The 110,216-nt window shown below is 42.6% G+C and overlaps 2 protein-coding genes across 6 annotated transcripts; one reads left to right on the top strand and one right to left on the bottom strand.

Annotated features, from left to right (window-relative positions):
- Window positions 1–14,665: 14,665 nt before the first annotated feature.
- On the top strand, window positions 14,666–48,023 carry ap1s3a (adaptor related protein complex 1 subunit sigma 3a). 5 transcript variants are annotated; one of them, XM_059651048.1, is made up of 7 exons: window positions 14,674–14,775; window positions 27,972–28,097; window positions 30,166–30,266; window positions 30,350–30,528; window positions 39,945–40,053; window positions 45,024–45,161; window positions 47,616–48,023. In XM_059651048.1, exons 4-7 carry the CDS (start codon window positions 30,350–30,352, stop codon window positions 47,649–47,651), a joined length of 462 nt encoding a protein of 153 aa, XP_059507031.1. In that variant the 5' UTR covers window positions 14,674–14,775; window positions 27,972–28,097; window positions 30,166–30,266; the 3' UTR covers window positions 47,652–48,023. The 5 variants fall into 5 exon arrangements, with proteins under 5 accessions (XP_059507030.1, XP_059507031.1, XP_059507033.1 ...); XM_059651050.1 differs by lacking the exon at window positions 30,166–30,266 and having other exon boundaries at window positions 45,060–45,161; XM_059651046.1 differs by lacking the exon at window positions 30,166–30,266.
- A 24,141-nt stretch (window positions 48,024–72,164) lies between these two features.
- scg2a (secretogranin II a) lies at window positions 72,165–75,427 on the bottom strand. Its single transcript, XM_048542863.2, has 3 exons — window positions 75,280–75,427; window positions 74,957–75,052; window positions 72,165–74,333 (listed from the first exon to the last, which is right to left on the bottom strand). The coding sequence occupies exon 3, from the start codon at window positions 74,311–74,313 to the stop codon at window positions 72,508–72,510; it is 1,806 nt and encodes a 601-aa protein (XP_048398820.1). The 5' UTR covers window positions 74,314–74,333; window positions 74,957–75,052; window positions 75,280–75,427; the 3' UTR covers window positions 72,165–72,507.
- Window positions 75,428–110,216: the final 34,789 nt, after the last annotated feature.

Here is a 110,216-nt window from a genome sequence, read left to right as displayed (position 1 = left end):
TTGACACCATCCAGGTCAAAGCAGCCCACTTGATTGGCACTAGAGCCACAAGCATCTACTCCCTCCATCACTGACACTCAGTAGCAGTGTGTACTATCTACAAGATACTTAGCAGCAATTTACCAAAGCTTCTTAGCACCTTCCAAAATCCATGACCACTTCCATTTAGAAGGACAAAGGCAGCAGATACAAGGGAAGAGCACCATCTGCAATTTCCCCTCCTAGCCGCTCACCACCTTGACTTGGAATTATGTCATCATTCCTTCATTGTTCATAGAATCCCTACAGTGTGGACATAGGTCCTTCAGCACAACTAGTCCACACTGACCCTCAAAGTATCCCACCCAGGTCCATACCCCCTAAAAATCACCTAATCTACACATCTCTGAGCACAACAGGCAATTTAGCATGGCCAAGCCACCTGAGCTGCACATCTTTGAACTGTGGAAAGAAACCGGACCATCTGGAGGAAAGCCACGCAGACACAGGAAGAATGTGCAAACTCCACATAGTCACCCAAGCCTAGAATAAGCCCAAAAGACCATAAGACACAGGAGCAGAAATTAGTCCATTTGGCCCATTGGGCCTGCTGTGCCATTCAATCATGGCTGGTAAGTTCCTCAACCCCATTCTCCTGCTTTCTCCCCGTAACCCTTGATCCCCTTGGTAATCAAGAACTTATCTGTCTCAGTCTTAGATGTATTCAATGACCTGGCCTCCACAGCCTTCTGTGGCAGTGAATTCCATAGTTTCACCACTCTCTGGCTGAAGAAGTTTCTCCTTATCTCCGTTCTAAAAGGTCTTCTCTTTACTCTCAGGCTGTGACCTCGGGTCCTAGTCTCTCTCACCAATGGAAGCAGACACCCAACATCCATTCTGTCCAGGCTATTCAGTTTTATGTAAGTTTCAATTAGATCCCCCCTCATGCTTCCAAACTCCAATTGAACCTGGGTCCCTGGTGCAGAGAGGCTGCAGTGCTAACCACTGAGCCACCGTGCTGACCTGATGTTGCTGGCTCAAATTCCTGGAATGCCCTCCCTAATGACATTGTGGGTTTACCTACAGCACGTGGACTGCCATGCTCAGGTTCCACCTCCATCTCAAGTGCAGCTAGCAACATGAAGTAAATGCTGGCCCAGAGTGTGCTTTCTACGCCATTTAAGTGAATTGAATAAAAAAAAGCTCTGCCTTCACACCAGTTAAGCCAACATAAGGTGACTTTCTGCCAGCTAAATGCGTGTGTGTATGCCTGTCAGGAATACTAGTTACCTTATGACTGTCAAATGCTACAAGTGAAGTAATTTCCCATGTTGGATGGACATAGATCTCCAAGCGCCAGCATTCTCACTTTACCGAAATAAGGCAGAAACAAGAGGGAAACCTGGCCAATCTATGTTTTGAAACAAACACCAGTGCTGCACTCCCCTCTCTATGGATCCCTTTGACAAGGAACTCAAAAGGCTATTTAAAGAGGGCAACTACAATTAAAATGTTCATTGCTCAAATTGCACAAAGCGCTAAACATAGCATTATCCTGGGCTGTGTTTTTCTTAGTTTTTTCTATGTTTTTCCCAGATAAGAAAAGAAAAATCAAGCATTGAGAGCTACCAACTCACCCTCTGTTTTTCCTCACCACACCCCACATCTTCCTTGTTGGTTGAGAAAGCTGTAACCTGCACAAGACTGAGAAGTGAGGTGTGTCAAGAGCTTACCAATTTCCCGGCCTATCCTTACTGGAGTCATGAGCTTGGTGGGCCTAAGGCAATGGTAGGAAGTCAATCAGAAATCTCAATTTTGGACAAGAGAGTGCAGGAGAAGCCATCTCTTTTTCTTGGTTATTATCCAATCACTGTGTAGAGACATATTCATGTAGAAAAGTTGGCACTAATCAAACAGCACCTTCTAAATCCACAACCACTTCCATCGAGAAGGGCAAGGACAGCAGATACATGGGAATACCACCACCTGCAAGTTCCCCTCCAAGCCACTCACCACCCTGATTTGGAAATATATCACCGTTCCTTCACTGTTGCTGGGTCAAAATTTTTGGAATTCCCTCCCTGAGGGCATTGTGGGTCGACCCACAGCAAGTGTACTGCAGCGGGTCAAGAAAGCAGCTCACCACCACCTTCGCAAGGACAACTAGAGACAGGGAATTAATGCTGGGCCAGTCAGCAATGGCCATGTCCCACAAATGCACAAAAGAAAATGATGTGAGATTGGAAATAATGCATGCAAGTAAGACCCTCACCACTTGTAAGTAAGGTTTTTTTTCTAGCCTTGACCTTTAAGGATAAATTGAAAGTATTTTTTGTGGACTTTTCTTTTCCCCATTCTCATTGGATTCTTCCAACTTTCTCAACTTTGTTCTTATCATTCAGAGGCTGGGAAAATTCTACCCTAAGGGTCCCTCTATTCATCTGCATGAATTGGATCCTGCTTCCCATTCCAGCAATGGTTCTTATTCTTGCCTAGGATTCTGCTATTCTGGCAAAAGCCAAGTCCACCATTTCACTACAGCTGTAAAGCATTGTGTTCTGCTGCCAGAACCATAATTTAAAGAACAAAATGAAGGCATAAGCAGTAGTGTTCTGATGGCTAGGATGATGTGGGCCATGGTGACAAAGCTGAAAGGTAATATAACTGACTAGAATCTGCAGTTTCAACCAGAAGAGGAAAAGGCAGTAATTAGCAGTTAATAGACAGCGTTCCTAAGACATTGAATACAAACTGAAAGAACTGTGGATGCTCTAAATCAGGAACAAAAACAGAAGTTGCTGGAAAAGCTCAGCAGGTCTGGTGGCAACTGTGAAGAAAAAATCAGAGTTAACGTTTCCGGTCAAGTGACCCTTCCTCAGAACTGATAGTGGCTGGGAAAATGGTCGGCTTATATGCAGAAAATAGGGAGGGGGATGGGGTATGGAGTAAATGATAGGATAGAGCCCGAAAAGAGAGAGGTGCAGTTGGATAGACAAAGGAGTTGATAACGATCTGGCCAGGAGGGTGAATAGCTGCTTTTGGGGACTCTCAGTGACTAACGATAGGTAGTGTGTAATGGCAGGCTATGTGATAACAAAGCCTTGTGTGTGGGGTAGGGGGCTAGGACATGGGAGAGTAGGCCCTAAAATTATTGAACACGATATTGAGTTTGGAGGGCTGCAGGACCTGCAGAGACATTGAAACCACTTTGGCTAATTAGTTTTGCATTCAACAAGTTCTTATCAATGGTATGTCACCTGTTCCAATTCATTACATAAACAATCCCACCGTAAAATACAATAAGAAGTGCCTGTGACATCAATACAGTGGAACCACTCCAATGATGATGCAAAAAGACGAATGATTTCACACAAGGTGAATCAAGTAGGGGTTGTATTACATCTTTATTATAATGTGACACGTATGTACTATGTGTGACAAATAGGAAACATTTCTGTCTGGTTTAGATTCCTTTGTAACAGGTACAATATACAGATATAATATCTTCAATTGCTTATAGTGTTAAATATAGAATATAAAATAGACAGTAACAAGAAACTTTGTGATGGACTTGAGAGAGTCTGATACATTATCAAATAGGTACAGACCTTATGATTAGTTTAGTTATGAATATGGCCCCATTATTAAATAGGATTGATAATTGGAGGCTACAATGAATGTTTTTGTTTCTTTTCTTTTTGAGTGGGTTTTCAATTCTAACTTAACAGTAATTAATATCCCAGGTTCAATGAAACGTTGGTATTTTATTTTTAGTCCACATTACATCAGTGATACCTGTTAAAAATATCTCTTTGGCATCTCAGAGTCTTTTACAGTTTACGAGGTCAGGATTCAGGAATTCATTAGAGTATGCACTTTTCCTTTCTGATCCTTCATACAGTTGCCAATAGTTTAACAAAACAGCCATTGGTTTGATTTCCTGGAGTAGTCATGGCGTGAAATTACTATTTACTAGGAGCGAGCACACCATATAAATTTGGGAAATGGACCATGATCCCACCATGAACCATCAAACCATCGTGTCCATTATGGTCAATAACCTAATTTATCTGGTGATCTCCCACCCGCTGCCTTCAAGCTTATGGGGTCCCAACCCTGCACATTTCACTTCAACCTCCTTCCCAAAATCCACAAATAGGACGGCTTGGACAGACTCATTGTTTCTCCTTGTTCCTGCCACACAGAACTCATCTCTTCCTACCTCAACTCAATTTTCTTTCTTCCATTGTTCAATCCCCTCCCAGTTAAATCTGCGATTCCTCTGACCCTTTATGTCATTTTCAGAATTTCAGAAGTTTGCAGGCTGCAGCCACTTCCAGTTAACCATGGACATGCAATCTACTATACACATTCATCCCCCATCAGGAAGGTCTCAGGGCCCTCAGCTTCTTCCTGGACAAAGGCCTGACCCATTCCAACCCATCACCTGCTCTGCCTTGCTGAGCTCATCCTCACCCTGAGTAACATCTCTTTTAACTCCTCTCACTTCTTTCTGGTCAAACGAGTGGCCATGGGTACGCACATGGGTCCCAGTTATGCCTATCTCTTTGTGGGGTACACGGAACATTCCTTGTTTCAGTCTTTTTCTGGTCCAGAACCAAAAACTCTTTCTCTGGTATATTGATTACATCATCAGCACTGCTTCTGTCTCTTATCTGGAATTGAGAAAGTTTATCAATTTTGCTCCCAATTTCCACCCACTGTCACCTTCACCTGGTCCATCTCTGACTGTTCCTTTCCCTTCCTCGTCATCTTAATTTCCATTTGTGGGGATAGGCTGGCCACAAATATCCACTTCAAGCCCAACTGACGCCCACAGCTACCTGGACTATACACCCTCACACCCTGCTTCCTGTAAATAATCTATTTCATTCTCTCAGTTCCTCTGTCCCCATCACATCTGTTCTGCTGATGCCAACTTCGACAAAGATGCCTCTGAAATGTTCACCTTCTTCCTCAATTGAGAATTCCCCTGCAACATTGTTGACAGAGCTCTCAGTCAGGTCCAATCCATCTCTCACACTTTAGCCCTCACCCCCTCTCTTATCTCCCCAGAACAGTGACAGGTCCCCCCTTGTCCTCACCTACCATTCCAAAACCATCCACATCTAGAGGATCATTAGCTGCCACTTCTGCCACCTTCAGGCACATATTCCCCTTCCCTCACTTGTTCGCCTTCCACAGGAATCATTCCCTGTGGGACACCCTGGTCCACTGTTCTTTCACTCCCAACATTCCATTCCCCCCCACCCCCAACCCCCACTCTCTGGGAACTCCCCCCACACTAGTCTCCACACACTCCCCCACGCCCACCCAATTTGATATAAAGGAGTACATACATATGCAGAAAAAAAGAGAAACAAAAATTCCTTCTGATATGGAACATTATGTGTTCCACTGGTAAATAAACAAATTTGCAAAATTAGGGATGGAATGAAACAACATTAATGAAACCAATTAACAGTATCTATGCTGAGAACATCTTGGAACATGTCTCATTTTATGTCCATGTTCTACATAATGTGTGGCTTCCTCGAGGGAAAGCTGACTGATGGTCACACAGTGGTATTAGACAGTGATCTCAAAAAAAAATAAATGAAGTGGTTTCCTGTGATACCAGTTTCAGATTTTATAATACAGCAAATTAAATACAAGTTATTTTTTTGCTGGTGAAGGTATTTGACATGTGAATTATGAATGTCACTGTAATTTCCTGGTATAAATTTAAGAATATTCTTGTACAGCTGGGGAAATGATAACAAGCTATCATTGCAGGAGTGAAATCCTACCTTTGGGCAACTTCAGCACTCTTAAAGAATTATTTATAGCTCTCGTACAGATGCATTTTAAATACATTGTTCTCATTTTAATTGTAAACAATCTCAGCTGCCCCCAGTACCCATATAATGGTTATGTAGGAAAAGTGAAATCAGCTGCATATCACACCAATGGGTACAATGTGGCAGTCATAGGACTCCAGATTTATTTGGCTAAAATATCTTTTTAAAATGCTAGAACATTGTGATGTGATTACTAACTCAGCTGCTGTAAAGCTCCACTGTAACAACTTCCATAAATATTTTGGGACAAACTGGAATTAGAGACTGGTTGAAACCAGGCAGATTGATTTTCATTTTTTGACACAAACAGAAAGAAGCTCCCAGTTGATGAGTATCTTTCAATGAAAATAAAGTGATTTGACAGTATCCAGAAAACAGTCCTACAGCAATCAGAATAAAAGAACAAGCAAAGAAATCTAATGATAACAGAACATCTTTTTATGTAGATGATAAGATTTCAACAAAGGAAAATTTTTCGCAAATTTTTGGCAAAAAGAAACACTTAAAGGAAGAAAGTCACATGGTCAGTTCCTAAACGATAATCAAACAGCTCAGTAATCCAATCCTTTAACATATAGATAGCACTTAAAATCCACTTGACATATTCTATAGAATGCATTTTGAGGAGATCAAACAGATTAGTTAAAGTCAGTCGAAAGTGAGTAGAGAAGAACAACAAGCAGTTAAAGCATAAGAAAATTCTGTAATATCTACACTCTTATTCTTCATTATGAACTGGCTGTCTTCATTGGTAAATAAATAGTCATTGTCCCCATTTTCTACAGAGGATCAGAATCTAAGGATAATGTGTCATGCCCAATTTAGTCATGGAATTGTTTCATAAATTTCAAAAGAGCAACAAGGAATCTGATCAATAAAGAGCACAAATGCAGGAAATTTGAAATAAGAACAGATTGAAATATTTCAGACCAGTGAGCCTTACCTCAGTTGTTGGTAAAGTGTTGGAAAAGGTTATAAGGGATAGGATTTATAATCATCTAGAAAAGAATAAAATGATTAGGGATAGTCAGCACGGTTTTGTGAAGGGAAGGTCGTGCCTCACAAACCTTATTGAGTTCTTTGAGAAGGTGACCAAACAGGTAGATGAGAGTAAACTGGTTGATGTGGTGTATATGGATTTCAGCAAGGCGTTCGATAAGGTTCCCCACAATAGGCTATTGTACAAAATGCGGAGGAATGGAATTGTGGGAGATATAGCAGTTTGGATTGGAAATTGGCTTGCTGAAAGAAGACAGAGGGTGGTAGTTGATGGGAAATGTTCATCCTGGAGACCAGTTACTAGTGGTGTACCGCAAGTGTCGGTGTTGGGTCCACTGCTGTTTGTCATTTTTATAAATGACCTGGATGAGGGCGTCGAAGGATGGGTTGGTAAATTTGCAGACGACACTAAGGTTGGTGGAGTTGTAGATAGTGAAGGACGCTGTAGGTTGCAGAGAGACATAGATAAGCTGCAGAGCTGGGCTGAGAGGTGGCAAATGGAGTTTAATGCAGACAAGTGTGAGGTGATGCACTTGGGTAGGAGTAACCGGAAGGCAAAGGACAGGGCTAATGGTAAGATTCTTAGTAGTGTAGATGAGCAGAGAGATCTAGGTGTCCATGTACACAGATCCTTGAAAGTTGCCACCCAGGTTGACAGGGCTGTTAAGAAGGCATACAGTGTTTTAGCTTTTATTAATAGAGGGATCGAGTTCTAGAACCAAGAGGTTATGGTGAAGCTGTACAAAACTCTGGTGCGGCCGCACTTGGAGTAGTGTGTACAGTTCTGGCCACCGCATTATAAGAAGGATGTGGAAGCTTTGGAAAGGGTGCAGAGGAGATTTACAGGATGTTGCCTGGTATGGAGGGAAGGTCTTATGAGGAAAGGCTGAGGGACTTGAGTCTGTTTTCATTAGACAGAAGAAGGTTGAGAGGTGACTTAATTGAAACATATAAAATAATCAGAGGGTTAGATAGGGTGGATGGGGAGAGCCTTTTTCCTAGGATGGTGACAGCGAGCCGAGGGGGCATAGCTTTAAATTGAGGGGTGAAAGATATAGGACAGATGTCAGAGGTAGTTTCTTTACTCAGAGAGTAGTAAGGGAATGGAACGCTTTGCCTGCAATGGTAGTAGATTCGCCAACTTTAGGTACATTTAAGTCGTCATTGGACAAGCATATGGACATACATGGAATAGTGTAGGTTAGATGGGCTTGAGATCGGTATGACAGGTCGGCACAACATCGAGGGCCGAAGGGCCTATACTGTACCTTAATGTTCTATGTTCTATGAAATAGACAGTAAGAAAATCTGTGCCTGAAAATTGAACAAGTACATGTTAATGTTTTCAACTGGGAGCAATGCAGGATTGGTAAAATTCAGTGTATCTGCCTAATTTTAGGGGAAATGTCTTCTTTACCACCATATAAATCATGATTCCTTAGGACATTTTGTTCTATATTATCATAGAATGATAGAAACCCCACAGTGCAGAAACATGCCATTCAGCCCAAGCCCACAGTGACCCTCCGAAGAGCATCCCACTCAAACCCATCCCCTGACTCTTTCCCTGTAATCCTGCATTTCCCAAAGCTAATATTGCAAAGGTTTCCATAAATTTAAGTAGAATGTAGAACAACTTACTGAGCATTTTAGGGCCTATGTCAATGCTGGTACTTAAAGAATGAAGAGAACAAAGAACAGTATAGTACAGGATCTTGCCCTTTGGACCTCCAATCCTGTGCTGACACATTACATCTTTTTAAACTAAAACCCTTTTGCCTCTATGTAGTCCATATCCCGCTATCTCCTGCCTGTTCCTGTATTTGTCAAGATGCCTCTGAAATGTTGTTATTGTGTCTTCTTCTGTCATTTTTTCTGGCAGCACGATCCGGCACTGTGTATAAAAGCCCTTACATCTCCTTTAAAATTTCCCCCGAGACCAGAAACCTATGTCCCAGAGTTATTGACATTTCTACCCTGGGAAAGAGACTCCAACTATCCATTTTATCCATGCCTCTCATAATTTTGTAAATCTCTACGAGGTCACTCTTAGCCTCCAACGTTCAAGTGAAAACAGGTCATGTTTCTCCAAGCTATCCTCATTGCTTATACCCTCTAAACCATAAGACCATAAGACATAGGAGTGGAAGTGAGGTCATTCGGCCCTTCAAGTCCACTCCGCCATTTAAATCATGGCTGATGGGCATTTCAACACCACTTCCTTGCACTCTCCCTGTAGCCCTTGATTCCTTCTGAGATCGAGAATTTGTCGATCTCTGCCTTGAAGGCATCCAACGTCCCGGCCTCCACTGCACTCTGTGGCAATGAGTTCCACAAGCCCACCACTCTCTGGCTGAAGAAATGTTGTCTCATTTCAGTTTTAAATTTACCCCCTCTAATTTTAAGGCTGTGCCCAAGGGTCCTAGTCACAGGCAACATCTTGGTAAACTTTTTCTGTACCCTCTCCAAAGCTGCCATATCCTTCTGGTTGTGTGGCGATCAGACTGTATGCAATATTCTGAGTGTAGCTGAACTAAAGTTCTATACACCTGCAACATAACTTGACAATTTTTATACTTTGTGCCCTGACCAATGAAGGCAAGCATGCCATATGCCTTCTTGATAACCTTATCCATCTATGTTGCCACTTTCAGGGAACTGTACACCTAAATTCCTCTGCAAGTTAATGATTCTAAGGGTTCTGTATACTTCTCTTCTGCATAAGATCTTCCAAAATGCATCACCTCACATCTGTTTGGATTAAATTCCATCTGCTATTTCTCTGCCCAGGCCTCCAGCTTATCCATACGCCACTGTATCCTCTGGCCATCCTCCTCACTATTGGTAGCTTCCCCAGCCTTTGTGACATCTGCAAACTTACTAATCATACCACCTACTTTCTCTTCCAAATCATTTATGTATATTACAAACAATTGAGAGCACAACGCTGACCCCTACAGAACATCTCTGGTCTTAGATCTGCAGTCAGAAAAACACACTTCCACTGCTACTCTCTGTCTTCTAAGACCAAGCCAGTTTTGTATTTGTCTTACCAGCTCACTGCAAATCCCATGTGACTTCACCTTCTGTCTCAGCATGCCTTGCTAAAGTCCCTGTAGACAACATCCACCGCTCTGCCTTCATCAATCGCCTTTATCACTTCCTCAGAAAACTCAAGCGGGTTTGAGACATGACATCACAGAACAAAATCATGTTGCCTGTCACTAATAAGTAAATCATTTTCTGAATGTGAATCGATCCTGTCCTCAAGAATCTTCTCCAGTAATTTCCTCACCACTGAGGTAAGGTTCACCTGCCTGTACATTTCCTGGATTATCCCTGTTGTCCTTCTAAAACAAAGGAACAACATTAACTTTTCTCCAGTCCTCTTTAGTCCTGTGACTAAAGAGGAATCAAAGATTTCATATAAGGTCCCAGAAATTTTCTCTCTTACCTCCCTCAGCTTTCTGGATAGATCCCTTCAAGTCCTGGGGACTTGTTTACCTTAATGATTTTCAAAACACCCAACACCTCCTCCTCTTTTATATTTACGTACCCTAGAATATCAACATACCCTTGTCTAAACTTATGGTCCACCGTGGCCTTCTCCTTTGTGAATATCAATGCAGGGTATTCATTAAAGGGCACACTCACATCCTCTAACTCCATGCATAAATTTCTTCCTGTATCTTTGTGCACTTGCCCATTCCCTAGCTATATTCTTGCTGAATTTTCCATAAATCTGTTTGCCAATGTCATTTCATGGTCCCTTTTAGCCCTCTGAACTCCTTGTTTTAGTTCTTTACTGTTTTCTTTATATTCTTCAGGGTTCTTACAGACTAGGTCAATTACAGACCAGTAAGTCTCACGTCTGTTGTCTGCAAGGTGTTAGAAAGGATTCTGAGGGATAGGATTTATGACCATCTGGAAGAGCATGGCTTGATTAAATGCAGTCAACACGGTTTTGTGAGAGGCAAGTCATGCCTCACAAACCTTATCGAGTTCTTTGAGGATGTGAAAAGTTGATGAGGGTCGAGCTGTGGATGTGGTGTATATGGACTTCAGCAAGGCATTTGATAAGGTTCCCCATGGTAGGCTCATTCAGAAGGTCAGGAGGAATGGGACACAGGGGAACTTAGCTGTCTGGATACAGAATTGGCTGGCCAACAGAAGGCAGCGAGTGGTAGTAGAAGGAAAATATTCTGCCTGGAAGTCAGTGGTGAGTGGTGTTCCACAGAGCTCTGTCCTTGGGCCTCTACTGTTTGTAATTTTTATTAATGACTTGGATGAGGGGATTGAAGGATGGGTCAACAAGTTGGCAGACGACACGAAGGTTGGAGGTGTGGTTTACAGTATAGAGGGCTGTTGTAGGCTGCAGTGGGACATTGACAGGATGCAGAGATGGGCTGAGAGTTGGCAGATGGAGTTCAACCTGGATAAATGCGAGGTGATGCATTTTGGAAGGTCAAATTTGAAAGCTGAGTACAGGATTAAGGATAGGATTCTTGGCAGTGTGGAGGAACAGAGGGATCTTGGTGTGCAGATACATCGATCCCTTAAAATGGCCACCCAAGTGGACAGGGTTGTTAAGAAAGCATATGGTGTTTTGGCTTTCATTAGCAGGGGGATTGAGTTTAAGAGTCGTGAGATCTTGTTGCAGCTCTATAAAACTTTGGTTAGACCGCACTTGGAATTCAGAAGGTCAGTTCTGGTCGCCCTATTATAGGAAAGATGTGGATGCTTTGGAGAGGGTTCAGAGGAGGTTTCCCAGGATGCTGCCTGGACTGGAGGGCTTATCTTATGAAGAGAGGTTGACTGAGCTCGGACTTTTTTCATTGGAGAAAAGGAAGGAGGAGCGGGGACCTAATTGAGGTATACAAGATAATGAGAGGCATAGATAGAGTTGATAGCCAGAGACTGTTTCCCAGGGCAGAAATGGCTAACACAAGGGGTCATAGTGGTTGGAGGAAAGTATAGAGGGGATGTCAGAGGCGGGCTCTTTACACAGAGAGTTGTGAGAGCATGGAATGTGTTGCCAGCAGCAGTTGTGGAAGCAAGGTCATTGGGGACATTTAAGAGACTGCTGGACATGCATATGGTCACAGAAATTTGAGGGTGCATACATGAGGATCAATGGTCTGCACAACATCGTGGGCTGAAGGGCCTGTTCTGTGCTGTACTGTTCTATGTTCTATGTTCTATCTGACTTCAGTTTCCTAAACCTTAGGTATGCTTCCTTTTTGTTTCTGACTAAGCTCGTAATTTCTCTTGTCACCCAAGATTCCCAAATTGTGACAATCTTATCCTTAATTTTCACAGGAACATGTTGGTCCTGAACTTGAATCAACTGGCCTTTAAAAGATTCCTACATAACAGATGTAGATTTACCATCGAATAAGCACCCACAATCGACAGTCCCCAATTCCTGCTTAATATCATCACAGTTAGCATTTCCCCAGTTTAGTACTTTTACCCAAGGACTATTCTTATCCTTATCAATAAGTAACTTAAAACTAACGGAATTATGATTCCCAAAATGCACCCCAACTCGAACTTTGATCACCTGCCAGGTTCATTCTTCAATATCAGGTCTAAAATGGCCCCTTCCGTAGTTGGACTATTTACATATTGCTTCAAGAAACCCTCCTGGACTAGTCTAACTAACACCTATCCAAGCCTCTGGCACTAAGGGAGTCCCAGTCAATACATATACAAACTTAAAACCTCCCACTGCAACAACCCTGATGTCTTCACATTTCTCCATAATCGGTACACAATTTTGTTTCTTCACCCACTGGTTACAGACAGCATGTAGTACAACCCTGTCATAGTGATTGCACCCTTCCTATTTCTGAGCTCTACTCATATGGCCTCGTTGAATGAGCGCTCCAACGCCTCCTCTCTCAAAGTAGTTGTGATATTCTCTCGACTCAATACTGCAACTCCTCCACCTCTTTCACGCCCCTGTCAATCTCACCTGAAACATCCAAATCCTGGAACATTAAGCTACCAGTCTTGTCCCTCTCGTAATCAAATCTCTGAAATAACTACATAAATAACTATATGATAAGTTCATTTGCCTTACCTGTAATACATTTTACGCTAAAGCTAATGCACCTCAGACAGCCAGCCTCCACAATATCCTCTTCCTGCCTGTTCTTTTGCATAGCTTTACTCTCAAACTTCTTGGTTATTTCACTTGATGAATTACTGCCTTGATTTCCGCCCTGCTGCCTTACTAGTTTAAACCCTCTTGAGTGACAATACTGCCAAGTCTCCCTGGCAGTAAACTGGATCCCCTCCAGTTTAGGTGCAACCTGTCCTTCTTATATTGCTTCCACCTGCCCTGGAAGACATCCCAATGACCAACATATCAGAAGCCCTCTCTCCTACACCAGCCCATTCACCATATTTTTAACTGTACTCTCATCCTATTCCTAGTCTCACTGGCACATGGCACAGGGGATAATTCTGACATTACAACCCTAGAGATCCTGCTTTTCAACTTACTTCCTAACTTCCTGAACTCCCTTTTCAGAACCTTCCTGCCATTGTCATTAGTACCAATATGTGCCATGAGCACAGGCTGCTCGCTCTCCCTTTTGAGAATGTCCTGTATGCCCTCAGAGAATCCATGACCCTGGCATCAGGTGCTGGTGTAGGGGGGGAAACAACACACTATTGTGGGGAGTCCCTTTCGCTCCACAGAAGTGCCTATCTGTGCCCCTTAATTTGTGAACACCTTAATGGGAACACCAATGGCTTGCAAACTCAGCCAAATCGAGCTCCTGGGAAGTGTTTATTGTACCCCATTTTCAAAGTTTAGTAGACTACCACAATGTGAAGGATTCATAGGTTACACCTGTGTTGTTATACTTGCTTCCTTCTTTAGCTATGCCACCAACTATGTAATGGGAAAAGACTTTGCTCTTTCAATATTTGACTTGTTTGGAATTAGCAGAACTCGGACAGGCAAATGATCCCTTACATTCATGGCAGCTTGCCCTCATGTTTTGTTTCCATCACTTCCAGTGCACTGTTCTGTCTCCCAGAACTCAACAACCTTCACCATTTTGTGGGTAAAGTGGTGGAGCACAATGTCCCTTCAACTTTTCTCATCCTGATGGCCTGCCATCATTTTCAAAAAGAATGAAGCAGTAATTGTATTTTGGGCCCTGTACAAATCAAATGACTACATGCTAGACTGGTTAAAATGTTCATTTTTAAGGAATGCTTTAATGACTGAAAGAGAGGTAGAGAGAATCCGTAAGGGAATTGTCCAGCTTAGGATTTTGACAGTTGAAGGTAGAGCACTATTTAAAATCAGGTAGACTCAAGAAAACTGAATTGATGTAGTGTTGAGATCGAGATCTTAAGGGCACATGGATGAAAAAGATCATAGCAATTGAGCGAATAGATTCACTTGGAACAATTTGGAAACAGGAATGAAGTTAAGATTGATCAGGACATTGAGCAACTAAAATAATACAAAGGCATATAAATGTAATTAAGTACATTTATAAATAACATAGCATATAGAATATTTTACATTCATTTGCTTGACAGAAGTTTTTACTGAACTGTAGAATTTTAAAATCGTCATTACATAACTTGTCACACTCAAAGAATAACTAATAAATTAAATGGTAATATATTTTTTGCAAGCTTAATAAGATTTTGTCTGTCCTACATGTGTAACACATGAAATATTAATGGCTCAATGAACTGTACAATGAAACAATAAAGTAGTAAAGATTCTCTAAACTGCTGTTTTAATGCAGGTTAATATGTAATCCCAGGGCAGGGAGGAGCCTTAAACACACAGAATTGTGGGATAACTACTATAGGTTCCTGAATGCAAGCTTCCCAGGAAATGTTTTGTGTTCAGATTTTGAGGTTAAATCCATCCATCCATCTTTTGCTTTAAGGCAGAATGGTAAGTTTTTTTCTTAAAAAAATGCATTTTTTTTTCTTAGGAGTGTCTTAGATCTAATTACAGAGTAATGTTGGCAAGCGTAGATATCAGTTACTTCACCTGTTTCTGCAGGTGAAAATACAAGTACTCACCTGGCCTATATTGAAAAGAATAGTTTAGTAATATTTAGTTTAAAACACTTACTGTGCTTTAAATAAACAGATTAGGCAATATACTATGTAAAATATTAAAGGCTATAGTTTACAAGATTTTGAAGTCAATTATACAGGCAGTATTATAACTCTATTAGCTACCTTTGTATTTAACTAATCAGGTTTGAAGGCATTGCTGAGATTAGAGTGGAGATTTAGTTTATTTGAATCAAAATCATTACTCAAAACGATTTTATACTAATGGTAAATAACCCATAATGCAGCGGCTGTCTCATTTTAAAATAAAGACCAAATGCTGGAAATCTGAAACAAAAACAGAAAAGCATTTGATGGTTAAAAGTTAGAATTCCAAATGCAAACCTAGAATCTAAACAAAAGGGAGAAAAGCCTTTTTAGAAATGAGAAACCAGTCCAACAAAGTGATTTTTGTATGACAAGCAGGACATTTAAAACTCCATGAAAATGTAGGAAATAGCGAGTTTTGAGAAGATTTGTAGCTCAGGTTGAGTTTCTGGATGTGAGTTTGCTCGCTGAGCTGGAAGGTTAGTTTTCAGACGTTTCGTCACCTTTTTTTTCTATTTGAAAAAATATACTTTATTCATAGAATGTGCAAAAAATAAAACATTTATACACCTACCCAGTCATGCAAGCCACTCCGGGTTACCCAGGGGGTACGTACACCAACTAAAGGAAAAAACAAAAGAGAGAAAAAAAACACAAAGCAAAGAAACCGCCCCGGCAGTCGTCACCCCGCACAGTCCCAGTTGGCCCCCTGACCAGTTGGGGAAGGCGCCAGCTGGGCCCAGTTACCAGATAGGGCCCTTTTTTCTATTCTGGACGAGGGGTTTCATACCGTGGTCTTTCCCCACCGCGCCTTGGCGGTGGCTGCCCCAAGCTTTAGCGCGTCCCTCAGCACGTAGTCCTGGACCTTGGAGTGCGCCAGTCTGCAACACTCGGTCGGGGTCAGTTCTTTCAGCTGGCAGACCAAGTTGCGGGCAGACCAAAGAGCGTCTTTCACCGCATTGATGGTCCTCCAGGTGCAGTTGATGTTGGTCTCGGTGTGCGTCCCCGGAAACAGCCCGTAGAGCACGGAGTCCCGCGTCACAGAGCTGCTCGGGATGAACCTCGACAAATACCACTGCATCCCCCTCCAGACCTCCTGCGCATAGGCACACTCCAGAAGGAGGTGATCGACAGTCTCGTCCCCCCTGCAGCCACCTCAAGGGCAGCGAGCGGTGGTGCAGAGATTCTGGGCGTGCATAAAGGATCTCACTGGCAGAGCCCCTCTTACCGCCAGCCAAGCAATGTCCTTGTGCTTGTTTGAAAGTTCTGGCGATGAGGCATTCTGCCAAACGACTTTGGCAGTCTGCGTGGGGAACCACACGACGGGATCCACCCTCTCTTTTTCCCGAAAGGTCCCAAGGATACTACGTGCTGACCACTGCCTGACGGCCTTGTGGTCAAAGGTGTTTCCTTTCAAAAATTTCTCCACGAAGGACAGGTGGTACGGAACGGTCCAACTACTCGGAGCGTTCCGCGGCAACGAGGCCAGGCCCATCCTTCGCAACACCGGGGACAGGTAGAACCTCAGTAAGTAGTGACACTTGGTGTTTGCATACTGAGGATCTACGCACAGCTTGATGCAGCCGCACACAAAGGTAGCCGTCAGGGCGAGGGTGGCGTTCGGTACACCCTTTCCCCCATTTCCCAGGTCTTTGTACATGGTGTCTCTGCGGACCCGGTCCATCCTCGACCCCCAAATGAAATGGAAGATGGCCCGGGTGACCGCAGCGGCGCAGGTCCAGGGAATAGGCCAGGCCTGCGCCACATACAACAGTACCGAAAGCCCCTCGCACCTGACAACCAGGTTCTTACCCGCGATGGAGAGGGACCGGAGCGTCCAACTGCCCAGCTTCTGCTTCAATTTGGCGATACGCTCCTCCCAAGTCTTAGTGCATGCCCCAGCTCCACCAAACCAAACACCCAGCACCTTCTGGTAGTCTGTCCTGACGGTGAAGGGGATGAAGGAGCGGTCATCCCAGTTCCCGAAGAACATGACCTCGCTCTTACCCCTATTGACTTTGGCACCCGAGGCCAGTTCAAACTGGCCGCAGATGTCCAATAGTCTACTCACCGACTGACGATCGGTGCAGAAGACGGCGACATCGTCCATGTACAGGGAGGTCTTGACCTGAAGGCCTCCGCTGCCTGGGATAGTCACGCCCTTCAGGCTCACGTCCTTCCTGATGGAGGCGGCGAAGGGCTCCACACAGCACACGAACAAGGCAGGAGAGAGCGGGCAGCGCTGCCTGACTCCAGATCTAACAGGAAAACTGTCTGATTCCCACCCGTTGATCGGGACTGCGCTAACGATGTTGGCGTAGAGCAGCTGGATCCAATTGCGGATGCCCTCCCCGAACCCCAATTTGGAGAGGACGTCCCTCATGTAAGCATGAGAGACCCTGTCGAAGGCCTTCTCCTGGTCCAGGCTGACGAGGCAGGTGTCCACCCGCCTGTCCTGTACGTAGGCGATCGTATCCCTGATGAGCGCGAGGCTCTCAGCGATCTTCCTGCCTGGCACAGCACAGGTTTGGTCAGGGTGAATCACTGACTCCAGGACAGACCTGACCCGGTTGGCAATGAACTTGGCCAGGATTTTATAGTCCATGTTCAAAAGTGAAATAGGACGCCAATTCTTAATTTCTTCCCTCTCCCCCTTCCTCTTGTAAATGAGGGTGATGATGCCCTTCCTCATGGACTTGCACATTTCCCCTGCCCGAAGCGCACTATCGTACACCTCCAGCAGGTCCTGGCCGACCAGGCCCCACAGAGCGGAATACAGCTCGACCGGTAAGCCGTCGCTTCCGGGAGTCCTATTCCTCTGCAAGGACTTGAGGGCTCTGGCCAGCTCGTCCAGGGATATCGGCCGGTCCAGCCACTCCCTCGTGCCGTCGTCTAAGACCTCCGTGATAGATGACAGGAATGATTCGGAGGCCGTGCTGTCCGTGGTCTTCGTGTCGTGCAGTCCAGCATAGAAGGATCTGCTGATCCTCAAAATGTCGGGCCGAGACGACGTCACCGAGCCGTCGTCCTCCTTCAGCCGGCTAAGCACAGAGCTCTCTTTGTGCACCTTCTGAAAGAAGAAACGCGAGTACGTCTCGTCCTGCTTCACGGAGCGGACCCTGGACCGGAAGATTATCCTGGAGGCCTCCGCGGCGAAGAGCGAGGCTTGCTGGCCCCTCACCTCGCGGAGGTCCTCCGTGACATCGACCCCCATCAACTGCAGAAGGACCAGGTTCTGCACCCTTTTCTGGAGTCGCGACAGCTTTCCCCGCCTCTCTCTTGCCTTCTGGGCACCCTTGAGGACAAAGAACCTCTTGATGTTCTCCTTCACCGTCGCCTGGAGACTCGAAGAGGGGTTTCACGGTTCTCCAACTGGCGTACTCCCTCTTAAGCTCCTCGACGTTCTCTGGGGTCAACAGAGTCGTGTTGAGCTTCCACGTCCCCTTGCCGGCCGGCTGGTCGTCCTGTAAGTGACAGTCGGCCAGCAGGAGGCAGTGGTCAGAGAAGAACACCGGCTCGACGCCGGTGGACCTGACCGAGAACGTCCGTGACACAAACAGGAAGTCTATCCTTGAGCGGATAGACCCGTCTGGCCGCGACCAGGTGTACCTCTGCTGCGCTCCGTCTGCAGGGGTGCTGAAGACGTCGAGCAGCTTGGCGTCCTTCACCGTGCCCATCAGGAATCTGGACGTGACGTCCAGTTGACTCCCCCCACCCGCTGTCCCCACTCCGGATCTTCCATCTGCATCAATGATGCAGTTGAAGTCTCCGCCTAGGATGACCGGCCTGGACGTAGCCAGCAGGGGTGGAAGCCGCTGCAGGACGGCCAACCGCTCACTCCGTACTGCTGGGGCATACACGTTGATCAGCCTCAGGGGAGCATTCCTGTAGGTGATGTCAGCCACTAGGAGGCGCCCCCCCCACCACCTCCTGAACTTGAGAGATGGCGAAGTCGCACCCCCGCAGCAGAATGGCCAGGCCCGAGGAGCGACAGTCGTTACCCCCCGACCAGATCGAAGGCCCACAGGTCCAGGCGCCGGACCATTTCCCGTACCTGCCGAGGCGCGGTATCCCGCACTCCTGCAGAAACAGGAGGTCCGCCTTGATGGTGGTCAGGTAGGCCAACGTGGACACACATCTCGCGGTTGACTTGACGCTGCACACATTAATGCTCGCAACTCGTACCCCCATTGTGGGCAGTGACCACAGTACCCTCCCCAAGTCCAAGGTCCAGCCCCTCCATCTGTCCCTTCATGCTCATTGCCCGGGCTAACTGCTGGACACTCTCCGGGCTCAGGAAACCGTCCGTGCTGCCTTCCGGGTGGCATCCCCCCGTCAGGGGTGCGGAGGCAGGAGGGTCCAGCTCCGGGTCAGGCTGGGGACGCGCTGTTTCCTCCTTCCCGCCTGGAAGTTCCGGGGGGCCCTCCAGTGCTCCAACGGCACTTGACTGGGTGTCGGAGGGAGCCTCAGGACGCCTCCCGTCACCTGGAAGCGGGGAGCTGCTTTCCTTCCCCCTCGAGACCTTTAACTTCTGCTTCGGGTGGGCCCTCTCCGAATCCTCCTCGTCAGAGGAGCTCTTATAGCCCCCCTGTAGCTGCCTCTTCCCGCCTGATGGTTGCGGTTCCTGGGCCCGTCGACATACCTTCCTCCTCGCTTTCTGGTTTGTTGTCCACTCCCCTGGGTCGCCTGTCGCCGCCTCCATTGGCTCCGGGTTGTCGGGGGGAATCGGAGCCTGCAGGGGTGCTTTGCTGGCCTCGGGCCCATCCTGCAGGGCTGGGCCCTCCTGCACATTAGTGGGGTCCTTGCTGGGCCCTGGTGCCTTTCTCTCCTCTGGGGGGGCTGGCCCCGCATTTCCCCTGCCGGCGACCTGGGCGTAGGTGGTACCCCGCCGTGGGCAAGCCCTATAGAAGTGGCCCGCTTCCCCGCAAAGGTTGCAGCTTTTTTCTTGTGGGCATTCCTTTGCAAGGTGTCCCTCCTCCCTGCAGTTCCTGCAGATGGTGGCTTTGCAGTCGGCTGCCACGTGACCTGACCTACCACAGGCATGGCAGACTTTAGGTTGCCCTGCATAGGTCAGGTAGCCCCTGTTCCCGCCGATCGCGAAGCTGGACGGTGGGTGTGCGACATTCCCATCCGCGCCCATCCTCAGCGTCACCTTGACCTGCCTCTTACTCGTCCAGAATGCAAAGGGGTCCACGATGTCAGTTAGGTCCCCTTCCACCTTCACATACCTTCCGAGGAAGGTCAGGACATCAACTGCTGGCACATGCGGGTTGTACATGTGTACAGTCACCATACGGCTCCTCTGTGCTGGCATCACAAACAGTGGGACAGCGGTCAATACAGAGAGGGGGCCCTCACCTCCTTTCTCCTTGAAAACCTCCAGGAAGCGCTCGCAAAGCTTGGCACTCCTGAAGGTCACGTCGTAAAAACCTCCTCCGGGGAAATCCTGCAGGCAGTAAATGTCCGCAGCAGCTAACCCACAACAGTCCAACAGGACCCTCTTCACGAAGAAGGTGCGGTCCACAGGTGCACCTTCATCCACCTTCTTTACAGAAACACGGATGGTGTTCCGGACCCCCTGACCTGGGGCACGAGCACTTGCCGCAGCCATCATGCAGGTTGGCTGATCCCCTGAACCAGCGTTAGGCCGAAGCCAGCATTAAGATCCACTGGTCTCAAGGGTGCACAGCCAACCCGACGTCCTCCTTTCACCTCCAAGACAGCACTCTCGTCCTCTCAGTCCACAAGAGAGTGGGTCTTTATTGTGTTCGAGATGCAAGCTAGTTCACTGAGCTTGCCGGTTTGTTCCCAGATGTTTTGTCACCATTCTAAGTAATATCAACAGTGAGTCTCCGACAAAGCGCTGGTGTTATGTCCCGCTTTCTATTTATCTGGTTAGGTTTCCTTGGGTTGGTGATGTCATTTCCTGTTCTTTTTCTCAGGGGATGGTAGATTGGCTCCAAGTCAATGTGTTTGTTGATGGAGTTCCGGTTGGAATGCCATGCTTCTAGGAATTCTCGTGCATGTCTCTGTTTGGCTTGTCCTAGGATGGATGTGTTGTCCCAATCAAAGTGGTGACCTTCCTCATCTGTATGTAAGGATACGAGTGATAGTGGGTCATGTCATTTTGTGGCTAGTTGATGTTCATGTATCTTGGTGGCTAGCTTCCTGCCAGTTTGTCCAATGTAGTGTTTGTCACAGTTCTTGCAAGGTATTTTGTAGATGACGTTCGTTTTATTTGTTGTCTGTATAGGGTCTTTTAAGTTCATTAGCTGTTGTTTTAGTGTGTTGGTGGGTTTGTGGGCTACCCTGATGCCAAGGGGTCCGAGTAGTCTGGCAGTCATTTCGGAAATGTCTTTGATGTAGGGGAGAGTGTTTATGGTTTCTGAGCCCATTTTGTCTGTTTGTTTGGGTTTGTTGCTGAGAAATTGGCGGACTGTGTTCATAGGGTACCCATTCTTTTTGAATATGCTGTATAGGTGATTTTCCTCTGCTCTGCGTAGTTCCTTTGTGCTGCAATGTAGGAAATGCATAAAACACCTTGATGTGAATCAATTAAACACTGTTGTGCAAATTGCCTACCTTAATTTGATTTTTATAATGTAGAATTATTGAACCCCATCAAGTTTAAAATTACCTTGCAGAGCATCCATTTTGAATACACATTTGAGGAACAATCCTGATACTGAGGTGGATTTTAGTTGTCTGGCAGACTTTGTTTGAATTCCCAACATAACTGTTTTTAAGTGTTTGACACCTTCTCTCACTCCACACCAGTCAGCTATGCAACAGTTCTCTTCAGAATGATAAATCTACTGGTCTGTGTCCTATTCCAAGAGCCACTAAATCCTTTTGTTGTTTGTGGGAACTTTGCTGTGTACAAATTGGCTGACATGTTTCCTGTATCACAACAGTGTAGATGTCAGAAGTACTTTATTGGTTAGTGTTTCAAGGTGTTCCGATGTAATGAATGTTACGCTATCAGAGCAGATATTTTTCTTCCATTATTACTTAGTTGCCCTCTCCTGTATTAACTGTCATACCAAGCAGCGATTGTTTGGATAAGAGAAAAAGACGTTGACATTCGACGCAATGTACAATACTGCAGAAAAGCTCATCAATATAAATTAAATACTTTTATTACATCCATGTCTTAAAATATTGCAGAATACTGAATCTTAAATATACTAGAACCAAATGCTTAAATTAATTTTCATTCAGCAATCTCATCTAATTGAGGTGTTTAAGACAGAATGGGGAGGGAGAAATAAAGTTTAATGACAATGAAACTATAATGTGGAGCTAAGATAACACATTGCAGAGCTGGACGAACACAGCAGGCCAAGCAGCCTCAGAGGAGCAGAAAGGCTGACGTTTCGGGCCTAGACCCTTCTGAAGAGGGGTCTAGGCCCGAAACGTCAACCTTCCTGCTCCTCTGATGCTGCTTGGCCTGCTGTGTTCGTCCAGCTCTGGACCTTGTTATCGCAGATTCCCCACCGCCTGCAGTTCCTGCTATCTCTGAAATAATGTGGAGCTATTTGTTTTACCTATTAGTATTAAAATTTATAATTATTTAAAAGTGTGATTTTACGTATGCAATGTTTTAATGTTAAATAATTGCCATTTAGTTTCCAAGTGGTCAATTCATGACACACACGATGTTCTTGTCTGTTTAATTTACATGCATTATTTGTTGGAGGAAACAAAATGCAAAACAGATTGCCACTGACAAAGTGATGTCACATCATTTGACACAATGAGAAATTGTAGCACTCTGTTAAACTACTAATCAGTTGACAGGTCTCCAAACAAGCCTGATTTAGGTCACAAACAATGTGCTGCTGTGAAAACCCATGGAGTTGTGGAAATTATCTTGCTCTTTTGTGTAAATCTGAATCATGAATGGAAATCAAAACCTTATTCAGAGATTATGAAAGGGCCCGAAGCATCAGCTTTTGTGCTGCTAAGATACTGCTTGGCCTGCTGTGTTCATCCAGCTCCACACTTTGTTATCTCAGAGATTATGAATATTGCTTATGCATATACTCATGGACTTTACATCTGAAATACTCTGTAAAGGCTTCCTATTCAATCCAAATATTTCTCTTCTTATTCTGAATCTGTTTTCCAACAGTGTTGATGTTCATTCATGTTATATGTTGAAAGTGCACTTTAGATTTTTTTGGGTATTGTGGTGCAAAGTACTCCTATGAATATTCTTAACGTATTACATTTAAAAGAATGCCCATAATACCCAATATCTAATTGGAACCTGAAATAATCCAAGTTTTGAGCCTTTTAATTCAAACTAGATAACATGTATTTCACAAGTGCTGCCATGTGTTTTTCCGAGTCCCTTTGAAGATTGATTGAAATGCTTGTAAAAGACCAGGTATGAATTGTAACAGTAAAAGAAAATTCCACTTCTAAAGTAGTAGGAAGTTGTACTTCGGAGATAATGGGAACTGCAGATGCTGGAGAATCCGAGATAACAAAGTGTGGAGCTGGATGAACACAGCAGGCCAAGCAGCATCTTAGAAGTCAGCGATAATGGGAACTGAACCCTGCAGCCCAATGGTATCAATGTGGATCTCACCCTAGTTGCACTTGGTTTTTCAGGGTCACAAACCATTGATAACAGATCTAAGGCTGAACATTGACAGTCATGTGAGAACTTTTTTTAAACAGTAAAGTCTGGCACTATCTAGGGAGCTCAGTTGGGCTGCATTCTTTCATTCTGCAGAATATACAGATATCAAGCATACTGAAAGTGTTTTACAAATAGCTGAAATTCTAATCTATGTTTGTGACGTGAAGTGGTGTGGTGTTGTTACATTTTTCCTAATGTGTAAATGTGAGACTTATGACCTGTGTTCATTTTTTAAATTTAACTAGCACTCCTTAACTATCCTCCTTCCTGCTGTCAGCCTCTTTCAGCTGTTTTGAGCTGACAAACCTGATAAGAAACTAAGATAATAAAATGTGAGGCTGGATGAACACAGCAGGCCAAGCAGCATCTCAGGAGCACAAAAGCTGACGTTTCGGGCCTAGACCCTTCATCAGAGAGGGGGATGGGGGCAGGGAACTGGAATAAATAGGGAGAGAGGGGGAGGCGGACCTTCTTCGATCCGCCTCCCCCTCTCTCCCTATTTATTCCAGTTCCCTCCCCCCATCCCCCTCTCTGATGAAGGGTCTAGGCCCGAAACGTCAGCTTTTGTGCTCCTGAGATGCTGCTTGGCCTGCTGTGTTCATCCAGCCTCACATTTTATTATCTTGGAATCTCCAGCATCCGCAGTTCCCATTATCTCTAATACCAATATCCTCCCTCTTCCACGAAACTTTGCACATTTGTTTCTATTTTAACGATTTAAATAATCATTCAATAGCATCTTGATTCCTCAATTGAACCTACCTCCGCTACAATTTCAGGCAGTGCATTCCATTTCCTAACCACTTGCTGTGTGTTTATTCTCCTCTCAAATTAGCCTCTTTTTTGCGAAACCAATTTTTTTCAATCCATTTGAGCAGGCAGAATCTCTCCCTATCCACTCTGTGCAAACCCTTTGAAACCTAGCAAATCTCTACTGAGCCCTTTCCTCTCCAGGAAAGCAACACTATTTTGTTTAATCTTTTATCACAATTGAAGTATCTCATCCCTGGAACCATTCTCATAAACATCTCCTGCACTGTCTCGAATATATTCACATCCTTCCTAAAGTGTGGTGCCCAGAAAAGTGCATAATAACCCGTCTAAATTCTAACCAGTGTCCGACATGAAGTCATTATGAACTCTGCGCTGTTGAATTCTATGCTTCTATTTATGAAACTGGTCAGTTCCTGTAAACACGAAAGTTGTGTTTCTTTCAAGTGTGCATCCAACATTCTTTTGATATTCCTTAAAGAAGGAGGCAACTTTTTTCACGTCAGGGTTTGCGAATTGTTCGCCAGACTTTAACCCACTTATTAATTAACATGACCCGTTCGATGTAAATTGTGTGTCAGATGTTCAAATGTGTCGATGGATATGTCATCAATATTGTCGTAAGGCCAGTGTGGACTTGTTGGGCCGAATGGCCTGTTTTCACACTGTAGAAATTCCATTAATTATAATTCCATCATCATGGTGGCAGGAGCCACAACTGTAATGTTAGATTTAAATAGAAAAGCCACTTAAGGCTTAAGTGAGGATCTAGTGATGAGTTCGTCAGCTGTACATAGGTGTGGATAGCCTTGCAGTGAGACTACGCTTTTGTAAAATTTAATTCACTTCCTTGATTTATTGTATTGTAGGGAGATTCCAAGTAAAGATTTTTCTTTTTTTTTCTGAACTTCGCTGTCCTTTTGGTTCTCTTTCTTTTCCCATCTCTCTTTTTCTTTTGTCCATTCCTCAAAAATTGGCACTTGTTTTAAAAGCCAATTTTTAAATTGTTAACACACCTCCTGTCTTAGTGATTCTTACTATTTCAGACATTATAAAATTTGTTCAATGTTTTTAAAACTGCTTTTGCCCTTATCCATGACATTTTAAATGATAAAACTATTATCTAAAATAACCTAACAGAATAGGGATATAAAGAACAAAATTAATGTATTTGATCGGACCTGGTGCTCATTGATTTTGATCAGATGTGAGCTAAAATATAGCTGGGAGAGACAACGTTTGTAGACAAGTTTCATACTGACCTGTGAAAACAACCACATAAAATGCTGCAGCATCAGTCCAAAACTGAACCATTCATAACTCTGGATAGTTGCATTAACAGGGTGATTCTTCAGTTCTCCCTTTGCAAATGACTATTAATAACCAAAGCAGTTTTCCATTCTTGTGTCTGCTTTTCATTCTTATTCTTTATACCGTCAAGCATTTTTGCTTTTGAATTAATTGCTTTTATTTCTATCTTCAATTTTCTACTTAATCTCTGTTTTAACCATAATGGTTTCCAATAATTCACTATGTCATATACTTGCAGATGATTTTAGCAATATGCTAAGCATTTTTGTTGTCCAATCAGTGCAGTTAACTTTACCACAACACTCCTGTTAATATCCTAAACCTCAATATTTGTTTTTCCTCCTTATTAAAGTAAATTAACATTGATCCCAAAAAAAGCCACAATTTATGATGGCATTACTGGACAAGTTGAAACCTAGAATGAAATTTGATGTTTGTTTGATTCGTTTAGTTAATTAACGTGGCAGCTAATCATTGAAATAAATTCACACAAGACTGCCGATGCTTTCTAACAACAGAAGGTGAGATGATGGTCGTTTGGTAATATCACTAGCTACTTTCTGATCTTGTTGTCTAAAGTTCTGGGGAACCCAGGTTCGAATACCACTGTGGCAGATAGTGAATTTTGAATTCAAAGGATTGGTGTCCTTTGGGGAAGGGGTTTAGCCTGCATGTGGCTCCAAGCCAACAATGATGTGGTTGATTCTCAACTGCCCTCTGAAATGGCCAGGTGACTCAGTTGTGTGAGTTAATACAAAGTCTTAATAAAGGAATGAAACTGGATACAGTGTGGAGTTGGAGGAACACAGCAGGTCAGGCAGCAACAGAGGAGCAGGAAAGTCGATATTTCAGGCTTACACCCTTCTTCATGAATTCAATAGACCACATGGCAGTGACGTAGGCACAGAAAATGTTGATCCCCGCATCATATTGATTAGAAATTTATCACCATGCCTTCAGGGTTGCAGGGTCAAAGTCCTGGAATCTGTGTGGGTGTACTTAAAGCAGATAGAGGCAGCTGAGCAAGAAGGCAGCTCATCACAACCTTCTCAAAGGCAACTAAGGACAGTCAATAGGTCCAGCCAGAAAGGTTCATATCCTACAAGTTAATAAAGTTTTTGCTCCAGCGATGAGTGTACTATTTATCAAGGTCATCTCCCTGTCTACAGAAATACGCGGGTAACAAGTGCTACAAGAACATTGTTTGGAATCTCGTGTTGTCAGTATGTTTGGTCTACAGTATTGTGATGAAAAATGAGCACATTATCAGCGAATAATTTGATGTTAAAGGTTTACTTTCACTTTACTTCCTGCAGTTTTTGGCACAAGACTGATATGGACACTAACTCAAATTTCAAATAGCTCCCATCATGGTCCTGCTGTTGCACAATGACTATACTGCATCATTAATCTAAACAAAATTACACATACAACTTTCAAATAATTATATGCATTAAACAATTCAGTATTTATATATTCAGTGTTGGAATTATTTAATATGAAATAGCATTGTCAGTGAAAGTATTAATTATACCTTTTTTAGCGTAAGAGCTACAGAGTACCCATCAAAGTTCTTTGCAAGCAATTTTGATAAATGTCAAATTCTGACAGTATTGAATTACTCATGGTATTTCACATCGAAGTGTATTTTGTAATGTCCTTAGAACTTTCTATGATACAAATCAAAATAGATATTTTTCATTCTCATCATCTTTTGGTTTCTCACTTAATTAGGAAGTGCCTGTGTGTGAAGTCATTTGTAGCATGACGTGATCCTTTATTATATATGTCAAAATTTATTGACTATAAATGACTTTTTAATGTGGTAATTATGATTTAAATCAACATTTCTAGAATACGGGAAAAATTAAAATAAAAAAAACAAAAATGACTGGGTGGTATTGTTTGCTCGAGCACTATGTTTGATGTTGCAATTTGCCAATTCCCACTCTTGACAGTTTTGCTGTAAGGAGAAAATTTTTGAATTGGATCATAAAGGTCACCTTGCAAATGTATACGATGTCCTGTACTTTTTGAATGTGTTGTAGTCGATTCTAGTTCTTGCCTGGGTTAATTATCACATTTAGGGCATTAGAATATCATCAACAATCTCAAAAATAAAGCTGTTTGGAAAAAGGAACAACATATGCAAAAACAAAACAGAAATAAGGGTAATGTGAATATTAGAATGAGTTGCCATTTTTGCATTTTGAAGTCAAAGGTTATAAACTAAATTAATTTGCATATAGGTTCTGAGGCACTCCAGGTGTTGTTGTGAAATAGGGAGGAGCTTTTACTTTGAAGAATTCTGGGAAAGCTATTACAATTTCCTGAACCTAAAGATGTAAATACTCTTCTAATCTACAGTCAGAATGGTAGGTACATTGAAATTTTATACTCGTAGTAAAGATGAAGTAAAATCAATAAAGCCCTGGCTGGTTGACCAAGTAAACAACTGGCATATTGAACAAGGTGTTTTTACTAGCACTTTGATTTGAATCCTGTCTGGTGTTGCTGTGTGCTTCTCTCTTTATCCCTCTCTCTCACTCTGTGTTAAGGGAAACTGGTGTCTGTATTTTAAGATATTTAGTAATTAGATGTGGTTCCCATAACACACACTCCTTCAAAGGAGTTCCCACAGCATTGTGAAACACCTGAAAACAGGCTGAACAGGTTTCACAACGCAGCTGCTGAATTCTTTATTTACTTGAATATGAAAAGCATTCCTTTAAATATGCAGAGACAGTGAGAACTGCTGGTGCTGGAGTCAGAGATAGCAAGGTGTGGAGCTGGATGAACACAGCAGGCCAGGCAGCATCAGAGGAGCAGGAAGGCTGATGTTTCAGGTTTGGACCCGGGAAGGGTCCTGCACCACCTCCCTCTTCTCACCAGCTTGCCCCGCTTAATGTCAACTACTGTTTATTTGTTCTATCATGTAGTAAACCAAGAAGGCTATAATGATTATACCCAGCCTGTAATTAAGTGGATTTTTCAGAATCCTTTAAGACAGGATCAGATCCTACTGTATATGGTATGTCATTGCCTATGTACATTGTACCTTTAATAAATAGAGTGGTGGGCTTGTGGATTCAGCCAGAGAGTGGTGGGCTTGTGGAATGCATTGCCACGGAGTGCAGTGGAGGCCGGGGCATTAGTTGCCTTCTAGGCAGAGATCGATAAATTCTTAATCTCACAAGGAATCAAGGGCTATGGGGAGAGTGCAGGCAAGTGGAGTTGAAATGTCCATCAGCCATGATTTAAATGGCGAAGTGGACTCGATGGGCTGAATGGCCTTACTTCCACTCCTATGTGTTATTGTCTAACTCTGGAAGCCAATAAACACTTCTTCAAACTCAGTAGAAGTGAGCCCAGTAGAAATCAATTAGCTTTGATGATCCCTGTTAAATATTGCTGGTGGGGTGATTCTACTTACTGTTGAAAGTACATTCAACTGTGTAAGTGCCTCAACTAGAGTGTTTAGCTGCAAAGTGCACTAAGCAAGACTCAGTTACGTGTGGGATGACTTCACAATGTGGCTCTTGCATGTGTCATTAGCTGAAGCTCCCAGCTGCACAAAACTCTTCACAATGGCAAACAGCATCTTCATCAAGAAGAAAATTGATCACGGATGCTGTCTTCAGGTTCATGTTTATGAAAGATCTTTGGTTGGAGACATTTATTTTGATTCCGTTTCTCTCACCAGATAATGTTGACTGATGTTTGGAATCAACAGTTTTTGTTGATTTCTGTCTTCATGTTCCAGTATAAATCATTGAAAAATTTATTTATTTGTTCTCTCAACAGCTTCGAACTAACTTGGCGTGTTGTTATTACTTCCTGCATTTACAATTTGTTTCTGTTTTATTTCCTTTTTAAAACCTTGCTTTTGATACAAAGGCCTACTTTGAAGGGCCTAGGCCCGAAACGTCAGCTTTTGTGCTCCTGAGATGCTGCTTGGCCTGCTGTGTTCATCCAGCCTCACATTTTGTTATCTTGGATTCTCCAGCATCTGCAGTTCCCATTATCTCTGGCCTACTTTGTAAGTGTTTTTGTGCATGTTAATTAGTTGGTGGTCCTCCTGCCTCCATTTCAATGGAAGTACAAGCATTATGGGATTTGGAGCAAACTGGGTAGCAGTGGTGTGCTACAGACCACTCGGAGGTTTTGTGTTCTTGTGGCAACAATGCACAGTGCTATCTGGAGCTGTGAAAAGTGACGGCAGAAGCTCTGCCTTTCTTTCCATTACGTGGCTGACTAGGAGCCATCTGCGATGGGAACTGCAGATGCTGGAGAATCCAAGATAACAAAGTGTGAAGCTGGATGAACACAGCAGGCCAAGCAGCATCTCAGGAGCAAGGGCCTAGGCCCGAAACGTCACCTTTTGTGCTCCTAAGATGCTGCTTGGCCTGCTGTGTTCATCCAGCTTCATTCTTTGTTATCTAGGAGCCATCTGCCACTGGCATGTGTGGAGAGGATTTTCAGGCTGATAATCAACCAGTTTGACATCATTATAAATGTACTTGCCTTAGCCATCAAGCCCTGAGGTGAGACTCTAACCTACTAGTAATTGTGCCGCACAACCTCCCCACTATACTGAGTGCTGATGGATAAATATTTATTTTCACAGATGCGTTTCATGCTGCTTTTCAGCCGTCAAGGCAAATTGAGGCTCCAGAAGTGGTATACTCCGTTGCTTGATAAGGAGAAGAAAAAGGTTACTCGGGAACTTATTCAAATTGTGCTGTCTCGACAATCCAGAATGTGTAGTTTTGTTGAATGGCGAGATCTGAAAATTATTTATAAAAGGTTTGAACTTTTTAATACAGATTTATGCAACATTTGCACTACATATACTGTAATTACTAACAGGTCATTTATTGAATTTTGATGGGAGCTTTGACTTCAAGTAAATCGCAGAAAACAAGATCCAGTTACTTTCAAGTACAGTTACAACATTGAAAAGACACCAGTGGCATGGTGGCTCAGTGGCTATTACTCCTGCCTTATAGCACCAGGGACCCAGTTCAATTCCACTCTCGAGTGACTGCCTGTGTGGGATTTGCACATTCTCCCCGTGCCTGCGTGGGTTTCCTCCAGGTGCCCCGGTTTCCTCCCACAGTCCAAAGATGTGCGGGGTAGGTGGACTGGTCATGCTAAATTGCCCATAGTGTTCAGGGTTGTGCCAGCTGAGTGCATTATTGATGGGAAATGCAGGGTTAGGGGAGGGGTGTGGGTCTGAGTTGGGTGCTTTTCAGAGGCTGGGTGAAATGGCCTGGTTCCACACTGTAGGGATTCTATGATTCAAAGCAGATATTACTAAAGTGCTGGTGCCAGCTTTGTTTTTGACATGTCAGTCTGTTGATTCTTTGAAGAACAAGGAAAAGCTTCCGTGTTTGTTTCAACTGAATTTTATTAGCAGCCACTTTGTTTTGGAACAGTCATCTTAAATTGAGTTCACAGTTCCTCCCCTGCCTTCAGTAATTTTGTATGCTGCCTTATTGAATTCTTACTCTTTGCCACTCCCAAATATCCCGTGATGCCAGTATTGTAGCTGAAAGGTGAGTTTTAATTTGTTCTATTTTGACTGCTCACCTTTCATTGAATTAAAGCATAGCCTATTCCGTTCAGTATAAACCATGATTTAAAATTTTAGCAGCTCAAACCATAAGTCATTGAAATATGCCCCTGTACCATCCACTGTAAATTCGAACTTCAGTGCCTAATCCATCAAAACGTGAAGCTGATACGAAGACTGCATCCCATTCCATTAAAAAGAAAAATAACTTGTACTTATATAGCACCTATTGCAACCTCAGCACAGCACTTTGAGTGCAGTCACCAGCCTTTGTGTAGGATAAAGAGCAGTCACTTTGCAGACAGCAAGATCACATAAATAGGAATATGATAATAACCAGAATCTTTTATTTTGTGATACTCATAGAGGGATAAATATTTTTCAGGACACAGACAATATCCCTGTTCTGTTTCAAAATAGTGCCTAGGGATCTTTGGCAAACACCTGAGCAGGTAGGTGGGGCCTTGATTTAAAGTCTTATGAGAAGTTTAGCATGGCCGATCCACCTAACCTGTATCGCTGTCAGTGCATTGTTCCCTCTGCACTGAACTGTGTATCAGCTTTAACCTTTTGTAGAGCTTGAACCCAATGCCGCTCAGAGATGCATGCTCCCTTGTTACTAATCCCATCTTTTTATCTGTCAAAAGTCAGATTAAGTCAGTCTATTTGAACCTTGATGCCACGTCTGATTCCAAACTGACTTTCTGACCCCAGCTCATGCCATGACGAAGACCACTGAATACAACCTGCATGTCATCACCTGACTTAATCATTGGCATATTAATTTGTGAACAACAAGCAGGACCAAGCTGTTCGGTGTCTTGAACATTGTTTGCTATTCAACAAGTGTGTGTTGATCAAATCTACATTCCTTCTACCCACCATTACCACCTCCCCTTAATTTAACAAGAATCATTTAACCTCTGCCTTCAAAATATTCAAGGACTCAGTTTCTGTCACCTTTACATTAAGAGTTGTAAAGGCTCATGACCCTTTGAGAGAAAACAATTTTGCCTCATCCTTGCCTTAAAGGGACTGTCCTGGGTTTTTAAATTGTGAGCCCTCATTCTAGGCTTTCCTAAAAGACGAGTCATCTACTCCAAATCTACCCCATCAAGACTACACCCCCCCCCCCACCCCAGCATCTATTTTTATGTTTCAATCAAGTTACCTCTTGCTCTTTGAAATGCCAGAAGATACAGTAGATACAGTAGCTTGTCTAACCTATCCTCATAAGGCAACCTGCCTATTATAGGGGTTGGTCTAGTAAACCCTCTAATGCTGTTGCATCCTTCCTTTAAAAAAAGTAACAACTTCAGGTTCGATTCCAGCCTTGGGTGACTGTCTGTGTGGAGTTTGCACATTCTCCCTGTGTTGGTGTGGGTTTCCTCCGGGTCATCTGGTTTCCTCCCACAGCCCAAAGATGTGCAGGCTAGGTGGATTGGCCATGCAAAATTGCCCAAGGTGTTCAAGGTGTGTGGGTTATAGGGGGATGGCCCTGGTGGGATGGTCCAAGGCTCGGTGTGAACTTGTTGGGCTGAAGGGCCTTTTTCCACACAGTAGAGAGTGTATGATTCTATGAACCTATGAACCTTGCCATTATTTAAGAAAGGCTGTAAGGAAAAGCTGAGGAACTATAGAGCGGTGAGCCTTACGTCAGTGTTGGGTAAGTTGTTGGAGGGGATTCTGAGGTACAGGATTCACCTTCATTTGTAAAGGCAAAGACTGGTTAGGGATATTCAGCATGGCTTTGTGCGTTAAAAATTGCATCTCACTAACTTGAGTTTGTCTTTTGAAAAGGTGACAAAAAAAGATTGAAGGCAGAGCAGTAGATGTTGCCTACATGGACTAAAAGGTGTTCAACAAGATTCTGTATGGTAGACAGGGCAGTAAAGGTTAGATCACATGGGATCCAGGGGAAACAGCCAATTGGATATCAAATTGGCTTGAAGATAGGAGACAGATGGTGGCGATGGAGGGATGTTTTTCCACACAGGAGGCCTGCAACCAATGGTGTGATGCAAGGATTGGTTCTGGGTGCATTGCTTTTTTTTAATTTATATAAATCATTTGGATGTGAATAGGTGCGTATGATTAGCAAGTTTGCAGATGACATCAAAATTGGTAGTGTAGTGGACAATGAAGAAGATTCTCTCAGAATACAACAGGACCTTGATCAGATGGGCCAGTGGGCCAAGGAGTGTCAGATGGAGTTTAGTTTAGATAAATGTGAGGTGTTGCATCTTGGCAAAGCAGGCCAGGGACAGACTTATGTAGTAAATGTTAGGGCCCAGGGGAGTGTTGTCGAACAAAGGGACCCAAGGTGCAGGTACGTAGTTCCTCGGGAAAAGTGGAATTGCAAGTCGATAGGATTGTGAAGAAGGCATTTGGCATGCTTGCCTTCATCTCTCACAACTTTGAGTGTAGGAGTTGGGATGTGGCTGTTGTAAAGGATAATGGTGAAGCCACCTGTGGAATTCAGTGTCCAGTTCTGGTTGTGCATCTATAGAAAATATTTTGTTAAAGGTGAGAGGATGCAGAAAAGATTTTAAAAGATTTTGCCAAGTCTGAAGGGTTTGAGCTATGGGAAAGACCGAATATGCTAGGGCCTTTTTTCCCTGGAGCACTGAAGACTGAGGGGTGACCTTTTCTAGAGGTTTATTATATCATGAGGGCCATAGATAGGGTGAATAGCCAAGGTCTTTTACCCAGGGTAGGGGAATCAAAAACTAGAGGCATAGGTTTAAGGTGAGAGGGGAACAATTTAGAAAGGACCTGAGCGGTAACTTTTCATGCAGAGGGTGTTGTATGTGTGGGACGAGCTGCCAGAGAAGGTAGTGGAGGCAGGTACAAATCCCAGCATTTAAAAGACATCCAGATGGGTGTATGAATAGGAAAGATTTAGAGGGATGTGGATCAAATACTGACAAAGAGACTAGGTGAGACTGGGATGTTTGGTGGACACAGATGAGTTGGATCGAAGGGTCTGTTTCCATGTTGTATGACTCACTGTAGTCTTAAAAAATTCCTGTCCAGACTAATCTCTGTAATCTTGTATTTGGCTCTCTTGAGTTAGCTCATTTGCTACTGAAACCTTCACTCATGCTTTTGTTCATTTCTGGACTTGTCTATTCCAATGCACTTATGGCTCATCTCTCACAGTCTGATCATCCAAAATGCTGCCAGTGCTTCACTCACTCCTGTTCTCCATCATCCTTGAGCTTGCTGACCAGAATTGGTTTTGGGTCAAACAAAGTCTTTGTTTAAATTAAGAGACAACAATGTGCAGAGCTAGATGAGCACAGCAGGCAAAGCAACATCTTAGGAGCAAAAAAGCTGATGTTTCGGGCCTAGATCCTTCATCAGAAATGGGGGAGGGGGAGAGGGGGATCGAAGACGGATAGAGGAGAAGATAGGTGGAGAGGAAACAGACAAATTAAAGAGGCAGCGATAGAGCCAGTAAAGGTGAATGTAGGTGGGGAGGTAGGGAGAGGGCAGGGAGGACAGCCAGGTCAAGGGGGCAGGATGAGGTTACTAGGAAAAATTGGGGGTGCGGCTTGATGTGGGAGGAGGGGATAGGTGAGAGGAAGAACAGGTTAGGGAGGCGGGGACGAGCTGGACAGGTTTTGGGATGAAATCGGGGGGAGGGGAGATTTTGAAGCTTGTGAAATCCACATTGATACCATTGGACTGCAGGGTTCCCAAGTGGAACATGAGTTGCTGTTTCTGCAACCTTCGGGTGGCATCGTTGTGGCACTGCAGGAGGCCCAGGATGGACATGTCGTCTGAGGAATGGGAGGGGAGTTGAAATGGTTTGCACCTGGGAGGTGCAGTTGTTTATTGCGAACTGAGCGTAGATGTTCTGCAAAGCGGTCCCCAAGCCTCCGCTTAGTTTCCCCAATGTAGAGGAAGCCACACCAGGTACAGCAGATGCAGTATACCACATTGACAGATGTGCAGGTGAACATCTGCTTGATATGGAAAGTCTTCTTGGGGCCTGGGATAGGGGTGAGAGAGGAGGTGTGGGGGCAAGTGTAGCACTTCCTGCGGTTGCAGGGGAAAGTGCCGGGTGTGGTGGGGTTGGAGGGGAGTGTGGAGCGGACAAGGGAGTCGAGGAGAGCGTGGTCTCTCCGGAAGGCAGACAAGGTGGGGATGGAAAAATGTCTTTGGTGGTGGGGTCGGATTGTTGATGGTGGAAGTGTTGGAGGATGATGCGTCGGATCCGGAGGTTGGTGGGGTGGTACATGAGGACAAGGGGGTTCTCTTTTGGTGGTTATTGCGGGGATGGGGTATGCCCAAGCTACCTGCCTCTTTGTAGGTTACATGGAACAATCTCTGTTCCGTACCTACACAGGCCCCAAACCCCACCTCTTCCTCCGTTACATTGATGACTGTATTGGCGCAGCTTCATGCTCCCAAGAGGAGCTTGAACAGTTCATCCACTTCACCAACACCTTCCACCCCAACCTCAAGTTCACCTGGGCCATCTCCAACACATTCCTCACCTTCCTGGACCTCTCTGTCTCCATCTCAAGCAACCACCTAGAAACCAAAATCCATTTCAAGCCCACCGACTCCCACAGCTACCTAGAATACACCTCCTCCCACCCAACTTCCTGCAAAAATGCCATCCCCTATTCCCAATTCCTTCACCTCCGCCACATCGGCTCCCAGGATGAAGATTTCCACTCCCATACATTTCGGATGTCCTCGTTTTTCAAGGACTGCAACTCCACCACCCCCCCTACCCCCCACAGTGGTCGACAATGCCCTCGACCGCGTCTCCTGTATTTCCCACAACACATCCCTCACACCCTGTCCCTGCAAAAACCACCAAATGAGAATCCCCCTAGTCCTCACATACCACCCCACGAACCTCTGGATATAATGCATCATCCTCCGACACTTCCGCCATCTACAATCCGACCCCACCACTAAAGACATTTTTCCATCCCCACCCTTGTCTGCCTTCTGGAGAGACCACTCTCTCTGGGACTCCCTTGACCGCTCCACACTCCCCTCCAACCCCACCACACCTGGTACCTTCCCCTGCAACCGCAGGAAGTGCTACACTTGCCCCCACACCTTCTCCCTCACCCCCATCCCAGGCCCCAAGATGACTTTCCATATTAAGCAGATGTTCACCTGCACATCTGTCAATATAGTATATTGCATCCACTGTACCCGTCGTGGCCACTTCTACATTGGGGAACCCAAGCGGAGGCTTGGGGACTGCTCTGCAGAACACCAATGCTCAGTTCGCAATAAACAACTGCACCTCCCAGTCGTGAACCATTTCAAATCCCCCTCCCATTCCTCAGATGACATGTCCATCCTGGGCCTCCTGCAGTGCCACAATGATGCCACTTGAAGGTTGCAGGAACAGCAGCTCATATTCTACTTAGGAACCCTGCAGCCCAATGGTATCAATGTGGATTTCACAAGCTTCAAAATCTCCCCTCCCCCTACTGCATCCCAAAACCAGCCCGGCTCGTCCCCGCCTCCCTAACCTGTTCTTCCTCTCACCTATCCCCTCCTCCCACCTCAAGCTGCGCCCCCATCCCCTACCTACTAATCTCAGCCCACCCCCTTGACCTGTCCGTCCTCCCTGGACTGACCTATCCCCTCCCTACCTCCCCACCTACAGAGATAATGGGAACTGCAGATGCTGGAGAATCCGACATAACAAAGTGTGGAGCTGGATGAACACGGCAAGCCAAGCAGCATCTTAGGAGCAAAAAAGCTGATATTTCGGGCCTAGACCCTTCATCAGAAAAAATCTAGGCCCAAAACGTCAGCTTTTGTGCTCCTAAGATGCTGCTTAGCCTGCTGTGTTCATCCAATTCCACACTTTATTTCCCCACCTACAGTCACTTCTACTGGCTCCATGGCCACCTCTTTAACTTGTCTGTTTCCTCTCCACCTATCTTTTCTTCTCTCCATCCTCGATCCACCTCCCCCCCTCCCTATTTATTTCAGAACTCTCTCCCCCTCCCCATTTTCCGATGAAGGGTCTAGGCCTGAAACGTCAGCTTTTGTGCTCCTAAGATGCTGCTTGGCCTGCTGTGTTCATCCAGCTCCACACTTTGTTATCTTGGGTTCTCCAGCATCTGCAGTTCCCATTACCTTTGTTTAAATTTCTCATTCTTGGTTTTTAAATCCTTCCTTGCACCTCATTATCTCTCTCTGTTTTCCTCTAATGTACCTATACTGTTATAAGTCTGGCTTGTTATGCATCCCAGATTTTTAATAAATTGCTCTGTTGTTATTAGCATGCCTACTGTTGCCCTGGGTTCTGAAATAACATCCCCACGTCTCTCCACCTGTTCACCACACTGTTCTCCTTTTAACATTCCCCTTACAGTATACCTCTTTGACCAAACTTTTGGTTATCTGAATTTTTTTTCCTGCCTGTCTCAATGGTAGATTTTTGTTCTAATTCTTCAGTGAAGAGTCTTCGGATGATGCCAAGTAAGTTGTTATAATGTGCCGCCAGCTAAGCCCTGACTAGCACGTTGTTGGATGTATTAAAGTTCTGTACATGCTGCAACGTACTCAAACAGGCCTTGTGGACTCACCAGCCAATGTCAATGATGTACTTGTACATGCACAATTTGTGGCTGAATCTAGTTGTATCCCTACGCCAACTGTTCATAATATTTTCAGGAAATTAATCAAGATCAGCCCCATTGTGCACCCTCCTACTTTAGCAGGTACTCATCTCCTTTCTGGCATTAAAATTTTAATTTAGTTAAGTTGGGATGACATCATTCCTTTTTGTCGATTTATTGGGCAAACCAATATTTATGACTGAGTATTGCATAAAATCCAAATATGCCCTCATGATTTTTGACTTTACTATCGATGATTAATCTTCACCATACCGTTTTAATACATAAAGCATCTCTTTTGGGACTTGATGACCTAACTAGTCATGTTATTGAAAGTGCAGGTGCCAATAGTTTGAGTATAGACTTCTTGAGCTGAGGCGATCACCATCCATCTCATTGTCTCTCTCTCTCTCGCCACCATGTGGTAACTGTGCACATTTATGTAATTGGTCCATCCCCAGCAGATTCTAAATAGCAAACTTAGTGACTGAAAGCTATATGGATGGATAATTTTCCTTCTTGTTTGCAACAAAAATATAAATTTCCCACTGTTCTGTCCATACATATGATGTTTGTAGGTGATTCCTCTGGATTCGGCTATCTTCATATTCTAACCCTTCAATTTGGTATCATTGTGACTCTGATCGCTTTTCTTTGTTTAAATTTGTAATCTCTATGAAAAATAGCTCTCTAAAATGTTGATTTATATAATAATCATATTTCTGTTTTCTACTTTTATTTTATCACAGGTATATTTAAATAGCTAAAGAAAACCAAAAGAACTCGATGCTGTAAATCAGGAACAAAAACAGAAGTTGCTGGAAAAGCTCAGCAGGTCTGGCAGCATCTGTGAAGGAGAAAACAGAGTTAACGTTCCAGGTCCGATGACCCTTCCTCAGATGCTGCCAGACCTGCTGAGCTTTTTCAGCAACTTTGTTTATATTTAAGTAGCTCTATGATCTTGTAGCAAAACTATATACTTCATCTAGATTCTGCCAATTATTTCACTCCTTTCCATTTTGTTTTCTTTTGTGCACTTTCTCTATTTGTAGTATTGTTGCACTAATTGCTTTTTTATTTAATCAGAGAACCATAAAATTTAAGTATACTGCAGTGGCAGAATTAATTTTCAAATGACTTGGCAAAGATAATGAGCTGACACTTTAGCCTGAGGGAGCACTCTCAGAGAACAGCAATGGGCAGCCACTATCATCAGAAGGAAAGAGTTTGGTGCCATAAAAAGAGAAATGAAATTTTAAACTTATATCCTTGCCCTTAGATTTTTTTTTAACCTCTGTTATTTTAAAGGAAAGCGTAAGTGCAGTTTATGGCTCCATTACAAGAGCGCCAGGAGAAATTTGTATGTCACTGTCAAGAGAATGACAATGTATTGTTCAAATCTTTGTTGAATGTAAGCCACTCCAAGAACTCACTGTTATTATCCAATGTCATAAAATGATTCAAAACCATGATCTCTTGTATGGCTACCCAGAGGTAGCTTGCTGAACTAAAATATTGGAGAGATGCCTCCGAACAATTTGATCAGATGAGCATTTGCACTGGATTTGCAAAATTCTGACTTGAATCAACAAAGGTGTTTGCCTGGTTGCTGAACAACTGGTATACAGTAGTAACAGAAGTGATCTACTCAAATGAGAACTATATTATTGGCTGCACCTTGCATACTCCATCCTTGTATGTAATAGGTATCAAAGCCATGTTTCAAATTGTTTCTCGCGATCTTGTTAATGTTTCGCAAATAATATCCAAGTGAAATTCAGTTAACAGGTGTGATAAAGCAATGTATTTGTTGCCCAAGTCAGTAGTTTCTTTGTTTATTTTCTGTGGTATTTTTATTTCAAAGGAGTATGCAATTTTCATTGTATGTAATTTACTTTAACAAAGGCCTTAATTAAATGTTTACAATTCAAAAAAATCCATCGTTCACATTTCATTTGGGAAAGAAGAAAATTTGTAGAATTGCCCTGTAAATAGTTTATGTAATTTCACGTTTCTCTAATTTCTTTGTTCCTCAGGTTTGCTAGTTTATATTTCTGTTGTGCAATAGAGGAACAGGACAATGAGCTTCTGACTCTAGAAATCATTCATCGTTATGTGGAACTTCTGGATAAGTATTTTGGAAATGTATGTTTTCTGTGGTAAATATATTTTAAAATTTAGAGTAAAATGGAAGATTTACTGGATTTTATCACTTTGTCACCCCACTATGGTGGTTGAAATTATTTATCTGATTAAATTCTGCTTTTTAAGAAAGGAAGAAACCTTGATTTCTACTCAATCAGTGTCATTGGTGCTTTTGCATGGAACAAAAACTTCTTGATCAACTACAGGCAAAGCCTAGTTAGCTACTAAATGTGCAAAGCTCATTTTAGCTTGTTTCAGCCCGAATTTTATAAAGACTCTTCAACTGAACCAATGATATTTTTCCATAGCATCCTAAGGGAAAGTTTTTCTGTCATAGGCACTGGATTAAGCCTGCCTAAACTTTGTTTTTATACACTGGCTGTAAACTTTCGACTTCTAACGCTATTCTTCAGATTGGAAAGGGTCTGTAATCAGGGCACAATCATGACTTCAGGATCAGATTCACAATAAAGTGTTAAAATAAAGCAAACAATATTTAATCATAGAACTGTCCGAAGACATCACAATTCAATGCAGGTTTTTGACTGGTGTGTTGAAATCAATTCCCATTTATTTAAGTTAGATTCACCGTTAATCAGTTCTTTTAACATGTACTTGTCATGCTGTTGCCTTGGTGAGAAATCAGAGATGGAAATCAATCCTCCTACTTTGGTGATCATCTGATGGTAAACAAATTTAAATCTCATCGCGAGATTCAAGCATGACTGCTATTCGTGTTGGATTACCCTGGATTCTAAATTAAAGTTGGTTGAAAGTTTTTGTGTCTAGCGCATTGAATAAATGCAAATTAAACATTTTTTGTTAGGTGCAAAGGGTGAGGTAATTGTTAAGCTCAAGAAAGTTGTAAAATTCAATTGATGGGTTTACATTTGCTATTGAGTGACTTTTAGATTTCACTATTAACAGATCTGGGGAGGCAGCAACAGAGAGGAGATAATGGGAACTGCAGATGCTGGAGAATCCAAGATAACACAGTGTGGAGCTGGATGAACACAGCAGGCCAAGCAGCATCTTAGGAGCACAAAAGCTGACGTTTCAGGCCTAGACCCTTCATCAGAGAGCTGTCTGATGGGTCTCTAATGAAGGGTCTAGGCCCGAAACATTCAGCTTTTGTGCTCCTGAGATGCTGCTTGGCCTGCTGTGTTCATCCAGGCAGCAACAGAGTTGACAGGAGACTGTAAGTCAGGCGGGACTGGGGTAGGATGAGTGTAAATCAGTTTGTTTAGTTTGCTCAATGCTAATCAGATTTGTGGAAAGGCCTACACCTTCTCAAGTGAGCTGGATAGTAAATATAAGCTACTGAAAAAGTTTTGGGAAAATGGTTAATTCCATTCTTATTAAAATGGAGAAAGAGTATAGAAAGCAATAGGATAGTGAGTAGAGACAAACAAAAACCTGCAAATGCTGGAATCCAAGATTGATGAACAGGAGGCTGGAGGAACATAGCAGGCCAGGCAATGTCTGAAGGAAGGAGCAGTCAACATTTTGGGTATTACCTTTCTTCCAGTCCTGAAGAAGGGTAATACCCAAAACATTGACTGCTCCTTTCCTCTAGATGCTGCCTGGCCTGCTGTGTTCTTCCAGCCTCCTGTTTGTCTACCAGTAGGACAGTGGGATTGGAGGCCCTTGTCCAGGAAACTCAAAAGCTAGCCTCCAATATACACGAATAATATGAAAGGCAAATTAAATGGTGGCCTTTATTTCAAAGGGAATGGAGTCTAAAAATAAGGAGGTTTTGCTAATATCCAACAAGACACACGCCTCTCATGATCTTACACACATCAGTCTGGTCACCTGTCAGCTTTCTCTGTTCTAAATAAAACAACACAAGCTTATCCAGCATCTCTTCATAGCTGAATTGCCCCATCCCAGGTAATATCCTGGTGAATCCCTTCTGCATCCCACTAGTGCAATGACATCCTTGCTGCAGTGTGTGACCAAAACTGCATGCTGTATTCCAGCTGTGACTTAACCAAAGTCTTGTGCGACTCCAACAAAACCCCCCTCCTCTTGTAACCGATGCTGCAACTGATAAAGCAAGTGTCACACGTGCTTTTTTTTTAAACTACCCTACTAACTTCTGCTGCTTCAGGGATATCTAGACAAGCACCCAAACTTCCAAGTTCCCTGCCATAGATAGAATACTCCCTTGTCTTGTTACTTCTTCCAAAGTGCATCACCTTGCCTTTTTTTCAGGCTAAATTCCATCTGTCACTGATCTGAAAATTGTCTATGTTGTCCTGTCAACCTCACTGCCAACCACCTGGCCAATCTTCATGTCATCTGCAAATTTACTTATTTTCCCCCACATTCTTTTCTATAACATGTATGTACTGCTCTCAAACAATAAGGGAACCAACACTGATCCTTGTGGTAAGCCTCTTGACATGAGCCCCCAGTCACATAGCCTTCTACCCTCTATCTCCTAGCACAAAACCAATTTTGATCCACCTTGTCGAGTTACCCTGGTTCTCATGTGCTTTACCTTCTTTATCAGTCTCCCACTTGGGATCTTGTCAAAGGCTTTGCTTAAATCCAAACAAATTACATTAACTGTTCTACTCTCATTGATGAACCCGGTCACCACCTCCAAACAAAAATCAAATTTGTTAGGCATGAATTCCCTCTGACAAAGGGATGCTGACTATTCATGATCAAACCTTGCCTCTAAGTGGAGGTTCATTTTCTCCTTCAGAAATGTTTCTAATAGTTTCCCCACAATTGATGTGAGACTCATTGATCTGTATTTCCATGGTCAATCTCTACCACCCTGTTACAAAGTGGAGCCAGATTAGCTATCCTCCAGTCTTCTGCCATCTCCCCTGTAGCCAGGGAAGAATTAAAGATTTGGGCCAGAGCCCCAGTAATGTCCTCCTTTGTCTCCCACAGTAGCATGGGATACAATTCATTTGATTCTGGAGATCTCTCCATTTTTAGGCCTGCCAATACTTCCTCATTCCCAATGTCAATGTGCTCAAGAACCTCACAGTTCTCCTTTCTGAATGCTGTGCTAAAGTAGTTTTTCTGAATGAAGGTATGAAGGATTTGTTCAGCACCCTCGTAGTATCCTCTGGTTCCATGTACAGATTGCTCCCTCGGTCACTAATTGGTCCCAATCTTTCCCTGGCCATTCTTTTCCACTTGCTCAAGCTCCCTGTTTGCTTTCCCAGTGCTTTCTTAAGATTTCCCCTGCATTTTCTATACTCCACAAGGGCCTCTGTTGATTTGCTCCCTTTGTACCTGTCGAAAGCTTTCTCTTCCTCCTCGTTCAATCTTGAATAGTGCTAGACATCAGGTTTCTTTAGACTTGTTGCTCCAATATTTCGCCCTAAACGGAACATGTTGGGCCTGTACTCTCCCCATTCCTTTTTTTGAATTTGGCTGTCCACTGTCATGCTGTAGATTTATGTACAAGTAGCCAGTTAGTGGACAATATTCCTAAAACTGCTGCTTGGTCATAATAGTTATTGTTTAATGTTGTTGCTATTTGTGAAACAATTTCTAAAACCTGCTGCTCTTTAGTGTGGAACTGTTATTTGTCCTCCTTTTTAATTACTTTGTGCAAAGTTATTTTTAGATTCTGGGGGCCAGGCAGCTCAGTTGGATAGATGGCAACCACATGGCACAGAATGATGGCAATAGCACAGGTTTGATTCCCATTTTGATTTAGGCAGATTGGGGCTAGTAAGTGTGAAACAATGGCAAACCAGCACTGGAGAAAATATAGGGCAAGAAATTTGCTCAGGATGAAGTATCACAGATAATAAGCCAAAAACCTGCCTTTGGGCAGAGCACATTTCACTCGCTTACAATGAAAATGCTCGGCAGGCCACTCTGCATCAATTGAAAGGAAAGCTTGGGAATATTATGGATAATGATGGGATAGTGTGGGGGTGGGGCTTAGATTAGTTCACAGGTCAGCGAAAGATCGAGTGGTGAAGGGCCTGTTCTACACTGTATTGTTCTATGTTCTATATTCCTGCTGTTGGAGTTTTAGGCTGGAATTTTTGTCATGAAGAAAAGGGTCTCGAACCCAGCCAAATGGTACTAAAGCTCCAATTCCTAAAGTCATACCATTCTCACTGGGGTGAATGGGAACTGTTGTACTTTCTGCATCCATGGTTCACATTGTCAGTTACATACGTTAAAGTTCAATTGTGAGAAGTAGATTTGAATGTGCATTGAAAAGTGGATAAATTAATTGGAACTGTCAAGTAGTTAAGGGATTTGTCAAGGTATTTAAATTTCTGACCTTTTTACAATTTCTTGGAAGAGAAGCAGCCTGCAGTTTCACCCTGACATAGGTCTGAGTGCTATCTTTATGGTATTTATTCTGCATGATTGATTTCACAAGCTGTCATTGTCATATGAGCATCAAGTGGGTAAAGAGGCATAGGTTAGCATGGACGGCACGATGGGCATAAGATTGCATGAGTTGACATGAATGAGGCAAGAATACTGGGGCTAATTTTGTCTTTTTTAGTAACTGTGATAACATGCCAGAGCATTGAGGCCGGCCTTTCAGATAGCCTGCCACAACACTCAAACTGCTTTTCGTTTTAAATCCTCAGCATTCGCTGTTCTTTGTTTATTTCAAAGTTAAACAAAGTTTATTCTCACGCACTTATTCTCACTCTAGCTTTCTCCTTCATCACTTTAGTTTCAATTGGACTTACGTATGTGTCTTAACAGAGAAGAAAAAAAATTGTAAACTGAACATGATTCCTGGTTCTGTTATGTTTCATGAATTGAGAATGATGCTAACTAAAAGGAAAAAATCATTTGTCTGAATATTAATAACAGCTGAAAGATTTAACATTTATGATCTGAATATCTAATTTGAATATTTTAAGGACTACATAGCTACAGAATTATTTGCTTAAATCTTTACATGAAATTAGCTAGTAACTGAATTCAGCAAACTTAGCAATTTTGATGTATTTTCTTAGGTTTGTGAACTGGACATTATTTTTAATTTTGAAAAGGCCTATTTCATACTGGATGAATTTTTAATTGGAGGAGAATTGCAGGACACCTCAAAGCAAAGTATACCAAAAGCAATAGAAGAAGCAGATATGCTCCAAGAGGTAAGGTATAGATTTACTGATGATTAAACAAAAATGAAACTTGTGCTAATATTGGCTACATGCTGCTACGGCTTATGAAGTTCTTTTACAAGAAAAATAGTTCTATTTTTCTTATAAATGTATTGTCTTTAATGCATTTAAAAGTTCAGTTGATAAAGGTAGCAGAGCATGAAGTGAAAAGATTGGGAAACGGAACCTATAACAACCCAATCCTTGAACTAGTGAGAGATAACATCTATAGTTCTCGCTTCCCAGTGACCCCTGTTGCAAAATTCTCAAATTGTACAATTTATTTTGGTAGTCAATTTCAGGGCATTTGGCAGGTTTCTCTCTGAGAGCTTGGGCAAGTTATCTCATGCAATTCTTCACAGATCACCTCCTTATGTATGCATCGTGTTTCTATGGTGACCCATTGGTGCTATCGTGCACTTACCAATGGCAGGCGTACTTGTCACTGCAGGAAACAGCCTGAATTTGTTACTCTGGTCCCATATTTGAACTGCAGCAGGTCATTGCAGTGCTAGCCATAAACTGCCCTTCTCGACGCATTTAGTAGGAGGGGAAGAAAAAAAAGAGACCCTTCTAAGGGCACATAGATGGCATGGATGACTGCAGCAAATACAAGCTCACATTTTTAAATTTATTGCTTTTTTACATCATTTGTCAGATCGACAGACACTGTAACTGAAGCTACAAGAATCAAACTTCGCGTTACCTGTCCTTAGAGCCATAAAATGTCAGAACCCTGTCTGAGAGAGCGCAGCTATTTTTTTTGGCCAGCATCCAATATAGATAGCATTTCATCGTTCAATGTGGGAGAAACACATGTTGGAAAGCATCATTTAAGCATTATGGTAACTTCCAGGGCACTGGTGCAGACTTCCAAAATCTGGTACTAGTGATTTGTCCGTTGATGGAATGTAGCCCTTTTACATTGAATTCAGCTGCATACTGGTTTATGGCTCATATGGTCCTTGTATGGAAACTTGACCTTCAGTGCAACTAGTCCAGGCCTACCATGTTCCCAAACCAAGCTATTCCCAGTTCCCTGCATTTGGCCCATATTCCAGAAAACCTTTCCTTTTCACAGACTTATCGAAATGTCTTTTAAATGTTGTAATTGTACATGCATCCACAACTACTTCTGTCAGTTCATTCCACTTACAAACCACTCTCAGTGAAACACTTTTCTCAACGTCCAGAATCTGTTTTGTTCTGATCTTGCCATTGGCCTTGTTCTTCAGGCTGGGAAAATTCAGCCCTGTGAATCCAACAGACTTGGTTGTTGTATTTTTCATAAACTGCATGGATAGAACATAGAACGTAGAACATTACAGCACAGTACAGGCCCTTCGGCCCTCGATGTTGTGCCAATCTGTCATACCGATCTCAAGCCCATCTAACCTACACTATTCCATGTACGTCCATATGTTTATCCAATGATGACTTAAATGTACTTAAAGTTGGCGAATCTACTACTGTTGCAGGCAAAGCGATGTTTGCTAAAGATACTTTGGATTTAGCAGTGGTGTAAATTTGTCAACCTAACAGACCTGTTAGCCCTCACTGTTCAGGTTCATATGTAAAGAATAGGTCTGGATGGTATTGTAAAACTGTAATCGGACAAAGAAGGCCAAGCAGCATCAAAGGAGCAGGAAAGCTGACGTTTCGGGTCTAGACCCTTCTTTAGAAAATTCAGCATTTCTGAAGAAGGGTCTAGGCTCGAATCGTCAGATTTCCTGCTCCTTTGCTGCTTGACCTGCTGTGCTCATCCAGCTGTACACCTTTGTTATCTCAGATTCTCCAGCATCTGCAGTTCCTACTATACCTGACAAAGAAGAATGGCTTCTGAGCAAGAAAATTGGGAACATGGAAGGAAAGAATTATTTTCTTTTGTTGTATACCTTAAAAGTACTCATGAACCATTGTAGCAATTTGAGATCTTTCCTGCTGGAAAACAGAAATGTTTGCTTTGTATATTTTAACCATAGGTTTATAATATTACACATTCTTATGTGAGTACTTACATTTTTGGAGGAGACCTAGTTTGAAATTACTGTTTTAATTTTGTAATTTCTAACATTCCATTTATTGCGAACAACATTTCTTTAATGCTGCAAAGATTCTTTACATTTATTTTGAAATATTCCACTTAAATTTTTTTTTAGGATTTTAAGAATTTATTTAAATAATACCAACCATATTAAATCTTCCTCCAATCTGTTTTGATCCCTTTGTCACTTGCACTTATTCAATTTGGGTAGCTGTTTTGCTATGAAACCAGTCTCTCTGAGAAATTCTGATCAGTTTGCAGACATGAATTTCTTGTGAAGTACAGGATCATTCTCATAAACTGGTACCATATTGCTGGCATTTCACAATTGTATTAACAGTTTCATGAATTGACTTTAATGTTGTGTTGATTTAACTAATACTTTAACATATTTGTTCCAGACCATGGAAGAATATATGGCTAAACCAACATTTTAACTTGGACATTGAAGAACTGGAAGATATAGTTGAGAAGTTCAACCTATGCATAAACCTACAGTGACTTAAAATTTAGATATTTACATTTTGTTGCTGCATCACACTATAGAAGAATGTCATCCAAATTGCAGCTAACACTGTGCAATATTGAGGCAATTTTTTTTCATGTTTTGATATTTTAATGTACTCTTCACTCTACACTTTCGGTTAGCAGGAGGTTTTTCACTACCTTTTCTTTAAAAAAAATACAGTCCTTCTTGAATTAGATCACATTGTATTTCCGCCACTGTCATTCAGAAATATTCTATTTTATAGAAACCAATCAATCTGCCACATGTGCTTCTCATCGTAAATAAAGCACTTAATCGTGAAGTTCATGTACCAAATTCAGGTAGGCGATTGAGGTTGTCAGTCAATGTAGTGGTTATGTATTGTGAAAATTAATGAAACTGTGATAAGTTTTTATCTTTCTGCTATTTTTTTTCAAAATGAAAGGATGTTACTTTAAACTATTTGAAATAGTTTGAAGCTGTAAAACTTACAACCATTCAACACAAAGTGCCAGCTCAGACAATAATACCTTACAGAGGGGAAACTGCTTTTTCAGAGGAGCTGATTTTGAACATGAGTTTCAACTGCTCTTTCAGATGGATGATCCATTTTAATACTCAAATGAAATCATCAGTTTGCTATAGTCAATGTTACCAAACACAAACTTGTTGATAGTTTGCATCATTGCACAATTGAAATTGTTATTCACATTCAAATGCAGCTAAATACAACATCCAAGATGCTGACTTCCTTCTGAACTCCTGAAATCCATTAGAGATTGTGGTTTGAACCTATGAGAAGTTCTTGGCAGCAAACTTTTTGTCCACTTTTCAATGGGGCGGAGCAGATAATTAAGGATAGTGATGATCATCTTTTAAGCCCACGGATGTAGCAAGACTATCCATCATCTGTTGGAAATACAGAATTAGGTTATCTGTCACATGGAAACTATATAAGCTCAATGCAAATGAAATCTTCTATCTTATTTTGTTATTAATCTTCTTCAATTAGCAAGGCTGCAATGTTCTTAGTTGCAAACTCTGGGTTTTATGTAGCATTGTGCTCTCTACTCACCATCTCTTTGATATTCAGCTAAGAATTGTTATTGATTATTTAACTTTATGAAGTTCCTTTTTGCCTGATGAATATTAAAGTCTCCTTTTTTGATTTTTCATTCAGCAATTCACCTCTGAAAGAAACAACTAATTTTATTTACTTTTCCACAATCTTTCAAGAATTTGCAACAGGATGGTGAAAGATTTGCTTTAAGTTATAAAAGTTTAGTATCTTCAATCATAATCCAGAGAAATATATTTAAGGTTGAAATTTTAAAAAAAAAGGCTATGAAAAGTTTAGCAATGTACCTTAAGGTTTCAAAAGAAATATAAAAAATAGAGTTGAGATTTAATGTCTAGGGCTAATGCAGTAAGTGCTTTTATAGCCACAGTTATTCTTCCGTCCATTGGGACACTGCAAGGTACAATATACAAATTACTGAAAAGCTTATTTATTAGACAGAACAAATTTGTGGCATTGTGCTGTTGAACATAAATGTATTTTGCGTCTGTAGGGTCTCTTTGCTCAGGGTCCCATACTAGAGTCCAGTGTGTTGCTTATTTCTGGTAGGTTGTTTCCCTATTCAAATATTTAGTTCTCTTTTTCTCTGAAAGTTGCAACAATCTCTGCTCCAACTTTTCCTTGTGGTTGAGCATCACTACTGATTTTTTTTTAATCAATCTTTCTCCACACTACCTTTTCTAGAATTTATGATTCTGTCTAAATGAATCTTCAAACAGGAAATAATGTTGCCTATTTCGCTATTGCATATGTCCATCCTTTATAATTTGTATCCATTTCCATTTTGCCAAAATCTGTGATCTACATGTATACCTATCATTTCTCGTCCCTAGTCTGTTTTGGTGCATCTGTGCTATAACCAAATGGGCATTATGACTGATAACAACTGACGCTTAACTAGAAAAAGACACCATTTGGTACAGGGGTGTACCTTCATCACATGGACTGAAGGGGTTTGTGGTGTCAACTCTACACTACGTTCTTGAACAGTAATGCTGGCCTTGGCAACAAAGCTTGCGTCGTATAAACAATTTAAACAAAAAATTGCATCCATAGTAATTGAGCCGAAATGCAAACAACATTTGCACCAGTAAATAAAATTGAAAAGAATTCTTAATTAGATGTATTAGAATACAAAATTATGTACCTACATGATGAAAATTACAGCTTTGGGTAGAACATAGATAACCTTTTATACATCGCTACAGATGTCATCAGAACAAAATGTACAACTGACAATGGTTGTCATTTGTTTAGCAGTATACGCATTGAGTCCGTTCAAATAAATATTGTTCCTTACAATGCAAATTATTGCCATCTGTTTAAGTAGTTAGCAATGATAATGCCAAGATCAAATTGTTTTCTGTGCTTTATGTATCAGGTCTAGTTCTACATTAACAATATCTCAATGTACAAAATTCAGTTCAACTGTGAATGCATAATTGAAATCTGGTGGATTATATTTTGGCAATTGATAGAATACCATTTTTATATTTATACCATCTTTGCAAACTTGTTTTAGAAAGGATTATTTCACATCAGCTGGACCGCATTGATAAAAATGAAGAAGTTTGACGTTGTAAGTCCATGAGATCATAATATAAAGGAGCAGCATTGGACCATTCGGCCCATTGAGTCTGCTCCACCATATGATCACTGCTGATAGCTTTCCCAACCCCATTCTCCTGCCTTGTCCCTGTAACCCTTGATCCCCTTACCAATCAAAAATGTATCTATCTCTGCTTTCATAGACACTCAATAACTTGGTCTCCACAGCCTTCTGTGGCAATGAGTTCCACACCTTTGGACTGAAGAAATTCTTCCTCATCTTGATTCTAAAGGGTGATCCCTTTGTTTTGATGCTGTGCCCTTAGTCCAAGTCTGTTCTACTAATGGAAACATCATCTCCATGTTCATTCTATCTAGGCCGGTCAGTACTCTGTAAGTTTCAATGAGATTTCCACCCCCACCCAACCTTCTAAACTCCAAATACCCAGAGTCCACAACTGCTTTCTCACAGGCCTTTCAATCCCCGAATTATTCTTGTAAACCTTCTCTGGATCCCCTCCAGTGCCAGCACATCCTTCCTTAGATATGGGGCCCAAAACTAATCATAATATTCTAAATGCAATCTGACCAGCCTCAGCAGTACATCAGGAACAAAAACAAAGTTGCTGGAAATGCTCACCAGGTCTGGCAGCATCTGTGAAGGAATAAACTTAACATTTCGGGTCCAGTGACCCTTCCTCAGAACAGCAGGACATCCCTGTTCTTGTATTCTATCCCTTTTGAAATGAATGCAAACATTGTATTTACTGAACCTGCATGTTACCTTAAGAGAATTCTGAACTAGGATCCCCAAATCCCTTTGTGCTTTGGATTTCTGAAGCCCTTTCCCATCAAGAAAATAGTCCATGCTCTATTCTTCCCACCAAAGTGTATAACCTCTCACTTCCCCCATTGTTTCCCATCTGACACTTCTTTGCCCAGTCTCCCAACCTGTCCAGGTCCTTCTGCAGCCTCCCTGCTTCCTCAGCACTATTTAACTAACCTCCTATCTTTGTGTCATCTGTAAACTAGACAACAAAACCCTTAATTCCTTTGTCTGAGTTGTTAATATATAACATGGATAATTGTGGACTCAACACTGACCCCTGCGGAATCCATTAGTCAGCAGCAGCCTTGGTGAAAAAGTCTCCTTTATCTCCACATTCTGCCTTCTGCCAGTCAGTCAATCCTCTATCAATGCCAGTACTTTGCCCCGAATGTCATGGACTCTTATCTTATTTAGCAGCCTCCTGTGTGGTACGTTCTCAAAGGCCTTGAGGAAATCCAAATAGATCACATGCACCAGCTATCCTTTGTTTACTTTGCTCATGACCTCCTCAAAGAATCCTGATGGATTTGTCAGACATGACCTTCCTTTGACAAGGCTATGTTCACTCAGCCCTATTTTATCATGTACATTCAAGTACTCCATAAGCTCATCCTAAATAATGGACTCTAAAATGTTACCAGTGACTGAGGTCTGGCTAACAGGCCTATAGTTTCCTGTCTTCTGCTTCCCAAGCTTAAAGAGGGATGCCTCCGGTGATTCCTGAAAAATTGCCACCAATGCCTCACCTATTTCCTCCAGAACCCTGAGCATATTCCATCCAATCTGTGTGATTTATCTACCTTCAGATCATTCAACTTTCCCAGCAACTTCTCCTTAGTGATAGCTGCTATACACACCCCTGCTCCCTGACAGTCTTGAAGTTCTGCCACAGGTGCCTTCCACCCTGTAGACTGATGCAAAGTCTCTATTCAGTTCCTCCACCATTTCTTTGTTCTCTGTTACTACTTATCCAGTCTGTTGTCCAGTAGTTCACTTTCCACTGCTGCCCCTCTCTTATGTTTCATATCTAAAAAAAATTCTTGCAAACAATTTTTATTACTAGTTTACATTCATATTTCATTTCCCCACTTTTTTGTCTTTTTTAGTTGTCCATTACTGGTTTTTAAAGGCTTCCCTATCCTCTGGTTTTGGACTGATCTCCCCCACATTGTGTGCTTTGTCATGCTTTAATCTGCCCCTGACTTTCTTTGTCAGCCATGGTTGCCTTGCCCTCCCCTTGGTATGTTTCCTCTTCCTTGGGATGAATTTCTGTTGTGTGTTCTGAAATACACAAACTTTTTATTAACTGGCAGCTATGGGACCAGGAGGGTGCCAGTTGATCAAATATTCCTGTTGATCAAGAGGTCCACATAATCGATGTAAAAACACACGGCAAGTAAAAGAAACATAATGTGGGGATATACACATTATTTTTATACTTTATTTGCAGCATAAATCACAAATAATAATACAATTTTGCCATGTTGGGATGTTGCAGAGATGGTGATAACACAGTAAACTTCTGGTATTTCAGGTATATAATTTTTAGCAGTTTATGGCGAGCCATTTAAAACAAAATTTGCTGTACCTCTAGAAATTTGTGACGTTGCTGCTCCCCGTCTTTCCTGCAAGCTTCCCTTCCAATCAACCCTGGTCGCTCCTCCCTCTTGGAATCTCTACAGCATAGAAACCGGCCATTCGGCCCATTGAGTCCATGGTGACCCTCTGAAGAGGATCCCACCCAGATCCATCCCCCAATCATATCCCTGTAATCTTCACATCTTTGGACTGTGCGTGGCAACCACAGCACCTGGAGGAAAGCCACGCAGACGTGGGGAAAATGTGTAAATTCCACCAGGCAGCAGTGCTCACCACTGAGCCACCATTCTGCCCTTTCTAGTTACCTCTTACTCAACTGTAATATTGTTGCATCTGATTCCAGCTTCTCCCTCCCAAATTGTAGGGTGAATTCTATCATATTGTGGTCACTGACTCTAAGGATTTCCTTTACCTGAGGCTTCCTAAACAAATCTGCCTCCTTATACATCAAATCCAGAATTGCCTGTCCCCCAGAATTACTAATTTAATTTTCCTAAGCCATCTCAAATTTAAGTTCCATCATGGTTATTGTAATAATTCCTTTCTAATATGCCCTTTTCTGTGTCCTGAGTTATTTACTTGGCCATATCCTGACTACTGCTAGAAGGCTTGTACATAACTCCAATCAGGTTCTTTTTTTCTTTTACGATTCCTCAACTCTACCCACCCAGATTCTGTGCCCTCCGACTCATCTTCCCTGTTGCTATCCATTTCATTTCTCATTAAGGCAACCTAACCCCCTTTGCCCATCTTCTTGCCCTTTTGATAGGGTGCGTATCCTTGGATATTTGGTTCCCAGCCCTGATCCCCTAGCAGCCTGGGGCATATCCATTTCCAGATTTATTCCTTTTTCTGTTTTGTTGTTTCACCTTGGTTTCCTAGGAAACTTCATGTTTAGGCAAAATGGAACTTTGGACACACATGTTCAAATGCATGTAAGATCACTAAAAACCTGAGTAGGTCTTTATGTCTATTTAAGTGTATGTGCAGAGTTTCATTAAGTCATCTTATTGTCAGAGAATCAAGGTAAAATAATTAAAGAGAAAAGAGAAGTGTGGGAGATCCAGAAGTGTGGGATCTCAAATACTGTGGAAGTTTTGGACGTGTCCTAAACTGGCAACATCTGTGAAGGAAAAACAGAGTTAACATCTCAGGTCTGGTGACCCTTCCTCAGAACTAAAATATGTAGACAAAATTTTCAAAGGTACGTAAGATAATGTAAATGATCATGCCTTCAGATGTCATGCTTAAAATCCCAAAACTGAGCTTTGGTTAAGCTGGATGTTTCAAGACAGTGGATAGTTTTGAGAAGTAAATGGTTTTAGAATGTAGCAGCCACAAATATAACTCACTGGTTAGCTGCAGTTCTTGAAAACATCAAACCAGAGCCTGCAGTATTGTGAGCCATTCTGCAGGTTTAGTCCCAGAATACTTTGACCACAGTATGATTATAAAGGTTACAGTACATTAAATTTTACATTAATTGCAATTGGTCCAGCGAGCTTCTTTTTCCCCTCCCAGACATTCAATAGTTCTGAAATTTAAATTGAGAAAAAATAAAATGTGTTGGATCCAAGTTGGCAGACCAACACATGAAATTCACAATAAGGAAATATTTGTCAGAGATTCTTATAAACTCTGTCTTCCAATGTATGAGGCATGCAATAAATGCAACTGTTTTACATATAAATAAATCTGAAATTGGACAAATTGTCCAGAAGATTTTAAAATGTCTCTGAGCATGACACGATAACCTTTCATAACAATACTGTTTAAAGGAGAGCTTTAATAAGCCTCATTTGTCTTGTTGGACTCCACAGGAGTCTCTCCTAAAGATAGTTGCTTTTTTAAACCATATTTCCTTGAGTCTAATCTGCAACTGGGAGGATTTTTTTCTATAAGATTGAATGGAAGGAGTAAAGATTAGTATGAAGCCTTGTACAACAGTTTTTGTTTTCAGATTCTCCATTCTCCTACTACACTCGCGTAAAGTTAAGTTCCTAGAGGGAGTACAGTGAAGGTTTACCAAGCTGATTCCCGGGGTGGCAGGACTTGCATATGAGGAGAGATTGACTAGATTGGGATTGTTTTTGATAGAGTTCAGATGAATGAGGGGTGATCCCATAAAGAATTATAAAATTCTAACAGGACTAGACAGGATAGATGCAGGGAGGATATTCCCGATGGTAGGTGTGTCCAGAACTAGGGGGTCACGGTATGAGGATTCAGGGCAGACCATTTAGGACGGAGATGAGGAGAAATGTCTTCACCTAAAGAATGGTGAGCCCATAGAATTATTAGCACAGGAAGTAGCTAATGCCAAAACGTTGATTATCTTCCAGAGACGGCTAGATATTGCACTGGGGAAAATGGGATCAAAGGTTAAGGGGAGAAAGCAGGATTTGGCTTTTGAGTTGGATGATAAGCCATGACCATGAAGCATGGTGGAGCAGGTTCAAAGAGCTGAATGGCTGCCTCCTGCTCCTATCTTCTATGTTTCTACATTATCTGTTGTGGATCAATTTTTCCTGTAGTCGCTGAGCTGAATCAAATCGGAAATCAGCTAAGTGTCAACTTTGCTTTGTTTTTAGGGGCTTCTCTCCATGAGGCCTGGCGAATTACCTCGTTTTTCTTCTTCCCAAATCCATATCATTGCGTATGCACCACCCCCTATTGGTGTATCTTCCCAGTTGCTGAAGGTTGATGTGCTAACCTCTGCAGGGATATCTCTGATCTCTGATGCAGGCATCACATTTTAAAGGCAGAGATAACAGGGTGTAGAGCTGGGTGAACACGGCAGGCCAAGCAGCATCAGAGAAGCAGGAAGGCTGATGTTTCGGGGCTAGACCCTTCTTCTTTTTTCTGAAGAAGGGTCTAGGCCCGAAACGTCAGCCTTCCTGCTCCTTTGATGCTGCTTGGTCTGCTGTGTTCATCCAGCTCTACACCTTGTCTCCAGCATCTGCTGTTTCTACTATCTATGGAACATTTTAAAGGCAGTTGTGGACCAGGTCAAGCACTGGTGATAAGGAACTGCCCTGCATGAATCATTTGCCCCAAATATGGCAGTCAAAGAGAAAATTGGCATCCTGTTTTATAGGCAGGGATGTAGAGGTCCTGGTGGATGCAGTAGGGGAGACGAGGGCTATCCTCCATCCCATGAGGGGCAAAGGAGACAACAACACTAGATGCCAAAATAACAAAGTGAGGAGCTGGATGAACACAGCAGGCCCAGCAGCAGAACACAGCAGGCCAAGCAGCATCTCAGTAGCACAAAAGCTGATGTTTCAGGCCTAGACCCCAATCCTTTTCTGATGAAGGGTCTAGGCCTGAAATGTCAGCTTTTGTGCTCCTAAGTTGCTGCTTGGCCTGCTGTGTTCATCCAGCTCCTCACTTTGTTATCTCGGATTGTCCGGCATCTGCAGTTCCCATTATCTCTGAACAACACTAGATGCCACCCTTGAACAAGGTTGCCACCTGGTGTCTGTGCCTGGAGAAAACACTGAGCGATCAATGACTTTCTCCACTCTGTGAGGGTAAGTGCTACCATCTTCCCCCTGCTACCAAGGCTCATGGCCTACAACTCGCATCATTGTATACAATGTCTCCTTTCACTCTCTCTCATCCATCCCAAACCCCTAGCCCATTAACTCGATATGCTTTCAGTGCTGCCTACTCATTCATAGCTTGTCACCTTTCTCCTCTAGCTGTACAAGTACAAACAGCTATTCCAAGCACTTCCTTCTCATTCAGTCCCTCCTTTTGTCTGTTCTGGGAGAAGATGGTCCTCAGTAGGTGGAAAGAGCCAGAATGAAGCTTGAGGTGAGGGACTAAATGTTGGCAGCCCCTGTAAGGACAGACTCCTGCCCCTGGCCTGTAAAAACGAAAACCGTTCTTGTGTAGATGCTGAAAACACAATGTCCCAGTAACCAAGAAAGAATCTTTGTTGTTGTTATTATTCTACTCTCCCATTACCATCTCTGGAATGTATTCTGAGCATGTCTGAATCTCTCCACCTTGTTCAAGATACATTTCTCTCTGTTTCCAACTGGAATGTGCCACTGTCAAGATGGCAGCCCAACAAGACCATCTTCCCTTTCATCTCTGAAATCACTGATTCTTCGAAGGGTTTAACTGGCAAGTCTGCCCCCTGCATCGTCTGTCAGCTCAAATACTGACACCTCAGTCAGTATTTTTAGCTAAATTAGAGTTTGAGTTTGGAATGCTTGCTAGTGAGCATGTCACTACCATGTATCCATAGCTATAGCTCATCAAGGAAGAAGCATTCAGGTTGCTGATACTCAAAGGAGCCACATAATGTCCTTCAGAAGTGTCCTTTCAAGTCATACCAGAAGTAGCCTTACGTTCCACTTGCACCCTGTCTTTTAGGAGATCAAACTGAGGGATGCACTTTCCTCTGGGCGGCATCTTGTCTAGGCCACAAATGCCTATGGGGGTCATGCAACCAAATTCTAAGGCCAATGAACTCCATTGTAGGGCAGGCTCCCTCTAGCTGTCAACCCCACAATTGCATCAAGATGAAGTGGGATGGAAAGGAAGAAGACCAGCCTCTGAAGCTAAGTAGGTGGCTTGAGTGACATTGTATTTGAAACATTTTTATTCAGCAGTGGCAATGTCATTGAATGCCAAGGGGCAATGGTTAGTTTTTCTATTTTGTTGGAGATGGCCATTGTGTTGCACAAATGTTACTTCCCACTTGTCAGCCCAAGTATGATATTTACCAGGCCTGGCTGCATTTGGATATGGACTGCTAAGGAGCTGGGAATGGCACTGAACGTTATGCAATCCTCAGTAAACACTTCATATTGTACAGTGGAGGTCATGTTGTTATGTATGAGATATATGGTCGCTGCCGTCATCAGGTGTGTGATCAGTTGTCTGTCGAGCAGCACTGCAAGATTAATGGTACAGAGCTTAGCCATTCTTAACTCTATACGATATGACGAGGACCAGAGAGGCAGCCGGGAAGGAAAGCAGTGAGTATAAATACTCACCCTTCGACGCCAACGGCCATTTTGCATGCGAGCAGCAGCGGAGGTAAGACGAACCTGGAAGACTGCAGCTAAGGTACGGCAGTTTTTTAAAATTACTTACCGGTAGCGGTGTTTTTCTCTTTCACAGAAGGAGCGGGAGCAGCGGAGGAAGTGACGAGGACCAGAGGGGCAGCCGGGAAGGAAAGCAGTGACCATATATATCAGCAAGGTGGCTAAACCCGAGACTCTACAACTGTAGTATCTCCCACCCACCCTCCTCCTCTAACCTAGTTAATAAGGTAAGGTTCATTCTAAACTTTCTCTATTGAATATAAGTTTGTTATTAATTTTATAGCAACTTGAACTAAGCTTTCTACTTTAGTACTGAGTGGGTGTTCAGATAAGTGGGATATGGATGCTAGGGCAGTTGCTTGCTCCTCCTGCAGAATGTGGCAGGTGGGAGACATGGCACACGTCTCCGCTGGCTACATCTGCGGGAAGTGCACCCAACTCCAGCTCCTTGAAAACCAGGTCAAGCACTGGTGATAAGGGACTGCCCTGCGTGAATCATTTGCCCCAAATATGGCAGTCAAAGAGAAAATTGGCATCCTGTTTTATAGGCAGGGATGTAGAGGTCCTGGTGGATGCAGTAGGGGAGACGAGGGCTATCCTCCATCCCATGAGGGGCAAAGGAGACAACAACACTAGATGCCAAAATAACAAAGTGTGGAGCTGGATGAACACAGCAGGCCCAGCAGCATCTCAGGAGCACAAAAGCTGATGTTTCGGGCCTAGACCCCAATCCTTTTCTGATGAAGGGTCCAGGTCCGAAACGTCAGCTTTTGTGCTCCTAACTTGCTGCTTGGCCTGCTGTGTTCATCCAGCTTCACACTTTGTTATCTCGGATTGTCCGGCATCTGCAGTTCCCATTATCTCTGAACAACACTAGATGCCACCCTTGAACAAGGTTGCCCACCTGGTGTCTGTGCCTGGAGAAAACACTGAGCGATCAATGACTTTCTCCACTCTGTGAGGGTAAGTGCTACAACCAACTCCAGCTCCTTGAAAACCGTGTTAGGGAAATGGAGCTGGAGCTGGATGAACTACGGATCATTCGGGAGGCAGAGGGGGTAATTGGGAGGAGTTACCGGGAGTTGGTCACGCCTAAGGCTCAGGACGAGGATAGATGGGTTACAGTTAGGGGGAGGAAAGGGGACAGACAGACATTGCAGAGATCCCCTGTGGACATTCCCCTCAGCAATAAGTATACCGTTTTGGATACTGCTGGGGGGGATGGCCTACCAGAGGAAAGCCATAGTAGTCAGTTCTCTGGCGCTGAGCCTGACACTGTGGCAAAGAAGGGAAGGGGGCAGAATAGAAAAGTACTCGTGGTAGGGGTCTCGATAGTTAGGGGAATCGACAGGAGGTTTTGTGGGCAAGATCGGGATTCCCGGAAGGTATGTTGCCTCCCTGGTGCCAGGGTCCGGGACGTCTCCGATCGGGTGTATAAGGTTCTAAAAGGGGAGGGCGAACAGCCAGAAATCGTGTTACATATTGGCACTAATGATATAGCCAGAAATAGGATTGAGGATATAAAAAGTGATTTCAGGGATTTAGGATGGAAGCTGCAAAGCAGGACGAACAGAGTAGTGTTCTCTAGTTTACTACCGGTGCCACGAGATAGCGAGGCGAGGAACAGGGAGCAGGCGCAGCTTAACACGTGGCTACGCAGCTGGTGTGGGAGGGAGGGCTTCAGATATGTAGATAATTGGGATGCCTTCTGGGGAAGGTGGGACCTGTACAAGCAGGACGGGTTGCATCTGAACTGGAAGGGGACCAATGTCCTGGGTGGAAGGTTTGCTCGAGTAGTTCGAGAGGGTTTAAACTAGTATGGCAGGGGGGTGGGAACCTGAGCTGTATACCGGAGGTGAGAGTTGATGCAGGTGAGGCAGTAGCAAGAGGTAGACCAGCTAGTGGGAAGGATTTTCCTGGGAAAGAACCAAAGGATCAGTTAAAGTGTGTTTGCTTTAACGCAAGGAGTATCAGGAATAAAAGTGATGAACTTAGAGCATGGATCAGTACCTGGTGCTAAGATGTTGTGGCCATAACAGAGACATGGGTTTCTCACGGGCAGGAATGGTTGCTGGATCTTCCAGGGTTTAGAACATTTAAAAAGAATAGGGAGGGGGTATAAAGAGGAGGGGGTGTAGCACTACTAATCAGAGAGGGAATCACAGCTGCAGAAGCTTCCATTGTCGAGGAAGATCTGCCTACCGAGTCAGTATGGGTGGAAATTAGGAACACCAAGGGAGTAGTCACCTCGTTAGGGGTTTTACTACAGGCCCCCCAATAGCAGCAGGGAGATTGAAGAAAGCATAGGTCGGCAGATTTTGGAAAAGTGTGGACGCAGTAGGGTTGTTGTAATGGGTGACTTTAACTTTCCTAATATTGATTGGAACCTCCTTCGAGCAGAAGATTTGAATGGAGCTGTTTTTGTAAGGTGTGTCCAGGAGGGTTTCCTAACTCGGTACGTTGACAGGCCGACGAGGGGAGAGGCCATTCTAGACTTGGTGCTCGGAAACGAGCCGGGGCAGGTATCAGATCTTGTGGTGGGAGAGCATTTTGGTGATTGCGACCATAACTGCCTCACATTCTACATAGCTATGGAGAAGGAGAGGATTAGGCAAAATGGGAGGATATTTAATTGGGGAAGAGGAAACGATGACACGATTAGACATGAGTTAGGAAGCATGGACTGGGAGCAATTGTTCCATGGTAAAGGTACTATAGACATGTGGAGACTGTTTAAGGAACAGTTGTTGCGAGTGACGAATAAATATGTCCCTCTGAGACAGGCAAGAAGGGGTAAGATAAAGGAACCTTGGATGACGAGAGTGGTGGAGCTTCTCGTCAAAAGGAAAAAGGTAGCTTACATAAGGTGGAGGAAGCTAGGGTCAAGCTCAGCTCTAGAGGATTACAGGCAGGCGAGGAAGGAGCTCTAAAATGGTCTGAGGAGAGCCAGGAGGGGGCACGAGAAAGGTTTGGCAGAACGGATTATGGAGAACACAAAGGCATTTTACACTTATGTGACGAATAAGAGAATGGTCAAAGAAAGAGTAGGGCCGATCAGGGATAGCATAGGGAACTTGTGTGTGGAGTCTGAGGAGGTAGGGGAAGCCCTAAATGAGTTTTTTGCTTCTGTCTTTACGAAAGAAACGAACTTTGTAGTGAATGAAACCTTTGAAGCGCAGGTGTGCATGCTGGAATTGATAGAGATAGAGGAAGCTGATGTGCTGAAAATTTTGTCAAACGTTAAGATTGACAAGTCGCCAGGCCCGGATCAGATTTGTCCTCGGCTGCTTTGGGAAACGAGAAATGCAATTGCTTCGCCACTTGCGAAGATCTTTGCATCCTCGCTCTCCACTGGAGTCGTACCTGAGGACTGGAGAGAGGCAAATGTAATTCCTCTCTTCAAGAAAGGAAATAAGGAAATCCCCGGCAATTACAGACCAGTAAGTCTCACGTCTGTTGTCTGCAAGGTGTTAGAAAGGATTCTGAGGGATAGGATTTATGACCATCTGGAAGAGCATGGCTTGATTAAATGCAGTCAACACGGCTTTGTGAGGGGCAGGTCATGCCTCACAAATCTTTATCGAGTTCTTTGAGGATGTGACTAGAAAAGTTGATGAGGGTCGAGCTGTGGATGTGGTGTATATGGACTTTAGCAAGGCATTTGATAAGGTTCCCCATGGTAGGCTCATTCAGAAGGTCAGGAGGAATGGGATACAGGGGAACTTAGCTGTCTGGATACAGAATTGGCTGGCCAACAGAAGACAGCGAGTGGTAGTAGAAGGAAAATATTCTGCCTGGAAGTCAGTGGTGAGTGGTATTCCACAGGGCTCTGTCCTTGGGCCTCTACTGTTTATAATTTTTATTAATGACTTGGATGAGGGAATTGAAGGATGGGTCAACAAGTTGGCAGACGACACGAAGGTTGGAGGTGTGGTTGACAGTATAGAATGCTGTTGTAGGCTGCAGCAGGACATTGACAGGATGCAGAGATGGGCTGAGAGTTGGCAGATGGAGTTCAACCTGGATAAATGCGAGATGATGCATTTTGGAAGGTCAAATTTGAAAGCTGAGTACAGGATGAAGGATAGGATTCTTGGCAGTGTGGAGGAACAGAGGGATCTTGGTGTGCAGATACATCGATCCCTTAAAATGGCCACCCAAGTGGACAGGGTTGTTAAGAAAGCATATGGTGTTTTGGCTTTCATTAACAGGGGGATTGAGTTTAAGAGTCGTGAGATCTTGTTGCAGCTCTATAAAACTTTGGTTAGACCGCACTTGGAATACTGTGTCCAGTTCTGGTCAGCCTATTATAGGAAAGATGTGGATGCTTTGGAGAGGGTTCAGAGGAGGTTTACCAGGATGCTGCCTGGACTGGAGGGCTTATCTTATGAAGAGAGGTTGACTGAGCTCGGACTTTTTTCATTGGAGAAAAGGAGGAGGAGAGGGGACCTAATTGAGGTATACAAGATAATGAGAGGCATAGATAGAGTTGACAGCCAGAGACTATTTCCCAGGGCAGAAATGGCTAACACGAGGGGTGATAGTTTTAAGCTGGTTGGAGGAAAGTATAGAGGGGATGTCAGAGGCGGGTTCTTTACACAGAGAGTTGTGAGAGCATGGAATGCGTTGCTAGCAGCAGTTGTGGAAGCAAGGTCATTGGGGACATGCATATGGTCACAGAAATTCGAGGGTGCATGCATGAGGATCAATGGTCGGCACAACATCGTGGGCTGAAGGGCCTGTTCTGTGCTGTACTGTTCTATGTTCTATGTTCTAATGATCTAAGGTGTGAAGCTAGCAGTTCCTAGAGTGAGCAGGCTTTGGGAACTTGAAAGGTGCTTGCTACTTTGGCACTTGTGGATTGATTCCTGCTGCTGCATTATTTTCTCAGTGCTACTGGAGGCTAGAATTTGGCTTCCACATTGCAGGTTAATGCCCAAGATTTTACATATAGCACCTAATGCTTGCAAGTGTCTTTAAACTATACTGTGTGGCTGTGTAATGCAGTTGTCCCCTTGTGAAACAGCTTGCATTGCTCAAAATTGAAGTCCCCTTCTTCCTCACAGAATGAAGCACCTGACCCTCCCCATTCTGCGTATGGTGTCAGCTATTTTCAGCTCCATTGCACGTTTGTTATTTGCATCATATTGGAAGGAAACAATGGTTGCACTTCATGCAGAGAGTCTCAGGCTCAGCCTCTTTGGTGAGCTCCAAAGAAAAAATTCTCCTCTCGGTTGCCCTCCTTGTCAAGCCTATTGGCCTTGAGCTTCCCCGTGTCCCCACCCAACCCATCTATCTAACTATTCACCTGTCTATTTTACCGCCCTCAGATCCAGAAAATCAAGACAATATGTCAGAATTGGAGGTGCCCTGTACCCCTGAACTTGTTGACTGCCAATCACTACACCCTGTCCCCCAACATAACCTATTCCCTCCCATGCTGTACAGTGTCCTCTCCCCTTTTTCACTGAGTTGCCCTTTCTCTTCACAATTGTTATGCCTTGTGTATTCCAGCATGCTGCGTCGAAACCCCACAATTAAATTTCCTCCCACAGCAATGGTCTCTGATTAGACATAGAAACATAGGCAACAGGAGCAGGAGGAAGCCATTTGGCCCTTCAAGCCTGCACCGCCATTTACCACAATCATGGCTGATTGTCCAACTCAATAGCCTAATTCTGCTTTCTCCCCATAGTCTTTGATCCTATTTGCCCTAAGTGCTATATCTAGCCGCCTCTTGAATATGTTCAAATGTTTTGGCATCAACTACTTCCTGTGGTAATCTGCCAACCAGTTTTCTATCCATCTCAACACACTTGCCTCAATTCCATGTGCTTAATCTTGCACAACAATCTCTAATGCAGGACTTTGTCAAAGGCTTTCTGAAAGTCCCAATATACCACATCGACTGCTTCTCCTTGTCAACTGTATTGGTTACACCTTTGTAGAATTCCAACAGATTCCAACAAGCATGATTTCCCCTTCATTAATCGAACTAACTCTGTCTGATCCTGCCACTGCTCCCTAAATACTCCACTATAAAGTCCTTGATAATGGATTCAAGAATTTTCCCCACTACCGATGTTTGGCTTACTGGTCTATAATTCCCTGTCTTCTCTCTATTTCTTTTCTTGAATATTGGAGTGGCATTAGCTACACTCCAAGTTGCTGGGACTGTTCAGAGTCTTTAGAATCCTGGAAGATGACAACCAATGCATCCATTATTTCTGGAGACACTTCTTTAAGTATTCTGGGATGTAGATTATCAGGCCTTGGGGAATTATCTGCCTTCGATCCCATTGATTTTCCCAGCACCATTTCTCTCCTAATATTGATTTCCCTCAATTCTTCCCTCTCACTCAGTCTCGCATTCTCCAACATTTCTGGTATCTGCTTTGTGTCTTCTTTTGTGAAGGCAGGACCAAAATATGTATTCAGTTGCTCAGCCATTTCATTGTCCCCTATTATACATTCCTCCATTTCTGTCTGTAAGGGACCTACATTTGTCTTCACCAATTTCTTTCTCTTTGTGTACGTATAGAAACCCTTAATGTCAGTCTTTATGTTCCCTTCAAACTTACTTTTGTACAGTATTTTTCCCTTCTTAATCAATCCTTTGGTCCTTCTTTGCTGAATTCTAAACTGCTCCAATCTTCAGACATTTTTTCTTGGCCAATCTGTATGCTTCTTCCTTGGATCAGATACATACCTCTAAGAAAGCCATGGATTGGCCCTCTTACCCATCCAATTATCTGTGGCCCTTTGCGGACCCATGTACTACCCTTACAGATTAGAGCAATAGAAGTAGTAAAAATTACCTGCCTTACCCACCACTCACCTACCAGCTTTCTCCCTTGTAGTCAGCTTCAGTAGGGCAAGACCACTCAATTCCCTTTTTGTTCATAGTCCTGACAGTGACATTTTTTTTTGGATGGAGGAGAAAGGAACAAAAGAAAGGAAATACTAAAGGGATGCTTGAGGTTTAACTATCCCTTCTACAAACCACTATTTGGTAGTGGTGACTACACCAAAGCAAATCTTCATCTCAAGCATCTAGCGCAGAGCTGTGATGATAGTTATCTTCTCTTCAACTTGGAGCATGTCTTGCTGAGGCTTTCCTTCTGGTAGCGGTGAGTGCGCCAATGCAATTCTTCACTCTGACTGCCAATCAGCACCATCACAACCCTCTGCTGGATGCTTGTCTTCAAGACCCCCTTGACTTTCAGTGAACAGACCCCATGAATGACTGTGGCCCATCCCCTTGACTGATGTGGACAGACAACCCTGACTGATAAATGACCAGACCCCTGACTGATGTCCCTGATTAACTGACTGCAACAGCCCAGGCACAAGACTGCCCATTGCCCACACCATAGCCTCCTGGGGAATGGGAACCTGAATTCTGAGTGCCCCAACAGCCATCTGACTGTGTCTAAGCCACTAGACTGATTTCAGAGACTGCCCTTTGGAGCCAATGGTGGAAAGGATGTCTCACCTGACTTGACTGAGGACTACAACCCTCAGATTTTGAGCATAGCCACTTAGTTTGTTTTGTATACTGCTGGCATTTTATGGAGGTGTAAGATTTGTGTCATATGGTGCCGTACAACAATACATCGACCTCCGATTGATCACAGCTGGAAACTATGTCTAGTTACCTGGATTTGGGTCTGCATTAAAAGGCAAATCACTACAGACACACTGTCAGCATTTAAACTCTGACTAAAGGGGAAAAGTGCAAAATGGTGGAGATGCTATGATTATCCAAGCAGACATAAAATAAGTGACTGCTAAGACAGCAAGTGAGCTCCCCTGAGATGCAGCATGATCAAACCCATGAAATGTATACCTGTCCTTGTGTACAGTGTGCTGGCAGCAGCAGTGCCATGTGCTGGCATGCTTCAAGGTGCAGCAATGATGATCAGGATTAGACCAGTAACCATTACTTTAATCAGTTGAGCTTTAAGTAAAGCACGTTCAACCTTCTGGTTTGATCTTTAACAGTGGTGTAAAAACCTCTGAGTAGAGGTAGTTTTATAAAAAAAACTCTCGAATCTGGGATGTGTAATGTTTGCAGTTGGTAATCTGAAAGGGTTTATCCATTGCCAGACACACCAGAATAAATCTCAAATAATTGTTTGAATTTTACTAGCTAAACAAATGAATAATATATCAGAACATTTTTCCTGATCCATTTCCCCATTGAAGTGAGAGATGGTGCCCTCGAAAATGGATAGCATCAATACAAGAAACTGGCAACAAGGATGCAGTATGGTAGGCTACATCTGTGACCATCCTGAATCAGAAATGTGTTACTTACCACATTTGATCAGGCATGGTCAGAAATATTCATAGATTTCATAGTGATACTGAAATAATACTCCTGTAGATGTACAATACATTTGTCAAATGTTTGCCTCAGCACCTGACATGCTATGTGCTAAAATAAAGACAAAATTGCTGGAAATGCTCTTCAAATCAAGCAGCATCTGTACAGAGTTAATGGTTAATGTTTCAAGTTAGTGATCCATCATCAGAAATGCGAAAAATTGGAAATGTGTATAGAATTTCAGTAAGTGAAAGGAAGATTGTAGAGGGATAAGAGGTTTTGTAGGTTGGTGAAGAACAAGGGAAAGACAAGAGACTAAATAATGAGTTAGTTGCAAAGAGCCAAAAATGGTAATGGGACAAAATGGAAAGACAACAGCCATCCAAATATAAAGCAATGGGATTGAAAAGAAATAAATAAGTAAGGCAAAACCAGTGCTGTTTTAAAAAAAAATGCTCAATAAAGAGGCTGTCAACTATCGCAGCCCCAATGAGAGCTCCAAACCAGGGTATGGACATGAGGGCCAAAGCAACCAGGATTAATATACTTCATAACACACTGTGAGACTATAGGTCATCCAGATTACAGCAGATGATATCAAAGGCATCTTCCTGATCCCAACTGCTTTAGGAAGGTGATCAACGCTCTCACATCCAGGCAGAACACCTGAATCTCTCACTCAGTTTGACAATTTTAGCTTTCTGAATGTTTCAATGGTATTGACATTGCCTTCAGTGCTTCCCTTTATCAGCCTGGACTCTTCCTCAACAGAAAGGAATATCATTCCCTCAACATTTAGCTCATTTGCCAACTTAATAGTTCTTTCCCTCTTTGGGTATTGCTCTGCTCTTCTTCAAAACTACCATCATCACCATTCTCTATAAAACCAATAACTGATGCAAATATTCTTGAAAGTTACTACTCAAATCTTCAATTGCCCTTTCATGTCCAAGCATATCTTTAAAAGAACTCAATGTTTTCACACTGTCATGCTACTAAACCAACACTGAACAACATCACAAACTGAATCATTTGTGACAAAGAGTAATGACCCATCCTCATCCTTCCTGCTCTGACTTTCCACAACATCCTTCTCCAATATCTCTCTACTATCATCCAGTAGGATAGAATTGCACTTGTCTATTTCTATTCATATCCTATTAATGCTCTAAGATTACCTGCAATAGCATTTCTTTCTGCTTACACACCTTTACCTCTGGTGATCTCCAAGAATTCTTTCCTGTTTCTCATTTACATAATGCCTCCAGTGGCTCATCCAGAAACACTGCACTAGTTTGTACATGTACACTGATAACATCCTTTTCTATTTCACCAACAGAACTCAACTCTGCACTATTGCTTAGTTATCTATTATCCTATTCTGGTTTATTAGAAATATTCTTCAACTTAATCAAAGTCATGCCTTTGGTCCCCACAACAAACTCTATCGTCTAATACGATTCTATGACTTTAAGAGGTAAAGCACCTCTGGCATTCTATTCCATCTAGCTCCTATACCCATTGATTCACAGTTTGAAGACACCTACTCTAATCCTCTTTTTGAAGAATGTGTAGTGCTATTTTGAGCTAGCATTTCCTTAGATGGAATCATCTAATGGAATCATGCAATGGAAGATGGTTGTAGCTATTGGGAGTCAATCATCTTTACTCCATTATGGAGACATACTGCAGGATGACAAGTAATGGATCCTCAGTATTGAAGGGTATATGACATTCAAGAAGAATAGGAATACAGATAAAGGTGGGAGCTGTATCTCTATTAATGATGGGTGGCATTTGTGTAATAGTCAAACGTGACTGTAGCTCAGACAATCAAGCTGCAGAAACAATTTGAGTGGAGCTGAGGAAAAATTTGTCATGAGTAGGCATGACACCTAACAGCAACCACAATGAGGGTGTTCATGTATAAGGAAGTGTATTGGGTGCTTGTGATAAAGAAATGGCAATAATCATCGATGACTTTAATCCAAATATAAACTGGGAAAATCAACTTGGCAGTAGGATCCTGAAAGCAGAGTTCATAGAATGTTTTCAGGACAATTTTTTTATGGCAGTACATTGTGGGACCGACAAGAGAACAGATTAAATTAGACTTGGTGATTTGTAATGTGACAGGATAAATGAATTACCTCAGAATAAAATCACCCTCAATAACACTAATCAAAATATGATTAATTCTTCACATCCAATTTAAAAGGAAGAAGATTGGGTCTAAGACTACTACTTTAAACTTAAATAATTGGTGCAAAAGCTGAGCTAGCCAAAGAGAACTGGCATACAAGATTAAGGGATAGATCAATAGAGATGCAATGCAGGAGTTGAGGGATATTTCTGAATACTCAGAGTAAGAATACTCCTACCAGAAAGAATAATTTAAAAGAGAGATCTACCATCTATAGTTAACTAAAAAAATTGAAGGAAAGGATCAAACTAAGGAAAAAAGTACATAACTGCATGTCAGATGATTGGTCAGAATATAAAGAACAGCAAAGAATTACTGAACAGCTAATCAGGAGAAAAAATTTAGAACATGAGAGGAAGCTAGCTAGAAATGCAATAAAAAAACGCCCCAGGTAACAAGAGTTCTTAAAGGTACTTGGTGTTTGAGCTCATGAATCATAGTTATTTTGCAGGTTCAGCATGTAGTCAAGAAGGCAAATGGGATGCTATCCTTTATTACAAGAGGAATTGCACATAAATTTACGGATGCTACTCTTCAATTATACAGGGCATGGTAAGAAAACCTTGCAAATATTGTGTGCATTTTTTTTCTTGCTTAAGGAAGGATGCAAATATTTTGGACATGGTTCAGGACAGATTTGCTAGATTGATATCTGGCATGAATGGTTTACATTGCCCTCTGAAGATAGATTAGATAGGCTGCGCTTGTTTCCACTGGAGTTTAGCAGTGAGGGATGACTTTATTGAAGTGTATTATACCCCGATGGTCTTAACAATATGGACATGGAAATAATGCTTACTCTAATGGGTGAGAACAGAAACACCAAAATCAGTGGTTGTCCCTTTTAAGGCAGAGATTTTTTTTTTTTTCCTTGGTGGATTTTGCAACTTTGCAACTCTCAGTGTCAGAAAATGGGTGGTGAAAACAAAGTCATTGGACTTCTTTTAAGTTTGTTGGGTAAGGGAATCAAGGTCATCAGGGATAGGTGGGAATCTAGATTCTGAAAATAAAGATCTTATTAGATGGTAGAGCAAGTTTGAGGGGTGAAAATCTTACATCTGTTCATATTTTGGACAGTTGTATGTCCCAGGATATGCTGCAGGAGTCCTTTAATTGGGTCAATGTTCTAGGTCTATCCATCTTCTGCTACTACAACAATAATTTTCTATCACAAGATCATATTTAGAGAAGTTCAGTGATAATTGCAGAGTGTGCAATATCATTCACAGCTCCTTTACATGTGAATCCAGGCAACATTGGTGCTAATTAATGGGAAGTAATATTTTCATCATACAGGTGTCTGCCAACTCTAACTCTAACCTTTATGCTCCTCTTGACATTTAAAAAAAATAACCATTATTAAATTCCTCTATCATTGATATTCTGTGTTCAGTATTGATTAGAAGCCTAACTGGATCAACCATGTGGATACAATTGCAACAGTAGGTTAAAAGTTGGGTATTATGCAATAAACGAGTCCCCTCTTGACTCCCCAGAGCCTTCCCTCATTTACAAGACATAAATCAATATACTGCACTTGGCTGGATGCGTGTAGTTCCAATAATATCAAGTTGTTTGATACATTGCAGGACAAAATAAAATTAGTATCCCATCCACCAACTTAAATATAAATTTCCCTCATCAGTATTGCAACATGACAGAGGTGTATAACATTAATATACATTATAACTGCTTGTCAAGATTTCTTCAATAGCACCTTCCCAACTTATACCTCTCCACCTGGGACAAGGGTAGCTGGCAAATGGTATCACCATCACCTTTACATTCTCCTCCAAGTCACAGACTATCCTAATTTAACCAAAATTGTGAAAGTCCATACTCAACAGTATTTTGCAACTCTTTCTGTCATTCAAGTGCAGTGATTCAAGCAAACAGTTGACCACCATCCTCTCAAAGGCAATTAAAAATGAACAATGGTCTTGGCAGTAGCATCCAAATATCCTTAATGAATAATCTTGAAAAGAAACTGATGGTACATCTTTCTGAACTCAACATTTCCTACTTCTGAGATAGGAAGAATCAGAGATAGTAGGAACTGACGATGCTGGAGAATCTGAGATAACAAGGTGTAGACCTGGATGAGCACAGCAGGCCAAGCAGCATCAGAGGAGCAGGAAAGCTGATGTTTCCGGTCGAGACCCTTCTTCAGAAATGATTTCCTGCTCCTCTGATGCTGCTTGGCCTGCTGTGTTCATCCAGCTTCACACTGTGTTTTCTAAGAAGAATGAGAATTTTGTTTATAGTGTTAAGAATGAGCAGAATGGGATGACAGGCTATTGATAGGAGTTGTCATTGACAAGCTTTTGGAGTGGGACATAAGTGAGAAACATGAAAGGGGATAGGTGTGAACAAATCTCTGCACACCTCTCCAACATTTCCACTTGCCACAGCCATGGCTTACGGAAGACCGCTTTTAAGAGACTCCTGTGGTCTTTAAATGGTGTCAATGAATTGTGATTTCTTCTCCAATCTCACAAATGCAACCAGGCTGCAATTTGTCAGACACATTGAATTGTTTCTTCATATTACCCTTTTTTTTCCATTTCCCTTTTATTTTACAGTACAGGCTCTGCCTTACCTAACAGTCTCCCACACTGAATTCCACGGATACCTTGCGACCATATGAGTTAGTGCACACCCATGTGCACCCCCAATTGGATGTCTAAGTGGTGACCCTAAACCATGAAACATTGAGGTGGAAAACAAACAGGAGATGGTAAATCAGGAGGCCATCCTCTTGGGGGAAAATGAGATGGGGTGGAAATATTGACTGGCTATTGCTTAGGTTTTGCTGCTGTCCACGCTTAACCTCTATCCTAAAGATGCATGTCCCTCATTGAGAATTAACACTGTTAACTCAACCCCAGGAGGTTATAGCCTGGTACCTCAGTTGGCTTAATAGCTGGTTTGTGATACAGAGTAATGTCAACATCATGAGTTCACTTCCTACCCTGACTGTGGTAACCATAGAGGGCTCTCCTTCTCAACCTCTCTCCTGGTCTGAGGTGTGATGACCCTCAGATTAAACTACCACCAGCGGTCTCTCTCTAATGACAGCAGCCCTGTGATCTGGTAAGACTGTGCTGACTTTACCTTGGAAACAGTAAGAACTGCGGATGCTGGAGTCAGAGATAACACAGTGTGGAGCTGAAGGAACACAGCAGGCCAGGCGGTATCAGAGAAGCAGGAAAGCTGACATTTCGGTTGGGGACTCTTCTCCAGCTGTGTTCCTCCAGCTCCACACTGTGTTATCTCTGATTTCACCTCTTTGTTTATCTTTTAATATTCTCCCTATTCTCCAGTCATTCTCTCTGCTGCACTGCAGTGGGACCCCCAGTTAGTTTTTTTTTGAAGACAGTGTGATGCATTGCTCCAAGCGTGTTTTATATGCTGAAGTGACTTCAGCCCTTAGATACCGTTAAAACGTTTCTCTCAACAGTAGAGGTTGTGTCAGTGGTGGCTTGTCTGTGCATTCACGAGAAAACAGTTTGCAAAACAACAGAAAAATCATTTGCGTTCCGCCCAAATTAACTCTGTGAAGGTGAAAGGAGATTGATTTAAAATAGTGCCAACGTGTGCTTTTTGTTTTTGCGTTGTTAGGTGTCTGTACAAAGTAGAGGAGTAGGATTGTGTTGAGTGGAAGTGGTGCTCGGCAGGCGTGGTATTTGAAAATTCAACAATGCATGCAACATGTACAAGGACTAATACTTTTGTTATTTTCTTGATGCCACTTTATTTTCTTCTCGACTTTTCACAAGAAACCGTAAGACAATAACGATCTCCTTTGGTTCAATTTAAGAAAAAAAAAGTTTTATTTAAAAAAAAATCAACCAGGGACGCGTTTCTACGAACACCTAACAACGCGTCATGGGCAAATGTTCTAGCCAAAGGAATGTCTGCACATTTCAAAGTTTAAAATGGCTTCAAAATGAAAAGTAAATATTTTCAGTGCTGGAATAATGGCAATAAGCTTGTGATAGGACACCCACTGCAAAGAACAACTTCACACAATAAAGAGGGTTTATTAATTGTCAGTGTCCATGTGCCTTAAATATAGAAATCTTAACTAAGTAGGAATGTCAATCAGAGTATAAGCTCACAGACACAAACAAGCTTTTATTCTTCAGTAACACTATTTAATCATGAAGGTCGACCATTCCTCTGTTTAATTCGTTCACAGAGCGATCCTGGTTCTCATTCTGTTGGTTTAATAATTCCACCAGTTTGTGGATCATCAGCAAGGACTCTTCCCCGTTTTGCTGTCTTCGAGGTGCGCGGTAATCGTTTCCGGCAAAGCCGGAAAGATGATTGATAAGCGACAGAATTTCCGCAGCTTTCCTGGAGTTCATGCCATGCAGCAGTTCGCGGAGGGGTTCCCTGGAGCCGGCTGCCTCGGGGTGCCGCCCGCCCACAGGGGAAACACGTGGCGGCTCGGCTGAGTTGGCCAAGCCGATGTCCGCCGCCAGCAGCCTCTGAAGGTACCCGGTCAGTTCCTCCCCGGCGCCTGGCTGCTCACGGGCCGTGCCCTCACTGGAGCCCACCGCCTGCTGGTTGCCAATCCCTGGAAAGCTTTCAACGGGGACATCGGGTCCGAACAGGCGGTTTCTTGACGGATCTTTGCGCAAGCGTCCATCATCCAGCCCCAGGATGTTCAGGACGTCTTCAGGAGTGAGATCTTCCAGGCTGCTGTCTGCGGCGCTCTGTTCTCTGGGATAACTCTCTCGGAGCCCCAGCTGTTCCCGGTCCGCCTGCACTTGCGAACTCTCTGCCCCTGCATCTTTCCTCCTCTCCGCTTCTTGCAGCATTTGGACGATATCATCCGGGTATATTTGGAGCCCCACCAACTGGTTCATGAGCCGTGGCTCAATGTCTCCTTGCGAGCCTCTGACCTGCCTGTTTTGCGCTGTCTCCTTCTCCCCATTTCTGTCTCCAGCTGCTGTCCCAACCTCCCTTTTCGCTTGGTCCTCGTCCATTCTGTCTTGCAGCCGCTTGTAATACTGCAGCATCAGGTCCGCCGCCGCGTTGTCATTCTTCATCTTCCCCTGTTCAAGGGAATTCGGCTGAGCCAGATCCAGCTCATCGAAATTCGCTAAAGAATTCTTCCCATTGGTTCCTGTTCGCTCCGAGTCTCCGTCCAGCTCAGTTTCCTCACCGTCAAATTGCACTACTTTATGTTGATGCCGGTTCTTCACTTCAACCGAGTCTTCTCCCTCTGCCGCGTCCTCATAAGCAAACTCACTGTCCCGGGAGATGTCGTCCTCCTCGTCTTTATGAAAATGCTCTTCCTGCAGCCTCTCTTGTTGCCTGTATGGCTCTGCGTGTTTCCCTAGCTCACGGAAAGCAGACTCCAGTGTGGCAAGGCTTTGGGGAGTGTACTCTTCCTCTATAATTTCGTTGGTGCGTTTGTAGGGATTGATTCTGTAGCTGTCCCCGGGAAATGCAAGGTGGTACTTCCTTGTCAAGTCCTGTCTCCCGCCTCTTTCAAACAGGGGTCCGTCATAGTCTTGTTGGTTACCATCAATCATCTGCTGTCTATAGGCGTTGGCATTGGCCTCGGCATTGCTGTCTGCTTGCATCAGTGTCTTTAGTGAAAGCTTAGCCCAATCAGCCCTGCCGTCGTCCAGAGATTCCCTTTTGGTGTCTGACTGCTCGTTCTCTTCACGATCTTCCTCGACCTTTCTCAAGAGGGCTTCTTGAATTGGACGCAAGATACCTCTTTCATCATAGTCTGGGAAAGCTGTGTCTTCACTGTTTTGTCTTAAATTCTCAATAAATTCTAGGGCTTTAATCATATCCGGGTTAGGATAGTAAGACATTCTTTCTTTCAAAGTGTTTAGATCATATATGTTTGGCACCAGCGAAGCAGCCCTAAGGATGTCTGAATAAAGTAGGATGCTGAGGGTTAATATCATACCGCTTGGAGAGGTTTTTACCATCGCCATGTTTAATACGGTGCCCCCAACTGGTAAATGCAAAAACAAAAACAAAAATGATTACAACACAGGCATTAAATACATTCTAATCTAGAAATGTAAGTTGTCGAGAGAATATAATATCTTTCACTCTTGGTATTTCTGAACGAATTCACTCAGTACCCCTATAATACTAGCCTTGCTAACACTTTACCCTCTGTGCTGGAAAGAGATTTAATAAGAAGAACCGATCGATTTACATTAATTGAAATTACGTTCAGTCGATTTAACGTGTGCCTTCTCGGTTTGCTAAGATTTTGTGTTAATCGAGCAGTATTGCACACATTTAGAAAATTAGGTAGTACCCGTCAGACATTTAACACAGTATTTGCTATCTGCTGCATTCTAATTCTATTTGTGTGAATGCTACATTCATCCTTAAGCTCTTTTCATCTCAGGTTTGGCCGGGTCTCGAAATGCTGCAGTATTTGTTCCCATGGTAACATGCGTTCCATTTGTCTGGTACAATTGAAAGCTCGAAAAGGACATTTCTTATGCGCAACGACGTGAAATATGAAATAATATTACTGAATTCCGTTTGTATGCTAACATATTTCAATCCTAGACTTATTTTGACTACGTTTGGAAGAACAGTTCATTGCTTTTACTCCACCTCACTCAGCACACAGCTTGGCTTTACCAACTTCGGCTCAGGGATGTTGGCGTCGTCCGTCCGGAGTTCACGATTTTATCTTTTTTTTAAAACAAGCTTTAAAAAGAGAAGAAAATGCATCAGTTCCGTTAAGCATGTAAACACAATTGTGCTGCAGATTTGAGCGATGAAGCGAGAGAGCAACACAATTCCAGAGCGCATCAGGTTGCTATTGAAGAACCACGCGGTTTAAAAGGATCGGCCAGCAGGAGAGACATCCTGGATGGGGGCGGGGGGGGGGGCAAGGAAAGCTTGGGCTCCCTTAAACGCGATGTCAAGCTCACCTGAGATTTAAACTGGACCCCTTCTGGCTGAGAACATCTTTCTTGTCAGCGTCTCTGGAGCAAGTGGGCAGTGAAATTTTCAGCAGGCGGACAGCTCCCTGTTTATAAAGCAGCCCCGCAACAAGTCAGAACCACCTGACCCTGCGTCAGCTGGCTCTGACGCCTGTACCGCCTTTTCCAGCGAATGCAATCGGAGACAAGAGCCCTCACCGGAAGGTCGACGCACGATTAGGACGGAAAAAAGACAACATCAAATGTGTTCAGTCTGTAGGATGTACACGCAAAGACGAAGAACTATTGGGAGTTCAAGAAAGATCACTTCAAAAATAGAGCTTGCTGCCAAAAGCTGAACAGGTCTGACACTACCTGTGCAGAGAAATCAGAGTTAACGTTTCGGGTCCGGTGACCCTTCCTCAGAACCGTTCAAGATGACTTCAAGCCTGACCTCAACTTTGCTGCATGAATTTCAAGAGGTCTTAACCGAGTTCTTTAGTTCTCCACCCACCCACCCACCCCATGCCTCACTTGTAAAATTGATCTAAAACTCAGATTTAATCGGCCTGCAAGTGCAGAGATGAGATTTCATTTTGCTCACACTATCTGAGATTCGCTGTATTTTCCTGATGGCTTAACATTCACCAGTTCCTTTGCATTTACCTTGTGACAGTCCAAAACCGAATAGCTTGCTGGTTCGACTGAATTTAAAATGGTTAAATGTAGGCTTGGAATTGCACCAACGCTCGAATACCGATTGGTCAGCATCTGAAAGAGAAAAGCGTTAACAATTTGACTATGGGCCCTGCTGGAAATGTTAACGTTGGTTTTCAGATGTTGGCCTGCGTTAACATTTCCAGCAGGGAAACTCATTTTAAGATGTCAACAATCTTCGAGTACTTGTACTTTTCCTTTTTATTGTTGACCTTGTTAGTATATACAACTGGGTATGATACCATGAAAATTCCGTTTACGAGTGCATTTCCAATCTGTCTCATCATATTATGCGTGGCACATCTCTCTCAAATTTCTTGACAATAAGTAGCTGTCGTTATTTTCTGTAAAGTGCGGGTATATCAGCTGAAAAGGGGGTGAGGGAGTGAGAATCAGTGGGAAGTAGTCCCCCATCCACTGAAATTATACTTCTCAGAGGATGTCAACTGCAGACTGAACAGTTCCTACCATTAAGTACATAGATGGAGAGATAATCCTAGAAATAGGGGTGAGTCAGATTCATGTTTCCTTACCAAAGCCAAGAGGAATACTTCTTCCTTAGAAGTAAGCAAAAAAAATTACCTGTGTTAAGATTTTTATTTTAGCCACCTATTCCCAGGAAATTTGGCCAAGTGGAAAGTCCACAAAAATGACAGAGCAGATCCTTGTGACAAAACTGGAAGCCATTGTATATATTTAGAGAGGTACCCAGTGTAAGGATCAAGCCTTTGCTGCCTCCACAACTCGAAATTCTCTATTCAATTAACAAGAAACATAAAACATGTACAGAAATTTAGAGGACCAAAAAAAATTGAAAAGTCAATTCAACAGAAAAAAATAAAGTAGCTTAATGCACATATTTGTCAATCCATGAATGTTGCTGGGTTAAGAATTACAGGGGCACTTCGATCCCTGTGTACCCACAGATCAGCACTCCATTTTTTCATGTCACACCTTTGTAACATGCTATTGGTGCAACTATTTGGAAATTATATGTCCTGTTGGGATCAATATGAAACTTTTCCATTTAATGGATTTGCGTCATAGCTTAGCATAAATCAAATGTGTGCCCCCATTCCTAACTCTCTACAACACCAGGGTTCTTGTAATACTGTGTTAAACACCTTAGTTCCAGTTTACACCTTTTCTGCAATAACTGCTGTGATGGAAAATCAGAGATTGAAATAGAGATGTAAGAGAGATAATTAATCAAATTCAGATAACCTAAAACTCTGACACTTGGTAGAGTTGTCAGCCGCTCCTACTAACAGAGGCTAAATCCAATAGAAAGATGTGCTTATAAAATTGAGATACTAGACTGGCAATTCTGGATTAGCTGAATTTGTATTTGCTTTTGAAAAGACTCAAAAAGCAAATAAAGTGGAGCTAGGCCACAATGGAGTGTGAAATCATTGGCAAGCCTGCAGCAATGCTGTGAAATGGTCTCACCCACATCCTGAATGATTATGCACTAAGAGACAATTTGAAAGCAGAGGAAACTGGACTGCTTTACTGCCTTTTATGAGATTTCTCTTTAATGTTTTAAAAGAAATGTGGTGGTGGAAAATGAAGCTTGGAGGAAGCACTGAAGATATTAAGGGCACAAAATGTACTCTGGGTGGAGGAGAGGGCTGTGTGGCAGAATTTCAAAGTCGACCACCATGAGTGGCTTGACAGCAGTATTACTGATCCAGATTGTTGGGTCCCAAAGGACATAGTTGCTAGATTGGGTCTGCACCAGGTGGTGACAACAAAAGGGAAAAACGTACTTGACCTCATTCTTAGCAATCTATCAGCTGTAGATGTACCTGTCCATGACAGTATCAGCAAGAGTGACCACTGCCCAGTCCTTGTGGAGAGGAAGTCCCAACTTCACATTCAGAATAAACTCCATTGTGATGTTGTGCTAAATGGGACAGACTTCAAATAGTTTTAACAACTCAAAACTGGGCATCCATGAGGTGCTCTGGACCATCTGTGGCAGTAGAGTTATATTCTACCAAAATTTGCAGTCTCACAGCCCAACATATCCCCCAGTCAATCTTGTTTGAATGGACAGTGCAGGAGGAAATGACAGGAGAAGCAGCAGGCATACCTGAAAATGAGGTGTCAACCTAGTGAAGCTACCAAACAGCACAAGCAGCAAATGATAGACAAACCTAAGCAATCCCATAACCAATGGATCAGATCTAAGTTCTGCAGTGCTGACACAGCCAGTTGTGAATGGTGGTAGACAATTAAACAATTCGCTGGAGGAGGAGAGTTCGTAGATTTCCGCATCCTCAATGATGGAAGAACCCAGCACATCTGTGCAAAAGATAAGGCTGACGCGTTCACAGCAATCTTTTGCCAAAAGTGGAAAATGGATGATCCATCTCAACCTCCTCCATTGGTCCCCAGCATCACAGATGCCACTTTGATTCAATCCACGTGATATCAAGAAATGGTTAGAGACAATGGATACTGTGAAGGTTTTGGCCCCTGACAACTTTTTGGCAATAGTACTGAAGCCTTGTGCTCCAGACATTGCTGTTCCCCCAGCCAACCTCTTCCAGTACAGTCACCACACTGACATCTACCTAACAATGTGGAAAATTGCCCAGGTATGTCCTGTACATAGAAAGCGGGACAAATCCAATGCAATGTATTACTGCCTTGTCAGTCCACTCTTGATCATCAGTAAAGTGATGGAAGGCGTCATCAATATTGCTGTCAGGCAGTACCTGCTCAGCAATAACCTGCTTAGTGATGTTCAGTTTGGTTCTGCCAGGGCCACTCAGCTCCTGACATCATTACAGCCTTGGTTCAAACGTGGACAAAAAAGCTGAATTCCACAGGTAAGGTGAGTGACAGCCTTTGAAAACTCGGCTGGATTTGACCAAGTGTAGCATTACGGCGATTGGTAAAACCGGAATCAATGGCTACATCAGGGGCAAACTCTCTGGCAGTTGGTGTCACACTGGCACAAGGAGAATGGCCATGGTTGCTGGAGGTCAGTCATCTCAGCTCCAGAACAGGTCTGCAGGAATTCCGCAGAGTGGTGTGCTAGTTGCAGTCATCTTCAGCTGCATCATCAATGATAAGGTCTCCATCATAAGGTCAGAAGTGGGTATATTGGCTGATGATTGCATAATGTACAGCACCATTCACAACAGATATCAAAACAGGTTATGTTCAGATGCAACATTCAGGCTTGGGCTTAAAAATAGGAAGTAACATTCATACCACACAAATAACTGGCTATAACTATCACCAATAAGAAACAAACTAACCATTGCCTCTTTATATTCAATGGTGTTAACATCATTGGATACCCCACTATCAACATCTTTAGAGTTACCATTGTCCAGAAGTTCAGTTGGACTCACCACATAAACTCAGTGGCTACAAGAGCAGGTCAGAGGCTAGGAATACTGAGGCAAGCAACTCGCCTACTGACTCTCCAAAGCCTGTCCTCATCCACAAGGTACAAGTAAGGATTGTGATGGAATACCCCCATTTGCCTGGATGGGTTTAGCTTCAACAACACTCTAGAAGTTTGATACCATCCAGGATAAAGCAACCCGCTGGATTGACACCATATGCAGAAACATCAACTCCCTCCACCGCTGATACTCAGTAGCGGCAGTATGTACTATTGACAAGATGCACTCCAGAAATTGACCAAAGATCCTTAGATGGCACCTTTCAAACCTGCGTCCACTTCCATGGAGAAGGACAAGGGCAGCAGGAACATGGGAACATCATCAACATCAAGTTTCCTTCTAAGTTACTCACCATCCTGACGAGGAAATATATCATGATTCCTTCAACTGTAGCTGGGTCAAAATCCTGGAATTCCCTCCCTGATGGCATTTTGGGTCAACCCACAGGAGGCAAACTGCAGTGATTCAAGAAGGCAGCTCACCATGCCTTCTCAAGGGCAACTAGTGATGGGCAATAAATGCTGGCCAGGCAGGGTCATCCACATTCCTCAAAATAAATTTTGAAAAAGCATGTGACCTGTCACTGCTATGGCCTGTGCCTACACGGATGGCATCAAAAAGCACTACTTTATGTGTAAGGAAAATTCCAAGAAGCCACATTGCTTTGCAAATACAAAGACACTATCCACACAGTACCAGACTAACAAAGTTTCCTCAAGTTCAGAGGAGATGCCCAACATAAGAGTATTATTCAATAAGTTATTTGAAACTTTAAAACATCCTTCAATGGTAGTTGTTAGTGAGATTAGTCAAAAAGAAGTTAAGAATATGGGTAGAGATCCATCTTGAGTGGTTGCTTGAAAAAGGCAGCATTACGTTGTTGGTCTGGTATATTAGTTAGGTTTGGTGAAGTCTAATGCAACTATATATTAGGTAAGGTGTGTATTGGTCCATGTTTTGTTGCTGCCGTAACCCAAACTGAAGTCCAATTCCTGTGTTTATGATGAATTAAAGAAACAAAACTCACTTTGTTAACATAAGATAACAAAGTGTGAAGCTGGATGAACACAGCAGGCCAAGCAGCATCTCAGGGGCACAAAAGCTGACATTTCGGGCCTAGACCCTTCATCAGAGAGGGGGATGGGGAGAGGGTTCTGGAATAAATAGGGAGAGAGGGGGAGGCGGAGATGGAGAGAAAAGAAGATAGGTGGAGGGGAGAGTATAGGTGGGGAGGTAGGGAGGGGATAGGTCAGTCCAGGGAAGACGGACAGGTCAAGGAGGTGGGATGAGGTTAGTAGGTAGGAAATGGAAGTGCGGCTTGAGGTGGGAGAAGGGGATAGGTGAGAGGAAGAACAGGTTAGGGAGGCGGGGACAGGCTGGGCTGGTTTTGGGATGCAGTGGGGGGTGGGGAGATTTTGAAGCTGGTGAAGTCCACATTGATACCATTGGGCTGCAGGGTTCCCAAGCGGAATATGAGTTGCTGTTCCTGCAACCTTTGGGTGGCATCATTGTGGCACTGCAGGAGGCCCATGATGGACATGTCAACTAAGGAATAGGAGGGGGATTTGAAATGGTTCGCGAATGGGAGGTGCAGTTGTTTATTGCGAACCAAGTGGAGGTGTTCTGCAAAGCGGTCCCCAAGCCTCTGCTTGGTTTCCCCAATGTAGAGGAAACCACACCAGCTACAGTGGATACAGTATACCACACTGGCAGATGTGCAGGTGAACATCTGCTTAATATGGAAAGTCATCTTGGGGCCTGGGATGGGTGTGAGGGAGGAGGTGTGGGGGCAAGTGTAGCACTTCCTGTGGTTGCAGGGGAAGGTGCCAAGTGTGGTGGGGTTAGAGGGGAGTGTGGAGCGCACAAGGGAGTCATGGAGAGAATGGTCTCTCTGGAAGACCGACAAGGGTGGGGATGGAAAAACCTCTTGGGTGATGGGGTCAGATTGTAGATGGCGGAAGTGTCGGAGGATGATGCATTGTATCCGGAGGTTGGTGGAGTGGTATGTGAGAATGAGGGGGATCCTCTGGGGGCGGTTGTGGTGGGGGCAGGGTGTGAGGGATGTGTTGCGGGAAATGCGGAAGACACGGTCAAGGGCATTCTCAACCACTGCGGGGGGGAGTTTGCGGTCCTTGAAGAACGTGGACATCTGGGATGTGCGGGAGTGGAATGCCTCATCCTGGGAGCAGATGCGGCGGAGGCGAAGGAATTGGGAATAGGGGATGGAATTTTTGCAGGAGGGTGGGTGGGAGGAGGTGTATTCTAGGTAGCTGTGGGAGTCGGTGGGCTTGAAATGGACATCAGTTTCTAGCTGGTTGCCTGAGATGGAGACTGAGAGGTCCAAGAAAACTCACTTTGCTTTTTGGATGGCATGGAGAACAGGTAAGAAATATCTTCTCTCGGTATCCTTCAATTTGTTTTTGTGTTCAGAGTTTGTCATCAACTACCCCCCATCACAGCAAATACACAAAAACAAATAAGGCAGCCACGTATTTGTACCATAACTGCAAGCTGCAATACAATCATCAATAAAGAAATTACCTAAGGCATTTGCAACCTCATGCCCACCTTTGTATCCATAGCCCTAACATTATACCACTTCTGGCCTATGCAGTCCCAGTCTTTATGGTTTGAGGTAACAGCACTAACAAAACAGTTGAAAACAATCACACGGAATTGAATTTCAGGTACTTGGAGGAACTTAAAGCAAGTGATAATGGTTTCACTGCTTAATATACATCCCAATGGGTTTATGTTCACCCTGCTCCAGAAGTGTGTAATAACATAACAGGTTGATTTAAAAAATGCCTACACCCCACCCTCAAAGTAATTTCCATGAACTTCAATCTGTTACTTCCTGCTTTGCAATCCTACATTAACTTTGAAATAACTATGTAGTTAAGTCAACTGTTATAAAAGCTGTCATAACATTTTACAAGATAAATGGAATGGTTTCAGTAATGGAACTGAGGCTAGAATATGTAAGAGATTCTCCAACGTTAATGGAAAATTTAGTACCAAAGCATGTGAGATCATACATATTTAATAGTTTGAACTCACGTTACGATAACCTAGATTTCAACTTCCAATATGTTGACATTTCACTGATATTTGTGGGAAATAATTTACATTATTTAAAATAATATATCTACCAACCGTAAATTAGACTTCAGAATGGGCATTGTAGGGATTATTAGATGAGGTCATCAAATCAGGGAAGAGCTGGGATTTTTTTTGTCTTTGGTAACAGTAATGGTAATTGCTTTGCTCATATCCCTTGTTAAGATGCCACTGTAAATATCAAGGACAGGAAAGCATACTTGGTGTGAAAATTCCATTGTTCCAATCATCAACAGGCTTATTATTCCTTTTGATAACGCTATTAACAAGACAAGATTTTCCTAAAATAAAATAACACGGTGTGAAGCTGGATGAACACAGCAGGCCAAGCAGTATCAGAGGGGCAGGAATGTTGACATTTCAGGCCGAGACCCTTCTTCAGAAATGGGGGAGGAGAAGGGGATTCTGAAATAAATAGGGAGAGAGGGAAAGACGGACAGAAGATGGATAAAAGAGAAGATAGGGTGAGAGGAGACAGACAGGTCAAAGAGGCAGTATTAGAGCCAGTGAAGGTGAATGTACGTGGGAGTTAGGGAGGGGATAGGTCAGTCCAGGGAGGACGGATAGGTCAAGGAGGTGGGATGAGGTTAGTGGGTAGGAGATGGGTGTGGGGCTTGAGGTGGGAGGAATGATTAGGGAGGCAGGGACTAGCTGGGCTGGTTTTGGGATGCGGTTGGGGGAGGGGAGATTTTGAAGCTTGTGACGTCCACATTGATACCCTTGGGTTGCAGGATTCCCAAGCAAAATATGAGATGCTGCTCCTGCATCTTTTGCGTGACATCATTGTGGCAATGCAGGAGGCCCAGGATGGACATGTTGTCCGAGGAGTGGGGGGACAGAGTTGAAATCATTCACGACAGAGAGGTGTAGTTGTTTGTTGCGAACTAAGCGTAGGTGTTCCGCAAAGCGGTCCCCACCTTCACTGGTTCTAACCCCGCTTCTTTGACCTGTCTGTTTTCTCTCACCCTATCTTCTCCTTTATTCATCTTCTATCTGTTTCCCGCTCTCTCCCTATTTATTTCATAATCCCCTTCCACTCCCCCATTTCTGAAGAAGGGACTCGACCCAAAATGTCAACTTTCCTGCTCCTCTGTTGCTGCTTGGCCTGCTGTGTTCATCCAGTTTCACACCATGTTATCTCAGATTCTCCAGCATCAGCAGTTCCTACTACCTCTGTAAAGATTTTCCTAATGATCATCTAACAAGCTTGTGTATCAAGCATTCCCAAGACAAAATGTATTGAAATGGGAGAACGTTTTAATTTTTCCCCATGAGCTCAACAAAACAACCAATTCTGGAGATCGGTGACCTGGTTTTCCAACAAAGCATTTTTTAAAAAATCATTCTTGGGATTTGGGCATTGCTGATAAGCCCAGCATTTATTGGCCATTCCTAATTGAATCACCTTTCTGAACCACTGTCGACAAGAGCACGATGTGTTAGGGAAGGCAGTGTCAGGATTTTGACCAACGAGCAATGAAGATAGCAGGATGGATTTCCAAATTAGGATGATGTGTGACCTAGAGAGTATCTTGAAGCCAGTAGTGTTCCCATGTGACTATTGCTTGGATGTAGGAGAGAGGAGTGAATTATGAACTATTCTACTGGCTCTCTGTACTCAACAGGGTTTCCTGCATTTTTACTGAAGTGACAATGGATGTACCTGTTGGCATATATGTGACTTGCCTGGAATTTTAGTATGTCCTTCCAAATAAGGATATACATTTTATTATCCAAGACAAAAAAAATATACAATAGGATGGGTGGAGTTTTCATTCCTAAGGTTGTGTGGAGCTGATCTGAAAAGCAGGAGAAACTTTCACTTGACTGTGGAATGAGTTTTCCTGTGCAGCTACGTTCTTTAAATGCATAACATATGCAGGTAAGGAGCCACTGGTAAGTGGCAGGAAGTTCTGAGGCGGGAAGCATAACCCTTCCATGCTCCAACTTTTGGAGACACTCAGACAGCACTTCACTGTCTACAACCCAGCAGTATTCAATGGTCCTCGGTTCATCAACCCCACCCAACCCAAGAGCTGTAGACGACACTCCAGAAATCAACCCATGCTTCGCCAGCTCTTCTGTAAGAGATGTCTCTGCAGGCCATCTGGTTCAGAAAATATGTGCTGTTTCCACAAGATGGTAACAAAGGGCCACCTGGAATCACCAAGACAACCTGACTGTGGAAGTCAGAGCCTGTGGAAGCATCAAGAGAGTCTGGATTCAGTCCTACAAGAAAATGAATAATTTGTTGTGCCCTGTCAGGGTACGTGCCACTGCCTACTCAATGGTTTATGCCCCTCTAACTGCAAGAGAACATTGTGAGCTGGTACTGTGCAGAGCAATCACACACAATATTGGCTGTGAGGTATCTCCAACACATGATTAGTGCAAACAGTGCCTTTAACTTCATTGCATTTACCCATGTTGTATTATTTCCACTTCTGTGTTGCAGTATGACTTCTGTCTGCTGATGTTACACTTAAAATATAAAAGGAGTTGATCTCTCATGACAAATAGGAGAATGCAGACCTCACACAACTATTTACCAAAGGTTTGCATGGTACAAAGAGATGACTACTAAATATGCCTTCACAATGGACATTTCACATGAATTTCAGCTTTTACCACATGTAAAGCTTTATTGATCCTAATGAAGCTCTCTGACTACAACAAACTATCTTTAACCTGCAGAGGTGTCCCGGAGGTGAGGCAATAAATATAGTTTAGCCCCTTTACATGTCTGTGACAAGTGAATGTCCCTTACAAACAAAAGTTTGCATTTAAGGTCAGCACCCATGTAAGCCCTCAGAACTCTTGAAGCTCTGGCCTTTAAATGGAACAGGAATTTATTAGTCATCAAGGAACAAATAATTGTACAATGGATGACATGCAGAATGGTATAAAGTTTCACTGTTATAAATGAAATGTTCTCTCAAGAGCAGTAAGTTTCCTGCATCATCATTCTGCTTCTGCCCATTATTTCTCAATTTCCACAATTCTTCTCACCATGACATTAGTTCTCAATTTTTTGAAATTCCAAAGGTCATTTGGACTGAAAATGTTAACTCCATTTCTCTTTCCATGGATGCTGCCAGAATTGCTGAATTTTTCCAGCACTTTCTGTTCTTATTGAATTAGTTTTTCAAATCTAGCTGCTACAATGGCCTTTCCCGGTCTGTCAGCCTTATCTTATTGTGCCCTGGCTTCCTCAGCATCCTCATCATCAGCATTCATTCCTTAGCATCTCTGCCAGATTCCCCTTCTTCCTCAAGTAACAGGTGGCTGATCCATTTCCCCCACTTCTAAATAGTCACTCCATTATTAAGCTAGGTTGTGAATGGCTCAGCAAACTATTGCTATTTTGAAGTGAGCGTTAAAGTCCTCCTCCTGAATGGTTCAAGCGATGAAAGTCCTCAGAAGCCCTATTATTAGTACAATGATTGCCCTCGTGGATGCATGCGCAGCATTATAATGCTGTTTCACCACCAGTTCAAAGATTTCATACTCGGGTCATTGGCTATGACTCCTGGGGTACTCAGCATCACCCATGAGCCAGCAATTGTTGTGACAGCTCCTTGGATAGTGAATGCATATCTGCAGAAATTGCTGCACATGGTCACACATGAGTTGGCTGTAGAGGGATTGAAAGCCCTCCCTGTTCAAGAATCTAGCTGATGGGGCTATGAGCACCACATGGGTACAATTCAATGACTGAAGTACCCAATTAACCCATCAATAGGTCCAGTCTGCTTCATCCATACCCAAGGAATTCTCCAGGGGCCCAGCATTTTAAGTTCCATTACCTTTTCCCTTTCTTTCCAGCCCACCTCTGCACCCACTTTTTCTGTTAATTCCCCTTTTAGGCTGCACCCCCATTTGGTTAATCATCCATTTACATTGCTTCCTCTCTTTTAAATTGAGCCATACTTATCTGGCCTGGTCATATTTGCCAGAAACAGCCAAAGTAGCTATCTAATTAGTGTACCCATTCAGTCTCTATCCCAACACTATAAATGTTTACAAAAAATACCTCAGACTGTGTATGAATGAGATTTCTCATGAAGTGATCCACCAGGTGAGGTTTCAGCCCGAACATTGTGGGCATTTGCAAAAATATACAGCAAGAGCTTGGAGGAAGCAATTAATTCCACTAGACGCATAGGTAAATAGGCTTGTGAAGATCTAATTCCCGTTCCTGGCTAACAAAATTGCAGTAGGAACATGAATACACCAGACTGGGGTGTTAACGAGAATACATGACATATAGATTGCATAAGTGATTCCTGCTGATAACCTGCCACCCCTGAAAAATTCTGAACATGTCATTGGAAAAATTTAATTCGCTGTCAGGAAACAAAATCTTGCCTCCCATCCAATTAAGTACCATACCCATAATTCTAAAATTTCTGAGCATGCCTGGAAAATTCTACTTAATGTTTAATACATATTTCCATGGAATCTGAGATGCATTTATATTTTGACATTTTGCATTGGTTCATTTAAAATCCGTTATGGGGATATCATGTATCCTTTGGAGTTGAGGGTCAGGGACCTTTGGGTGTTTCAGATGCCATTTGGAATGATTAATTGGGGAAGATATTGCACACAAATGTTGCATAAATTCCTTGTAACAGAGCAACTCATCAAGATCTGTTGTTTAATGAGAGACCTTCTATCAATAATATGTAGTCTGTAATATCGAAATGTCAAGTAATAAAACCAAAATGTATCTCATATGTGTACGGATGCCTATGGATATTCAATTTGTTGGCATCAAAAGTGAAGGGGAAATGGGATGAGAAGAAGTAGACAGTAAGTTTGAATAACAAGGTGTAGAGCTGGATGAATACAGAAGGCCAGGCAGCATCAGAAGAGCAGGAAAGCTGACATTTCAGGACTGGACCCTTCTTCAGAAAGTTCAACTGTTCCTCTGATGCTGCCTGGCCTGCTGTGTTCATCCAGTTCTACACCTTGTTATCTCAGACTCCAACATTGGCAGTTCCTACTATCTCTGAGTAACCGAGTATGAAGGACCATAGGGAATGGGTGTAGGAGCTTAGGGAAACATTGGAGTTATGAGGGGCCCTAAGGGGTTTTTATGGAGGTATAAATTAGCATGGATGGGGCATGGAGAGTAAGGGGATAGGAACAGGAGAGATTTTTTATGTTTTAATATTTATTTTTAAGACTTTGAACACAATGCTATAGTTGCCAGACAGAATTACTGCCCAGTTCACCACAGGAATCTATTGCCTCCCCTGTTCTACTTGGGTTGCCTGCCCTGAAATCCACTTTGGAACAAAAATAAGAAATGTGGCCAGCCACTTCAAAGAATGGGTTTGTGCAGTTGAGATTTCTCTCAAATCTGTAGATCTGGCTGGAGAATGAAATATGGAGCCACTTTTGGACAATATTTATATTGACATTTTCTGGTGGAATGAGTGGACTTGTCTATCCATTGACTTGAAAATTAGTAAGCTAACTCAAGTGTCAGGTCAGTGTCTCACACTTTGAAGTGTGTTAAGATTCATGGTTTGTCATCTAAAAATAAGACTTCTCATAGCATTTGGTTTTAATGGAGTATGACTTTAGTCAGTTTGAAGCTGAAACCTAAATGATTACTTATGATTGCAAAAGTATTTAATCATTTGAACTCATGTTAATATGCAAAAACAGAAGTTGCTGGAAAAGATCAGCAGGTCTGGCAGCATCTGAGAAGAAAAATCAGAGTTAATGTTTCGGGTCTGATGACCCTTTCTCAGAACTGGGACCACTTTTGGACTATATTCATGTGACTATATCCAGGATTCAAACCTCTATGATGCCGCTTTTTTACAGCAAAATGTGGGAAGTAAAAGACAGAGGATTCCTAAAAACAAAATTGAAGTATAGTTTCTGTCTAATGAATTAGAAAGAAGAATTCAGAATGTGAATTGTATGGATTCGATGAAGCAAACATCCCAGGGAAGGGCAGATATTTTCTTGATATTGGTAACTGTATTGTTACCTGTGTTACTTTAATTCTTTGTTATGATTTTGCTATATGCCAGGAAAGCTTATTTGATGTGAAAACTCTCAAGAATTTATAAAACCTTGAATGGAATGTTTTTAATGCAGCCTACCATCTTGCCATAAAAAGTTTACAGATGGGGAACAAAAATCTGCACAGGTAACAAAGATTGTACTTAGTTATGTACTTATTGTCATTTTATATGTGCCAGTCAGATGTTGACATAGTTTAGTCACTATGCATTGAAGCAATGAGGTATCATTATCAGTTTAAAATATAATATACAAAAATTACTTTGAATGTGGAAATTGTGGAACCTATATATATATAATGTTCCAAAAATGGAAGTCCACAAAACGTGTTCTGATGCAAATTCAGCAACCAGGGATGTGAACTCTCTTGCTTGTAACAACAGTGGACCTGGAAGCAGTACAGTAAGGACAAAAATAAATCTATTTAGCATTTCTGTGGAATCTTTACATGTTTTTAAGAAGCTTTGTATCAATCATAAACAAATCAATCATAATTTTTTTGATGGAAATGACTCTTGGTCTAACCTTTTTATTTTTCATTTTATTCGGAGTACCATTTTGCCTGTTGATTCACTTCTGATTTGTATTCAATCTGATTCACATTAAAGCAAAAGCCGCAAAAAAAATGAAATTATGTTGGTAAATTCTTCATTTGGAGGTTATTATTATTTTTATTTAATCTCCTTAACATGAATTGTAATACTGCCATTGATGTGGCCTAACCTCCTGTGAATTTCCAGCATTTTTTGTTTTTATTTCCAAAGCCAGGACTGTTTTAAATGATGGCAGAATGATTAGTTTGGGAATAACAAGCTATGTTGGTCACAAGAAAGATGGATGTACACCACACTCTGTTGGGTAGTTGAATTTAATCTATGTTTACTGCATTTAACAAATCAGCAAGAGTTATAACAAGCCCTAACTTTTTTTTAATACTTCAAATACAAGTGCTCTATGCTATAGCCACTGGGAAACAAAGGGACACATATTGACAACAATCTTTATTATGTACTGTTGTATTGTCATTTTACTAAGCCTGGTCAACATTGTTGGTGGATGATTCATGAACACAGCAATACTCTCCCTCTCTGTTAGAACTCTCAGACGTATAAGACCAGTTTTGTTAAACTCCTCTATTAATGATCTGAAATTTTGCACCTTGTCTCATGAGATGTGGGTAACAATGGTTGGACCGGCATTTATTACTCATTCCAGTTGTCCTTGAGAAGGTGGTGGTGAAGCTGTGTTCTTGAAGTACTGCAAACCAGAATTAACAATGCTGTTAGGGAGGAAGTTTGAGGATTTTAACCCAGCAACACTAAGGCAATGATAATATATATCCAAGTCAGGATAGGAATGGCTTGGAGGGGAACCTTCATGGATTAACTGCATCATGGATCGTCCTAGTCGGAAATGGTTGTCACTTTGGTGCTGTTTAAGGAGACTTGGTGAATTTCTGCAGTGCACCTTGTAGATGGTGCACACTGATGTTACTGAATGACAATGGTTAAGGGACTGGATAAGTTTGGATATAATGCCAATAAAGTGGCCGTTTTGTTTAGGTGGTGTTAAGTATTCCATCAAACACTTCACATATCAGTTGTAAATAGTGGAAAGGTTTTGGGGAGTCAAGCAGTGATTTACTCATTGAAACATTCCTAATCTTGACCTGTTCTTGTAAGCACAGTATTTATATGGTGAGTCCAGTTCAGCTTCCGCTCAAAAGTGACCACCAGAATGTTAATTAAGATAATAAAGTGTGAAGCTGGATGAACACAGCAGGCCAAGCAGCATCTCAGGAGCACAAGAGCTGACGTTTCGGGCCTAGACCCTTCATCAGAGAGGGGGATGGGGTGAGGGTTCTGGAATAACTAGAGAGAGGGGGGGAGGCGGACCGAAGATGGAGAGAAAAGAAGATGGGTGGAGAGGAGAGTATAGGTGGGGAGGTAGGGAGGGGATAGGTCAGTCCAGGGAAGACGGACAGGTCAAGGAGGTGGGATGAGTTTAGTAGGTAGGAAATAGAGGTGTGGCTTGGGGTGGGAGGAAGGGATGGGTGAGAGGAAGAACAGGTTAGGGAGGCAGAGACAGGCTGGGCTAGTTTTGGGATGCAGTGGGTGGAGGGGAAGAGCTGGGCTGGTTGTATGATGCAGTGGGTGGAGGGGACGAACTGGGCTGGTTTTGGAGGAAATGCTACACTTGCACCCACACCTCCTCCCTCACCCCTATCCCAGGCCCCAAGATGACTTTCCATATTAAGCAGAGCATCACCTGCACATCTGCCAACGTGGTATACTGCATCCATTGTACCCGGTGCGGCTTCCTCTACATTGGGGAAACCAAGCAGAGGCTTGGGGACCGCTTTGCAGAACACCTCCGCTCGGTTCGCAATAAACAACTGCACCTCCCAGTCGCAAACCATTTCAACTCCCCCTCCCATTCTTTAGATGACATGTCCATCATGGGCCTCCTGTAGTGCCACAATGATGCCACCCGAAGGTTGCAGGAACAGCAATTCATATTCCGCTTGGGAACCCTGCAGCCCAATGGTATCAATGTGGACTTCACCAGCTTCAAAATCTCCCCTTCCCCCACCGCATCCCAAAACCAGCCCAATTCGTCCCCTCCCCTCACTGCATCACACAACCAGCCTAGCTCTTCCCCTCCCCCCACTGCATCCCAAAACCAGCCCAGCCTGTCTCTGCCTCCCTAACCTGTTCTTCCTCTCACCCATCCCTTCCTCCCACCCCAAGCCGCACCTCCATGTCCTACCTACTAACCTCATCCCACCTCCTTGACCTGTCCGTCTTCCCTGGACTGACCTATCCCCTCCCTACCTCTGCACCTATACTCTCCTTTCCACCTATCTTCTTTTCTCTCCATCTTCGGTCCACCTCCCCCTCTCTCTCTAGTTATTCCAGAACCCTCACCCCATCCCCCTCTCTGATGAAGGGTCTAGGCCCAAAACATCAGCTCTTGTGCTCCTGAGATGCTGCTTGGCCTGCTGTGTTCATCCAGCTTCACAATTTATTATCTTGGATTCTCCAGCATCTGCAGTTCCCATTATCTCTGACCAGAATGTTAATAGTGGGGTATTCAGCAAAGGCAACACCATTGATTGTCAGAGTGCATTGGTTAGATTCACTTTTGTTGGACATGATCATTGCCTGGCATTTACTTGGAATGAATGTTACTTGCTACTTGTCAGCCTAAATCTGGTGTTGCCCCGGTCTTGTTGCATTTGGACAGGCATTGCTTCACCTTCAAAGGTGTCATGAATGTGGTCATCAGTCAATATCCCCATTTCTGACCTTATGATGGAGGGCAGGTTATTTTTGAGCAGCTGAAGATGGTTGGGGCTAAGACACTACCCTGAGATACTCTTGCTGAAAAACACTGACTTTCAACTGACAACCATCTTCCTTTGTTGGTGTTTACTTTGTTTCTGATGTTGAAGACCAAGATTTGCCAAAGTGCAAATGTCAGAAATGGAAGATTACATGGAGATCACTAAAAATGTAAATATATTTTTAATTACAAATGATTAAAAATCAATGTGTCACAACTGACAATCAGGATTAACCAAATGATTAAAGAAGGAAACAAAGATTGTTATAAAACCATCCAGCTATAAAATTGCATGATTTGTTCATCATCACCTTTCTTTTGTATCGTCTAATTGGCATGAAAATGTGAAACAGTTTTCACAAGTCTGAAGAAGTACAATAAATACTGGTTCAACTTAGAAATTGAAAATACTGCAAAGACATAGCAGCCACTTCATCTTCTGTGAAAAGAAAGGCCAAGTCAACAATTCAGGTAGAAAGTTTCAAAACTGCTAAACAGAATGTGGCCAATTAACTTTGCAATATTGATAAAATAAGAAAGGCAGCCGACAGATAAAGTTTCTGTTCAATTATACTAACTAGTGACAAAAGAAACTACGTTGTTTAAAAAAAAGTCTAAGATCCTTCCACAATACTAGAAGGTGTTATGGATGAACAATATTTGAAAGAGATTGGTTGACAGGGGGTAGGGTTGGCAGTGTACTTACAGGAAATTAAATAAAATGAGCTGGCTGTGCTCGGGTGGAGAACAGGAAATGGTTGTATGGTTGAAGTGAAATTAGCAGGAAATGAATTGTGTCCTTGTGAAATAAATACAAAAAAAAACACACAGAGGATGCAATTAGCTCAAGGTATAGAAAGGGAAGAATGGAATTAAATGAAATTTGTGACAGAGTTTTTATTAGAAGGGTCATGTTTTGGTGGAGCTGGGAGGGGTCATCAGAGTATTTACCTTCAGTCACAAAAAAGCAGAGTTTCTGCTCTGATACAATAGCAGTTCCTTCTTAAAAACAAAAAGAACTGCAGATGCTGTAAATCAGGAACAAAAACAACGCTTGCTGGAAAAGCTCAGCAGGTCTGGCTGCATAAGACCATAAGACATAGGAGTGGAAGTAAGGCCATTTGGCCCATCAAGTCCACTCTGCCATTTAAATCATGGCTGATGGGCATTTCAACTCCACTTCCCTGCACTCTCCCCGAGTACTCAGTCAGCCTTTGTCCCATTCGGCTGAAGTCTCGTCCGTACTGACCGCATCCCTTACTGACTGTGCAGCATGAGATTCCCTTTCTAATCTGGACCTGCTCAGACACTTTTTTTAGCTACTGTGATCAACATCTCATTGAGTCAGTGGGATTCAGGTGTTTGAATTCGAACTGCCAAACTCAATGAGTATGCACTGAAAAAAAAGGTGCAAAGTGTACGGGCTGGTGGCCTTCATGTAATCAGTAAAATGAGTGAGCACTAAGAAATCAAGCTAAGAGTAACAAATTGTATCCTCAAGGGATGCACAAACTGCATGTGTGTACATGTGCAAAAAGTGACCTGACAGAAACATTTAACTCCTAGATGTCCTTATACTGCAAAGTGAATTCTTGAAGAGCTGAAATGCTGAGCATTGGTCTGAGACCAGGTGTGATGTTATGATGAGGCTGGTGGTTTGCTGATGCTGACTTATGGGGATGAAGGGCCGAGGGGGATGGTTTACAATGGGCATGCCCCTGGCCCTCGTTCATATCTCTAATCATCCTAGGCAGCCTTGAAATGAAATTTGAGAAGGAAAAGACAAAATTAATGTTTCGGATTTGGTGACCCTTCCTTAGCAAGCTAGTTGATGATGTCGAGAATGGATTTATGAGAACAGAATAATATAAGTTCAGAGGTAGTTTGATTAAAATGACTGAACAGAATAACTGGATTATTAAAGTCATGCCAGTAGCTCTCAATAATAAGATCAACACTGGGTAGAGACCAGAAGGAGGGGTCCATATGGATCAGAGGTTGAAAAGTGGGAGAAATGGCTGGATGTGTAAGAGTAAGCCTATGATCAAAATAATAGTTGTAGTGGCAAAGGCACCAGATACAGAGCTCAGTATAATGTCACGTTCAGAATTGGTTGAGGGGATATAGCTGAAGCCTTGACGAGATCCTAATAGTTGGGATCAGAAGTGAGAAGATACAGCAAAGGGTGAGTTGGAAGGAATAATGGAGGTAGAATAAGATAAAAAAGGATGACTAGACAAGTGAGCACCTTTGAAATATGCTCAAATGCATCAATGAGCAAACATATTTACCTAATCTTAATGTATTTCATATTTGGTGTTCCTTTGATTTTGCTGCATTTGAGAGTTTAGAATATGTGAATGCCTAGGTGCATGTCTTACTTTTCCAGTTAAGATTATCCCTGAAGTTTCTCTTATATTGTTCTGGGTTTCTGACAGTAAGAGAGCTAGCTCTGAGAATCCCTACATTGTGGGAGCAGACCATTCAGCCCAATGAATCCACACCAGCCCTCCAAAGACCATCCCATCCAGACCCACTCTCAACACTATCTCTGTGTTTCCTATGACCTGGACATCTTTGGACTGTGGGAAGAAACCAAAGCCTCTAGAGGAAACCCACACAGAAAGTCACCCGAGGCTGGAATTGAACCCAGTTTCGTGGTGCTGTGAAGCAGCAGTGCTGATCACTGAGCCACTGTACCACTCATGCTTATATACAGTCCAGCCACCACTCAAGCCACATTGCACATGTTTCTAGCTGATCTGGTTATGTTGCTGCCCAGAATTCAGGGTATCCTCACTCTATTTTTGGTGGAGAAATTGTAAGTCTTTCTCCTGGTTGCTCTGATCTTTTACCTCCTCCTGATCTTGTACAGAACCAGGCCTGGTTACATTCTGGGAGAAAAAAATAAAGCCTGTAGGATCTGTTTAATGCTGATAGTCAAGCTCCAGCTTAAACAAATAATTTCTGCAGGGTATTATTGTTTAACTTCTTGTGTGAATAACTGATAAATACATCATGTAACCATTTTTATGGTTAAATTTGCTCAAGGAAATTCCTGTTTTATTATATAATCAAGCATAGATAGAAGAGTTTATAGTTCTACGCTATCTTTTAATTTTAACGTAACATTATATTGTTGAAATTACTTATGCTGCAAAAAGGGAATAAAGCAGTTTTAAACTAGTACTGCATTGATCTGAGAAAGAAAAGCTTTAAAACCTATATACAGAGTTGTTTACGTCTGTAGTAGTATATGCAACATTGAGATCTGTACTTTGAAACTTTATTTTATATACCATCTAAATTTCCATTCAATTTATTGTATTCCATTCAATACATCTTCATAAGTTAGGAGGAACATTTTTGGAGATGTTTGACGACAGTGACAAGCTTTATTCGAAAACTTGGCTTTCTAATATATGAAGGCAGAGACCCAGATAAACATGTTTATAGACAGAGTATGAGAAGAGACTTAATTCAACCATTTAGAATTTGAAAAACCCATACATTTCTACACAAACAAATTACTTTGCTTAGCTTGTGGCTGTAGGATTAGAGGATAAAGCACAATATCAATTACCTTCAAGCAACACTACAAATTGTGCAGATTTCTCTCCACACTGAGTGCTAGATATGTAGAATGGCTCTCGGCAAAAGAATTATGTTGAGCAATTCCTTTTAAAAATGCTGGATAAATATCTAGACAACAATGATAGAAGATTTTAAGGATAAAGCTGAAGATAAATGATCAAGTGCTCTCAGAGACACAAGATTTCTTCAGTTATAGGCGCGCATGTGAAACGAACCTTGTTATGGTTGAGGAGTTAGTTTTAACACAGCACTGATATCTTCGTGTTTGAAAACTAAATGTTATTTAAATGACATCAGCTCAGCAGCTTGTCTATTGATCACAGAAAGAGTGGAACTTTAAAGCAGCTGAATAACTGAGTTTGCCTTTGAAATCATTATGTTTGTCTACAATTATGATAGATTGTTAAGAGTATTATATTTTTCACACTGGCATAGTACTTTTGCACTGTTATCAATTACGGTGTGTTTAAATTCAGGGTTTTATTAGATTGTTAAAGGTTGAAGTTTTCCCCAACAAAATCAAATTAATTCCATTGATATTTCATGGTTTGTGTATTTAGTATATAATGACCCCATATTAAGTGTGTGGCTTTGAAGGATACTGGGGGTGTGGGTGGAGATGGAGCTGAGATAAAGTGGCAAGGGTGATTTGAAAGGGCACAGTAATGGCTTGGGGATCTGAGTGAGCATGGACGTGGTACGGGATTCTAAAGGACATTGGAATTGGTCAGGTTAGTCAGAGAAATGGAGATGGCATGGGACTTTGGGAGGCATAGGTGGCATAGCAACTTAAAAAGACATGAAGCAGCATGAAGAGTAGGTGGAGGTTTAGAGGGCTTGTAAATGAAATTGGAAGCTGCGCTGATGTGTTGGAGAACTGAGGTGGACCTATTAATAAGTGTACAGCTGCACCCACAATCCTGAAAAACTCAAAAGGCGCATGTTTATCTGGGTACCTGTCTTCATATCTTAGAAAGCCAAATTTTGTTACTGTTCTCTCAAACTTCTCCAAAAAAATTCTTCCTAACTTGTGAAAATGCATTGAATGGAATGCAGTAAATTGAATGGAAAGCCAGCTGTTAAACAAAATAGAAGTTGCAAACAACCGAATACATAGGTTTTAAAGCATATTTGTTTAAGTCAATGTGGTACCATTTGAAAACTGTTTTTTCCTGTGTGAAAAGTCAAAAAATGTAGCCAAACAGACACACATGCACTTTCTTTGCCTTCACAGCTGACAACAGCAGATATGTCTCATAGGTGGGCATGATAGCGATTATGGAGTGTTCTGATTATGGAGGAGGTGGTAGCAATTGTAAAGAGCAGAGTGTTCCTGTTGGTGTGTGGACCTGAGCAATGTAATATATGGGAGATGATGATCAGTGGGGAATCACAATTACGGTTGAAGTCATGATATGCCCCGATTGCAGGAGTAGGTATCTAACTGCTGGAGGTGGTCAGTGGTGTCTGCAGAAGATTTGTTTATGGTGGTGGAATGACTATTAAAAATGAGAGTGGCCAAACTCTTTATGATATTTAAACATTAACTTTATCTTCCACGCACGGGTGTCTCCTCTTCCCACCTCCGTTAATACGAGATGTGGGCATGTTTGCAATGTGTTGGATACCAGTGTCAGGTTTTCATTAAATTTTAGCCTCTGGCTTAAAACAACCACCCCCTGCAGACCAGTTTCCAACAGTTAAGACTGAACCCTGTGTTTCTCCACCACAGTAACCTGATCTTACACCAACTGCGTGCCTTCTGGCATTACCAGAAAAGATTCTTCTAATCATTTAGCTATTCCAACACCATCACTCTTCACATACACATTGACATATCTGTTCCTCCACTGAAATGGTTGGCAAGGCAGCTCTACCATTTTATCCACTAAGCCATAGGATATTTGGTAAATGTATATTCTGTTAAACATAATAAAACACCTTGCAAACGCCTCAAATAATTTTTGAAATAAACAGGACTTTCTGGAGCTCAAGTTGAACAGTGGGATTTATTTTGTGATTGGCTGCAATTTTGGTATTCATAGAGCTTTATCCATGCGTCTAATGCATGACCTGGGATTTAAAGAGCACAAAAGGCAAGCTCTTCCAAGACAGTTAAAACACTGCCATTGACCCAAATGCAAGGGAGAATTGCTCAGGAATGCCCTGCATATAAAAAGCAGGACAAATTCAACTCAGCTAATTACCACCCCATAGTCTATTCTCAAACATTAGTGAAGAGTTGGAAGGTATCGTCAACAGCGTTATCAAGCGTCACTTGCTTATAAATAACCTGCTCACTGTTACTCAATTTAGGTTCCACCAGGGCCATTCAGCTCCCAACCTCTTTGTAGCCTTGGTTCAAATATGAACAAAATTGCTGAGTTCCAGAGGTGAGGTGAGAGTACTGCCCTTGACATCAATGTCATATTTGACCAAATGAGGCATCAAGGAGCCCTAACAAAACTGGAATCAATGGGTATCAGGGGCAAACTCTCCTCTGTTTGGAGTTGTACTAGCACAAAGGAGGATGGCTATGGTTGTCAGAGGCCAGTCGACTCAGCTCCAGGACACGTCTGCAGGAGCTCCCCAGTACAGTAACCTGGCCAAACCATCTACAGCTACTTCATCAATATGTTTCCCCACATCATAAGGTCAGAAATGGAGATGTTTGCTGATGATTGCACAAGTTCAGTACCATTCACAATTCAAAATCTTTTCCACTGAGAGAGAATCTAATCATTGTCCCCTGTTATTTATGGATTGCCATCACTGAATTCTCCACTATCAACATTTTGGGGTTTATCTTTGACTAGAAACTCAACTGGACATGCCATATAAATGCAGTTGCTACAAAAGCAGGTTAGAGGTTAGGAATACTGCAGCGAGTAAATTATATTCTGACTCCCTAAAGCCTGTCCACCATCTACAAGTCACGAGTCAGGAGTGTGATGGAGTACTCCACACTGACCTGGGTGAGTGCAGCTGCAACAACACAGAAGAAGCTTAACACCGTCTAGGACAAAGCAGCCCACTCGATTGGCATCATACTGAAAAACATCCAGACCCTGCACCACCAATGTTGTATTACAGCAGTATGTACTATCTGCAAAATTCCATGCAGAAATTCACCAAGGCCCCTCAATAGCTCCTTTGAAACGCATAACCATTATTATTTAGAATGTCAGGGTCAGTAGATAGGCCAGGGCCACCACTATCTGCAAGTTCCCCTCCAAAGCATTGCTGATTCTGACAAGGAAATATAATGCTGTTGTTCAGTGCTGCTGGGTCAAATTCCTGGAACTCCCTCAAAACAACACTGAGTCTGCCTTTGGCAAATCGAATGCAACTGTTCAAGAATGCAACTTACCACTGTCTTGTCAAGATCAAGTAGGGACAGGCAGTAAATGCTGGCCAGCCGGCCTTGCCTACATCCCATGATTGAAATCTTAAAAAACAGTAAGTGCAGCAATGTGATGTGCATTGAATGAGATATATGGAGAAATATGGCTAAGCAGAAGAAAATAAAGGTAGAATAGAGTCTTATAAAAAGAAGATATCGTAAGACTAAGAAGGAGTTGGAGACTGAGATCTTGCAAGGGATGACGAAGGCAAACATATGTACAGTGACATTATCATGACTATAGCACTATGGTGATTAAGTAAGGACAATCTCCATATTCTCAGGGTAAATACAGATGAACCAGCAAACACTGAATTATCACAGTCTCCCACATCCCAAGAACTGTTTTTTTTAAAAAGTAAGAATTAATTAGCAAATGCAAAACAAAATATTTCACAGTGAGTAGATTTGATATCTTCTCATTTGCTTTCTTTCTTTGCACATTATTTAAGCTTACACACATTAGTGTTTGCTTTGTGCCCATTATCTCCCTTTCGTTTAACCAATGTCATAAGAGACGGAAAAACATATCGAAATTACTGTGGCAACGAGGTTCACTCTATAACAGATGCTTAGCTGTTGAACAATCTCTTGGAAAGTTCATTAAAGGTCAGTCTCTTAGACCTTTTCTCTATTGAGAGAGGTAATGATAATTGTGTTTTTGCACAATGTTATTTTACATATATTCTTTTATTAAAGTGCATATTTATCTATTGGTAAAGTGTAGCAGAGATGAACATAAATCACTTTTCAGCAAGAAGGAGACAATGAACAAACCTAAAAGTACATATTTTTTCCATTATTTCAATATTTAGTATTACAGGCCAAATTGATAATTTGTATTTCTAATCAAAGGATTGTGGCCTGAATTTGTTACCTCTGACTGGAAGTGAGAAGCTCATAGTCCAATTCTTCCAGAACAATGAATTAACTAAACAAGACGGGTGTGCCTTCAGATAGCTCCACAAAGTGAATCCCCATTGCAAGGAAGAAAAATGTGGTGGTGCTACAGCAGAGTATTTGCCTTAGTATTAGGAATGGTCAGAGCAGAGTTTAAGAGGAAAGAAAGCCATTTGATAATGATGAATGAAATTTGGAAAGGGCTTTGTGGATTTCCAGGATTCATGCATCAACAATTTTTGTAATAAGGGAAATATTGAGATGGATGTTCGTTATTTGCCAACGAGACCAATTGCGTTCTGCTGCCAGACTTCCCCCCTTTTCATCTTCTTCTTTCTTCTGGTCTTTAAAGATTCATTCACTTATTCAGGGATGGGTAAAAAATAAGGTTCAAGTTAGTTTCAAGTAATGCAGCAATTTATGTGCTACACAGTGGACAAAGAGCTGACAGCTGACATCCATATCAATGTCATATTGAGGTCAGGAATTTGACATTGGGTCTCCCCATCTCATGTTCCTTGAGGCACCACTCCAAACTGTATAAATAAATAAACAGGCAGATTCCTGGTGGAAAATTTCTGCCTATATCGTGACAAACACCAGAATAAAAAATATGCCACAACTGTACAGTCTGAAAGTATTTGGCTTAGGAGGTCACCTTGAAATCAGATCTGCTGACTACATACAGAATAATTGCCATATGTTCTTGGCTATTTAATTAGCTGTGCATCTCAGTAACAACTACTCTATTTTACCAAGGCTGTGCTTATTATCCGTACCATCTCTAGGTGGCACAGGAAACGTGCACGTGCCATATCACTGCAAAAGATGGGATAGCAATTACCTGGGACAAAGATGGCACAGTCCATACAGTCACACTGTAGGTGGTGATACTTGGGCATGATTCAGGATTCGCTAAACTGGCTCTGAGGATTACGTGTATCCCACGAACAGTTTGAGAAATGTTCCTGTATCATTAGGTACATGTGTGTGCAATGCTATGCACACATGTACACATGCGTCCTTCTGAAGAAGGTGCTGTCACATGGGCATAATGTCACTGGCACCAACTGGAGATGTGCAGGAGGAAGGCATCTTTGTTGACCATTTTGCTGTTAGAAACAAACATTTTGTTTTACCAAGGCAAAAAGAAGTTATTGTATGCATGTGTTACAAAGGACTATCTGTGCAGTAAATTAGGCAACTGATAGAAGGAAGAGATTTGTCAGAATTTGACATCTCTGCATATTAGGCTACAGGAGTTTATACGAATGAAGCCTCACACATGGAATACTTAGAGGAACTGTGGACTGAACCTTGTGTTTTCCTTAGCTGAGTCAAACAAGACCGAGTTTTTTGGAGTTTTTCTCTCCACAAGCCTTAGCAAGATTTTTCACCCTGTTGGAGAAAGGCTATCACATTCACTCTGATCATCAAGTATCTGTGTATATGAATCCTATTTTCCAGGTTTTGGCATGTGGTGTTGTATGCTATTGCCTTTCAAGTGTTCATTTTAACACTTCTTCTGTTGAGATTTCTGCCTTTTCTACCATTTTAGGGAGTGTGCTCAAGCTATCCATAACCCTCTGGGCGAAAACTCTTTCTTCAAATTGTTTCTAAATCTACTGCTGTTCACCTTAAGACTGTGCTGTTTGGTTACTGGCTCTTGTACTCAGGGGAAAAATTCTCCTTACCTACCTTATTTATCCCTGCCAACTATGTACCCCTCATTGGAGTACCCCAAAGCCTTCTTTGCTCTAAGAAAATAACCCCAGTCTGTTCAGAGCTGATTTATTCCAGCCCAGTGAATCTCTCTTCCACCTTCTCTAATGTAATTACATCCTTCCTATAGTGTGGTGACCAGAGCTGTTCAAAACATTCCAGCTGTGGCCTAACGAAACTCATATTCAGATCTGTCATAGACATCATGAACAATGGCTGCTCCCCACTCCCCACCTACGTCATCATCATCACTTTCTGCTTCGGCATTTTACAGCTTCAATAATAACTCAAAATTGAGTTCCACAGCTTCAGCGTATGATTTCTTTCCTCATGTCCTACCACCTACCTAAATCTGTCTTTTTTTGTGTCTTCTTAACTTTACTGTCAGCAGAGCAGATCCATTTACTCCTTTTCACACCTTCATTTATGCCCTTTTTTAAAATCTTCATCTATCCTTTACCACCATTATAACTCCCTTTATCTTATTTTCCCCTGTTGTTGGTTTTTTTCCAATTGTACACAGAGCACTATCAAATGCTTGAGATACAAAAGAGTGCTCCAGAATGTCTGAGTCATGATAGTCGCCAGGGTACTGGGCACACACCTTCATGATGAGTAATAGTGACCACAGATTTCCTGAATATTAACCAGTTGGAAGCCCTTCCCGCTGACAAGCTCTACAGTTGTGATATTTCAGTGCCATGTCACTGATACCATGCACTTGGGGAACTCAACTACGGGACTGAGTTCCACTGCCCAGGCTGCAGCACTGACCTCATCATGGGCAAATGAAATGAATTAGTGTGATCTTGTCCAGGTAGCATTAGTCATTGTCCTGGTGGATTGGGGGTGCTCAACTGAGAGCTCCCACACAGGTCCCCTGTCACCACCTGGATGAAGCCAGTTGCATAAAGCCTCAACACAGCAATAACCTTTACAGCCACCGAGAGAGGATGGTCTCCCATTTCTGTGCCCCTCAGGTTCCATTTCACCATCTGTTAGAGTTCCATCATAGCGTCCTGAGACATATAGAGCCTGTGAAAAAGACAGGCGCTTTAGCCACCTGCATTGATCTTACAGAGAGCCAGCAGACATGACAGGATAAATAGTTTCGTTCTGTGCTGAGACCTTTTTACAATGCTACTTGTGCCAACAGTAATGTACTGTATATGTGTGCGTAAATTAATTCTGCAGAATAATATAATCTCATGTTTGTCTGTTAAAGAAAATGGTTTCAAAAGAGACTAATTTACAAAATGTTGGAAGTTAAACAATCAATCAATAAAATGAACATTCATTACAACAGCAGACTTGCAATATACATCACTCACTGAGAAACACTGAAGGTGAGGAGATTGAGGAGCTAATGTGCTGCCGACAATCAGTGTTCTGTCTATTCTCATAAGATTACTCAGTGAGCAAAAATATTCAAACCTCCCTGGAAATGGCTTCTTTTCCAGCTCGAAATAATGTTCTTGTTGATTTCATGTGCGTCAGGCAATTTACTTTGAAGTCAAGGCACATCGAGTAATGGGTAATAAGACAATTTAAAACTCTGAGTCATTCTAGTCTTAGATTAAGTGACTGTGATGCACAACATAGCAGTGTTGAATTTAATGAGCAGCCTTATTTATATATAGTTAAAGTTTTCCTTCATCTAATGGAAAAAGTATCTTTTTGATGATCTAAAGTATTTTTAAGGTTGTTGAAAGTGGGAAGAAATAATTTTCTGATCGATCTAATTTGATGAAAAGATTCAGATTTTATTGGAATATTTCATACATCAAAAATAAGAGTCAACATTCATTATTCTACCTATATAGCCACATTTTTAAAAAAAGATGAATTATAAATCTAAGATAGTATCAGAGATAATGGGAACTGCAGATGCTGGAGATTCCAAGATAATAAAATGTGAGGCTGGATGAACACAGCAGGCCAAGCAGCATCTCAGGAGCACAAAAGCTGACGTTTCGGGCCTAGACCCTTCATCAGAGAGGGGGATGGGGGGAGGGAACTGGAATAAATAGGGAGAGAGGGGGAGGCGGACCGAAGATGGAGAGTAAAGAAGATAGGTGGAGAGGGTGTAGGTGGGGAGGTGGGGAGGGGATAGGTCAGTCCAGGGAAGACGGACAGGTCAAGGAGGTGGGATGAGGTTAGTAGGTAGCTGGGGGTGCGGCTTGGGGTGGGAGGAAGGGATGGGTGAGAGGAAGAACCGGTTAGGGAGGCAGAGACAGGTTGGACTGGTTTTGGGATGCAGTGGGTGGGGGGGAAGAGCTGGGCTGGTTGTGTGGTGCAGTGGGGGGAGGGGATGCACTGGGCTGGTTTAGGGATGCAGTAGGGGAAGGGGAGATTTTGAAACTGGTGAAGTCCACATTGATACCATATGGCTGCAGGGTTCCCAGGCGGAATAGGAGTTGCTGTTCCTGCAACCTTCGGGTGGCATCATTGTGGCAGTGCAGGAGGCCCATGATGGACATGTCATCTAGAGAATGGGAGGGGGAGTGGAAATGGTTTGCGACTGGGAGGTGCAGTTGTTTGTTGCGAACTGAGCGGAGGTGGTCCTCCGCCTCCGCCGCATCTGCTCCCACGATAAGACATTCCACTCCCGCACATCCCAGATGTCCAAGTTCTTTAAGGACCGCAACTTTCCCCCCACGGTGATTGAGAACGCCCTTGACCGCGTCTCCCGCATTTCCCGCGACACATCCCTCACACCCCGCCCCCGCCACAACCGCCCCAAGAGGATCCCCCTCGTTCTCACACACCACCCTACCAACCTCCGGATACAACGCATCATCCTCCGACACTTCCGCCATTTACAATCCGACCCCACCACCCAAGACATTTTTCCATCCCCTCCCCTGTCTGCTTTCCGGAGAGACCACTCTCTCCGTGACTCCCTTGTTCGCTCCACACTGCCCTCCAACCCCACCACACCCGGCACCTTCCCCTGCAACCGCAGGAAATGCTACACTTGTCCCCACACCTCCTCCCTCACCCCCATCCCAGGCCCCAAGATGACATTCCACATTAAGCAGAGGTTCACCTGCACATCTGCCAATGTGGTATACTGCATCCACTGTACCCGGTGCGGCTTCCTCTACATTGGGGAAACCAAGCGGAGGCTTGGGGACCGCTTTGCAGAACACCTCCGCTCAGTTCGCAACAAACAACTGCACCTCCCAGTCGCAAACCATTTCCACTCCCCCTCCCATTCTCTTGATGACATGTCCATCATGGGCCTCCTGCACTGCCACAATGATGCCACCCGAAGGTTGCAGGAACAGCAACTCATATTCCGCCTGGGAACCCTGCAGCCATATGGTATCAATGTGGACTTCACCAGTTTCAAAATCTCCCCTTCCCCTACTGCATCCCTAAACCAGCCCAGTGCATCCCCTCCCCCCACTGCACCACACAACCAGCCCAGCTCTTCCCCCCCACCCACTGCATCCCAAAACCAGTCCAACCTGTCTCTGCCTCCCTAACCGGTTCTTCCTCTCACCCATCCCTTCCTCCCACCCCAAGCCGCACCCCCAGCTACCTACTAACCTCATCCCACCTCCTTGACCTGTCCGTCTTCCCTGGACTGACCTATCCCCTCCCTACCTCCCCACCTACACCCTCTCCACCTATCTTCTTTACTCTCCATCTTCGGTCCGCCTCCCCCTCTCTCCCTATTTATTCCAGTTCCCTCCCCCCATCCCCCTCTCTGATGAAGGGTCTAGGCCCGAAACGTCAGCTTTTGTGCTCCTGAGATGCTGCTTGGCCTGCTGTGTTCATCCAGCCTCACATTTTATTATCTTAATTATAAATCTATATCTTATTATGTTTAATTCTCGTGTGCAGAAAGACTAATTTCCTCTTGCTACAATCAAAATTTTTTTTGGTTGAATCAATAGAAAATTATTGTTCTGAAATTTTATTCATTCATACTGGTCATGAGGAGAGCTGGGATTTTTGTTTTAATGAGACACAAGAATGAGCTCAGTATCCCTTTCACATTATTTCATTGATTCTGCTCATGTATTTGCCAACTTGACCTTTTTAAAAATCAGTCTCTTTGGTTAGTTTGCACAAACTCTGAAATACATTTTCACATTAATAATGCACTTAGTTTAAAAAATGTCAGCTTTAGTTAGTTCTAAATACTTCTTAAACAAAATACTCATATCTTTTTAATTTATGCTGCATGTCCATTGAGGTTGTATTAAAAACTTAGTACGAAGGTACAATCAACTATTAGGGCTTCTTTTGTCATTTCAGGATCTTGACTACAGCAAGACATACACTTATATTTCTTTGTTCTCTTTTACATTGTTAGATAATAGCCTGTTTTAAACAATACATGTTTTCATTGAGGAAGCAATGGAGACAACAAACAGAGGTGGGGTGGTTGGGCCTTTGATGTTTGGCAGTAAACAATGATGTGGTCATGATAGGCATTTAAATTGCAATGTGGATTAAGTCCAAGTTTTTCACAAGACAACATCCTGATAAGGAAGTTAAACCACACATGCAAACAAACTACTTGATAATGAAATTGCTGCTAGCACTCAGTAAAGAGGATGCATGACAGTTGGGTTGATAATGCTACATTTAACAATCTCATATTACAATGATGAGCTGAATAGGAGTAAATAAGTTTTATACAGGATTCTAAGTGCCACTTAAAATCACGCTCAACTCTCAGTGTTTCATTATTGGTTGAAATTGGCTAATTACACTATTTTCAAATGTTCCTATTGAAACAATGCTAGAAAATTTCCTGGGACAGTTGGCCAAGACTTCGCCAATATTGTCAATTTTTTTAAAACCATAAATTGCCTCAGAACCCCACAGTAAGAGAGTAAATGATGTGCTTCTTGTCATATGGGACACCTTTTAGAAGGCAAAATGCAATGGATGCTGATGGACATCTCACAAGGTGATATTTTGCTCTGCATGAGGTACTGAAGGAGGTGGTAAGTTGAGGCAGAGCAGCACAAGCTGCTGCAATTGAAAGGAACTGAGGTGTTCACAGCAAAAGACCTTACCCAGGATAGGAATTTTTAGACAGCACTAATCCTACAAACATATGGCCAAGACAAATGCATATGGAAAACAAAGTGTGAAGCTGGATGAACACTGTAGGCCAAGCAGCATCTCAGGAGCACAAAAGCTGACGTTTCGGTCCCAGACACTTCATCAAAGGGTCTAGGCCCAAAACATCAGCTTTTGTGCTCCTGAGATGCTGCTTGGCCTGCTGTGTTCATACAGCTCCACACTTTGTTATCTCGGATTCTCCAGCATCTGCAGTTCCCATTATCACTGCTCACAGTAGTACTTAATCTTTTTATCTATTAGACTCTTCCAGATTAGTACAAATGATATGAGCTACATCACATATCCTTTTGCAACAGGACCCTGTGTCTCTGTAAATGCTGAGAAATAACCACATTGCCAGATTTTCGATTTTGGAGTTGAAGAAAGATGCTGAGTGAGTTAAAGGTTGACCCTTCCACAATGGCCTGGAGCAGGTTTTCTCACATAATTCCATCATAATTTGTATGTTCTGGTGCACACTTCAAATACCCCTCACAGACACCCACACTAAAGCAGTTTCTGGTGGAAGTCACAGCAGAAATGTGCATAGGCAGCACTGATGGCATTTTGGTACCAAACCAGTAAACATAGAAAGTAATGTTTGCATGTTATGGAGCAGGACTTTGTAGCACAAATGTCTGTATGAAAGCTTGCTGATTTTTCATTGAACCCAATTATAGTTATTGAGTTGTACAGTCTGGAAACTGATCCTTTGGTCCAACTTGTCCATTCTGACCAGATATTCCTAATCCCATTTGTCAGAATTTGGCCCACATCTCTCTAAACCCTTTTCATTCATGTTTACATCCAGATGCCTTTTAAATGTTGCAATTGTACCAACCTCTACCACTTTCACTGGCAGCTCATTCTACCCTCTGCATGAAAAAGTTACCCAAACGGTCCCTTTAAAATCATTCCCCTTTAGTTTTGGGCTCTCCCAACCCACGGAAAAGACCTTGGTTATTCACCCCATTCATGCCCCACATGATTTTATAAACCTCTGTAAGGTCAACCCTCAGCCTCTGCCACTCCAAGGAAAATAGTTCCAACCTATTCAGCCTCTACCTATACCTCAAATGCCCTAATCTCTGCAACATCCTTGGGAATCTTTTCTGCACCCTTCCAAGTTTAACAACATCATTCCTAAAGCAGGGAGACCAGAATTGAATGCAGAATACCAAAGGTGGTCTATCCAATCTCCTGTACAGCCACAACATGACATTCTAACTCCTATACTCAATGCACTATCCAATAAAGGCAAGTTACCAAACGCCTTCTTCACTATGCTGTCTACCTGAAACTCCACCTTCAAGGAAGTATGAACCTGCAGCCCACCGTTTCTTTGTTCAACAACACTCTCAAGGATCCTTCTATTAAGTGTACAAATCCTGCCCTGATTTGCCTTACTAATGTGTAACACCTCACATTTATCTTGGCCCATCTGATCAAGGCCCCGTTGTACTCAAAGATCGCCTTCTTCACTGTCCAATGCACCATCAATTTTGGTATCATCTGCAAACTTACTAACCATTGCTCCCATATTCATATCCAAATCATTTATATAAATGACAAAAGCAGTGGACCCAGCACCATTCCTAACGGCAAACCGCTGGTCACAGGCCTTCAGTCTGAAAAACAACGCTCCACCACCACTGTGTTTCCTACCTTCAAGCCAATTTTTAAAATCTAAATGGTTAGCTCTCCCTGTATTCAATGTGATCTAACTTTGCTAACCAGTATACTATGTGGAACCTTGTTAAACACCTTGCTGAATCTATGTAGACAGCGGCCATGCCCTGCCTTCAATCTTCTTTGTCTCTCCCTTAAAAAAACTCAAGTTACAGAAACGTACGATTTCACATGCAAAAGGCCATTTAACATTTTTGGTGTGAAAAACAGTCATATGGCCCAGGCCAAAGGTAAGGTCAGGGTATTGCTCAATAGTGTAGGGGGAGGGGGCTTATGTTAGTTTACAGGTCGGCACAAAATTGAGGGCCGAAGGGCCTGTTCTGCGCTGTATTGTTCTGTGTTCTATGTTCTATTGTAGATTTACAGTTGTTTTTATGGCCATGATGAATGTAAACATGACTAAAAAAAATGCCTTTGCCTTTCCAAATACTCTTAATCCTGTTCCTTAGAATTCCCTCCGACAGCTTATCCACCACAGACACCATGTTCACTGGTCTATTGTTCCCTGGATTTTTCTTTCCACTTTTCTAAAATAATGGCACTGCATTAACTAATCTCCAGCCTCCTGGCACCTTACCCATGGCTATTGATGATACAAATGTCCTAGCAAGAGACCCGGCAATTATTTCCCCAGCTTCCCACAAAGTTCTGGGATACACCTACTGCTGGATTTGAAACATACCTTCTTCCAGAACTCCTTTGAATCCTTGGATTTATAGGGGTTCTAGAAAAAAAATGCAACTTTGGATATTACAACTGTCCTGCACTGTAAAATACCAGTGTTGTTTCCCTTCTGCATCAAATATCTGGCCATTTCTGACATAGCATGGCCTCTAGCTATTTTTGTCAGCAATCATTTTCCTTCTTGATAGTAGTAGGATCATGCAGCACTGCTTGAAGTTCAATAAAGTTGTTATAAGTGCCCAGTTGCTACATTAGTTATGTATCTAACCTGTTCTTTAATGGTTACATGAGGAGAGATGAAAACTGGGAAAGGAAAGAGTAGCTGAGTCTTGTTAGTGCTATAAAATGTGAGGAAAAACAATTTTTATCAGGTCGTAAATGAAATAAGCTGTTCTACTTTGTTTATACAGCGATGATTTACAAGTCTATCTAATGGAAAAAATGTTTGCATAGTATAAAATAATTGCAAAACCTAACTCAACTAGTCCAAATATTTAACCTGGTGACAAGCTGTTGTAAGGAATACCCACTAAGTGCATTCTTATCTCAACATCATTATGTTTTGACCAATATATTTCAGTAACAACCTGGAAACAATTTGAAATGAACTGAAACATAGAACAAAGAGCCATTGAGAGGGGCTCAGTCTTGGAAATGTTCTCATAGGCAAGATGGCAGGGGTGTAGGATCAAGTTGCTTTCAATAGTTAATTGTTTGGACTTGATTAAGCAAGTAATGTGTTAAATTATATTACAGTTAGTGTTGAGCATTTTATGAAAAACAGTCATATGGCCCAGGCCAAAGGTAAGGTTCAGGGTATTGTGGATTTATGGTTGTTTTTATGGTCATGACGAATGTAAACTTGACTTTAAAAATGTGAAATACTTTGCATAAAATATCTATCTTTTACTCAAGGACACAACTGCATTTTAAAATGATTTGGGTCTGGACCCTTCTTCAGAAAATTCTGAAGGGGCCAGACCCAAAACGTCAGCTTTCCTACTCCTCTGATGTTGCTTGTCCTGCTGCGTTCATCTAGCTCTACACCTTGTTATCTCTCTGTTTTAAAATGGTTTAGTTTTGTAAGTTTAGATATGTAACAGGCCTTCATATAATGATTTAATATGGTTATTGAGTTTTGACTTATTTTAGGCATCAATAGCTACTGTGCTGTCACAACTAATTCAAGAAGTTAAAGGATATTGTTAGGTTTT

Source organism: Stegostoma tigrinum, chromosome 14, assembly GCF_030684315.1.
Source record: "Stegostoma tigrinum isolate sSteTig4 chromosome 14, sSteTig4.hap1, whole genome shotgun sequence".
NCBI lineage: Eukaryota > Metazoa > Chordata > Chondrichthyes > Orectolobiformes > Stegostomatidae > Stegostoma > Stegostoma tigrinum.
Note: the sequence above shows the minus strand (reverse complement) of the source record. Positions and strands in the feature narration are given on the sequence as shown.

Coding starts and splice junctions, on each gene's coding strand:
- scg2a (XM_048542863.2), bottom strand. CDS start 74,313: ATGGCGATGGTAAAAACCTCTCCAAGCGGTATGATATTAACCCTCAGC.
- ap1s3a (XM_059651047.1), top strand. Junction 30,529..39,944: donor CTGAAAATTATTTATAAAAG/GTTTGAACTTTT, acceptor TTTGTTCCTCAG/GTTTGCTAGTTTATATTTCT. Junction 45,162..47,615: donor AAGCAGATATGCTCCAAGAG/GTAAGGTATAGA, acceptor TATTTGTTCCAG/ACCATGGAAGAATATATGGC.